This window comes from Filicampus tigris, chromosome 9 (genome assembly GCF_054856515.1).
Source record: "Filicampus tigris isolate MCC_2025a chromosome 9, RoL_Ftig_1.0, whole genome shotgun sequence".
Taxonomy (NCBI): domain Eukaryota; kingdom Metazoa; phylum Chordata; class Actinopteri; order Syngnathiformes; family Syngnathidae; genus Filicampus; species Filicampus tigris.
This window is the reverse complement of record NC_141225.1, coordinates 21,711,347-21,854,310: the sequence shown is the minus strand read 5'-3', so window position 1 is coordinate 21,854,310 and position 142,964 is coordinate 21,711,347. Positions and strand designations below refer to the sequence as shown.

General features: G+C 40.9%; 10 protein-coding genes and 1 long non-coding RNA gene across 34 annotated transcripts in view; 2 read left to right on the top strand and 9 right to left on the bottom strand.

Moving 5' to 3' along the window:
* Positions 1-17,668: 17,668 nt before the first annotated feature.
* arl8bb (ADP-ribosylation factor-like 8Bb) lies at positions 17,669-23,485 on the bottom strand. The gene is made up of 7 exons (XM_086041018.1): positions 23,168-23,485; positions 22,473-22,553; positions 21,228-21,301; positions 20,504-20,597; positions 20,362-20,429; positions 19,311-19,381; positions 17,669-19,222 (listed from the first exon to the last, which is right to left on the bottom strand). Exons 1-7 carry the CDS (start codon positions 23,483-23,485, stop codon positions 19,173-19,175), a joined length of 756 nt encoding a protein of 251 aa, XP_085897144.1. The 3' UTR covers positions 17,669-19,172.
* Positions 23,486-23,580: 95 nt separating this feature from the next.
* On the bottom strand, positions 23,581-30,419 carry LOC147142539 (N-acylethanolamine-hydrolyzing acid amidase-like). The gene is made up of 11 exons (XM_086041017.1): positions 30,157-30,419; positions 27,787-27,954; positions 26,731-26,854; positions 25,795-25,885; positions 25,630-25,721; positions 25,280-25,452; positions 25,130-25,192; positions 24,729-24,795; positions 24,200-24,228; positions 23,985-24,054; positions 23,581-23,862 (listed from the first exon to the last, which is right to left on the bottom strand). Exons 1-11 carry the CDS (start codon positions 30,333-30,335, stop codon positions 23,803-23,805), a joined length of 1,116 nt encoding a protein of 371 aa, XP_085897143.1. The 5' UTR covers positions 30,336-30,419; the 3' UTR covers positions 23,581-23,802.
* A 1,684-nt stretch (positions 30,420-32,103) lies between these two features.
* bhlhe40 (basic helix-loop-helix family, member e40) lies at positions 32,104-36,161 on the bottom strand. The gene is made up of 5 exons (XM_086041707.1): positions 35,928-36,161; positions 35,772-35,835; positions 35,573-35,680; positions 35,100-35,223; positions 32,104-34,328 (listed from the first exon to the last, which is right to left on the bottom strand). Exons 1-5 carry the CDS (start codon positions 36,002-36,004, stop codon positions 33,466-33,468), a joined length of 1,236 nt encoding a protein of 411 aa, XP_085897833.1. The 5' UTR covers positions 36,005-36,161; the 3' UTR covers positions 32,104-33,465.
* A 3,218-nt stretch (positions 36,162-39,379) lies between these two features.
* itpr1b (inositol 1,4,5-trisphosphate receptor, type 1b) lies at positions 39,380-97,282 on the bottom strand. 19 transcript variants are annotated; one of them, XM_086039697.1, is made up of 64 exons: positions 97,091-97,282; positions 95,626-95,739; positions 92,659-92,729; positions 91,767-91,882; positions 90,886-90,972; positions 90,594-90,752; positions 89,207-89,305; positions 88,710-88,793; positions 88,488-88,634; positions 88,299-88,403; positions 88,118-88,162; positions 88,001-88,030; positions 87,439-87,593; positions 87,198-87,297; positions 86,957-87,117; positions 86,709-86,850; positions 86,461-86,619; positions 86,208-86,380; positions 84,886-85,005; positions 84,618-84,809; positions 84,232-84,483; positions 83,992-84,133; positions 83,128-83,281; positions 82,866-83,059; positions 82,648-82,786; positions 81,691-81,745; positions 81,427-81,592; positions 81,096-81,263; positions 80,788-80,859; positions 80,542-80,679; positions 80,326-80,451; positions 79,817-80,017; positions 78,938-79,189; positions 78,604-78,729; positions 78,362-78,490; positions 77,999-78,016; positions 77,565-77,591; positions 77,174-77,294; positions 76,873-77,057; positions 75,875-76,023; positions 75,142-75,253; positions 74,608-74,643; positions 70,672-70,707; positions 69,876-69,923; positions 69,144-69,273; positions 68,524-68,708; positions 62,440-62,623; positions 61,398-61,660; positions 60,172-60,372; positions 58,723-58,833; positions 57,809-57,904; positions 57,590-57,724; positions 57,227-57,334; positions 56,712-56,943; positions 54,216-54,338; positions 52,045-52,220; positions 51,785-51,949; positions 51,514-51,703; positions 50,493-50,576; positions 49,694-49,842; positions 48,919-49,084; positions 46,513-46,673; positions 41,875-42,036; positions 39,380-40,667 (listed from the first exon to the last, which is right to left on the bottom strand). In XM_086039697.1, exons 2-64 carry the CDS (start codon positions 95,715-95,717, stop codon positions 40,581-40,583), a joined length of 8,391 nt encoding a protein of 2,796 aa, XP_085895823.1. In that variant the 5' UTR covers positions 95,718-95,739; positions 97,091-97,282; the 3' UTR covers positions 39,380-40,580. The 19 variants fall into 19 exon arrangements, with proteins under 19 accessions (XP_085895823.1, XP_085895830.1, XP_085895825.1 ...); XM_086039704.1 differs by having other exon boundaries at positions 56,751-56,943; XM_086039699.1 differs by having other exon boundaries at positions 88,308-88,403.
* Positions 97,283-102,249: 4,967 nt separating this feature from the next.
* On the bottom strand, positions 102,250-104,535 carry setmar (SET domain and mariner transposase fusion gene). Of its 2 annotated transcripts, XM_086040855.1 has the most exons (4): positions 104,380-104,535; positions 103,334-103,472; positions 103,197-103,248; positions 102,250-102,894 (listed from the first exon to the last, which is right to left on the bottom strand). In XM_086040855.1, exons 1-4 carry the CDS (start codon positions 104,473-104,475, stop codon positions 102,681-102,683), a joined length of 501 nt encoding a protein of 166 aa, XP_085896981.1. In that variant the 5' UTR covers positions 104,476-104,535; the 3' UTR covers positions 102,250-102,680. The 2 variants fall into 2 exon arrangements, with proteins under 2 accessions (XP_085896981.1, XP_085896980.1); XM_086040854.1 differs by having other exon boundaries at positions 102,250-103,472.
* A 9,635-nt stretch (positions 104,536-114,170) lies between these two features.
* On the top strand, positions 114,171-120,939 carry lrrn1 (leucine rich repeat neuronal 1). Its single transcript, XM_086041756.1, has 2 exons — positions 114,171-114,463; positions 117,926-120,939. Exon 2 carries the CDS (start codon positions 118,073-118,075, stop codon positions 120,224-120,226), a length of 2,154 nt encoding a protein of 717 aa, XP_085897882.1. The 5' UTR covers positions 114,171-114,463; positions 117,926-118,072; the 3' UTR covers positions 120,227-120,939.
* Positions 120,940-121,552: 613 nt separating this feature from the next.
* LOC147142534 (uncharacterized) lies at positions 121,553-126,057 on the bottom strand. The gene is made up of 3 exons (XR_015088165.1): positions 125,665-126,057; positions 122,072-125,313; positions 121,553-121,669 (listed from the first exon to the last, which is right to left on the bottom strand). It is a non-coding gene; the product is annotated as an uncharacterized LOC147142534 (long non-coding RNA).
* A 2,300-nt stretch (positions 126,058-128,357) lies between these two features.
* avpr2b.1 (arginine vasopressin receptor 2b, tandem duplicate, 1) lies at positions 128,358-130,287 on the bottom strand. The gene is made up of 2 exons (XM_086040379.1): positions 129,426-130,287; positions 128,358-128,637 (listed from the first exon to the last, which is right to left on the bottom strand). Exons 1-2 carry the CDS (start codon positions 130,285-130,287, stop codon positions 128,384-128,386), a joined length of 1,116 nt encoding a protein of 371 aa, XP_085896505.1. The 3' UTR covers positions 128,358-128,383.
* A 625-nt stretch (positions 130,288-130,912) lies between these two features.
* Positions 130,913-136,418, bottom strand: trnt1 (tRNA nucleotidyl transferase, CCA-adding, 1). Of its 3 annotated transcripts, XM_086041166.1 has the most exons (9): positions 136,288-136,418; positions 135,982-136,111; positions 135,182-135,375; positions 134,742-134,880; positions 134,544-134,670; positions 134,213-134,406; positions 132,343-132,596; positions 132,103-132,196; positions 131,977-132,002 (listed from the first exon to the last, which is right to left on the bottom strand). In XM_086041166.1, the coding sequence occupies exons 2-9, from the start codon at positions 136,109-136,111 to the stop codon at positions 131,992-131,994; spliced, it is 1,143 nt and encodes a 380-aa protein (XP_085897292.1). In that variant the 5' UTR covers positions 136,288-136,418; the 3' UTR covers positions 131,977-131,991. The 3 variants fall into 3 exon arrangements, with proteins under 3 accessions (XP_085897290.1, XP_085897291.1, XP_085897292.1); XM_086041164.1 differs by lacking the exons at positions 131,977-132,002; positions 132,103-132,196 and adding an exon at positions 130,913-131,658 and having other exon boundaries at positions 136,288-136,417; XM_086041165.1 differs by having other exon boundaries at positions 131,722-132,196.
* LOC147142531 (PRA1 family protein 3-like) lies at positions 136,411-140,761 on the top strand. The gene is made up of 3 exons (XM_086041167.1): positions 136,411-136,683; positions 138,263-138,480; positions 139,441-140,761. Exons 1-3 carry the CDS (start codon positions 136,505-136,507, stop codon positions 139,614-139,616), a joined length of 573 nt encoding a protein of 190 aa, XP_085897293.1. The 5' UTR covers positions 136,411-136,504; the 3' UTR covers positions 139,617-140,761.
* Positions 140,762-142,771: 2,010 nt separating this feature from the next.
* The window catches only part of frmd4ba (FERM domain containing 4Ba), a 35,874-nt gene continuing 35,681 nt past the window's right edge, over positions 142,772-142,964 (bottom strand). For all 3 annotated transcript variants that reach the window (XM_086040440.1, XM_086040439.1, XM_086040438.1), the window contains exon 23: positions 142,772-142,964. This exon is cut by the window's right edge and continues 1,190 nt beyond it. The gene's annotated coding sequence lies outside the window, so the exon portion shown is untranslated.

Genomic DNA, 142,964 nt, shown 5'->3' with positions numbered 1-142,964 from the left:
AGAAAGATTTTTTTTTTTTTTTCGTTTCCGGAAAAGTGATGGATTTGGAGATGAGAGGATTCCTCCCGACAGCAACGATATGCAGCATCATCTAGTGCTTTATGAAGCAAACGGCATCTTCTAATTGAACCATATTTGATTTGCATGTTTTGGTTATGTGAACGGTGCATAAGAAATTGTGCAATTTTTAGCTCGACAGAATTTAGTATTGTAGTTTTCAAGTACCTGTTTGCATCCGTACTTGACTTCTACACACACCAATCAGGTTAGTTTCCATGTAAAGCAATGCATGGAAACTCCAATCCATAAAAGTCAGAGTTACGGGGTCTATCCATCCATCCATCATCCAAACCGCTTACCCTCACGAGGCTATGGGAGGAGGGGGGGGGAATGTATGACTTTTGTAAGGATGGAAGGAAAATATTGGGGGTTTTGTAGGCCGACGCACAAGAGAAGTGGATGCTTGCGAACGTGAGGCTCCCCTCTCCCTCGTTTCCATTAAAGTCAAACAAGCGGAGTTAATGCTCCAACTTATGGTGTGGCATTACAGTGAACCCCATAAAACCATCCTTGCTGCGCATTAATCGATGGCATGTGTTTGCTAAGTGATGTGCCGCTATGCCATAGAGGAGTCTTAAAATCCCATTTGACTGCGAGATGGTTGGTGAGCTTTTTAAATACTTATTTAGAACTCCTTCCACACACTACAGTCACATGATTTTGAGGAGTTACAGTAGGTCTGTGTCAATTTTAATTTATTCAACAACAAACATCTTTATGGTGTAAATGTAAGCTTTTTGGAGTTAACCTGAGTGAGTATCTGAAGACTGACCGTTCATCATGTTTACGAGGGTCACGTGGCCTTCGGTTGCAAAGAGGAGGAAGTGGCTAATGACTCCGGATGACACATACAGCGACACTTTCCAATACAAACTCTTACTCATGGTGTTATTTATTCCCCCTTTAACTGACATCCAGTATTCATCACTATAAAATCAAAAAGAGAAAATTGTGTTCTTTTCTGTCCAGCAAACTTCACCCCAAGTTGAAATATTAGAAAAATAAAGAGCAGAATATTAGCGCAATAAAGTGTGAATCATCAAGTGATTGCAAAAATTCTCTCACACACTAAATGCAACAAAAGGATTCCCCCATCTGTGGTCCCTTGTCAAGATTTCTTCTATTTTTTTTTTTATCCATTAGGAGGTTTTGAGTTTTTCCTTGCCCGGTTGGGGCGTTGACATCAGGAGATGTCGCTCATATTTGTCAACTGTGGGCTTGTGAAGCCGTTTGAGACTCCTTTGTGAGTAAGGGCTGTACAAATAAACTTGACTTGAGAACAGTTTTACACCAGCAGATGCGCTTGATCATAAATATAAATATTTGATGGAAACACTTGGAAAAAAAAAGAACCAAAAGAAACAATTTTGTATTTTACTCACAGAAAAGTGTGTATAATCACATACAACAGGCCTCACTGAAGACGACGATGATGTGCAAAAAAACATGGACTATCTTATTGTTTGTGAAACACTTGTGAACATCTAATTGTCATTTCTGTAAATTCTTTAGCAGTCCTCATCTTAATCCAGGTAAAAATTCATGCTTGCAATTTTGGAACTTTATCACAATCTATATCTGCTAAAAATCCTTCAGATATCGTGACTTTTCCCATGTAAAATGATTCCGTTTTGATATTCATATTTTCTTCTTTCCAGCGAGGCCATCAGACTTGTTTGTAATTTGAGCAACTGATAAACCTCATCAAGCACAGCAAAACAAGACAAGAATCAAGGAGTGCCCATTGGAATACTGTAGCCTATATAAAATGGTATAGTTGACCTGAAATAACCCGCATTTTAAACTTTTTTTTTTAGAACGATTCAGCAGCGATATACACAAACCTACGTACTGTATAACAAATAGAGTTTTGTTTTTTTATACAACATTTAAACATGACTTTCATGTATGCTGGCAGTAAAAGGCTGCAAGGTCTGTTTTGTCTCAGCCAGGTGTTGGCACGCGTCAAACGGCGAGAGGAAATGTTCACTCTGATAGACTAGCACACTCTTTGCTCTCATCCAATTAATCCGAAAGCCCCGGTGTGTTTGAATGGGTATTTCATAGTTTAGGGGCCCCCTTTGACAGACATGCACGCCATAGGCGGGGTTCTCTGAGGTCATTCCAAGTGACAATGTTAAGGGATGGAGGGTAACGGTGACTTTGCCTCTTTCATTTCCTCTGCCTTCCCTGGGACAAGGAGTCTAATGAGACCCAGAGAAAGGTCAAGCCACTGCTGAGACATAGAAACCTCTGTCCAAATTCTACACATACCAGCTCTGTTTCTTCCAAACCAGGAGTAGCGCACTCCAATGACCCTGTAACACAGCTCAGCGGGCGCAACAGTATGGTAGCACTAGGAAGCACAAGAGTGATACAGTATGTAACTTGACATGTGGGCAGCTGCCATTTTTCTTTCCACGCTTAATCTGGTAGTTGCCTATGCTCAAAATAGAACGTTAACATTCCATCGGGAAGTATTCTGAAGCAGGAAGACTTAAAGCAGAAGTCAACCCAAACATTTTTTTTAAGAATATGTTCTATGCAGGTCCACTAGTTGAAACAGCATTCTGATTAATATCGTGTTTGTGGAATATGAGTTCAGCAACAAAATGGGTGGCGTTTTTAGCCATCTCTCCGGGCGGCCATTTTGTCACTTCTGTCGACTGAAAATGGCATCACGCACCCTCAGGGCTCAGGTAACGACCAATCATGGCTCAGCTTGAGAAAACAGGTGAGCCGTGATTGGCCGTTACCTGAGACCTGAGGGTCTGTGAAGTCATTTTCAGTTGACAGAATTGACAAAATGGCCGCCCCTCTGAGATGGCTAAAAACAGGTGGATTTAGCTGCTTAACTCATATTTCATACTAATCATATTGCCTTGTTTCAACTAGTGGGCCTGCATAGAATATATTCTTGAAAAGAAATATGTTTGGGTTGACTTAAGTTAAGCAATGCCCTCGTTTTTGTAGTAAGTAATGCTATGCATCTGTTAGCTAATTAACCTAACGTGATCTTAAGCTGTGTAAGACACTGAACCTGTAGGTCTTTGGTTTCAATGCCTTTACTTAACCTGCACAAAAGCCAGAATGAGAACCTCCTTGTGTTCTTCATGTAGAATTCCAAGGAGATGCTCATGTGATATGAATGAGAAACGCTACACTGACGAGTTACAGATCTTCTCAGCTGCCTTTGAAGAACACTGGAGTCTTTTGTTTTTGTTCATAGATTCATCGGGAATAGAGATGAAAACCTAATCTCCAGGGGATAGCTGAAGAGATCAGAGAAATGAGCTTTTTTTTTTTTTACGGCGAGGCAAGGATGCACTCCTGTGGCGAGGATGTCTCAGAGCCTTTTCAGGTTGAGCCAAAGCCACTGTACATGAAAAGAGCAAACAAAGTCAGATTGAGAGCTGTCCACTTGACCAAAGTCTGTTCAAAGCGATCTGGATACACTAAAAGTAGAACCTCTAATGTCAAAGGTCATCCATAAGCCCTCTGGAGTCAGACAGGTGAAAAGGGGCAGATGAAACTGCAGCCAGGGAGGAGAGTCATTAGGGCAGAAAAGGATGCATTTAAAATGGGAGTAGACGTGAGGGTGCTAAAACAAAACAGGAGGCAGAGAAGGACATGAACCATGAGACGCCGGAGCTGCCTCGATATACAGCAATTGGTTTCTTATCAAATCTTTGCCAAATTTTTTACCTACCAAGTGGCATCCTTTGACCTTCGTCTCCTCGTCAACAGTTGAATGCAGAAAGTTACGAATGTTATAGACAAAGATAATCCTAGAACCGTATGCTATTAAAGAAGTCTTGCAAGTGTCCATTCTGCTGTAAAAATGGTTGTACGCAGCAATTTTAAAGTTGTTTTTTTTTTTTTTTTTTTTTTTTTCGCATTTAGCTGCTCGGCCTCGAGTGGCTGTTAACTTTCAGTGTGGATTAGTGTCAGTGAGCAATGGAGTGTGGCGCTCCTGAACCTCCAAGGAATAAATCTGGTACTCGGACATAAGTGGAAGGTGCAAAAAAGACAAAGTATGATGGACGTATTTGAGAAATAAAAATGCTAAACCATAAATATTTGAAGGAAGCGATAAGTGTGGAAGACAAAAAAAAAAGGTACTCAGTGGAACTAGATGAGAAAATATGATGTCAACTCTATACAATAAATAAAACATACTATAAATTAACTAATATCTAATTGGCTCCTACAGCCCCCGTCAAATGTGTCACTGCTAAGTGTTCTTTCAAAAACAACTCTATGTTTTTGTTTCCTTTTTTTAATCAACTTGTTTTAAGAAACATAAGCCTTGTAATAGACTCAAAAAAAAATAGCCGGCGACAGACAGATAAGGATTTATATCATCAGAAAATGACTCATACAGGTTAAATGTTTTGGTAGTGGAGAGGCTGTCATTTCATCTCACACAGCAGACAGAATGGATTTGCAACAACAAGATGCCCATGTAGATTCGAAAGACGTCATTCTTCCAACCCTGTGGGGACGCTGAACATCAGTCTGGACTTTTATCATGTGAAACAGATAACTTTTGTTTGGTCTTATTGTGACGACAAAAAAAAGAATACTCCAACAAATGTAAGTCGTACTTCCAAGCTACTGTGTACACACACAAATGTCGGCAGCACCATACTGGTGACGTGATGTTGTCATGTTTGGCTCCGGTGTTGTCATCATGTGCACGGCATCAAGGGAGGGCACAGAGGTTTCCGCTGTTTTAAACCACAAAGAGATTGTAGATATGAAGACATAAGACGGGCATAAGTATTATTGCAATGCTTTGAGGAAGAATATCATGTCAGCTGCTTTGGGCCGCAGTTGACAAAATGACTGTCAGGAAAACTCAGACCACGTCTTCACATTCATGGAGCGAAATAAAGTGACTGCTTGTAGCTCAAGTGGGCCACTGGCAGTTTAAACACGCGCTACACACTGTATTATAATGGCCCAGTGGGGGGATATGCAATAGAAAAAAAAAATGTTGGGGTAACAACCACTCTAGGTAGGATCAAGATTGAAGATCCTAGAGACACACACACACACATACTTTCACGCAGCATCCATTCCAGCATTCACCTGCCAGTCTCGAGGGCCCTCTCACCTCTTCCCTGATCCGGTTGCCTTCCTGCCTTCGCAGTCGGTCATGTTAAGGGAGCTTGTAGCTGTCCATCTCTCTCCCTCCCACACCGGACAGTCGATCACTCACCTCCCAACCAGCACACTCTCACTCCCACAGACTGCCAGACCGCAGGGCCCGAGATCACAACCTCTGTCCAATTTCTCCTCAGTGACGCCGTAAGACCATGCGCCTCTTCATGTAATTTACGAGAAGGCTGTTAACACATTTTTGACACTTCACATTCTTTGCTGTTTTAAGCATAGACACAGTTATGTATTGATATGATAACCACAGCGCAAAGAGCTGAACTCTGAACCCCTTTGAGAGTTCCTGTCTGTCTTTTTTTTTTTTTTTTTTCTGCTAAGTTGTTTTTAAAGGTTCTGGATGTTAACTGTCCAAAAAAAAAAGTGAAAAAAAAAAAAGGAATACTGCAGTGAATACGCTTAAGGTGGAGGTTGGAAAATTCAGGTAATGAAAAAACAGCTCCTTAAATTTCAAACAATGCTTTGTTGTTCCAGCGCAAGTATTCAGTGACAACCGTCTTAACGCAATTTCAAAAACAGTACGATACTGTATTAATCTGTATGACTTTCCAATCGATTGGTAAGGTGGCGTTGATTCATTATTAGAGTAGCACCCAAGTGCCTCCCGTCGTTACACACGAGCATACAGTGATGATATTTTCATAACCCGGTTATGATGAGGTAAGAGTCTATAAAAGAAGCTTTCAACAACAGCTGCAGTGGGAATGACATCGGCTCCCAACCCTGCAATCATGTTTCCTCTCTGCGAGCCTCACATGGGGAAAAGTGTGACTCTGGAGGAATCCGTTGGAGTACCTGTGTATCATTATAGAAAGAGCGACAAAGAAGGCGTGGTGGCTTAAATCATTTGTTGCCATTTGCCCCTGAACACAACTTTCCAAAGCAAGTCACGGCCTTCCCTGACACGCATTCATTAGGTGAGACTTTTGCCTCAAGCAGGCGGAATTAGTAATGGGCTAATAAATTACCCATTACTAATGTTGAATAACAGCTTAATGGCCAAGTTTAGACCCCTCCATAATAAATAACGAGATTTTTCAGGAAATCGTGCTACAGTTGTCTAAATATACATTACTCACCAAAAACGTAATAATCAGCCCTCACGCATAAACTAAGCACAGGTCACCGACTTCAGTTTGAAAAGTGAATGGATACAATTAACATGGAGCTTCAGTTGCCAGGGGTTCTGCCAACATCTGCATGTTGTTGCAGCTGTCTGCATGAAACACGATGAGTGGCTTTCTGTGTTTATGAGAGGATGGCTCCGAAGGAGGTCGCGGACAGCGCAGCACCGTCTCTGCCGCTTCATGACAACGCAGCGGGGTCGGTGAGGTTTACGTCAAATCGTTAATTGGAAAATATTAAATTAAGCGACAAAAATATTTACATTTAAAGGTTCGGCTCTATGACACAGAATAGGTCACCAGAAGGTGCTTCATGAGCTAATGCCGTGTACTCTTGCTTGACAACTTAATGAAATCTAGTATGAGAGCTGTTAAAATAATTTGACTCTGAAAAGATAGTAAGCCTTTGTTTGATTGACAATGAGGGCTTTCATATATATTTATTAGGGCTGTCAAAGTTAAAGCATGAACTATGGAGATTAATTGAAATGTTATAACAAAACATTTTTTTATTTACGTCCTGTAGCAGCTGACCTCTGCTCACTGTGCAGCCAAACTTCGAGGAGAGTCACTGTCGCAAAGACAGACTTGACCGATTACTTTAAAAATTTGCTCGACGGCTCATTGGAGAAATCCAAAATAACTTGCACACTTTGCAAAGCCAAATTCAAATACCATATTAGTTGTACGTCTTTAGTGTATCATTCACCGGTTGTATTTTACAGGAAAAGAATCGGATTCAAGGATCAAAGAGAGCTATTAGAACAGTCTTTGAATCAACATTTCCAGATGAATTCCAAGATTTTTACTCAAGTAAATATTAGATCCAAGCTTTGTAAAAAAATTGCAGTTGATTAATCGCGATCAATTATGGAAAATGCTGCGATTAATTAGTTAAAAGACTTTAATCGCTTGACAGCACTAATATTTATACAAACAAAACTTTTACTTTTTTCATTGAAGTTGAATGATGGTCAATGATTCATGTATTTTGGCTATTTGAGGGTTCCGATCCCTCCCAAATAGTGGGGGCCCACTGAATATTTATTGTTGAGGTTGTAGTTTGCAGCATGTAAAATGGCATCACAACAGTTCCACCAAACCTGAACGTTAGCAGAATTTTGGATACACATCCTCTACTACTTTCCTATTGTCGGGGTGTATCTAATATGCAGAGTACGTAACTCATTTATTTATTTACAGTCTGATGACTGTGTTGAAATACAAACTTTCAAATTGTTTCTTTTGCTCTCTACGCACGTATCTGAAATGGCTGCATTAGGAGTGGGTGTTTTGGAGAACACTCTGGGGCAGCCCTCCCGAGCCAGAGGAGAACAGGTGGTCATTCCTGTGAGCGGGCCTTCTCTTCTAATACCGTAGCGCCAAGTGAAAAAGGCGTTAACACTTTTACAGCTCCCCTGAGTTGTGCATGGTGGGCCTCCGTGAAAGCCTGCGGTGACAGGTCACCTTGGCGGAAAGTGGCGCTGTCCGCTCGAGCGTACCGCCAGGTCGCACACTTCGGATTTGTGTCACGTCATGCCGCTTCAGAGATGATGCCGGAGCGAAATACACAAGCAGATAAGCAGCAGGTATTTTCGAACTGTCTATGACTTGTTTGGAACAACCGCCGTTGCAAACTATCCAGAGGGGGTGTTTATAAATCTCAGTCTTGAAGAGATTCCACTCTATAAAAATCATGTGATCCAGGTAGGGTGGAAAGCAGACTCATTCGCTATATTGAGTATATAAAAAAAAAAAAAAAACATCACATATGCAGCCACAGAGAGAATATTAAAAACATGATCAAAACTACAAGAACAGACAATGTGTGCACCTGCACGCGCACATGCTTAGACATTCACACAAAACACAAATAAAAAATACGGACACCCATGTTTTCTATTTTTTTGGACCTATTGTATAGTCTGACATCTGTTGGTGGAGGAGCGGCTGTTAGCCTGTCTGTTTAGCAACCGATCTCTCGAGCAAATACTTAGTCAAAAACCAACAAGCAACAAATCTGGTGCTGTTCTTGGAGACTTTGGGTCTCTCTTCACAGTAGGTATCAATGGAAAGTCAAGGCAAAAAAAGAAAAAAAAATCTTTCCAATAGAATGTTCTATGTGCCCCCTCTAGTACAACATGACATTCTGATATGCATTAACCCAAGATAGATAGATTTAAAAAAAAAAGTGGACATTGGTATTTTGAAAAATCAAGTCATTGTCTCCACTCTCAAACGCTGCCGCCACTGATAATACATAATGCACAGCTGATTCAATAACCTCATAACCAGGCTTTGTTCTGTCCACTTTAAGCTAGCACAGTGGCAGTCAACAGCTGCAGAAACTCACTGATGATATCCACAGTAAAAGTTTAAAATGTCAAACAGTGACTACATAACCTTGGGGTAAAATAAGAAAAATAAAGATGGGTGTCATGTGTTTGCGGTTGTTACTAAACACTTTGACGTTGTAAGAATTGCTGCTTTTCTGACAGTTGTACAAAAGCAATTCTGTTTGAAACAAAACAATGTGCAGGAGGCCCCTGATTTCACTTGGCTCTCCACCAAGCTCTCCAATTGCTCATCGCAGTTAGAACGGAGAAGGAACTGCTATGTTTCCATGCCAGATTCGAATGTGCACCAAGTCTTTGCAGAAAACATGCAACACTGCTCAGTTTCATACTTGATGTCTTTTGCTGCAAGGCAAAAGCAATTCTTTTGAAAGCATTTTGAAATTGTTTCTTTGGACCACATTAAGGTTATGACAATTTAATCTTAATCGGTGTGAAATTGTCAACAAGGAGATGAAATGCACAAGCAGCTAATATCAGGCCCTACTTAAAAGGGAAGTCAACCCAAACATGTTTTTTTTTCCTCAATAATGTTCTATGCATGCTCACTAGTTGAAACAAGCCAATATGATTACCGGTAATATGAAATATGAGTTAAGCAGCAAAATCCCCCTGTTTTTAGCGATCTCAGAGGGCGGCCATTTTGTCACTTCTGTCGACTGAAAATGAAATCATAGTGGCTCAGGGCTCAGATAACGACCAATGTTTTTGCTCACTCGTTTTCTGAAGCTGAGCTATGATTGGTCGTTATCCGAGCCCCGGGGGTGTGTGATGTCATTGTCAGTCGACAGAAGTGACAAAATAGCCGCCCCTCGCAGATAGCTAAAAACGGGCGGATTTTGTTTGCTCAACTCATTCCGCAAACACAATCTTCATCAGAATGCTGTGTTTCAATTAGTGGGCCTGCATAGAAAAATATTCTCCAAAAAATATGTTTGCGTTGAATTCCGCTTTAAATAGGGTGCCGGCCAGTAAAGTAGACCGGCTGGCCAAGGTCTCTAGGTCGCGACGTGACAGACATGAAGGAGGCATGGCTGGACAAGGCGCCTGGGAACTTTGCTCCAAGAGTATGACAGCTCTATAAGTCAGACACTGATAAAGCAGTCACCAATGACAATCTCTGGGCTCCAGCCAGCGGTGCGTCCGTCCGCCACAGATAAAGTCAGACAGGCAATCCATCAGTTTGGAGACAGGGAGTCCAAAGCACCTCAATAGAACCAAGTCGATGACCAACGACTGGAGGAATGTGCTGCTGAGCCTCTTGCTCGCATGGAGCAACAAAGATGGTTAGGAACCCTCTATCGAGAATTCATACATTGAGTTTACTGGGAATGGGTGTCACATACTGTAGCTTGTCCAAGAAACGGAGGTACCACAATTGTGGGTTGAAAAAGTAGACAAGGTAGCTTTGGATGGTGTGGCAACAACATGTTGGTCTTAACAGCCAACTCGGCTGCGGGCGTTTGGTCAACCACTTATGGAAAACTGCATAGTCAAGTCAAGAAAAACATATTGTACTGCTAATTTTTCCAGATTTTTCGATTCGAACACAGGATATGCATCTACTCGTCTTTGGTCTTAGTTAGGTTTCTTTTTTCTTGCCAAGATATACTCTGCGTATTGATCCAAAAATAACATATAAGCAAAGGACAAAGTAATTTCCATCTCCTGTTTACAAAGAATTACCCCAAATTGCACCTCCTGTTTGATTGTGATGGAGGATATTGTTAGCATTCCAAGTGTCCTGATGCATTCAAATGCACCATTATATTTTGAGGTTTTCAAGGCTGGCAAATTCAGTAAGTGAGCTCAACTGATAATCAAGTCGAAAATTGAGCAACCAAGTATATTTTTGGAGAAGTGTCTATGCCTTAACGGTGCCTTAATTTCCTTGCCAATAGTTAAGGCCAACAAGATCCACATTCGTTTGTTGAAGGCCAATGTACCAACGCCCCCCCACAGACATAAAGAATTTTGTCTTACTTTTTGATGACTTCAGTCTCCATGCCACTTACTTTCCGAGGTCCGTTTGTTGTGTTTAAGTGTGTGTCCACGTATATGATACGTAATTGTGTATGTTGTGCGCGCACAGATTCGTCTACTCTATAGTTAATCATCTAAATAGACTGCTATCATAAATAAAATAAACAAAAAACTAGCCTGCAGGCGCTGCTGAAAAAGTTTCCCCATCAAACTTTCCTCCTCACGAGCACACCTGTTCCAATCAACTAGGCGTGTTCACAAGCCTGTGTGCACACTATAATGCCCGCCGGCTTGAACACAATTTGGCCAGTAGGTGGCACAATTGCTCACCTTAATTGAATTTAAAGCAAAATTATATTCAAACAAATATTGGCGGAAAATAAACTGTATCTTAAGCCATTATCCATATTTTTATGCCACATCCAATACTACAAATTTCTTCTTTCTTGATTTGTGAGCCACCTGGGTGAAGATCGGCCCTTTTCTTGTCTTGCAAACCTCGACTAATCCATCACAGCCACTGTCGCATTGTTGGCTTGTGCAGATCACGTGACATTCCAGCCACAGAGAACAACAACGCAAAGTCGATCAACATTTGCTCTCATGTGAGTAAAATAGCGTGCATGCATGTCCCGTACTTGCCGGTTTGTATTAATAACCACCACATTGCACAATTGGAATAAAAAGTAAGACTCCAAATAGTCAATACAGTAATGCAGTGTTACATAATGAACACCAGAGGCAAGTTCCCGCTCGAGTTAAACAGCAAGACAACTGGCAAACATACAACTGTGAGCAACTATGAGCAACTGTGATGTCATTTTCAGTCGACAGACGTGACACAATTGGCCGCCCCCTCAGAATGGGTGTATTTTGCTGCTTAACTCATATTCCACAAACGCAATCGTAATCACAATGCTGTGTTTGGACTAGTCGGGGCGCATAGAGTTTATTACTGGAAAGAAAATTTGGGGGTTGACTTCCCCTTTAAAGATGCAGGCGACCTCAAAAGGCATCAATCTACACGTCTAAAAACAGTTGGGTTAAAAACAACACAATTTTGGGTCAAAAATGGACCGATCCACAAATTGAATCAATTTGACCCACCTTCTTGAGTTGTTTTGTACAAAACAGTCCAATTTTGAGGGTTGTTTTCTGCAAAATAACCCAGAAAGTTGTGTCAAATTGACCCAAGTAGTGCATCGGTCCAAATGTTGTTATTTTTAACCCAACTTTTTTTAGAAGTGTAAGCATCCCCTCTCATTTCCTTTAAATGTGGCAGATTCATATCTCGCATGGCGATATCTCAGTGCGGAAAAGGACGCAGCGATGAGTACGTGACCAGAGCATTGTTCCTGCTCGTGGTAACAGACGACGTAAGCGGGCACGCTAATGAAATACAACACTTAGTAAATATGTCAGCCTCATGAAGCATCCTCTCCATTGTGTTCATTGCCAACTGGCAAAATGACTTTTCCCTTTGGTGTCAAAAACGGCGACGAGCAAAGAAGCTGCATTCTAGCCAAACAAAAGCATTCTTGTCATGCTTCGTGGTGCTTCCATACAAAGGATGTGTCGCTGCTTCAAGACATACTACATGCGCTGAGCTGGAGTGTTACACAAGCAGCGTTGAATCACACCGCTCGCAAACCTGGCAGCGGAGCGAGCGCGAAGGACACACTGTCAAAGAATGCTATTCTTTCTCCAGCTGTCATTGCCATGCCTCGTCTTCCTTCGTGTGCGTCCAAACACTTCGTCGCTTTCTGCCGAAACACTTCTTTAACTGAGGAAAGGATTGTGCGGGCGAGGCTTCCGACAAAAACAAGGCACGGGAATTTGCGGACTGCAAAGTTTCTTTTGGAAGTGTCTCAACAACAGCACGCTAAAGAAAAAGCAAATTGCTGGCAGCGTGGAATTAAAATGGACAGTTAATTAATCTTCCGCACTGAGAATGCACTGTGGAAAACGCGAACGTGCTCTCGGGAGGAAAAGAATACATCATGGATGCACATATTTATATGAGTCAGATTTCATTCTAATACAGCCAATGCAAGTTACCCCTTTTCGGGCTACTTGTAGCGTAAAAGTGCGTATTTGCAGGCAAAGGTTTTTCAAACGTGTCAAAGTTCTGTGTTTCATGTGTGTGACAGAGGTAGCGGAGGCTACAGCTGTTTCTCATCAGCAGGACTTCAGGCTTAGAACAAGACCCCCGAGGGGAACCTGTGCTTGTGCTGTATGAGCAAAAGTAAGCCATGCAGTTATTTCCCCTAAGTAATATAAAAAGGGGATGAAAAAAAAAAAACCTTCAACAAATGCAGTCAAGACCTGTCTTGACCCGTCTGTACGCCACCTCATGAATCACTCCGTCATTACTGCACAGGGAATGTACTGTGAGATTTTGCAACCTTGTGTCTGCTTGGAAAGTCACGGAGGATGCCCCTGGCAGCGGATCAGAACGAAACCCTTCTTCCATCGAAAATTGGCTTTATGTTTTCTGCCAAGCGCGGCCAGAGCCAGCTTTGAGGTCTCAGAGTTCCAAAGTGCGATCACTTCACTCCTACTCAGATGGCTTTTTATATTACGTATGCATATGAATGGATAGCCAGCTGCGCAATGTGACAAATGCGATGTGGTCGTGCCCGCAGCTCTTGTAAACGGTTACCCACAACTCACCCTCAGCTCAACTTTGGTTGCCTCAGGCTTAGACACGCGCGAAAGACGAGTGCAGTGGCCCTAAAGATCGTTCTTCACCCCTAATATTGTTTACAGGACGAGGAAATGAGTAATGTGTAATATTCAGTGAACAGCATTTCCAAATGTTTTATTTTTAGCCATTTAATGCTGTTTGATTTACATTCAGTAGTCGTAGTGGTGCCTACTGCATAGTTGGACTTAAAACGGAAGTCAACCCAAACATATTTGTTTTCCAACATATGTTCTATGCGGGCCCACTAGTTGAAACAAGGCATTCTGATAGATTTTGCGTTTATGGAATAAGTGTTAGCAGCAAAATCCAAAATCCACTCGTTTTTTTAGCCATCTCCAGGGGGCGGCCATTTTGTCACTTATGTCGACTGAAAATGACATCACAGTTGCTCAGGGTTCAGATAAGGACCAATCATGGCTCAGCTTCAGAAAACAGGTGAGCCGTAATTGCTCGTTTCCTGAGCCCTGAGCAAATGTGATGTCATTTTCAATCGACAGAAATCAGAAAATGGCCGCCCCCGAGAATAGCTAAAAACGCGTGGATTTTGCGGCTAACTCTTATTCCATAGATGCAAAATCTATCAGAATGCCTTGTTTCAACTAGTGGAAAATTGGTATAGCAGATGGATGGCAGTTGAATGTAACTTCAAGGGAACTTCACAATATCAACAGGACGCAATATTTTCTCTGTACGAAAGTCTCAAGGGAAAACATTCTCTCTTCTGGAGCTTGTTTAAAATGCTGCCAAGTCAGTCTGCGATATCAAAGGTAGATTCTTTGGTCTGTGTCCAAAAGTCAGCAGGCTCATCTGGCCTGTTGGGAACATCTGTCCTTCTCACTGAGCTCAGTCCAATCTGACCATAGCACACTGGTGCTGGGATTAAACCTGAGTCTGTCAAATGAAATCTAAATTACTTTCAGCATCTCAAAGGGTCAAATTTAAAATAACATTGTACATTGTACGGGGCTGAACGATAAATTGCATGAGCAATTACATCATGGTATGATAAAATACAATGTTCGAATGGCAACAGATGTGATTACAAGGAGAAAGCATTGAGCATCCAGTAGCTTTAATTTATGTTACACATTATGAGCCCTAACATGAGCGATTACTCAGCATGTCAGCCTACTGACACCATTAAAGATGGAAATAGAAACTCATTTCATTGCACAGTACGCATAGTCACTTGCTGGAGTACAGCCAGGCTAAGCAAACAGGGAGTAAACAAAAATAAGTCAACAGAACACACCATTTGAAAAGAAAAACAAACAATAAATAATTGACGGACTACTATATTGCTGCCGTATTGTGTTCACCAATGGTGCTTTTATTGGGGTTTTTAATTGTGTTATTTTTAAACACAATCGTTTCTTTCCAATAATATGCTCTATGCGGCCCCACTAGTCGAAACACGGCATTTCCATTAATATTGCATTTTTGGAATATGAGTTAAGCAGTTATATTTTTAGGCATCTCAGGGGGGCGGCCATTTTGAAGTCAACTGAAAATGACATCACAGTTGCTCAGGGCTCAGGACCAATTACGGTTCACCTGTTTGCTGAAGATGTGCCGTGATTGGTCGTTACACAGTCAACAACAAGTGGCAAAATGGCCGCCTCCTGAGACAGACAAAAACGGGTAGATTTTACTGCTTAACTCATATTCCACAAATTCAATATTAATTAGTATGTTGTGTTTAAACTAGTGGGGCTTCATAGAACATTTTCTTAAAAAGAAACATTACATTCACATTAACAACTTTCACAAAAATATGGAATGCACCACTTAGAATCCACAGCCATTTTAATTAATTTAATTTTTTTTTTTTTTGACAAACCGATTTAATATTGTGGTATACTTTAGACCAAGGGCGGGTGGACAACTCCGTTCCTCGAGGGCCGCTATCCTCCAAATTTTAGATGTTACCCTCCTCTGCTCATCAACAAGCTCGGCAGAAGCCTGATAACAATCCTGATCATGTCAGTCGGGTGTGTTGCAGGAGGGAAACATCTAAAACACAGAATGTTCGGTAGATGACTGCACTGACCAGCAAGTCACATATTGACGCGATACTTCTCATCATGCATAATAGCGCACTCATACAACTGCACTACTTACACCAACTTTTCTTTTAAATGTACAGTACACAAATCCAACATGGATTTAAAAAAAAATAGATTACATTAAATCTATGTTAAAAGCGCAGACTGATAAGTAGTCAATCTATATGTAAATATGAGGTACATTGGGAAAATGCATTAAGCGCCCTGTTTGATCAGAGCCCCAGGAGCTGAAGTTGTGATTTTTAATGGAATCTGAGGGGAGGAGGCTGCATTTTGTGGCCGAGGCTGCAAGGTGAGCGTAGGAAAGCTTTCCCAAGGGAAAACGCTGGATAACAGAGTACATGAAAGATTACTCTCACTGAGCGCAAATCAAATTATTGCATTTTGGAGGTCTCAGTAGCTTTTCTGCATGACCACATTTGCACTTGAGACAACAAAATCAAGGTCGCCTAAAATGAAACGGAACTTTTGATTTGCCACTCAAATTGTGTTCTGGAAAAGCTCGGAAAGGTCGAATGAAACCTTGAGTATTGTAAGTAAAGTAGTAAGTACAAAGCAAGTTGCAGTAAGTACATCAGCACAAAGAATTTGACCCGGGCCAATCAGAAGTGCAAACTGCAAACAGTGCAGATGTGAAACGTGTGAAACATGCATTACATAATGAGCCCGTTTGTAATGGAGTGTAGCGACATTAATGGTATGTCACGCTTTCAGGTCACTCAACGACCTGCTTGCAACATAAATCCTTGTGGCATATTTGGAACCACTTTTCTAATCCCTTGCGGTCACTGGAACAGCAAACCGCACGCGCTCCCACACAAGCTCCAAGGCAACGTCGCGTCGACCTATGGAAGTCATCGGGAAACACCTCTATCTGTCCACAAGTCCAACAGTGACATACAATAAATGGCAGCAGCTGTTCGTAAATGCTGGCGTGTTAAGAAACGAGATTAATTAAATGGTCTCAGCACTGTGTGGTTGCAGTGGTAAGAACATGGTTCATTTCATCGCTGCCGCATTTACAACACATTCGCAATGTGCCTTCATACTCACTTTGGAAGCGTGTTTCATTTCTGGCACATTTTATGCAGAAAAAAAAAAGACACGCACGCACGCACACACACACACACACACACACCTTTGTCAGTCATCAATGATGGAAGTAATGTCTTCATAAATGAAAAAATCTACACATTTTTTTTCTCAGACATACAGTGGATATAAAATGTCTACACATCCCTTTTGAAATGCCGTTTTTCGTCACCCAGAAATAAAGACCAAGTTATATCATTTAAAAAAACATGAATTGGACCTATAACCTGTGTAACTCAACTGGGTGAGAAATAAAATCTTTATGAGTGGGGAAGAAAGTGTGCACACAGACTTACAGGCAATGTGGCTGTATTCCTAGCGGCTAGGATGCGATTGGTTGTTTCTGAGCTCGGACAGCACACGCCTCCACCATTTAAAAAGCATCTTGTTCACCGCTAATAAAGTTCAACTATTCGAGTAGGCTTTTATTTTTGCTTTCTAGCAGAAGTCTGAAGGTCTTGTGTTGACACTGAATATGATATGTTCTAAAATTATAATTCATAAAATTCTCTCAGATTAAACTGCATTACCTGGATGCTTTAGGATAGTGCAATACAGGATTGCATTTAATTAATGTTATGAAAATGAGCATCAGTTATAAAAAAAAACGATCAAATTAAAGGCAGCACGATGAACTAGTGGTTAGCACACGTTCCTCACTTCAGTTTTGTGTTTGAATCTCGGCTTCCTATGCAGAGTTAGCATGATAGTCTTACGTGGCTTTTTTCCTCATACTCCACCTTCCTCACAGTCCCAAAAAAAAAAAAAGGGGTCCAGCTCAACCATGACCCTAATGAGGACAAGCGCTATAGAAAATGGACAGATGGATGGATAAAACTGAAATATTTTCATTTACCCTTGTAACACACTATCCAACTGAGATGGAGATTTACAGCCTGGTGATACTAATTCAATAGACACAATTTCACATTTTACACAAAATTTGGTGCAATGCAGTAAACGCCATAACAAACGCACTGTTGTAGCAACTTCAGCTACAACACAATCAAACTTGTGGCTCTAAGTATTGTGCAGAGGCCAAGCACAACATAGTCCTCTGCTGTCACCTAGTGGCGAGACCAGACAAACTCGTGGAGAGACTTAAAAAAAACAAAACAAATTTATTATTAGCAATCACATGGAAAGAATGCATGACATCGACAGGAGCATTTGTTGGATTAAAAATGCCAACTTCTTATTTACAAAGTCTGCAATTGAATGTGAATAATATTAGCACATGCACATACAAATTGCTATAATATTACACAAGCTTTTTATTCATCCAGTTTGCTTGGCCACCCGACTTCACAGCCCTTCACATCTGCTGCGGTCACAACACTTGATAATTAGTATTCTACTCATCACCAATAGACACAGGACAATATGACGACAAGGAGCGTGGGATGAATGCACAGACAAGATGACTATATGAACAAACGCCACCCAGGCCATCATTGGAGATAGTAACCAACCAGCTAGCATGGAGCAGATTCATAGACAGTACATGATTAAAGCGTCACTTTGCTAAAAGGGAGAAAACTGTCTTGCCACTGAATGGAAATGAAATGAGAATCAAATCAGTCTTTAGCGACATTGACAGACATCAAGGCCCAAAACGATCGTCTAACGCTTTTGCTCTCGGTGTGACTTACTGATTGATCGTAAACAAAATCGGGGTTATAAAACCAGCTACTTGGGCACACCCACGTTACCTCTACGATATTTTTAAAAGACCTGTTAGTCGTCCCTCCCATTTAAAGATGCGCAAAAGGCAAGAGCCGTTCAAACCCATCAACCGACCGAAATGTGACATGTTCTCAATTTGTTTGCATCATGTGGCGTTAACTTAATGCTGCGACGTCTTCCCACTGAGGTTATAAGGTGGTTAGCATACAAAAAGAGTCGCGGGAGATGGTTGTTACGTAACCAAGTCATTTATGTAGGTCTGTAATGATTTCATAATAGTGTGTTATATGTAGCCTTGGGCAATGACTGTCTAATTGGAGCTCTCACTCAGCCAAAAGGCACTTAAAACTCTGCAGGCCTTTTTCTGCCTTTGACAGCAGCAAGCGCTCATCATTTTACCTTCTACTCATCTTTGTACAAACTTGAATTCGAGCCTTGTAGCAAATTAGGTAATTCCATGCCTGGCGCAAATTACGGCTACATTGCTAAGAGTTTGTTGGTGATTGCAGGCATTAGCGCAATCCCCATTTGGCAAACATTGTTAAAAACCACAATCGCACTGTAAACACCAAACAAATTGTAATTTGTGACGCTATTAGGGGAATTATGAGAACAAAACGTTGCCATTTCATTTGACTCCCGTGTGGAGGAAAATGTCCACAAGGACGGGGCAGTAAGGCGTGATGGGCATGAACAATCCACCTTCTAGCACTGAAAACGTTTCAGGACTCCAAAAAAGAGTTGCTCTAATAGTGCTGTACATAGACTACACAGCGACGGTAGTAGTGACTGGTGGTGCGGGTGGGGCGTGCGGCGGGAGTAGGTAGAGAGAGCTGAAGTACTTCACAGAGGCAGTTGGAGGGATGACTGTGGACGATTCAGAAGTGTTCGGGGCTCAGGCCGCAGCTGCGTTTCACTTTCAGCTTCTCCGTGACTTTGAGTGCTGGATGAGCCACTGCAACGTGATATCTGCAGTGGGGACGGGCGTCGCCGTCGGCATCGTCACCAAGCATCCAATATGACACGCACATGAAAGTCACTCAACGGCATGACGTACCTATGTTGTCTTTCTCCTTGCAGGATACCGAGTAGCAGCAGATTTCCCGATCCTGAATGGCCGACAGGTTCCTGTTGAGGGCAAGTAGTCAATATGAAATCCTCAAGCTGACGACAAGATGTTTCTGTGGCACTTTTAACATGCAAAGATTTATTTTTACTAAAAAAAATTTTTAAAAAATAATCCTCCCTAGAAAAACATCACTACAGTGAACCGTTGCAAATTCAACTTTACAGATTTTTGTGGGAAATGATTTTTTGTTATTCTCTGAAAAATTCCTCTACCGACGGAATGTAAGGACGGAATCGCTTTTAAAGGACGATGACGGACAAGGTCGGAGGACAGAGGGACGCGGACGCAGGATGGAGGACGGACCGGCATAAAAGGGTAAAGTGCACAGCTCTGTTTATTGGTATGCACTAGTAAGACAACATTTCCCATGATTCTCATATGTTTTTATGCTTAGGCCAAAGCAAAAGAAGTACATCTTTAGTGCAGTCTTCTGACATCTTGGTGCTACGGAGAAGTGAATTGAAGAGCTTCAATAAGACAAAACTAGTGCTTTTCCACAATCTTGTGGCATCTTGATTCCTTGGAATGATGTTGAAGTGAGTTAAGCGGCTTTTTCTCGCCTTTTGGCTTCTATAGGCAATTCCCGACACTTTGTATTTGGCTTCAAATACTCGTGGAGTTTCGCTATTCATGGCTGGGTTCGGTCCCACAAGAATCTAATTCCATGTATTATTCATGAATAATCTAATGAGCTCCAATACAAAACCTGTATCATGCAAAACGTAGAAATGATCAGTTTTGAGTGACTATCAGTGAGATATTCAATCAGCATTTTTTTTTTTTAATTAGCTTGATGCAATGCAGAGCTACACCAACGCATTTTACAACTATGGACACATTGTTAATACATCCCGCGCATGTGTAACTAAAGTTTACATAACACACAAAACTTAATAGCTAACAGTGTTTTTACATCTGATATGCGGAGTACAACCAAACTGTGATTTGAGCGATAAGGTGTGTTAAGAGGGTGCCTCACATCTTTTCAATCAGCTGCTTCTCATCCAGCGCGTTGGCAAGGTCTCGTTTGTTGCCGAGCACTAGAACCTGAAGAACAAAGATGGCAAAAGCTGATTAATCTCTCACGTCAACAACTGAAAGGATTTTTCACACCGACTTACCGGAATCCCTTGAAGTTGTGGTTTGTCCAACAAGTTGTGGAGTTCATTTCGGGATGCTTCGATCTTATCTTGATCTGCGGCATCCACCATGTACCTGTATACATAAAATAAAATAAAATAAAAAACAGTCGTACTTTGAGATAGTAGTTTCATTTCTTCTGTGGTCGTTTTTTTTTTTTCTTCCATTTAGGCACATAAAATGCAGCAAATGAACTGTCTTACCAAGATAAAGGTTAAAAATGTACACTTCCCTCCAAAAGTATACAAACACTGAGGTAATTTCCTTAATTTATGCAGTCAACTAAAAATATTTTGGTTTGATGCTAAAAAAAAAATATTATAAAATGAGATTAATAGTTCGGTGTTTATTTCCAGTTATTTAAATCTAGAGCCAACAAACAGGTTTGGTTCCTTTGAGCAGCAGTTGGTGACAGAAACATTAAGGTTCTAAACAAGCATGTGGACAATGGCGACAACATCCGAAGGGCACGGGTAAAAGTATCAAGGCCTGCTGCTCACAGAAGACATCATGAAGAAAACTAAAATGATCCCAACAAAAGCTGCAAACTACTAATCAGTAAGAACAAGAACATTTCTTGTTTTCTGGCACTTTTTGTAACTCACCTCCAAAGGCACCTTGTTCAATTTTATGTCTGGCTTAAAAAAAAAAAAAAGGAAAAAAAAAAAAAAAAGGAAATCAGACATGCTGACTCCACACACTTACACAATAGCATTGACTCCTCTACAGTAGCGTTCCCACATGCTTCGGAAGCGGGGCTGTCCGCCTATGTCCCATATCTGAGGAGACATTTTTTTTCAACAACATTTAGAAAAATAAAATGAACTTCATTTGCTACCTTAAAGGGGTCCAGACTGTATGAGGGGTTTTCCTTGCTCAAATTAAGAAATACTGTTTCTGTGAAGTAATTAAAAGCCTAAAATACAAAATAAACATACAGGAACTCCTTTTTTGATATTAAGTATAATTGCGGTTGGAAAAGAATGACTATCGTTTAATTGCTGCGTCCTATATCTGAGCATGTGTGATGTTACTGACTGGAAATCGCTACGTTTCATTTTTTCTACAGGTATGTTTTCTTTATCGATGATAAATTCAGTGTTTAAGATGTGCAGTCCTCTTGTTTACACATCAGGGTTCGTGAAACACTAAAATTTGGATATGTTGAAATGGTAAAGCCACAGATTTATTTGCATTACTGCTGTAATCTGCGCTTTTGTGTCTTGGATTTCTTACAGTTTTACAGTATAGCATACACTCAATATGTTGATGCCGCACTTGTGTGGCAGAAGGCTGTTGTTGTGCTTAGACGACACGTCAAATTAATTTGTAAATTTAGACCTGGAATTGTAGTCAATAAATAAACCGCATTTATCTTAATATCATTTGCCTTTATCTTAGTATACTATAATGCACAGGTGCCAAACTCAAGGCCCGGGGGCCAGATCCGGCCCGCGACATCATTTTATGTGGCCCGCGAGGGCAAATCATGTGTGTTGACTTGACATGTTTCTTTCAAATGGTCTTCACTTTTATCACAACATATGAGATATTGCAAACATTTGTTACCAATCATTCCTTTAAAATATCTTAAAGAGTAGTTGAACAAACTATTTACTGGCTTCTGATTTCAACACTAGTTATCCATCAATCTGTTGTGTATATATGATAATATAAGTCGATCATACATTTCTATGTGCTCACAGTTGTAACGGCCCTACGAGGGACACCCTAACTATGATGTGGCCCGCGACAAAACCCGGCTATAAGGTATAATTGATCTGATATCGTTTATTGTCATAGGGATGATTTCATTGCTTGTTCATTCAACAAAATACGCGGAAAAGGACCTTGAAAAAATTGGCAACCGCGGGGAATCCATCACGCAGTCACGTGACATTAGCACATCAGGACACAAAAACATCCTGCTAGCCTAGTTCACATACTTACCTTTATTGTCACGTTGCCTTTAGTGACTTTCCGCATGTTGAATCCAACTGTAGGAATCATGTCTTCACTGAACTGGCCTGACTGTTAATGCAGAACAATAGAGGGCTTGTCAGCATCAAGTGAAAAGAAAGCACAAAATGATCTCAAATATTATCAGTGATATTTATATGTATACTCGTTAGTGAATATTGCTGTTGGTTTATTGTGCATTATGTTGTGTTTATTTACTAGGTTGGGTGTACGTTGATGTGCATTGTATGGAAATGAGACGGCAAGTCAGTACCGAACAACACTTCGCTGTGTATGCAGAAGAAAGACTTCAACTGCTTGCTTCGGATGTTGCAAAAAATCGCTTACACAAAGATTTCTCAGAGCAATACAATGTCATCCAGTGATCCTGGATGATGTCGACATTCGTTGGTCATACAGTATGACAAAACCAGCAGTTACATCCACGTGACTATTTCAAGAAGTGCCCAGTCACACTGTCAACTTCGTCAACAGACAAGCGCACTCGACGTGGGTGTAAACCAATATTGCGCCCCGTTTGCAGTCGAGTCGTTTTTTTTTTTTAGAAAATGGGACGAAAGATATTTCACTATGTTAACCTTCAAATTACATCCCACACATTTGCCTTGCAACGTTTTCACATCCTTGGGCCCACACTGTACAGAGCTTGTTTGTTAGCGACTTACAGCAATCACATTGACGAACGTGGTCTTCCCGGAATACTGAAGTCCCACAAGCGTCAGTTCCATCTCTTCTTTCCAAAATAGGGACCTGAACCAATCCAAAAGCCTGTTGATGAGGGCCAGCATCTTGGATGATAAACTGGTCAAAATCGCGACGACTTTCTGATCGGACGTGAGTTGTAGGTTAGTAGCAATCCACACCGGAAGCAGGAAGCTGCTCGGGCGCGTCATGTGATCTGCAGTTGCATTCAGGTAATGCTTTAAAATGGGAAATTCTGGCTTCCAAAGAAGGCCGCCTGAACTTTTTTTTTTTTTTTGCATTGACACTTCCTTCTGATTCTGATGATCCTAGAATCGCCCCTTGTCAGATGAACATGTTGGTAATTAATAACAACAGTAACACAGCATAACAAAAATTGTTCTTTCATCTGTATTTCCTCATATAATTAAGCACATTGTTTACATCCGTATCAGGTCAGTGTTGTTGATTTCTGCTATTGGGAATAAAAATGTTGACATGACCACATTCATAGCTGCGGTGTGCACAGATGATCACAGAGGAGACAGTTTCTTTAACTTGCAGTTACAAATGGCATTAAAAAAAAATGCTCATCCATTCCAGTCAGACACATTTAAAATCACGGTTCCACTTCATTAACCAGTGGAAGTACTTCAGGTCCCTGAGTCATGTGGCAGCCCTTGTTGGAGATCCAAAGGGGAAAGTGTGGTTTAGTGGATGGTGCATTGACACTTGTTATTGTAAAAAGAAATGAACAAGATGAAGGAAAGAATGGAAAATAATGTCATCTATTGTACATACCATCGGTCTGATAAGTGTGGTGTACTTCTCAGGGGTTGCTGCACTCATTGTTGTTGTATGAATTGTAGCCCTGTGAAATCATTGGAAAAGCAGACAATGAAAGTAAATACATATTTACAAAGGGCAACATGAACTGGTGTTCATTCCCTGCCCCGGTACCTCAAAGAATTGTCACAAAAATGAGAGAGAGACTAATGAACACATGTTCTGCTTACCCATTACACACCGGAAATAGTGACAAAACCTGTCGACAGACAATGTTACAAGTTTCATTCTTTCAAAATGCTTCCAATATAACATGGTAGTACCAGTAGTTTCATATGTTTCCTGGGAATATTGACTGATATGTTCTGACTTGGGCGGCACGGTGGACGCCTTGGTTAGCACGTCCGCCTCACAGTTCAGAGGTCGTGGGTTTGGTCCCGGCCCCGGCCGGGCCTTCCTGTGTGGAGTTTGCGTGTTCTCCCCGTGCCTGCGTGGGTTTTCTCCGTGTACGCCGGGTTCCTCCCACATTCCAAAAACATGCATGGTAGGTTGATTGGACACTCTAAATTGCCCCTAGGTGTGATTGTGAGTGCGGATGTTTGTCTCTGTGTGCCCAGCGATTGGCTGGCGACCAGTTCGGGGTGTCCCCTGCCTATTGCCCGATGAGAGCTGGGATAGGCTCCAGCACGCCCGCGACCCTTGTGAGGACAAGCAGTATGGCTATGATGGATGGATGGATGGATGGATGTTCTGACTTACCTGAAAAAGCGAATACATATTGATATGCTCTTGACCAGTTGCATTCATTGCTTTTTCTGCTGCTTTTCTACAAACAAGAGATGATAGTGTATAATGTATGTATCGTTCAGGTTTTAAAATGTTGCTGCTAAATTTCGGGGAGGCGGGGTGATAGGACAATACATGTCATTCAATAACATCAAAGGAGGTTGCGTTTCAAACATGATAAAACACCTCCGCATATACAGAATAGAGTTGATAGGATAGTATAAAGTTCATAAAATTAAAAAAACTGAGATTTGATCAGCAAAAAAACAGGTGGTAAATCTTCTTCTTCTTATTATTACTATTATTATTATTTGATTATACATGTTACATATCGTGTGTATGTTGTGTGACTGTGTCATATTCCAGCAGCTCACTTTCGACGATCCCTGGCTGGGGTAGGAAGCCAGTGGTCAAAGTTGGTCTGGATTCTGAACCATCTAAAGCAAACAAAAACAACAAAAAGTTGAGTAATCCCAACGAACAAACATGAGATGACGAGTGTGGCGAGCTCATACGACACCGACCCTCCCCTCAGTGGATCCAGTGGCCAGATGTCTGCGGGGCCCGCTCGGTCTCTGGTGATGACGACCCCTTCACCTGCCCGTGTCCCACCCACAATGTAATACACTTGTGAGATGGTGGGAATTCTGGAAAGGCGCAGCACGGCATCTTGAAAGTCTTCTGCCTCTCCTAGAGTCTGCGCAGGAGACCGCATATCACCATTTAAGATTTGTTTGTTATATGTGCAGTTTACATGTGAAATAAATTCCAATTTTTTGAAATGTATTCAGTGGGTACGAGTAACACTGTAATTCGGTGCATTCGACAACCCAGATGTTGACGTCATTCCTCTTGTGCTCTTTCCTCATCTCACCTCTCTCAACAGCCAGCCGACTAGACTTCTCTTCAACAGGAAAGCTGACGCCATATTCTTCCAGACCTCCCAACAGTAATCCGTGCCTGGTCCTGCACACAAAGCAATATTGTTGTGTCAACATGTTTTGAGCATTTTAGGCCAGTGGAGGAAGTGTGGTCTCACCTCTCTGGTTACCGGAGACAGTGAACTTGAATGGACTTTGTCCTGTCCACAGACCAACATAGCCAGCAAAGGTGGTTCCAGTGTAAGAGATCTGCAATGGTCAAAGGTTCAAAGGTTGTGTGATAACTTTTGGCATTTGTGCAACATCCAGTGACTTAGTTTGGCCTGAGTTGAACTGCTGCATTGAAAGTCTAAATTTGTGACATTTGGAGCGAGAGTTAAGGATTTGATGGCAAAGAGAAACAGATAGGAGGACAACCACAGAACGGAAAATAGACCTTAGCACAGCTACAGTATTAATAATAATAATAAAAGAATATAAGAGGTGACCCATCTGATTTTTTGTATTCACTGTTTGTGTAAATGTTCTGATGGTGGCAGTTGGGCTTTGCTCGTCATCTATAGGGTCAGAGGTGAGCTGCAGCCTTTCTCAGCTAACTTTGGGTGAGAACCCCCAAAATTCAGAGAAAAAGTCCTGCCGTGAATTTTGTAAACCACTGGTTTATACTTGCCTATAGATGACACAAAGCCCTATTTTTGTTTTCACAAAACTCCTCGACTCACCACTACGTAGTTCCTCCAATATGCCATAAAGATGGCGTGAAAATAATACCTTTATTGCGTTGGTTTATGCACGAAAACGGGAACAGGCGAGTTTGAAAAATATATTTTTTTAAATAAATAAAAAACAAAACAGCATTGTGTACCTTGCGGTCCCACAGACGCAGTGACATGGCCCCCCACATTGTTTTATTTCACGGATCGCTGTGCGTGTGTCTGTTGGTTTTGTCTGAAATGTTTTCGTTGCTTGACGGCGTGTCTGCTCGTGCGACGCCTGCTTGTGACGTGAAAGTTACGTTCTCGACACTGATTGGACTGTTATAGGTCAGTGCAATGATTTTAAATGACATCTTATACAAGTATGACTTGCTTTACCTTTCCATTCTTCCAGAAGTTCACATTGACAGTAACATTCCTCAGAACAGGGTGCGGGAAGTCAAGATTCCTGCCATGGTACACATTTCCATCTTTGTCCTGAGCCACAATGCTCGTGCAGAACCTGGAAGTGCAAAATATTGACTTAGCTACAGTATTATGAGGATACAAATACGTTGACATTTTATGACACATAATATGAACATATGCATTACCAGAGCTGGGCATTCGAACGGTCCATCCGTCCGTCCCGGATTATGTGGACGGTCGGACGTAGGAGAAGAAAAGGACGGACTAAGCAAGGAGCAAGGTAGGTTTTCGTCCGTCCCTCTATTCGTCGATAACCATGTCAAATCTCGGCTGACATTGTTGTTGTGTTGGGATCTTTTAAAGCAAGACTGCCTTGCAACAATGGAGTGCTCTTTTTCGTGTGTGTTCCCTCCCTGCATTATTGTTCTCACAGCAGGCATAGACTGCCCTCTAGTGGACACCCCCATTTCACTGACGAGGGAATAAAAAACACTGAAAGCTATGACCCGGATGAGGAAGACATTCGTTCTCCTCCTAAAATAGCATTGCCTTATTTTGCAATAATTCTTTTTTATGCAAAATAACGCATTAAAAGTGAAAACGAGCAACAAAACACAATATCATTGAGTTATTATGCAATCTTAAATATTCGCCTCATGTTGCCTGGCTTGCGCCGCATCATCATCATCATCATCATCATCATCATCACATCGGACGATGGTTGCTGGCAGATAAAAAGCTGTCTTAACAGTTGTAAACAATTCAATCCACTCAACGGTACTCCCAGCCGCCAGCTAATGAGCTTGAAATAATGTCATGCACGGGCGCTTTTTGGGGGGGGGGGGGGGGGGGCGGCAGCGGCGGAGGGCGCTTTAATAGGACGAGGACGGACAGGGTCGGAGGACAATAATTTTTATGACTAATGACGGAGGGACGAGGATGGAAGGGTACCCAGGTCGGGGACGGAGGACGGACCGGCAAAAAAGGGTAAAGGGCCCACCTCTGTACATTGCAAAGAATACATACGAAGTTAATTCGTAGGCAAAGTTGAGCATGATGACATCGGAGAGGTTCTTGCCAAAGTATGCGGACATGCCAGAGAGCTCTTCACCGTAAGGCTTAGGAAGAATGAAGTGCTCCGAGACCTTTATCACAGATCTGAGAAAGTTCTCAACCCATTTTGGAATAGTTGCACTGGAAAGAAAAAGAAAATTTGAAAAAATGTTAACACAACCATAACATCAAGAGGAAAATGGTTCCTGTTGATGGCAATTGTTGTCATTTAGCCCTCCCTCAAACAAAAAAACAGGGCACTACAAAAATAAAGAACATAACTGTATATTTTCATTTCATGACTTCAAGCTCAAAAATACACTACTTCTTTTCCTCAAAATATATGATTAAATTCTCATAGTACAATGACTTAACTAAAATATAGACTTTTTTCTCAAAAATATACAATCTTTTCTAAAATACACAACTTGGCTTTATGCTCATAGCACAATGAGTTTAATTTACGCTTTATACACATTATTTTCTCAAAAATACTGTATACAACTTGGGCGGCACGGTGGTCAACTGGTTAGCTAGTCCGCCTCACAGTTCAGAGGTTGTGGGTTCCGGCCTCCCTGTGTGGAGTTTGCATGTTCTACCCGTGCCTGCGTGGGTTTCCTCCGGGTACTCGGGTTTCCTCCCACATTCCAAAAACATGCATGGTAAGTTGCTTGGACACTCTAAATTGCCCTAGGTGTGATTGTGAGTGCGGTTGTTTGTTTGTCTCTGTGTGCCCTGCAATTGGCTGTGTGCCCTGCAATTGGCTGGCAACCAATTCAGGGTGTCCCCCGCCTACTGCCCAAAGGCTGTGAGGAGAAGCTGTAGAGATAATGCAGGAATGAATGTATACAACTTTGCTCTCTTCAAGGCACATTGTGGAGAATTTAGTGCCATCTAGTGGTAAACTAATAGAATGCAACGATCTAAGCTTGAAGTGTGGGCATTGTGAAATGTGCACTTCAGTGCCTCAGAGAGACCGCATGTCACAAGCCTAACACCGATTTCATCAGCAGAGGTGCAAGCAAAATGTGATCACACACAACTTAGAATTCCCTCAAGTGATGAAATCAGTGCATTGCATCTGTTTGATGCTGAGTAAATACGTTTGCTAAGTTTGTCTCCTTTGGGTATCCGTCGCAGAAAGACGACGGCATGACATGGCAGCCTCCTGTAGGGGAGGCGTGCCCTATCTAATATAGGGACTATGTAATACTAGACCTATAATTATATATATATATATATATATATATATATATATATATATATATATATATATATATATATGTATATCCACATAATGTATGTTGATGTGAACATCTTTTTTTGCATATAGCTGAAATTAATAGTTGGTTTTTAGAATGAATAAGCATTGAAAAGTCAAAACATTCTACACACTGTCCCTTTAATATTCTAAATCTAATCAATCAATGGCTTCCTCTATAAGATGTATGGCTTTTTATTATGAAATTATATGAATTTTCTGGAAATAAAACTTTATCCGCATAGTGTTTTTTTTTTTTCCATGTCAGTGGGGCCACACCCACAACACTAAGTGTACTTACAGTACACAATTTGTGGACATGTATTGACGGACTCATTTTGAAAAACGTTGTAAAGATTGCAAAAACTAGCTACTACTACTACAACTACTACTATTATTAGTATTCGTAGTAGTGGTAGTAGTAGTAGTAGTAGTGCTACTACTACTACTACTACTACTATTATTAGTATTCGTAGTAGTGGTAGTAGTAGTAGTAGTAGTAGTACAACTACTACTAGTAGTACTAAATCAAATCAAATCAAATCAAATTTATTTATATAGCACTTTTCATACAAAAAGAATGCAACTCAAAGTGCTGTCCAGTAAAAATGTCCAAAACACAACATAAAAAGGAAGACCCGCTCCCGCCCTCCCTCCCAACAAACCCAAAGATATATATCCGCCAGTACATCAGCACTCGCGCCTACACACACACACACCCCACACACATACACACAAAGCACACAACCTGATAAACGTTGTTAAAAAAAGACATGACAAGGCACAGAGGAACCATATGAGGAAAGGGTACCCAAGGGGGGTTCGTTCACGCTGAGGGCAATGACAGCCCACAGGCCACAGGGAGTGCCGCCATCACAGAGACCCACGGCCTCAAGTAGTACTACTACTACTACTACTACTACTACTACTACTACTACTACTACTACTACTACTACTACTACTAATAATAATAATAATAATAATAATAATAACAATAACAATAATAAAGCTATCGTATGATATTTTCATTGAAAGCAAGTAATGCAAGTTGTGCAATATAGCATGCAGTCTGTTTGCCTTACTCCACGATCTCTTGTGCAACTGTCTTGAGGAAGTCTGGGTCAAATCGATTGAGAACCGGCAACCATCTCACTTGGGGATCTTCATCCAGATTAATGTTGATTGGGGTCGGGGCGAAGTCCGAACTGCACGACACCACCAGTCCGCCCAGCAGCACCGCAACACGGCCCAGCAACAGCATCGTGTCTGAGGCGGACGTACTTCGTGAACGCCGCGTTTACATGCCTTAACCTGGATGGAACACAAGCGCTTTCAATATTTGTTTTCTCCGTGAGGGGGAGGGAATCAGTACTTCCGCTCCAAGTTTTTCACAATTAAAGCTTCGGTTAAGAATCAAGCCTAAAAGTGAAAGTTGCCCTAACCCAGCCACGGCCGGACTGGGTTGTTTCGAAACGAGAACTGTTGTGTTGTATTGCAAGTAAATTGAATGTAACCAGTTAATAACCCGTGATTAAAGTTTGGACTGGGTTATTTCGAAACAAGAATTGTTGTATTGTACGAAAATTGAATGTTACCGGTTAATAACGTGGTTATTGGAAGCGAGCGGAACGCGCATGACGGTTTGACCGCAATGATGCAAAAGCCATTTTGTAACTAGATTTCACAGCTTAAAAAAAAAAAAAAGTTTCACAGCTTTTCAGATCAGACTACCTTAGCAACGTTTCCGTCAAAAGGACCTAGCAACAAATGTGTCTACTTTTAAAACTTTGTCTGGAAACCTTTGAAAAGTCTTGAAAAGTGACGCAAACGCCAACACACACATTCCCCCTCCAAATGACAATAATAACATTTTTTTTTTGTCACAAAGTCAAAAATACGGCCAGTTGAGAGACTAACTGAAATTACTTGATGTGTTTAGTTAAGCAACCACCAATTAACACCAACTCAACTCACCTCTCAATACGAAATTGCGAATGCACGATGTATTGTATCCTTACGCCGCTATAGATCTAGTTGCACGCCGTACGTTCGTAACCTCGAAATGTCATATTTACTGAACGTGTGTGGAAGTTAGAAACACCAAGCCTTAAATAAAAATACAAACAACAGCAACAACAACAACAACAACAACAACAACAACACCTGAGCTTCTTTTGACTCCTTGCGTATTGAGGGTCCAAAATTTACTGTCGTAAACCGAGGACCACCAGTTCTGTGCAAATGAGGGCCTACAAGCTGATATACACTAAACTACCACTAGGTGAGGCTAGTCGTCCAGGTTTTGCGTGTATAAAACGGTGTGTTGGAAATGGAGACGAACGCTTAATTTATTTAGTTGGTAATATTCAATTAATATGCCTTTCAAATTACAAAACAGGATAAAGTTTTACAAGGATATAAGGTGGAAATCTTCAACGTGTGCCACACACTATTGCTGAAACAACTGCAGCAACAGGATAATTAGATAAAGGGCTGCTCGTGCCAATTTTTAAAATCAACATTTAAAAAAAACACAATAAAGTCAAATGCATGAGCACTATTCCTACAGCCATTGTCTTTTTCGTCACAGTAATTTACATTCACAAATGGGATAGTTATTTAATGGCATGCAACCCATCTGGACAAGTGGCATTTCAAAGTAAGTAAATGGATGAGATATGTGTAATGACATTGATATTTACATAAAACGTAAATTTATCTTCTGTTCTTAACCAATAGCATGGAGTGCAGCATCATTTTCTTTCGGTCTTCTAATGTTAATACTTATGCTGAAAAAGCAAACTCATCCATAAGTGCAAGTTTTACCGAGCATTTCTGCCAAGACATACTTCATTTGACATCTTTCATAATTCGATCTGTTTACGTCTTGTAATCTAAGACATGCTACTGGTTTACAGCCGCTTGCCTACTTGACGGGTTACGTAAGTGTTATGTAAGCATGTGTTATAGAGAGCTGTCAGGGTGGCTGGCTACAACACGCACACCAACAGGCAGTAGATTCCACAGGGTTAGAATAATAATTAAAAAAAAAACTTTATTAATACTTTAATATAGGCAATATCAATAATAGTTTACAAAATTCCGACCAACAAGCCTTTCAAAATAAAAATCCAGAGTACCTCTTTCTATAGAAAACTATTACTACTTTTTGTCTCAACTTTACATTCACTCTGTTTGCCACAGACACAATATTTTAAAGCATAATACATATCATCGGTGTGTCCGCACTAAATGAGTCAAAGGCAACACCATGAGTGGATCTGGAATTTGAGAGACAACACAAGGTGGGTTGAAAACGAAAGCTATGTACACGCTTGGCATACGGCTAGCATAAACCCTCCTCGGGAGGCGACGCAAATACACTCATTAGGTCACGTATCAAAAATAAAAATGTAGAGAGTAGCATAAACCAAAAAGGACACGACTTCACAGGAGCTCAATTTCGACGCACACATGAGTCATGTGTCACAAGGAAATCCTAAAGGCATGTATGCTCACTGCACACAGATCATGAGTGACATGCCTTATACAGTGACAACGCCCTGAATTCTTTACAAACACTAATATGTTTACCAAGATAGCTGGAGGATGAGTGATACATTGTGGTCAACACGAAAAGGAATTTTGTTAATTTTTTTTTTTTTTTTTTTTTTTTAATAAATCATGTAAAGTTGCAGTTCTGAGACAAAAACAGTAGATCAGTAGTAGATCTGTTGTTCTTGGATCTACAGCAGATCGAATGAGTCCAAGCAGCATCTACTGTATAGTACAAGGGGCTTTTGTTTAATCCTTACATTCATCATAAACTGGTATGTGTGTGCAAATCGACAGATCTAAATATACTGTTTTGTGGGGTGGGAGCTAATGTCCCGTACATTCTGGATTAACATCTGACATTCAGCACTGAGAGCAGAGAAGAGTGTCCCCGCCACACTGTAAAAACAGTTGGCTTAAAAATGACACAATTTTGGGTCAAAAATGGACCGATGCACAAATGGGGTCAATTTGACCAACTTTCTTGCACTGTTTTGTAAAAAAGAGCCAATTTTTGGGGTTGTTTTTCACAAAACTACCCATTTTTGGGGTTGTTTTCTGCAAAAACAACCAAGAAAGTTGGGTCAAATTGACCCAAGTTGTGGATGGGGGTCCATTTAGACCCCAAATTGTGTTATTTTGAACCCAACTGTTTTTAGAGTGTACACTCTTGCACACTCATTCTCGCAAATTCACAGTGTTTCAGAATCATGCAACAGGTGGGCATGACCCTTGCAAAGCCACACAGAGGAGCAGATGATAGAAGGTGGTTGACAGTTTAAGAGTTCAGGGCCTCTTTTGCTTTGTTTAGCCCCTGAGCACACAAAAGTCTAAGGTTACTCTTTGGTTTCCAGGTTTAATGGGGAGACCTGGTTTAAAGCTTTCTGAAGTACAGGGGAGTCCATGGAGCTCTGGCGTGGAACCGGAGACCCCGCCCTCTGGGACATCACCACAGGTGGGGAGAGTGTCTCTGGGGTTAAGCTGTGAGCAGAGGCGCTCATGCCAGGGTACATGACTGGCATGCCCCCGGGATACCAACACTTCTCCAGCATGGGCAGGTACGCCGCCGCTGCTGCAGCCGCAGGCGGGATGAGATAGAAGGGGAGGCAAAGCGGGTGCTGGTTGGGGGAGAAAGCCACGTAGCTGCCACGGCCTCCGGCCAGAGGACCGGAGAGGCTCTCGTCGTCACAGGAGTCAGACCGCGACTTCTTGGCCCGGGGCTCGCCCCCCTCGTGCTTGACGCCGCTGGCCGGCCGCTCGGGCGCGGTGTGCTTGAGCTCCCCCTCCTTTCTGTGGCCGTCCGACCACGGGGCTTTGGGGTCGCGTTTGTCATGTTCGCCCCCGTAGCCGCTGTCAGTGTCTGTGTCGCTGCCGCTCTGCTCCCCGAGCGCGCCAGGGTAAGTCCTTTGAATGACGGGAACGCAGTTCTTGGACGGGCCCTCGGTGGCTCTGGAGGGCTGCTCCGCGGGTTTCTTCAGTTTCTCCGAACTCTGAAAGACGGACTCGCTGACGAGCGCGTCGCTTTGATGTTGTAGTACCTCCGAAGCGACCTTGTGGATGTGGCTGATGACATGGGATGGCATCAGGTCTTGACTGCTGTCTCGGCGAGCCAGATAGTGGAGGACCTCTTTTGCGCACAGGTGGAAACCCGAACGGAACATCTGCTCGCTGACCTCTGGGTCGTCACCGCCGTGGTCACCTGGCGCAATGTTAGAAGGAACAACGTTACTCTTTGTGCTTCCATGCACACAACTTCAAGTTTCCCCATCAAGCCAAATTGTATTTCACATCCAAAAATTCTATCGATCAATCTATCTATCTAACCAGCAATCTATCTAGCGATCTATCTATCAATCAATCTATCTATCCAGCGATCTATCTCGCGATCTATCTAGCTATGAAGCTATCTATCTAAACAGGATCTGTTTGCATTTCAGTCAAGCTATATCGCAGTCACTGTTTGTTACATCATCAATTAGCAAAGATGCCGTTAATATATGTCAACTCTGTTCATGTGAAGCCCTTTGAGACTTTCTTGTGATTAAGGACAATACAAATATATTTGACTTGACTTGCTGCTCCACGTGTATTTAAGTAACAGGTGTTTGAAGGTTGTTAATTACCGTAACATCTGTGATCACGTGTGTTAGCCTGTCTTTGGAATTTTGTATTATAGATGAAGTTACATGTTTTGGTTGGTTTGTAAATATGGAATTTTTTTTTTTTTTTATAGTGAAAAATATTAGCTTCACTTCTAATTTGTAGAACTGGGCAAGGGGGCAAGTGTGTTTTAATAAGTTAATCATTTTAAATGAATGTGTGGGAGGGGTAAAACCATAAACACAATTTTTTTTTTTTAAATATATGGTTTCTCTATATTGTGGATTTTCACTATTACGGGGACTGGAATGCGTCCGCTGCAATCAACAGGGATTCACTATATACACACGTTCTGTGAGGTGAAACGTACTTATTTGCAGATCCTTTTGCAGCTCCATGATCTTCTGCTGCTGCTGCTCCAGCAGGCTGTTCAAGGCGTTCACGTGCTTCAGAGTGAGTTCCAGCACTACCGCTTTCTCCAAATGACCCAGCGTCTAAAAACAGGAAGACCTTCGATAAGAATGTTGATCTTTCTTATGTAACACATTCTGCAGCCAAACAGAGGCTAAGCCTCAAACACCATAGGGAAATCAAGCAAATGCAATGTACGTCTAAAGGACGCCGGACAGAATATAGTCAACATCGTGATGTTAATAGTACAAAAAAAAATCAGATTGATAAACAATAATTATTTGATTTAAAAAATGTAGTTTTTTTTTGTAGTTGACTGACCTTTCTATTGTGTTTTTTTCATTACCGCAAACAAACCACGAGGTGTGTGTGTGTGTGTGTGTGTTTGTGTTTGCTTGAATGACATGCAAAAAAAGTCAAATAAACACTCACTGTAAGTTTGAGGTGCTCTGGCAGTAAATCTTTGAGCTGGGCAATGCATTCGTTGATTCTGTCTCGTCTTTTCTTTTCGATTAGTCGATGTGGCAACTTGTAGGTCTCCTGCAGGCATGAGCGACACTCTCACGTTGACATTTATTCTTGTGAGTTTACTTTTAAGAAATATAAGTGCGTTAAAAGAACTTGAAATTACCCTGCTCTCATCGCCTCGTTTCATGCCTCTTCTTGACTTGTACACGTAAATGGGAAAATCCATCCTATAGAGAAAAGTGAATTATTTATTTTCCATTTAGTAGTAAGAACAGTATTTGTTATATAATCCTTAGTAAGGATTATAAGGATTCCTTACCCCTGCATGTCAGCGATATCCAGCGATGGGTGTTTGGGCACGCACGGTGGCGGTTGCGCCCTCGTAATTCCCTCCATGTTGCTCAAATACAACAAGTCAAATTGCTAAAACACATACAAACTAGAAACGATCCGAAGCGGGAAAAAAACAAAACAAAAAAATCCCCAACCGATTTCGATATTCCGTGTCTCGTGCGCTTCTCTCGCTTTCTGTCTCCTGGGAGCTGGTGGCACCGCGCGTGTTTGTCACCCTCTGATGTGTGAGGACTGTGTATGACAGACTCGATTCCGTGGTCCGTCTGAGTGTGCGCGAGGAATGGGCGGGTGGCTCGATGCCTACGTGTGGAACAAGTCCTGTGACTACAGGCACGTCCCTCGCCTCCAAACACACTGTGCAACTGTGAAGTCCATCACATGAGCCTCACGTGTTGGACGGCGCTTTCAAGGGCTCTCCCCCCCCCCTCCCTCCCTGCGCCGCAGCTTCCTGTCGGTGCACGCACGAGAGCGCGCACGCACACGCGGGCTAAGTACAGCCTATTACTGTAGTAGACCTCTCGCCACCCACGGGAGCCAAGTCCCGTGTACCACCACGCTCCGACTCTCTGGAGTCTGGACAGTGTGCAAGCTTTGTCCTTCGAACCCCCGCCCCCTTCCCTTTGTTATCAAAGACAGAAAGTAGAGCAGCAGACGTTGAAAACTTCCTTCATTGTGGATTAGTCACTCGCACGGCGCGCAAAATGCAAACATTTCACTTCAACAAACAAATAAATAAACAAACAAACAAACAATCAAACAAATATGTCAATAATTAAACAAAAAAAAACGTTTTCATTTCATTGCATATAGCTGTTTTTTTATTTTTTTTTATTGAATTTTATCCCTTGGGATGACTTCTGATTTAAACTTTCAAACTGGCTACAACAGTCGTATGGTTTTCGATTTACGTTTAGTCAACGTTAACTGTACAGTAAACCATAATTTTATTTGGAAAACATTGATTTGATTGGAAAGTTACGCAATAAGTCAAGAAGACCAGGTGTTAAACACGTGTTATTTTGACAAATTTGGCCAGCTTCCAAGTGGTTGTGTGCGGCATTGGCAGCGTGCTTGAGGTTTTGCTTCGTGCTTTACGCTTGCTGTCATTGATATGATAACTCCGAAACTGGACCTGCTTGTTCCGTGTCACGTTGCCTCCGAACTGCAAGCGAGAAAAACAACCTCGGCGGCCCCGGGCTGTGACGTCACGAGACGACGAGCCCCGTTTACCGTTCGACGTTATTCGTCATCAGTGCCTCAATTAATTATTGAATCTTTGACCAGGTATATTTTGACTCGAAATGACCCATAAAATTCTTGTGGACTACTATTTTGAAGGAAACTACTATTCGCCCAAACTACTTCCGTTTTTGACATCCTGAATTTATTAGCTTTAGCTTTAAATTTAATAGTTTTGTGATATTTCGTTCTAGAGCTACCAAGACTCTTTATTTAAAAAAAACAACACTATATATATATATATATATATATATATATATATATATATATATATATATATATATATAATTAAAAACTATCAGTCACAGCTTCACGTGCATCACTGCTCACAGAGGCTCGTATAGGGACACACAGAGGCTTTAGCAAAATAAATTCCAGTTAGCAGCGAAAGTCTAAAAGAAGGACTCAGAAGGTGCTCTACTTCATGCAGGGATACAAAGGCGTTGTTTGAGACGCGGACGGGTGCAACCATCGGCGCCAACCTGACAGTTCCATTAGGTCATCATAGGTTAATTGCCTCTGTTATGTTTTAATTGATAATTCCAATATTGATAATAATTCCAAAAATACAACATCAAACCAGTAACATTTCGTTTTTGGCAATTCTCGATCATAAACAAGTTACGGAGTCACGCCGTTCATGTTTTTAGTGAGCTAGGGGAGGTTCTTTCGGCAAAGATTTGAGGAAGGGGGTGTCGGGTGGCGGGCGTGAAGAGGGGCTACGGTAAAATCTTGCTAGTAGCTTCGAGACTACCTACTCCATCTTGTATTTCTTGTCTTGCTATAATGAGGTGAGGCAGGTGCTGTGCGTAACTGTGGGTTGGATTTCACCTCACCACAGAGCGTGCAGTGTTTGGCTGTGCTTCGGGGCTGCTCAAGGGGATGATTTTACTCATCTTGCCGATGAGTGTGCGCTGTGGCTAGCTGCTTGTTTTGTGGAAGCTAAGCCCAGACTGTGGAAAAAAAGCAAGTGCCGATGAAGACAATAAAAACAATTTAACTCGCAGAGTCAGAAGTAAATACACTATACTGTGTTAATGTGGCGCATAAGTGGACAGGCACTGCACAGACCCAACACTATTTGTATAAGTTAATTAAAAAGTCAATTTTGCCCCCTTTAACTTAGTACCTTTTATTTCAGAAGGGTTACAAATTATACTGGTCAACACATTTTTACAAAATTTCTTAATCAGAGATGCAAGTAAAATTGTCTCGATTAACTTTTTGTGCTAATTCCGAACCCACGCTAGTTTTTTCTCCAGCATATCAGGTTTTCAAAAATAATAATAATACAATAAAAATGACACAATACGTAATATAGCACTATATTTAGTAATATTTATGAATTACGGGTTAGGTTCAGCAACAGGTGGATTTTTTTTTCTAAAGCGTCATAACATAACGCGTGGTAAAAGCCGCTTTTATAGGTCAAACTTAGAAAGAAAAAATGAAAATATCTCAATAACCTGATGTGCTAGAAAACAGCAAAGGCAAATGCCTTTTTAAAAATAAACGTCAAAAATAAGTTTAGGAACACATAAAGAAATCTCTGATTAAAATTTTCTATTGGCGAGTGCTATCTACCACATGTAAACTGTTCTGTTTGTTCAACTGTATTTACTGATGACAGTTATGACATTGCAGTTAAAAAAATATCTAAATGAAGTAACCATATCTTTCAGACGTTATGACACAAAATGAGTGATTGTGGAGAGTATCCATCCATCTATCCATCCATTATCTATACCGCTTATCCTCACAAGGGTCGCGGGCGTGCTGTAGCCTATCCCAGCTGTCTTCGGGCAGTGGGCGGGGGACACCCCGAATTGGTTGCCAGCCAATCGCAGGGCACACAGAGACAAACAAACACACTCACAATCACACCTAGGGGAAATTTAGAGCGTCCGATCAACCTACCATGCATGTTTTTGGAACGTGGGAGGAAACCGGAGTACCCGGAGAAAACCCACGCAGGCACGGGGAGAACATGCAAACTCCACAGAGCTAGGCCGGAGCCGGGAATCGAACCCACGATCTCTGAACTGTGAGGCGGACGTGCTAACCAATCGACCACCGTGGAGAGTATGAAGGAGCAAAAAATGACAATATCAAAGACATCTTTGAACTTGCTAAACATGGCTTATCTCTAAAAAATAAGAAAATAGAATGGAAAGAAAGTAAAGAATAATTCCATTCATTTTAATAAATATTTCTACTTTAATATACAAAATGCCATGGTCTTGATTTTTAATTATTTCTAACAATCCTATAAATGAACAATTGTTCTCAACCAATCAGTTTGTCAATACAAAGGCAAGCAATAAACTTTATACATACATACAGTAAAAAAAAAAATGCAACAATGGTCTGAAGACATCCCATCCCATCCATTCATCCATACTGATTATCCTAACTAGAGTGACGGGTGAGCTGGGCATGAAAATTAAAGTGCAAGCACGAATAAATTGAAAACAAGAACAGTCAGAAAGCGAGCACGTTTGCTTCAACAGAGAGGAAAAGCTGATTTAAGTTTGCTCAGGTAAGCATGCTCCGTAAAGCAGAACAGGGTTCGTGACTCTTAACAAATTATACAACACAGGTATATTTGACTGATCATTCAGTCTATACAGTCTATATGGAGAGTATTAATTATATGGTAGATCATTATTAATGAGAATGACATTTGGATTTACGCAGACGAAAGAAAACACAACAGGTTTTTGCAACACATTCTTATTGAGTGCAGTACTCTTCATTTAAATAAATAATACAAAAAGAAAAAAAAAATGAGGCAGTCATCTTATTAAATACAGTATAATCTCAACAGTTGCATAAGCGAAATCAAAATCAAGTCCCCTATTTTATCCGGTAAGACCTCAAACCCAAATACAGGTCAACACTGTGAAATAAGATGTTTTACGGAACTCACGTCCACATGAGGTTGCATATTGAAGTTTATATATTGCACAAAATACAAAAAACAAATAATACTGCTTGCTTGGCCGAAAATAGAAACGTGATTTGGAATGGAAGATAACGAAACCGGACAATTCAACCTCTCCAATTCACAAGTGTGACCAGTCTAAATGACACGCGTGGATAAACCCAGTGTAATATTACATTGAAAACATTTGGCACAAACACCTTTCTGGACTGGAAAGAAAAGGGTGGGTGAGTGTCAACTGTCAATGTTCTGAGTGAGATTTGTACACAGAAGAGCTACACACCATAATGTGACTACAACTCCTGTACATTACAGCGTTTCCTTCTAAGTTCCAATTTACTGTACTCACACTTATCACGCGCAACCTTGGAGTAAGGACTGCTCTGTCCAGACGTAAGGCTGATGCTCAGGTGCTTCAGGCGCCGTCTCTCGGGCCTACGCAGGCTGCTGGGGGTTTATGTTCATGTGCTGTGGGTGTCCCAGCAGGCCAATCCGCTGCTTTTGCTTCCTCTGTTCGGTCATCTGAAACAGGACAAAATGGACACATAGACCGGGGGGGGGGAATGCTGTTGAAATAAGTGTAGCGATCTGTTGTGTGTGCTACTATCATGTACTGTGCTTCTGTCATCAGACGGAAGCTGCTCAATATGCAACACTAATACTGAAAACCACTCGTATAAAATGTCAGCTATTGAGAGTCATAGCACACGTGTTCTGTTAAGAGTCAATTTTGCAGTGGGTTATTTGAACCTTGGCACAAAAGCTAAAAAGTCTTGGCCGAGAATTTTGGCAGTGATTCAAGGTTAAGTTTCACTAACTTTGTTGCTTTGGCTTTCATGTTTGTGATTCACATTGGCTCCATATTGTGGTTATGAGATTTTGCAATCATTTTTCCAATTTAATTTGCCTGCCCAAATGAGATGATGATTTCTTTTTTTTTTTTTTTTTTAGGATTTTAATTGGATTTAAATTAAAGTAATCAAATACGTTTTTAAAATTTGATATTAAAAGCAAGCCCGTACATCACACGTGTTCAGCAACACCATCATTTCCTCCTGTCTGGGTCAAAAAGTCTCGGTGACATTCACTTCCTCACATGTGGTTCTCATTTCAAGGGTAAAGCCGTATTGTACAATTCTGTTAACTAGAAAAAAACAAGATTGCAAAAACTTGTGCAATGCCAGCGCACGCATAACCTTGCGTTGAGCATCTGAATGGCTTCGAAAATACTGTTTGAATTTGAACTCCACAGAGCAACAAGTAACACTGAGTTGAAAAACGAACGAAAAAACAAAACAAAAACGTGACTTTGTTTTGAATAATCTTGCATTTAAAGGGACACTTGGTGTCCAAAGTTAAGACAAAAACATGTTCTCCACATCATGAAATCAGATACATCGCAGCCAAATACAATGAAGCGCAATGTTTGCAGTTTGCCATTTGCGAATTTTCCTCATCCCAGATTTTTCTGCAACGTAATCTCTGATTGTCACTGAAAAATTCAATTGTTTGCTGTTTTTGTGCTCAGGCCAAAACAATAACATTATTACTTTAGCATCATCGGGTGGCAACTTGGTGTCAAGGAAGAACGTTGATGTGAGTTTTAGCATTTCATTTAGACATAGAGTAAGTAGTTCTTCATGGCACCTTTAGGCAATTCAAAACCTTCTTCAAATTTTTGCTATTTGCTGCAGGTTCAGGTAGTTCATTGTAATGAAGTCCGTCCAACCTGTTCCTTGAGCTCTGTCAGCTGGCCGGAGAGATTGGACACAAGTTTCATGGTGGACTCCAGCTTTTCCTGGAGGCTTCGAATTTCATTTTGCTCGCCATCTGCATCACTGCTGACCAATGACATGGCCCTCATTCGGGGAAACCAGTCCAGGTTGTGCTCCTAGTATACAGAAAACGGGCGGGTTAGGTCCGTCATATACCGGGATGCACACATGCATCCATTCATGTTGCATGATTTTCATCTGCAGGCGTGAGAAATATGCTAAACGTAATAAATATGAATATGGAAAATAATAAGGTTTACAATCCAAGGTGTCGTCATTATCCCACAGGAGACAGTTTGTTATTTTGTAGCTTGTATATTACTATTGTATATTATTTACTTATCTAAAATTACTCAAGACTTCAAACTAGTGCACTATTGTAATAATTTTCTAGATTCTTTTTTTTAATTTGCCTAATTGTTTGCTTTGTATTCTAATATAAAGTCGGGTTTACTATTTTAAATATTGACCGTGAAGAGTGAGTGTGTTGTTGGCAAAAGCATTCAGTGCTGCTAATGTTTATATTGTTAAATATTTTTTGTATTTTGTTTTATTCTATTTTAATCTCTAACTGTGTATTTGTTAATTTTGCATATACTAGTTGTCTGTGTGTGTTTTTTTTATAATTGCCTACATTTGTTGTGCTGTTAGGTAAAAAATGTGAATATAATTTATGGTTCATCTTATCATTTTTCTTTAATTTACTGACTTCATAATTTAATAAAATCTCGAATTACTCTCCGGCTTCTTTAATTTTCAGTAAGATGTAGTTCAAAAGAAGTTCAAATTTTACATATATATATATATATATATATATATATATATATATATATATATATATATATATATATATATATATATATATATATATATATATTTATACAGTACCTGTCTGTATGTGGATTCTCAGTCAGCCACGTAATGATAATCCACAAAGGTTGAATCAAGAGATTTTACACAAATAATGTGGTGTATATTGATATTGATCTGTTTTCTATGGTGTAAAATCATTTATTAGACAACACAATTAGATATATCACAATTAAAGATCATTTTAAGCAAATGTGTCATTTGCGAAGTGTGTGTCAAACTAGTAGCCCTTTGCATTAATCAGTTGCTAAGAAGTAGCTTTGAATTTGAAAAAGGTTGCTGACCCATGTACCCGCCGACTATTTAACCCAGCGCGGTCAAAAGGGCAACTCGGTTGAATTCCTTCATTCTACGACTGACTTGACCACCACGTGCCGTTCTAAATGTATGCTCTTTGAACCTACCTCCAAATTAGCCACATGAGTCATATAAATGGGTCAGTGTTCAAGCCCTCAACACATTTTCCCACAAAGCCTTGTCATTGCCATAAGACCACTACAATGAATGCACAGAAGGATGCTGCCACTGAGAAAGGTTAAGGGCCACCTAAGGGCCACTTTGTTTTTCTACGTTGTGACTGACATTACTCAACTACACTTCACCTACAAGAAAATAACACAACTATTTGACGTGTAGAAATATAAACTATACCAAAGACTGTGACTGATCTACAAAGTAGTTGGACTGCTATTATTTTGAACACACGTGTGTGTATCCACACCACAAAGAGGTGGTGAAGGGGAATAACACAAAACTAAGATAACGAGTAGCGCACACTCATTGTGAAAGGGCAAGACAAATGCGCAGGCTCCACTTCCAGGACGTAAATGAAGGCTGGGTTGCAAGGGTGTTGACACTCACAGCAGCTGAGCGCTTTCCTTCATCTACTTAAAAGGAAAAAGTTGAATATTGGTTTTGAATGTTATTCTGTTAATAGTATTTTAACGTTTAAAAAAAAAAAAAAATTACATTATGTTTCCCACTTTCATTTCTGTACATAAACCTAAAAAAAAAAAAATACAAATAAAGACAAATAACTTCACAAGTAATGACACAACTACTGCATTCATTAGTGAAGTCACCGAGGCCGTGATACAGAAACAGGTTGTTCTGTGGTTAATCTATCATTCCACAGGACTCTTGACGCGGTAGCAGCTCTGTTGTCTCGAAACATACCAAAAACACCCATCTGACCAATTCATAAAGACTTAATATTCCTGCATACGCGGGAACACCAACCGTTTGAATTTTTACACGTACAGCACCGAGAGTAAATGCTGGCTTTCACATACGCAATAAAAATGAGGGCAATGAGTGACTACGAGTCATCGTCCAATGTTGTATATGTCACACTTCACCATGAATCCTCCACTACTGACGTCAATTTAAGTCATTGTCGAAGTCGTCCGTTTTCCACCGCCCTCTCTCCCGATGTTTCTTCCACACTATTTCATCACTGAATAAAATGAAACAAAGTTGGAGACAAGACCTTAATAGATACTGGCTATGATGCTAATGTGGACACCATCCCGTCCAAAATGATCGGAACAGTGAGGTAAATTCTTTTATTTTTGTATAGAATGAAAACTTTTTGGTTTGACACGAAAAGATGCATACGAGAGGAGATCAACATTTCATCTTTTACCGCCAGGTACTTAACATGTATGACACACGTTGTTTTGTTGCACAGCTGTGTCTTAATAAATGAATTAATTAGAAGTGGGTACAAATGTGGAGTCATCAATGCATTGTGTTGTATGGACCAAAGTTGTGTTTGATCAAACATGTTTTAATTTACTACTCCATATGCACAAATAAGTTATTATTGTGCAAATTTTATATTTTTTATTACAATTTCCAAGAGGATATATTATTTAAGTTTACAATGCACTTTTTCAGTGTTACACGCATCTATCATGTTTTTTATTTTTGTACTCCATATGCACATGCAAGTTATTTGCAAATATTTATGTTAAAGTGATAATTGCTAAAAAAATGACATGCCAACTATGATATGGTTAATATTACCGAAATCTCAAAATGTACTCCTCTGTGTTTATTTTTACTTCTTACTGATAATCACTATCAAAGTATTTAAATCAATATCGAATGGCAACTTGAAGAATCAAAATTGAATTGTGAGGTTTTTAATAATACTCAGCCAAAGTATGAACAAGCACACATTGCTGCAGATGTGTTTTGATGCTTAAACTTGGCTGTAAAAGTTTTTATGCTTTGACCAACCAATCAGAGAAGAGAGAAATGCTGACATTTATGAGAGCCCTGAGAGATGAATTTTAAATGCGATTGGTGAAAGAAACATTGCTGTTGCTAAAGTTTCTGAAGGCCTTGAGCAGACTAAGTATAGGCCTAAATTGGTTCGGACAAAAACAAATGCAAAATATATGTACTGGAAGCTTGGTGCTAAAAAAAGAACATAAGCACATTTACAACATGTACAGAGCAGTTAAATTATCCCATTAATCACTTGGTTTGTACCAAATAGCAAACAGCAGAAAAAAACAAACTACTGTATATTCCTGAAAAAATAAAAACAGGTTACACAAGATTTGCCTGCTCTTCCCACTTTTTAAAGTTGTTGTTAATAATGCGCCCTTGGCAAACGCATTTTGGTTCAGCAGGGTGTGAGGATAATAGAAGGGGGGGTGATGGAGGTTAATCCCGAATCAGGTGGTTGCTCACAAGACTGAGAGAGACACGTCAAGACAAAAGACAATGAAGTGAGCAAGATGGGGTCCGATTAGAAACCACGTTAGCTGCACCAGCCGAGCAACAACTTTAGAGTTAAGCTATTTTTTTGGTTGGATTTCTTTTGTGTGAGCTTGATTATTCAGTTGTGTGTATATAATTTCTATTTTGATGTAAAAGTGCACTTGATGAACATATATTTGTATGCAATGTGGAACCTTGCATTGTTTTTGTCATGACAAGAATAATGACTGAATATATACATCCATAATATACATAAAGTTTTTGAACACAATCAATAGCCCTGAGCAACTGTGATGTCATTTTCAGTCGACAGAAGTAACAAAATGTCCGCCCCCTGAGATGGCTAAAAACGGGTGTATTTTGCTATATTCCACAAACACACTATTAACCAGAATGCCCTGTTTCAACTGGTGGGCCTGCATAGAACATATTTTTGAAAAAAATATGTTTGGATTGACTTCCCTCTAAGGCACAGAAAGCTGGGAAAGTGCATTAGACTCCAGGGGAGTACTTAGAAGGTATAAACTTGTAGTTTGGATTTGAAACATATATTTTGTGGGTCCGTTTATCTAAAAAATTTCAATCAATAATTCTTTTCTTACGTGCGAGTGTGTGTGTGTGTGTGTGTGTGTGGGGGTGTGTGTGTGTGTGTGCGTGGGGGTGGGTGTGAGTGTGTGCATGCATGTTGCCCAGCTGCCAGGCGGGATTAAGCAATGTATGACGGAGGCAGACGGTCTGGATGTTAATTCTCTATTCACAAAGCCGAGTCATGCAATAATACTTCAGAAGAATTCAAGGGGACGGGATTACATAATGCCGAATTGTTACGCTTGGTTCAAAATACTGTGTAATACTGGTGCGGTAAAACAAAACTCTGCTGCCGATGACTCAATTTGAAGATGTTGCTAAAATGCTGAGAGGCAAAGGCGGAATTTGAAAAACAAATCGACGAGGATCAGAGCATTGTGAGTGCATTGCGGTAACTTTACCCTGATCATTTCAGCCACGTAGCTCTCAGGGCCAGTGTACTCTGTTGAATCCTTGACCTTCACCAGGACAATGAAGAATAGGTAGTGCCACATGTTGTGCTCAACTTTGATGTGCTCTTCGAAGGTAACAGTCTTATTGTCAAATTTGTCTCTCTCCAGACCTGAAGCAATACAAGGACAAAGGACACACATACAGCAGATGTAACGTTAACAACACGCTTTCTTAAAAACCTCTTTTACGATTATTTCCCTTATGCTAACTTGTGGCAACGTGACGTCATTGACTTCAGCACAAATGGGTGCAAAAGCAGGAGGAAATACGATCACAAGGGCTGGGCAGACACTGTCAAAGCAGTCATGATGCCAAAAATAATTGTGCACACTGTTTGATGCACTAAAATACGGTCGATCTGTCTAAATGTAAAGTTTGAAAAATGAAGACAAGTGTTTATTAGCTTTGAAGTTGCGTTTCAAAGCCAACAATTAAGACTTTGGTGACTGAAGAGGACTATTATAACAGGTCTATAAACCAATAGTTAAAAAAAAAAGAAAAGAAAAATACAGTCCACCTCCTCCCCAGCAGCACCTGACGTGACTAACCAGTCATTCTGGGAAGCGGAGGCGTTGCATTGTTTACACTACCCAGAAACGCAGCCCATTTCTAGACTGTTGTGATGCTGCCTGTTATGGCGCAGCAAAACAGTTCTAATACAGAGTTAAAGCTACTTCCACTTCTAAGAATACGACAGTAAAATTGGAAGGACCAGAAACAGCAATTTAAGTCATAAGTGGTTGGCACATACTTTGCTGCCCACATGTAGTAGATAAAAAAATAAAAAAATCTACATACCCCTGTTCAAAGCTAGGTTTTGTGGTATTCAAAAAAAGACATCAGTTAAAAAAATTCAAAACCTTTGTCACTATTAATGTGACCATTAAGATGCACACACTTTAAAAACAGATGGGTTAAAAATAACACAATTTGGGGGCAAAAATGGATCGATCCACTACTTGGGTCTTAGTAAAACACTTTCTGCAAAAACAATGCAAAACATTGGTAGTTTTGTACAAAACAACCCCCCAAATTGGACTGTTTTGTCCAAAACAATGCAAGAAGGTGGGTCAACTTGACCGGTCCATTTTTGACCCAAAATTGTGTTATTTTTAACCCAACTATTTTTACAGTGTATAGTTTGATGGGGTGGAGGGGTCTTTTAGGAAAGGTAAGTAAAAAACAACTGAAAGAATGTGGATGCACACCCTCTTATAACTGCGGATGTGACAGTTTAAAATTAAACATTAAAACTCATGAAATTGATTAAAAGATGAGAATACTGGTCTGCTAAAAGGCAAATAGTGTCATGTGTTTTTTTTTTTTTTTGCCACAATTTAAAAAAAAGCCCATTATCTTGGTGTCTCAAAAGAGCTGTGAAGAATTTAAAAAAATGTTTTGCCTTTCTTAAAAATAAAGTCCATTATCTTGGTCTCACACTTAAACAGGGGTGTGAAGACCTTTTACATCCACTGTGCATACATAAATTATTACACAAACCATAAATCTATGTGAAGCACATACAGCGGCACCTCTATTTACGAACGTCTCTTCATACGAAATTTTCAAGTTACGAAACGCATCAACAGGAAAATATTGCCTCTTGTTACGAAAGAAATTTCAAGATACGAAAGGTAAAAATACAGTATGGGCTGCTACTGGCAGCTCCGGAGTTTCCTGAACGCAACATACTCATAGCTGCTCTGCCATTGGCTATTACCTAGCATCTTCCTGGCATCCCATTGGCTAAGAGGGATCTCTACCGTATGTGTAGCTAGACAGGTAGATAGATATATATGTGATAGATATGTATATGCAGCGTCCTCGCCATTTGCCCCTCGGGCCATGAGGTGTTCCGATAGTTTTACGTGAATTAGGAACGAGGAAAAGTAAAAAAGCAGATTTTTTTTTTTTTTGGTCCATATAAAGAAAGCAAGAGATAATAGAAAGGTATGAAAAAGGGATGACGCCAGGCAAAAAACACTTCTGAGAGAGAACATGAACCAAAGAGGGCAAAAAGCGATGAGGACAGCAATTAAAAGGAAAACGACCATCATTTTTATTCTTTACTCTATTTTTTGTTTTTTACATTATGCACAAGTATCATTTATTGTGCAATAATCTAATTGTAACATGTTTGTATTTGTTACATGTTTTGAGGCATTTTTATGCTTTATAAAACATTTATGTCTGAATATTGGGGGTCTTGGAATGGATTAGGGCATTTACATGGAAAACACAACTCTACTTACAAAATTTTCCACTTAAGAAATTTCTTCCAGAACCAATTAATTTCGTAAGTAGAGGTACCACTGTATTATCAAAAACGGGGTGGGGGCGGGCGTAGTTCTCACCACAAATAAAGCATGTTGTCTTCAGGATTTCCTCTTTCTTTTGCTTCTCACTTCTCAGGTCAGCGAATGTGTCAATAATGACGCCAAAGATGAGGTTCAGCACAATGATGATAACCATGAAGAAGAACAGCAGATCATAGATCACCCTGGCTGCAAAGAGCGGCTCCTGGTAAAGCCAAGACAAGAAACAATTGGAGCTGCAGTCACATTTGAATGAATATATGCTATGCCCAATGATTGTGGTTGACCTCAGTGTTTTCACTGTACTTGTACAAATCGAACAGATTTTTGCTCTTTTGTATGTATAATTTGTGCCCAGTTGTGCTCAATGTCAGTAAAAATATTTTAGCCTGTCAAAAGGTGGAAACTGTTAAGAGAATCAACGACGACAATATAGCTCTATTTAAAATAATCGAGATTAACAGCCTCGTTCTGGGATTGTGCTGTAGCTGTAACCAATATTGACAAATTTGGAAAAAATGAAAATTAGATTTCAAATTTTTTGAACAAGCATCTATGTTCTAACTTTAATGATACAAAAGCCATTAATAGTGCAGTCATCTTCAGTTAAACAATTCTAGTTTTGCCCTTTGTTAAAAAACACAACACGATTTTCACTGGATATTTATTACCCAATTCCTTACTATTTCTTATGTTATATTGTTATGGAGTTAAGAGTTAAATACACCATCACCAAATGACAATTGAATTTGTTGTACAACATCATTTTAGTGCAGCAGTCCGAAACGCCATTTGGGTGTAATGTCTTTTGCACCTCTTTGGATGGCTTGCGCAGCACATCCCCAACACCTCCTCCACTGCGAAGGCCGTGGCTCAAGACTGTGACAATGCACATGAGTAAGGAATCACATGTTCTTTCTTTGTCCTCGATCACCACTGCAGATGGCTGGACGGCAAGGGAAGCTACAGAGAAAAACACACGCCAAAGAAACTGAAAAAAACACACAACTAAAAACGACCTCTTTGACTGGACATTAGATTTTAATGACTTGGCTATCGGGGTCTTTGAGGTCATAATTCTTCTGGAAATTTACAAAAACTAAATCCACAAAACAAGTCGCGAACACCCATGATTAGCGTGGCGGCGACGTGAAGTGGATTCATCACGGTTAGCTGGATTTGAAGGTAGCATGTATGTTCCTCACCCAGTGGAAGCTTTTCCCACCAAGGAAGTTGGCAAGAACCTGTTCTTTGAGGCCTAAGCCCCTCCACGCCATCACTGAGTGGAGCCATTGACTTGCTTGTGCCTAAAGGTCAGCACCCCCTGACCTGTAAACCCCAAGCCCCTATTTAATGTTCGAAGCTTATTCTCCTGAGACAACAAGGAGCCTTGCTATTTCACCCGGCAACCTCAAAAGCCCCCAACAGATTCAGACAGTTTAAATCTGACTACCAGTCCGACCAGATTTACTGCCAAACTGGATGAAATCATCTTTGTCTGAATTGTTGTCTCATGCACGAAAAAAAAATCTGCCATTAGAAGACCATGGTCATCCAACCAATTTCCTGTGCAAATTTGATTTATTTATTCATTCATTCATTGTCCTACTTACGAGATTCTGTCGAACAGTTTTCTCCATTTTCTTTTTGGCACACGCCGCCTGAGAAGAACTGTCCCATAATACTGGCTCCAAATTCTGGAAGAAATCAAGGCAAAGCATGCACAAAGTACAATATTTTAATTTCGTATTTAATTTAATTTTGTGTTTCTTTTGTATTTTTTTTTTTTTTTCAAAAATCATACATTTACAAGTGCACATCAGGGGCGCAGGCAACGCAACCTCGTTTTTTGTTTTTTTTTCTTTTTTAATGGCAAATGGAACCTCTACCATAAATGCCCCTAAGCTTGTATAAGTTGGAATTGTTGAACATTTCATTTTTGGTAAAGGTCACACAAAAATCCAGACTTGAGACTGTGATGCATGACCTTAGCAAATCCTGCAAGACTTAAGCTCAGACAGCGTCTACAAAATTAAGTCCTTTTTTTCTTTCCGTTTGACCTTCTACCATAGAAGGGTTCTGGTCATGACAATGGAGAATAATTATATGACAACTATAAAAAAACGGCAACAAACAGCATATTATTATCTATAGGAAATTGGTAGCCACATCTCTTGGCTGGTCAGTACTGTACAACATACTCTGGAAAAAATGGTTGAATTTACTCAATTTTATTTCCACAAGCGGTTGCACAAAATAAAATCATCTGTATCCAGATACATTTTTAAAGGAGATGTGTAGTCTACTTCAAAAATCCATCTGGATTCAGATCATTTTATTTTGTGCAACCACTTGAGGAAATAAAATTGACCACATGATGCAAAACATTTTTTTCAGTGTACATTGGATAAAGCTGTTTGTTGAATTTACTCAATTTCTACTTAACTAAACATATCTGGATCCAGTTGATTTTTTGCGCAACCACTTGATGAAATAAAATGGAGTAAATTCAGCACAGCGATTTTGTCGGTGTAGCTAAGGCGGCAATGAGTCCACAACAATAATAAAACCGTAAAGTAGATAGCACGCAGTAAAGATTATCAAAAGAACTGATAAACCTGTGCTGAGACGTACCTAGGGATTTGTTGGGTATCCTGTCGACAGCTAAAATGAAATCGTCTTTGAAGAAGATGTAGCCCACAATAGAGAAGAGGTAAACAAGTATAAGAGCCAGCACCGCTGTTAGCACAATGGAGCGGCCATTGCGAGTCACACTCTTTATAACATTCAGCAAGGTTTCTTCTCTGTAAATAAGATCAAAGAGCTGAAAAGAGAAAACATGAATAGTTTTCAATTTGTGCAGTAGGGTCTTGCGGCATGTTTCTGTTTGTGTGTGTTCACCCACTAGCAGGCTATAAAAGAAGACATGGACAAAGACCCCCAGGGTGCAGATAATCAGGTACAGTAGGTGGTAGAGGAATTCCACATCGGTGATCATGGCTCTGTAGCCTCGCGTGAATGTTCCACGGTTGCCAACGAAGCTCATCAGGAAGATGACTTTATTACATAACTGACAACACAACATGTAAGCCACGTGAGACAGATCACAATGACATTGATTTGATATTGGAAATAACGCACGTCTCGTTACGGATTCATGCTTACATTAAAGCCACCCAGGAGAAGTAATGTGGGCTCCAGGCCAACAGAGAAGATGAGCCGCAAGATAGTGGAGGCAATGAGCGCCCGGATACCGTGCGGCTGAGGCAAAACGATGACAATAGCAAGAGAGACCAGCATGGCTAGCCACAGCAAGGCAGATAGATGAGGTTCCAGGGTTCCTGAAGATGAGGAAAGCCAGCTGTCACACTTCCCACTCATGAATAAGCTGGATAAAATGTTAAATTAACAGAGAGGTGGAACTTGACAAAAATAATGTTTTCATAATGGACTTAGCAGTAGCAGTAGCAGTAGCATAGTGCCTATTAAGATGTTGTTAGAGAAAGTATCTACCACTTTTTGTTTTACTTTGTTCATTTCCGTTTTTACTTCTTCTACATTCTAAAAGGACTACCATCTGACATGAACCCCGGGTGTGTCTGTATTGAGAGAAGGTATGGTAGTATTTTTAGAATATCTTGAGTAATTTACAGCTGAAAGATACCCATTCACCTCCCCAAAATAAACAAAACGTCCAGTGTATTATTTTTGACTTTACATTGTCTAAATGTCTTCCATTTTAAGTAGAAGTCACTACCTCCGCAGTCCCATTTTAACACAGCATTCCAATTTTAACCATGAGGTGAAATAACAGGAAACCATTCATATCTACTACAGGCGACATAAATCGGTCTGCTTGCCACTGGAAACCTCCTTCTCGCCTCTGTATTCAGATCCAAGCAACACGTACTTGTTACATAAGCCGGCTGGCTAAATATACTTGGCTCAAGCTGCATCGGGGATGGACCAGGGTTGCGGCATTGTAGCACGCCGCCCTGGCGCTTGGACTTGGCAGCAAAGGCAGACAGAGAAGGTCGGACGTCACACACATATTTTCTGATAACATTCATTTCTTCTTGCTTATGCCTCAGCGCAAACAATCGTGCGATGAACTTAGATTAAACCCCAAATACCTGTACGGTGTTTGTTGCAGGAATGAGTTCAGATTTTCCTGCGTTTATATATTGTCTATCTAAAAATCTGTTATGTGCCATTATTACCAAATCATTTATACAAAACATATTGTTTTTGTATCAAGCACAATTTTTAAAACTACATGACTGTATTACGAAGTAATTGTTAGGTCCTGGAATGAAGCCTCAAGCTTTCAGGACCTTTGACACTAATAGCCACATGACGTTTCTGAAGCTACTCTGACAACGTCTTTAGTCCAATGAGGAAGTTCCAACAAAGGGGATCTCGCCGTTCAACCCCAGATCAGAACAATTGAAAGTTCATGAGCATCACAATGGTAGTCTTCTCTCTGCCGTGGAACAATAGAAGCCTTAATGGCCATGGTTTTGCACATGCCCACAACTATTATACGACTAACAGAGCCAAACTGAGCTTTGAAATCCAGTTTTATTCGCTCAGATTCTTTAGTTTCAAGATATCTGCTTGAAGGAAGCACACCAACTGCTTGTCATTCTGGGTTCCTTGTAAAAAAAATCCTATTGGCTGTATCTATGTTGACCATAGTAGTAAATGTCAACTTTGGGAAGAACCATGATCAAAAATAGAATTTTGACCAGCACAAATAGAAAAACAGCCATGTGGTCTGTAGGGATCTATTGTCTCTACTTCAGTAAACTTTATGTTGGAAAATCTGCACTGCCCTCCAAAAGTATTGGAAAAGTGATGCCAGTTGCTTTTTTTTGTAAACTGAAAGCATTAAGAGATGACCATTTGTGCTTTTATGTTGTTGTTTTTAATTTCTTTTTTACATCTGATTTATTGTTTGTTGTTAATCTTCATTGACACAACACATGGTGGTAGCAGCAAATTTACAGACACATTATGTCTGCCAATTTGAAGAAAGATACAACCAAACTCCTTCACTCCTTCACCCATGCAGCAAGAAAGTCCGAGAGAAAGTCGTGCTCCGTCGCAGCTGCACCTTTTGAGCTACGTTTTTTTTTTTTGGTCACAATTGTTTGCAGAGGAACTCAAATTGTGGTCCTTACACTTGTGCTACTACTGGCCTATTATTGATGAAGGATTATTATTATTTTTTAAGCAGTGTTTTTCAGGGGTGACATAAATAAGTGGGAAATAATGAAAGTACTTGCAGAGGACACAATAGAGGAAAAAAAAAAAAGAATGGAAAATGTGCCCACCTCCACCAAACCCTTCCAGAGGGTAGAAGAAGGCCACCAGCAGGTTCATGAGAACAGCCAGGTTGAAAGAGATGCTGCTCCAGAAAGACATGTTCCTGGAGCACCAGTAGAGGATGGGCTGGGCTGAAAGAGGAATCATTGAAACTGTGAAAGACGGCCATAAAAATCATCCATGTCGCAATTCAGAGAGAATTCAAACAAAACCTCAGAAGTGGTTCAGAAGAAGCAGCAATTTTATGAAATTCACCATGCAAATTTGCACATAATGTCATTGCAATACCCAATAAAATAGAAAGGCAATGGAAAATGATATCTTGAAATGGACATGTGCATTTGTGGCTTTAATCGATTTAGTACTTTCAAACCAGATTAATGGAAGGCTAACAATGAGTGAATTAGTTCAAAGTTGTTTAAATTGATTTTAAAACATAAGCACCCCCAAAAATCAGACTCAGATAGCAGTCAGGAGATCAGTGCAATGCCCCAAACTTTTATTTTATATTTTTCGGGCAGCCCGTTGATTAAAATAGAGGAACTGCGGGTGGGGGCTTTCAGAAGTTTAGCAAAAGACGTCATTCATGACAATCTGTGAGCATCAGTGGAACAATTTGCTCTCCACTTGTGCTGATTCATTTTGGTAGGAAGAGAGGTAGTATTCCTCCCACGATATCAAAGAAATCATCATCGTGCTTTGTGTCTGATCACGAGACAAGCCACAACACGCTCATCTACTTAAAGAGGAACAAAAGGAGGCTGGTTCATCACTGTTGACATCTCTCAGTGGGTCAACAAAAACAAAGGCATTATAGTAATATATTACATTTAAGCAGTAACGAAGTGGTATAACAAGTTACTTATTATATTCTTGTATTATTATTATCATTACGGTTACTGAGCTCAGTAACGCTTAACAATATTGGGAACAAAATGCAAGTAACTAGTAATATGAAATATATTACATTTTGGAATGATAACCGTTGAAGCTGCTTTGCCCTGCCCTTGCCCACATTATTCTGCCAACAAAGTTTAAACATTTGATATACTATAACAAACAATAATACATCAAGTAAAAGTACTGTACTTCCTGGTTGAACCATCACAGAACTGACAACTTCTAACTGAAAAAAATTAATCTTGCAACAATCAACAGTGAGACCACAATTGCATCAGCCCATCTCGTGCATCACACATGAAGCTGAACACACCCTTAAGTGGCTACAGCCCAAAATTCAGACATGAATAAAGCAGTAAGTTCTAGCACTTATTAAAATCGTCTCATGTTTTGCTTAACAGGTTTTGCATACTGTGCCCACTTACATCTCTCCATGAGGCCAATGTCACATAGATGTTAATCTAATTGAGTGCAAGGTTAAAAATGAGTATTTCATATTCATTTTGTATGGTGAACAAATAAAGGTTTTCTTCATCTTAGTGCGAATCAGATGACTATCCTAAAAATAGCTTGGTTATCTAATAGCCAGGGCTGTTGCCTCTGCCTGAAGGCAGATCTGGCAACTTTGCTCCTTTGGACTAGTCTTGCATAACACGTTTGCAAGATTTGCATGATTGGTATTAGTGTTTGTCTCCATTAATTTGATTTTTTTTTTAAGAAATGCATTGTATAAATCAATGAAGGTATTGTGAAAAAAAAATCTGACGATTAATCAACACTGGTTGTTTGTCAAGCTTTTTTCAATTGCCACCATATTAGACACGGCGATAAAAACAGAGCATTGATTCTCAACTGGGTCATGGGCAGCGAGTAAAAAATACGGGGGGCACTCGGTTTTTGACACTAGTGCATGGTTATGTCATAGGAAACACTGTCAGTTTTTCATTTCATTGTACTTTGTAATGTTCATCACAGATTGCAGACACAGTTTGATATTAAGACAAGAGCCTAGAGTTACTGTGAATTTGACTTTGGCTTTAAACCCACTTGAAACATTAAGCATAAAGTGGGCATTTATGGCGATATTAATAATTCAGCCACGCAAACGATTTGTTTGCGACGCACATCAGTGTGACGTCGCCATGAAATGAAGACATTGAGGAGCGATTGTCTCATTCCATCAAAACAATTCCACCTCCCCCCGCCTGGCTACCTTTGTGCCCTTAATTGGATTTCTAATGGGTTTTTCTTCATAACGTGTTCTAAATAATGTGTTTTCTTTACTGTTCTTAACTTATATAAGTGTCTCGCAAACTTGGCGACAACAAGAAAATGAGAGTCTCCGGGTAACCGCAGGTGAGAACCACTTCCCTGGAGCATCATGTAGCATAAGAACAGTCTCAACTCTAGCCTATCCCAGCTGACTAAAGTTGACAGAGGGATGGGTGATACTCTGAACAGATCACAGTGGAAATTTAGAGTCTTCAATAAGAGATAACTCGGTATAAATATCTACGTTTTTCACAGAGGCCTGGAGAGATATGAGAGGAACGCAAATAAAACAGGAACGAGAAGAAATGAAGTTATTTAGGAGGAAGACGCACAGGGAACGGTGTTCGTGTTACCAGTCGCCTCTTGAGTACCTCGCAGCTTCTTCTGCCAGTTCATCTCATTAAAAAGATCCTCGGAGCGCAAGAAGAAGTCATTTATCTTGCTGCCTTGCTCGTCGCGCTCTGTGGTGTAGTAGACGCGCAGCTTGGACTCTTGAGTAAGGAACTCGCAGATGTTGGGCACGGGAAAAACTATTTGCTCCATGGTTCGATCCAAACGGACAATCTGGACGGAACCACAACAGCAGCAACCATTCAGTCACGGCCTTCTATAAAGCTAATAGCTTTTCATGGCTAGTCTTACATCTACTTTGGATTCAAAGTTGTTTCCATCATCACAACACTTATAGCTGAAAAAAAAAAAAATGGCCTTTTTCATTTTGTAGAAAAACCCAAGCCAATTCATATCCCTGTAAGTGTCACATGTATTTCCCAACAAAACATGGGGAAATATTACACTTGTGTTTTGAATGAAATAACCACATGACGCCGAAACAATGGCAACTGACCTCAATCTGAGCTGTGTGCTTAGCATAGAACTCCAGCGCCTCGTCACCCTCTCCATACGTCCCCCCTGGTTTCAACATGGCTTGCAGTTCCTTGTTATGTCGGGCCAACTTAAATGACAAACAGCAGAACATTTATGGAGATCACGGCTTCATTTACCAGGTGAACTCTACACGACTGAATGTGGCGGCTATCGAATACCGACATTTTCATATGGAACGACAGGGCGCGGAACATTATAGGCGTGCTTCAAACCGAATCGCTGATCCTTAAAACTCTCTGGTTCCAAACAATTCAATGCCTGAGGGTAGCCGAAGAAATGTATCAAGTACATTGTGTGTGCGCTCATGTGAATGTGCTCTTACTTGATGCGCCAAGATGTAGATATTGTGGCCAACATTTCGTGGGGACGCAGAATGTTCTTCTTCTCCGTCTTCTCCCTCCTGAGGCTCTTCCACCTCTATCTCACCCTGCATGTATGCCTTTTTTATCACTTCAACCTACACAGAAATCGTGTCAGAAGAGGTACACATCCCCTACTGTATCTAAATACAGTGAGTATTTGAAGGGTTTAAATCACGTGCCAGCTCTTTAGGCCTCATGTTGTACAGTATCCTTTCTGCATTCTCGCTGTCATGGCGACTCTCCATAATGGCAAGAAGAAGCTTGGAGGCGTTATTCTGTCATTGACATCCAAAGTATAATTAACCCAGCTAGCACACCGCCATAGAAACAATGTTTATTACTTTTTTTTTTTTTTTTTTTTTAATTAAAAAAACAAAACATCTGTGTCTTGCACTGTGAGGACATGCAAATAGTGCGCCATATTTCTTTGGTGCACTGTATCTGTGTTGTTCGAAGCCATTTCGAACATTACAATTTCCTTGCCGACGAACGCCGCGACCAGGATTTGACCGCCAAACCCCTGTTTGCTTTATTGCAAAAACAACAAATCTAAGGGTGGCCGAAAAGTTTTTGCACAGTACTGCAAAAATGTGCAATATAAAAATGCCAGTTTCCTGGGGTTGCAAAGACTTGGGGTACACTATGTCACCCCGCCATACCACCTGCTATTTTGGTAGGGAATGGCCAATTTACAAATTAAAGTCATCTACTTTCAGCCAGCAGAGTTGTTTGTTAAATATCACCCAAATTTGTCGTTCAATGGTTGTTGTAAAAAAAAAAAATCGTAAAAAATCCTGGGCGTTGTATTGGTAAGGACCTAAAAAGATGGGGCTTGCCTGTTGGGGAAAGCAATCAGAGGTTGGGTATGTTGCTAAACAGGAAATACGCAGAAGTGTTCAGACCCTTTCAAGTTGTGGACTCAACAGACACCAAAACTAAATCTTGGCTGTTGGATGAGTGCAAAAAACCAAGACAATTATGAGGCCCTATAGAGGTTTTTGCAGTGTGTGGAAAACTGGTAATCTACTGATTATCTACACATCACTGGCGTGGTCGGAGGGGATGGAAAATGATTACATTAATAATTACTCACTTTTAATTCCAACACCAAGTCCATCCTCTTCTTGCCAAGGGGATTGATGTCATTGAGGATCAGCGCTATGATGATGTCAATGCCATTGCATTCATGAGTGGCGATGCAGTTCTATAGAACAAAGATAAATACATTAACACAGTTTTGCCCTGCGACTGGCTGGCGACCAGTTCGGGGTGTAGTCTGCCTTCGCCCATTGACGGCTGGGATAGGCTCCAGCAATTCCCCGCGACCCTGTATAGGATAAGCGGTTTGGAAGATGACATGACATTAACACAGTAAACATTGAAATTCATCAGGTAACACATGAAACAAAACAACCAATTATTCAAGGGATTTCCCACATATAGGCTTTATTTGGTCTGAGTCTCTCACAAGCCCCCCTTTTCCTTTTCCTATATAAATGAGTCAGTCAATCAGTCAGTCACATAGTAATTAAGTTGGGGAAGGGTGGGCAATGGGTCAAGCATGCAGACGTCCGTCAGTCTCACGCTGTTAAAAGCGAGAAAAAAAGTTGAGAGAAAACACCAACTATACGAAAATATAAGATTTTGTCACAGTTTTGCCCCTAATCCGATAGAGGCGTACGTGTACACTGTACAGTGCATTTCAAAGATCGCGTAATTAACAGAGCGCAACTAGTTACAAGCAACAAGCACGTGCCTGTGCATCTGCTGTGTGAAAAAATATATTACTTATAACTTACAACAGCTTAAGGGCAGCTCCTTTCATGACTGATATGCATGTAAATTTGGATATCACACACCCTGCAGACAGTCATGTGCTGAGGAGGAAAGTCACATTTCTTGACAGCAGGTCAAGTTTGCTGAAGGCCGACTTTGTGCTGTCTTGTTTATTTTGGCAAATACATGTCACTCCTCATAAACATTATGCCTGAATCTGGGTATTGGTTGCAGAGGAAAAAACTACACAGTTCATCACGAGGCAATTTCATTTTCATTTCAATTAGCAAACAACTGTTTCTCACTTTTTTTCCCCTTTAACTCATTCATTGACTTGTCTTTTCACAGTCCAGCCATTCAATCCCAGGAACTTATTCATAATTTTTTTCATTTTTTTTTTCAAACGTTAGGGTAAAAAGAGGATCTGAAAATGTCCGGCAGTGAATGAGTTAAAGAACTCAGTGGAAGGTCAACAAATGTAAACAATTTGTTGCTGTGGTCACTCCAGAAAAATCAGAGCAGCAGCAAATCTAGAGCATGAAAGCCGGGCGCTGGCCATGAAAGGGCGTGCTAATATAGCCCAAACAAAACTACATTGTGTCTACCAAAAATGAAAAAAAAGCAATGACGTAAAATGGGGATCATTTATCAAACAGAAACACATTCGAACACCCACTTGAAAACGAGGCTACACTATTAGTTTGACGTAACGCAAATCAGATACAGTTTGTCTGTCTATGTGCGTGGGCGTGGATGTGCCAATCACCTGGTTCTCATGACAGGGACCTTGGCAGTATTCAGTGAGGCTTTCCACCGTCTGGTTGATGAGGCCCACATTCTTCTCATTGATGTACAGTCCAAGCAACCCCAGACCTCCAGTGGTGCTGCCGCAAATACAGTCCAGGAATTGAAGTGTCTCGCAAACCAGGTTGTAGTTGTTCTTGTTGTTCTGATTGCGTAGAAAATTCTGGAGAAGGATGGAAATGAGCAAAATAAAACAATGATAACATCTGACTGGATGAGCGCTTGGAGTTCATCATTCATTTTTTTGGAGGTTGTTCTGGGTTATTTTGTTACCGATCGTATTATCCGTCCCCTCAATTCGTCATCAATTTTTCTCCTGTAGCCACGTCCAGGTAAGTTGGCTCCAATCCCTTGATCTTAAATTTCTGAATACTATATTCAACTGTCATAGTCATAGGAACGTCAAGCTGCTTGTAGATGGTCTTACAGATTTCACATTTAATGGGCTTGCCTCTTATTTTCTTTCTACGCTCTCTTTCTAAACTCTCTTCTTTGCTTCCTCTGGTCCATGTTTAATGTGATACACACCATGTCACCAAACAGTGACTATTTTACACATTTTGAATGGGCCGACTGCCTGACTGAGTTTGGAGACATCTGAGATGCTAATTAGAGGACACGCATTGGTTGAACATGTCATTATAGTCAATTTTTTTTCAATCTTTTCTAGGGGTACCATCATTTTTGTCTAGGTGTGCATGAAGTGATCACTGACAGAAACCCGAAAAGCGCAGCTCCAAAACAAAAAAACTGAATACACCAACATTCAAGTATGTTGAACTGTGCAAATCTATAAGCATTAGGCCTACTGCAGACGGTGCTGTTCCACTGAAAGGTGTACGTGCTCCTTTTGCATTTGTCATCTATCAAAAACCTTTAACAGAAGATGGAATGTGTAGGGTACAAAAGTGGTGCAGCACCAGATCAAACAATGTTTTAAACGTTTCTGGAATCAATGCATGAAGGAAGTCTGGCTCACCATTACTAAATAACACACAGCTCATAGTGAAACCAGACTGAAACCTACCAGACATGGAAACAGCTGCAACAAGAAGTTCTGCAACTGGTGCCTATTTTCAACCAAGTTTCATTTCTACACAAGTGTGGTGGTGATTTAAAAAAAAAAAAAAGGCTGGAAGTTTATTTATGTGACTGTCACTGCACAAGTTCTCTTGTGTGTTGACAGACCTGCAGATCTCTGTTGTGGTTTTCACACAACAGTTGCATGAGGCGTAAGATAGGCTGCATGATGGTGATGATAACGCTCATCTCTCCATCCTCCTGGCCCTTATCAGCGGATGCTGCCGAGGAGCTCTCAGCCGCCGCTTGGTGCTCTTCAGCTTCAACCTCGCGGCGGTATGTCGTGAAGGCCTTCTTGGTGACAGCTGAGGCTTCCACGAGCTGCTCCTTCACCTCCTCGGTAACCACAGCCACCAGTGTCGCATCCTTAACTAACCACAACAATTGGAGTAAAAGACTTCAAACATTAAACCAATAGTTGAATAGCATTCAAGATTTGATTATTTTTTTAAATTTAAATTTAAACGGGAAGTCAACCCAAACATTTTTTTTTCATGAATATGTTCTACGCAGGCCCACTAGGTGAAACAGGGCATTCTGGTTAATAGTGTGTTTATGGAATATAGTCAAATCCACCCGTATTTAGCCATTTAGGCCATTTTGTTACTTCTGTCAAGTGAAATTGACATCACAGTTGCTCAGGACTCAGGTAACAACCAATCACAGCTCACCTGTTTTCTGAAACTGAGCCACGATTGGTCATTATGTGACCCCTGAGCAATTGTGATGTCATTTTCAGTCAACAGATGTGACAAAATGGCCGCCCCCAGAGATGGCTAGATTTTGCTGCGCAACTCATATTCCACAAACACAATATTACCGGTAATCAGAATGCCTTGTTTCAACTAGTGGGCCTGCATAGAACATATTCTTGAAAAAAATATGCTTGGGTTAACTTCTTCTTTAAGTGTATTTGTTTTACATGATTTACATCTGGCTTGAGACCCATTAGTCAATCAGGTCATTGCATGGTTGGTGTAGTTTGCTGTGGAAGAACTGACCTCAACCCGATTATAGACATCTAGGATGTACTACAATAAAGATTGTAAGCCTTCTTGCGCAACAGCAGTGACCTCTGACCCGGCATGTGTTTTTCTTCTTTTAATCTGAGCCAACATTCGCACCTTTACCTTATTCTCCGACCACTAACCTTTATTGCGAGCTGGCGTGTCTTTGTCCGGAGGTTCCTCATCTTTCTTCTTGTTGCCCAGGTCACTGGTGTTGACAGTCACAGTGGCCTTGATTTCCTGCTGGGCCAGCTTCATGCGCTCATTAAACACCTTGAAGAATTTCTCAGACTTGTTATCGCCTGTCAAACGCTGGTAGAAAGAGCGCTGCGAGGGGGAAATTGAAAGACAGTTGTTTGTGGTTGGTTTTTTTTTGGGGGGGGGAACTATTATGCTCCTGAAAAATACTAAAATGTGAATGTAAGACCTAAAGGACACTCTTGTTTTTAGACAACTTCCCGTACATGGCATACACAGTAGATCAGGAATCACCAGTCTTTACAAACTGAGAGCTACTTTTTAAGTTCTGATTCACGTAAAGCACTACTGATTTGATACATCATGTTATTAATCAGGGAAAACAAGGTTCAGGGCTAGGCTCAGGGGAAAACCCGAGTTACACTCCATACAGTATTTTTAGGACAAAAGAACATGACGTTTTGGAGGGAGCACGTGATGTTTACTGGTAAGTAGTGATGTGAAGTAAGCATGGCTATTCTCACACTTGAAATGTCTTTCGTTTTCAATCCTTTAACATTCCTACCAAAGATTCCGTCAGGGGCTCTGGCACATACAGCAAAACAAGACTTATGGCACATACGGGCATTAATATTTGAATACAGGTAAGGAAGGAGATGATAAAAACACAAGGGCAGGGTTGAAATTTACATGGAGCTCATGACGCAGAAATGTGGCAAAGGCAAATATCAAACCACAGTTCCGCACTGCTGAAGAATTACTCCCAAACATGCACATGCGGTCACATGCTCGCACACAGCGGTGCAGATGCCAAAATTAACACAGCATTTTTGTGTGTGTGTGTGTGTGTGTGTGTGTGTGTGTGTGTGTGTGTGTGTGTGCGTGATTCCAGACCACAGACCACATAACAGCACTGCGGATCACAATTATGCAACCTTTCCAACATTTGCCAGTTATTATTAACAGACTTGTGCCGAAGTCAAAGTGAGGTGGGACATGTTGCGTCGCATAGCTGCCTATACAAAGGACCGCCTTATTCGATGGCATTGTAGGTGACCTGTTGTATTTTGTGCACCGGGTTCATATGTTCTGTCCTATTTTCTTCTCAACAATCCCTCCTTACATAAGAACAATAATCAGCTGAGTGGTTACAGTAAAGGCACGCTGCCGCCTCAGCGCTAACACTGTTACATCAGCTCACAGAAGCTGATTAGTGGGGAGAGGGAAACGATAGGGGAGAGGAAACCTGAACCCAAACCTGTCCTACTTTTATGTGCTGGAATTGTACAAAGTAGTGTGTGTTGGGGCGTGCGTGTGCGTGTGTGTCAGACTGTGTGGACTAGGGGCATGTTTGGAGCTCTCTGGGTGTTAATTCAATGCAAGCAAAGCATGACGCATACCCCAGATACAACAGATGAGCTGTTTTCCACAAATCTACAAATGCCCCCAAAACACGATTCTGCCGTGCCATTCTCTTGGATACAGACTATGAACTTTCTTGATGATGTGGTTTGAATACCAGAACCATGGACCAAAAAGATTTGCCATTAACGTGGCAGATGGACTCCAGTGGCAGGAAATATATTGCATGTTCTTGGGCCACCAAAAAAAAATGGATCTATGGTATTAAACATATGTTAGACAAATACGTAATAAACGATTAAGCACAATGTTGTGTGTTTCGTCAATTATTGTTGAACATGACTCATTGAATTGTTTGAACAGGATCAAATTCATGTTTGTATACTGTAAATTTGCAGGTCCTGGTAAATAGATACTGTATATGTAATTTTTGTATATATATTCCAAATATATATATATTATATTCCAAATTGATTTCAGGCGCTGTGGAAAACGAGCTTTTCATTTATTCTAAAGCAGTAGGAAAGCAAATTGAGCAAAGAAATGATTAAGAAACAGATCTACTGAGAGAGGAGTAGAAAAAGATCACGAGGAAAACATAGAAAGAGCAAAAGCAGAAAATGTCAAATGGAAATGTGAGTGTATGCAGTCATGTGATTTAACTCGAGTCCCGAGAACTGGAGAACATTTCATGCGTTAAGTGAATCTGTTATTTTCAAAATGAGGAGTCATTAGACTTACACAAGCCGACCTACTTGTCCGGACAGCCAACAGCTCTCCAGGATTGTTGGCTCTTAATTGCTTTTTAATGTTTTTTTTTTTTTACAGGCTTAATTTAATTGCTATGAACAAAACATTGATGTGTACTTTGGTTGCTCCTGTTCAAAGGACAGGCACTCTTTGGTATTATACTAAAGAGTCAATTTTTCATTACGTTTATTTGCAAATATACTGACATAGTTGCGCAATGATAAACCAACAAAACAAGAACAGTTTAAATAGCTCACCAAAGCTTGCGTGTTGGTTCTCTAAATTCAACACGATAAGCCAGAAGCCAGTTTGAACGAGTAGTGCAGTATGAAAATGACTAAACCGCTTTATGAAAATTCAACTTTAATAGTAGCACACTGAATAACAGGAGGGACAAATGTGTGATCATCAGACTGCATGTCACAGGAAAGTTGTACTGTTATCTCCACTGCTACACCACAGCCTGTAGAAGCAACAGAAACTTGTTATATAAAGTGTCTTATGTCACCAGCTCCTTCCAAACCCAGCAGCTGATTGACAAGATCATTTGCGCCATTATTGATTTGCTTCTACGCCGTCGTGAGCCAACAAGCAACTGCAGAGATGAGCTTCTTGATAAACAGATGACACTTGACACGACTTTAAGAATCTGCACTGGCGCCACGGCACGCAAATGAATAACGTGATTCCTACGCCCAGCCTGCGCATGTTTGACTAAAATACTTCAGCAGACAGCACTGAAAATACGAAATGCTAAGACATTTTAAATGTGTGACTCCCTCGGCTAAGGTTTAGTTGTCGACTGCCGCTAGGTTAATAGCGCTACAGACAAGAATTTCTGCTTGCTGAGGCTTCTTAAAGCTTTCCATGAGGTTACTGTAAATTGAACTTGGGTCTCCGTAGTGGGTGGGAGAACGTCGCGGGTGGTAAATCATACTAAGAAGCCCGAGGAGAGCCACAAAAAGCCTATTGAGTAAGAGGGTGGCACCTGTTTTCTCGCGTGACAGGATCTGAGGTCATGAAGACAGCGTTGTGAGGATGGCGCAGCACAGCGTCTACATTTCTTTCCTTACATAACACTCACAACCACACCCACCCCGGATTGTTTTGATCCCTTTAGCCTCCAAGTATATCTGCGAGCCTGTGTACCCATGCGCATGTGTTGGTGGGGTGTGCGGATGAGCGGAGAGTGTTATTTGTTGAGGTGTGTTATGACACATTGCACGTGCAGCATATCTACTGTACCAATGTTTAACCTCTCGATTGACGGGGCTGCATTACAACATGAGGATCGCACTGTTCCTTTAAAGTGGAAGTCAACCCAAACTTATTTTTTTCAAGAATAATGTTCTATGCAGACCAAATAGTTGAAACAAGGCATTCTGATAAATATTGCGTTTGTGGAATGAGAGTTAATCCACCCGTTTTTAGCCATCGCCGGGGGCGGCCATTTTGTCACTTCTGTCAACTGAAAATGACATCACAGTTGCTCAGGACTCAGGTAGCCACTGATCACAGCTCACCTGTTATCTGAGCCCTGAGCATCTGTGATGTCATTTTCAGTCGACAGAAGTGACAAAATGGCCGCCCCGGCGATGGCTAAAAACGGGTGGATTCACTCTTATTCCACAAACGCAATATTAATCAGAATGCCTTGTTTCAACTAGTGGGCCTGCATAGAACATATTCTTGAAAAAAATATGTTTGGGTTGGTGCACGCCAACATTTTCTTTAGAAGAATACTGTATATTCTATGTCCAAACGGCATTTTGATTACTATTGCGTTGGTGGAATATGAGTCAAGCGGTTACGTTTTTAGACATGTCAGGAGGCGGCCATTTTTTCACTTTCTGTCAACTGAAAATGACATTACAGTTGCTCAGGGCTCTGCTAACGACCAATCATGGCTGACTTTCAGAAAACAGGTGAGCCGTGATTGGTCGTTACCCGAAGGTTGCAAATGTTAACGTTTAAATTTGCAAAGGTTGTTCGCAAGACGGATATGATTAAGAATTAAAGGGCAAGTTTTCAGTTTTCAGTGGGGCTGCATTCAAGCCTTGCTAGGGGTTTCAAAAGTGCAAACCATAAATATTTATCTGCAGCGGGAGGCATTGGGGGGCTGTTGCAGCAACACATTGGGCAAGAGTGCAGCCATAGTCAAGTGGGCCTAATTTGTTCATAAGCTTATTAAGGCACCTTAATGTCGCTTTATCAAATCTGGCAAACACAGATTCTGCACCCTGTGACTGAGAGCGGCTCTAAGTCACCATCTCTCTGTTGTTTCTCCGTACAAAATTTGTTGTCATGGCGAACCCGAAAGCAAATAAACAGCCTCCGAGGCATTCTGTGTGGGTATGTTTTTGTCCTGCTTTGGACAACAAGAAGCCCTCTGTCCTAAAAAGGGGCAAGGCAACCCGTCGTTATGTAAGAAAATAGAAATGTGATGCATCTGCTGATGTCGTAAATTCACAAGGTCTCTCAACGTTCACTTGTGCCAGCACCGTACCAAATGAGGACTATAACACCTACAGCATGTTCAACTCAATGAAACAATGTAACGGGTACGCTCATTTGTTAGAAGTAATAAATGAATGACTTCAACCTAAAAGTTGAGCTTGTTTTCTAAAAGCTAACTTGTGGAAACAAAACATTACCCATTAAAGCCTAAAAAGAATATTGCATAGCGTTGAATAGCACCTAAAACTGTACATTTACCGTAGCCTTAGATTTCCAAACAATAGATACACAGACATGACAAAATGCATGCCGCAGGCAACTTTAGAAGACAGTGAGCCTCTTTGTGCTCTGACCTTGGTGCATACTCAACAAGTCAAATGAGTTCATCTGTAGCACCAGAGCTCCTAAGGGCTCCTGAAATCTCCTGGCTTTCTACTGCCTCAGGAGGCTGGGACTTTTATTGCCCTCTTTCACCGGCAAAGCATGACCCATTTAAGAGTCCAGTTGAAGTGTTAGGAGGCCAGAGCTACTGGCATCATCCCCCAGGGCAGGCAGCGGCTTATGTAACACAAGTCATGTGAGTGCCTTCGTGCACTCTGAGTAGTCAAGCCTTGTCAGGTGATGCTACTCCGCAAAGAGGAGCGCATATTATGCAACACAAAAGAGCACAATTACGCAGACAGAGCACGCAAGGTGCACATTCTCTACGACCAGCAAACTGCTGTATACAATATTTTGACTTTTTTTTTTTTTGGTCAGGACATTTACGGCAAGTTGCTGTGGAAACCTCTCGTGGTTGTCACACACTCCAGTCACAAATGACCTTTCTGACATACACAAAATGTGTTTAGTAAACATTTATTTAATTTGTGATGATACTTGATCACTGCTACGGAATTGTATCAGAAGATGAAGAAATATATCTATTTAAACACCTTGTATATTTACTCTACAGTCGGCCTCTGCCATAGTGAAAATCCACATATCATTGGCATTGGAAAAAATAACAATGTACACACCCCAAATTCTTAAAGTAGAAGGAAGGGATCCAAAACAGGCAGGATATGGCTCTCGAGGAACTGGAGTTCCCTAGCCCAGGCCTAGAAATTCTTTTCCTAGTAAGAAATATTGTAACTATTATTTCACTACTGTGTTAGCATAGAATTAGTGACTGCGGTGCATCCAAATTCGAGTTTGGTTGCCACCGTAGGAACGGAACTCCAGCATCAACATAGGACCCATGTGTACACTTTGACTCCAGTGTCTCGTTTTAAGATAGATGGTATTAAAATATTTTCATTTTGGAGAACTCAAAAATGCAGATGACACTTTTTTACATGTTTCTTGGGAAAATACATTTCCAAGGTTCACGGTAATTCCAGGCTAAGACCTGCCGAATTTTGAACTTTACTTCTCGGCCTCCACCCCGCTCACTCTTGAACCCAGTAAACAGTGCTTACCTGGATGACCGTGTTTCCACCCTCCAGTAGCGCAATGGCCAGCAGTATGCTTTCTTGGAAGATGCGATCGCTGGTCGCGTTCATGATGAGGTCAATAACCAGATCAGAAGCTCCCTCTTTGTCCAGGTGGCACTGGACCTCTGCTAAACTCAGTTCACCTCGCCCTCCGACCCCAGGGCTGACAACTACAGTCACAAAAAAAACAGATGATTCATTGGATGTTTTTGACAAAGAACACACTAGGATGCTGTTGAAAGTATTATTGATTGAATAGTTTAGACGTTTTACCTTAGTTAGATTTCTAATACATTCTGCTAACTGCCACAACCATACTCACTTATTCAACATGACATTTATCATTTCAAGCCTTCCTGTGTAAGTTCATAACATTCAAGAGTATGTAATTTGCCAGAAGTTATCAAGGACGACAAAATAAAATAACTGCTTTTGTAAATGTCTGTCTTAATTGTCATAATGCGCACAAGTATTAAGTGGCCCTGACAGATCAACAGCATTCAAGTTAAATGAAGTCGGATTTGGTCAACCTACTGTATATCATTTTCCTTTTTTTCCCGAAATGTCTTTATTTTCACCACAGCGCATTATTTCACAACACCCACCTGTAAGAGGTTTCCCCTGTGATCCAGCAGAAAGTGGACCATTGCTGAAAGGCGTGTGACTATCTCTCCTCAGTCCAGATTTGACGTTTCCATAGTATCGGTTGACCAAGATCTGCCGCAAAGCTTCTCCCTGTCAGGACAAGATAGACTACGTGTTATGAGTCTATTTATAGTTTCCTTTGTTTGATTATTATCAGAATTTATCAGCCCAGTAAATCATATGTTCAGTAGCATATGAAAAGACTGTAATAAGAGAAGTGAAAAATAATTGACATGATCTGTACATGTCACCTTTTAAGACATCAATGACATCTGTTTTTTTTTTTTTTTTAAGTCGGTCAAAAGAAATCCACTCAAAAACAAAAGTCCCAAGAGCCAATTGCCACATTTGGACAAAACCATTTTCTAATTGACTTATGCCTTCTGGCCTCTGTCAGAGAAGGTGATTAAAGGTCAACACACTGATGTATTTAGGAAGCAATAGGCATGTTGTCTTGGTGAAAATCAGTGCATCATATAATCTCCTGTCCATAGTCCCTCTAAGAGGAGATGTAAAAACAAAACGTACTTATCCATTACACGATTAGCCAGTGCATATCATAATTCACAAACATGTGGGGCAGGAAGGTGAGTGGGTGCCATGCTGGGGAGGTTGTGTGACTGAGGTGTCACAAAGTTAGTCATTTGTCAGCAGAAGATGGAGCCCCGAAGCGGACCAAACTAAGTACCTACCCTCCTCTGATCCTCCAGTTGCTTCTGAGGCTGGTTGGGGTCAAGCTCCTTTTAAGCGTGAGTTGAGTTAGCAGAAAGCAGTTCAAAAAAGTGAAAGGGTTGGAATTTGTTAATAGTGCATGTTAGATTCACATGAATGCAATGCATTAAGTGCAAAGTACATCATGCAGGATTAAGTCGGTGTCATGCAGGATGGCTGATATACTGCGTGTACCAATTCATTTTAAAACACAGCAAGGTGTTGAGGAAATGACCGAATTGCTCATTTCCAACTAAAACAAGACAAAATAATTGAATTTAAATTATAAAAAGCCCATTTTACAACCCTCGATCAACAAAAAAAGTTGTCAGCAACTCAACATTCTGGCTTGTTGTGACTCCTTCACGGCTGAAAATTCTTTGGCCCAAGTTCTCGTTGATTAAGTCGATTGTGTGACAAGCGGCCAGTGAGGGAGACACAACATCACCGCAATGAGAGAGACACGAACTAGTGACACATACAGTGAACACCTTTGTAACACAAAAAAACAACATCTAACTTACTCCTTCACACACAAGGCTCACTGACACAAACTGGATTTAAAGAAAAGCAGAATGAAATGAATATGCATAGAAAATGTATGGGGGGGGATTCAAATGACATGTGATTACAAAGCATTATTAACATTTTACAACATGAGCCATATTCATCTAATTCAAAGATCAGCAAGGGGATTGAATTAGTTCAAATCCACGACAGATCAACTGTATAAAAACTATTAGTCTCCAGGCTAGTATCGATCGATCTTAAACACACCTCAGCGGGGACTTCGGGTTCAGGTGGAGGTGCCAGCTGATGGGGAATAAAAGGATGATGTTAGTCAAGGTTTGAAGATGGTCAGTTAGTGATGGTGCTACACCGGAAAATCACTTGCATCCCTTACGGCAACAATTCAACACTGCAGCAATAGATTGCTCTCTTTCCGTAAGCTCCAAGCGTTCACACGTCATACATTATGCATGCACATAACAGACAGGCACAGGAACAAGAATATTTGGGGATGGGATTGGAACGTGTGCTGTATGTAATGCCCTGGAAATACTTTTGTCGCTTTCTCCTGACTGATAACTTCAAACAACGAGATCCCTTTGATGCTTGCATAAGAGGCAACTACAAAAATGTCAGGAAAAGAACAACAGAACTTTATCTGGGGTTAATCAGACACACCCTTGAACATGAGTTTGAATGTGATTGGTTCATTCTGAACACAGTCAAACCCCCAGTTATGACAGGGTGTGCACACTTGTGCCAACAAATTATGGCAGGTGTTTATGTTTACTTCCCCTATCAAAACAATTCCTTTTTTGTTCCATTGGTTGTCAGTGTTGCAGGTCACACTAATTGTGTAAAAAAGTGTGGAACTGATTCATGTTAGTCTGGTGTGGTATTTTTTTTTTTTATACTACAAAAAACGGGCACTTGAACAGGGGTGTGTAGACTTTTTATATTCACTCGATATGCATCCTAGAAGAAACATATCTCTTGTGCAGATTGCTAGACTTGTTGTGTTTGATTGCGAACATTGTCAGCCTCCCTTTTATTGTCAATTGCCACATCAGTAAAGAGTTTATATTCCAGGAAAGAGAAAAAAAAAAATGGGAGGGAGTGTTGGCTCTTATGCAACAGCTTCCTGAGGCTGGCTTGAGCCCAAGAATGGTGCCGTATAAACTTGGGGAAACTGGGACAGTGCTTAAGAATCCGCACCACCCCCTACTGAGTGGGGGAAAAAAAATAACAGTCTCCTGACTTCACCCTTTCTGGCAGTCGGGCAGGATGAATGAGGACAAGCCGAGTCTGTGTGAGGTTGTTAGGCAGAAGAAGAAAAAAAAAACTGCCGGAAGTGAGGAGTAAGTAAAAGCGGACAGAGAGAAGACTGAGAGTAAACACTTCATATAACACAATAAACCAGAATGTGAACGGACAGGAATGAAAGGTGATTTTTACAGCTCAAGAATCAAAACAGTACCTGGTGTTATCTTAAACCCATTCTGTATATAAGATATGTAAAGCAAGTTCCGTTTTGGGGGAGAAAACAGACTGAAACCATGAACGACAAATAGCCTCACAGACTCAAACGCATGTGCACGTGAGGGAAGCATGAGCACATGGAGTGAATGATATAATCGGTCTTGATTACAAGAGTGCCAGCATGCATGTTCACGTGTTGTTTTCCCTTTTCTGGCGTTTGATCAACTTTCTATTTCTGGAACGATTAGATCATAAAGAAAGAGGGAAGAGGGCATTGTGGTGTGTCACAGAGAGGCATAAAGGCTTGTGTGTGTCTCCTGAGAACAGAAAGTTGGAGGATTGTTTTGCCTGTCTCTATGAAAGCAATGTAAAAATTTTGACACTACGTGTACGAGACCCGACAATTTGACGGAATGCATTCAAGCAACGACATCATCGACTAAAAAGATTATTACTCACCGCTTGAGTGTCTAATATCTCGTTTATTCAATTCTGTTGTGAGTACAATTGAATGTAAATTATGTCATATAAATGAATGGGAAACAAGAGCCTATTGTCCCGTGCTCTCACGCTGCGTGCGTGTCAGCTGTTATAAAATACAGCTGGTTTGATGCCGAGGGAAAGGAGACGCGTGTCACAAACGGCTTGACTGCACTCCACAATCCGAAGTACGGCACACAAAGCTACTCCATCCTGATCGCACCCCGGATCGCTTTTTTTTTTTCCGTGGAGAATTATGTCAACAAGCACCACATTGCCTCATTATTTTATTTATTTCGACAGTCTGGCATGCACTACCACAACATCATGAGTATCACATCTGACAGCCTTTTAAACTCCACGAGAAATGACTCCTTAGCCGACGCAGTGGGATTTTTTTTTTACTCTGACTCGCTGTGTGTCAGTCAAGCAATTCATTCTCAGACTTGTCAATATTTTGAAGCAGATGTAACGCCTCCTCCACTCTATAATATTTTTCTTTTTTAATCGACCATGGTGACCACCAACGTTTCTCAATGCAATCGCTGGTTGCTATGGAAACCCGGCAGCGCCGTCCCAGCGCAACGTGCGTGAGAATAAGCAGAACTGTCAAATTGACTGGGACGCCGTAGTTAAAGGAATAATGACTCGTACCTATTTTGAAATTTTTTAATACCATAACATTTCACCATGGCCATGAAATATATATAGAATTAGGAAACGTCAAGAGGCCAGGAGCATCTTATATCTATATACGCAGAGTAATAACACATCAAAGTTTGGAAACAGTCAAAATGACTGCTCTCGTACACCTAGTGTTCAAATAATGAGCAATTTGGTCAAATACCAAGTACAGTACTTGCCATTTAATTTTTAGGAAAGGCTGGGATTTCAACTTTAAACTTATCAATCACTATGGGAGGGGGAAAGATTTTGTCGAAATAACAAAAGAATAAACACGGATAGAAACTGGGTCTACGTTGCTTCCTAGGAATTCTCGGAAAACCTACCTATTCGCCGAACCTACAGACAGAGCAACTTACTTTACTGAAACACAAAAAAAGAGAAAACCATGAAACCCTGCATACAAACTAGACATAACCTCCTGTAGGCTTGGTCCAGTTTTGACATTAGTCAGTTATGACAAATGGGACAGGGTGAAGTCACACCCAGCATCCCTGTGACACCTACTCACAACAACAACCAAAAAAGGGGAACCTGCTTTTGTTCACTTCCTTGTGGACATTGGTCATGATAACACTTAATTTTGCCGCCCCAGCCCACGCTGTCCGGACCCTGTGACATGAGTATGATATGATATATGAGTCTGTGATATGGAGAATCCCCTGCTCAAGTCACTTTACTCACGTCATGAAACCATAACAAAAGGCATTCTTGTGTATTACTTGTACAAAAAATGTGACCACAAAACTAAAAATCATAATACATAAATGAATAAAGCCATAGCTCTTTCTCCAGTTGTCTACCACATCCCCCCAAAAATGCTAATTAGGTCTAAACATGAAAGTGAGTGCAAACGATTATCGTCTTGATTTTTGTACCGAATCCTTACGCGCGGATGTAAAAATGCTTTCCAGCATAATCAAGTGATCACAAATGGACTACCAAAGTTTTTAAAACATACATTTTATACAGCGAGTTATCATTGTTCAGAACAAGCAGAACGCTACCTCCACTGTGCAGTGGTCTTTTCTCACCCGATCACAATTAAAACACTCCTTTAATTGTGCAAAATTGCACAGCTGCTCAAGAGCACGTGCATATGGACCTAGGTAGTCTTCCCCACACCGGAAAAGCACAAATGCAATGTACCTAACCATATGGAGGAACGACAGACGCAATCACAATGCATATCACAAGCTATGCAAACTTGCAGCGTGTGCTCGATTTTAAAATGACAATTAAAAGGAACTAATACTGACCAAATACGCCGGGCACTTACAACGCAATCACAGAGATTCTGAATTATTTTATAACTGTGTGACTGATCACTGTTATGTTGGTGCCCTTTATGCACATACAATTAAAACAAAAAAACGTAACGATACAAAAACAATTGCATTGATGCACCACGTAGATGCCCGGAGTATTTGAATCGATTCAGTCGGGATGGGATGGACTAAGCTGCTGACAAAGCTCACAAATAAGATGCTAGTAAGCATGGCTAAACTATTAGTGGCAGCGGGAGTGATATGTGCATGAGTTAAAATGAAAATAATCAACCTCAGCCACATCCATTTCATCATCAAAGGCAATCAGCTGGAAGAAAAAAGTATAGGGGGCAGAATTAGTACAGCTCAATTAGTGTGTTAAGCTTAGTCACACGCACGACATGCAATGTTAGTAGCTGCTGTTAAGACACCATGGGCCTAAAAGTTTGAGCGTGCAAAACGGGCGCAAACGTGATTGCTCATTCAAAGAAACGTGGCGGCTGATCTTCTACCTGGGCGTAGCAAGGATTGCATCAGCTAAACTTTATGGGAGGCAAGTAGATGAATTAAGCACGCGTGATGTGATTTCTCAAACCTGAGGCAAATTGTGATGTGCCAGCATTTTTGAAATTACAATAAAGGAAAAAAAAGGATCGCAACATATTGTCTACTGATCAATGCAAATTTGAAGCGTCGAAATGATTTGAGGGCTGACTTGGAGCCAGTCACAAGAAGGAGTCATTCCATATCACCCAATGCCCAAATTCCTTTCAACTTTGCACTTCCGTGCGTTTCCTGGAGTTTGGTGAAAACTTGTGGTGGGTACCTTCTCTCCGTAGCCACGGTCCTTCGTCATCATCTCCCTGAGAGTCTGCAGTACTTTGATGCACAGACGCTCCTCATTCTCTTCCAGCAACTGCTTGGTGTGTTTAATTAGTCTGGTATGCAGCGTATGGAGGAAAAACACCCGTTAGATATCATTCACAAAATGTCCGTCTTGAACTGAACACACGGGCCGCTGATTGAACGTATGAAAACAGATTTGGTGGCCACAAGTCAAAGAGCTATCAGTTTATCTTACCCGCTTGGAAATATATGGAAAAATAGTTCAGGTGAAAAAAAAAAAAAAGCATCAAGCACTACCGGATATAATGCGTAAACAATTTACATTTTTGTTTCAAATCGAAACCAAAATACAGCTTCTTCTCCCTAAATCATGGAAGGGCATATGAGTTCAGGATTTGCTGGCTATGGGGAGAGTTGACACTTTAAGGGTCTCTACAAAGCCGAGAGCAAGGGTAATCCGAGGAACAGCATCGGCTCCACGTGCCCTGCCAGTTTGTCTGTAATCCAGTCTGAGCTCTTATCAGGCAGAACACCGTAGCCAAGTTTGCGTATCATGTGAGAACTGGTTAATGGGTTCACGGCATATCACATTAAACACAGTCAGGGCTTTCAGTGTCAGTATTATTGGCCATGTTTACCCACATGAGTTGCCCTTTTTCAAAGAGGAGCATCTTCTTTAATGTAAATAAAGAGCATCTATTGTAGTTTCATACTTGGATATGAATCCTCCACTTTCACATTTCTTGCGAGCTTCTGTGTTCTCAGGGAAGAGCAACTCAGGACGATGTAGGACATCCACAAGCACCGAGAGCTCAGCTTGGACCAGCGGCCGTAGGCGGTCCTCCAGAGCTGACACGATGTCCTGCAGATGAACATAATCGGAGCCAGGTTTGAAATAAAACCTAGTGATGGACAAATGAAGCTTCATGAAGCACTTGTGATATTTTTCCACTCCTCTAGATGGCACTCTTGGTTTAAAAATGCAGTGGAAATTTTATAAATTCAATACATTTCTTCTGCACAAGCCTTTATCTTTAAACCAAGAGCCCCATTTCGAGAAGTAAGAAAATCTCACAAGTTCTTCATGAAGCTTTGTTTTCCCATTGTATTTATTATTTTCCCAGGGCTCAGATAACGACCAATCATGAATCAGCTTCAGAAAACAGATGAACCGTGATTGGTCGTTACCTGAGCCCAGAGCAACTATGATGTCATTTTCAGTTGACAGAAGTGACAAAATGGCCGCCCCCTGGGATGGCTAAAAATGCGTGGATGAGCTCTTATTGCACAAACGCAATATTTATCACAATGCCTTGTTTCAACTAGTGGGCCTGCATAGAACATATTCTTAAAAACAAGTTTGGGTTGACTTCCCTTCCCTGTGCACATTAAGCAAGGTTGAGAAATCGCAAAGTCTACAAAACTGCACGCTTTTGCCAAACTGCTTTAGATGACTTCATCAGAGACTTCCAGTGTACACACAGTCATGTGTTACAAGAATTTGACACGCAACAGCTCGGGTTATTGAAATAGTTTCCCAGAATTTGAATGTGAAGATGTCTGCATTATTTGGTATGTTGCATTGCGTTCATATTTGTTCACTAACCCTTTCTATTCTCTTCCTACATTACATGAGGCGAACAAGGAGGCATATGACAAGAGCAGCTAACTATGGGGTTACCACTGAAAATGTTGAAGTCTCTTTGCCCACCTGAAGCCTTTCAATTATGTTTCTGTAGTCTTTGGAGGTCGGAATTCCAGAATCTCGTCTGGAAGTGTTCTTAGCTGACAGTTTCCAGTTGAGGAGGCTCTTCTGAACAACATTATTGGACTTGACGAATAAGTTGTTCACCTGACTGTCCAGATCCACTGGGATGGCGATGGCTCTGCTCTTAGCTGGGTTGAAAAGTATGCAAACTTGTAAAGGGCTGATAAATTGGCACGTCACACTTTTTATTATATCGAACAACAATATGCTTCTAGGGTGGTGGTCCATCCGTGTAATATCATACCGACGTCTGAGAGTACTTTGATGCAAGCCTCCACCGAAGCTTTCTGTACGGGGTTAAGCCAATTACAGTGGTAGACTCTGAAAACCCCCTGCAGCAGCTGGACAAACACAGGCTGTCGAGTCTGCACGAATACAAACACAAAAAACACAAGATATCGCACAATAACGTTGTCGTTATTTTAGCATGAATTGTAAAAGAACATTGGCGGTGAACAACAAGAGCAATATGACTATTACAGTAGATTCCCTGACTATAGAAGGAGGCTGTACATATTTCAATGAGCCAGCTGTTTGGGGCCATCTGCACATCACACCAGTGGTTAACAGCTGGTTGCTACATGCTCAAAGAAAACATCTATTGGCTGGCCGCAGCCCTAGAGGACAATAAATACCTCAGTTATCTTTCCCAGAATGGCAGCCTGCAAAAGAGGGTAGTGATATAATTGATAAATCTTTCGTAGGGAAAAAAAAAAAATGCAAAAGAAAAAAAACGTTTTCTATTGGATGATGATGGAGAAATGTCACTGGGAAACTGCATGTGACAACACACCACAACAAACGATTTGGCCTGCCAAGCACTACAACTTAGGGCTTAGACATGGAGTGAGCATTTCAAGTCATTGCATCATCTACACCCAGTTCCAGCAAAACCTTGTGTAACACACCCACAGATTTGGGAACAACAAAGACATTGTGCTGACTAAGCCATAGAGTGTGGATCGAGTAATTCTTCCACCACAATCTCTTGAAACACATACACAAAAAGTTGGCGTACCACTTGGGATTGGGTGGAAAACTACTTACAGGAAGAGTCATTGTTACTTACATAAATATTGCGAGCCATCTATGCAGAGAGGGGAATTTCGGATTTTATAGTGTATGCAACGTTTAAATCAACATAACTAAATCAATGGGTCGCAACGTGATATGAATCAAATGAGCTCCTAGACAAACAACAATTGCATCAAAATGATCAATTCCGAAATAATCCAGTTCTGATGCAAAGAGTTATCTGTTAGGGATGTAACGATTAATCGAAAATCAATTTAAAATCGATTTTAAACTTCAACGTTGAAGGATTTTAAAGTGGCCCTTTCATCCTTCCATTTTTCTGTGTACTACCTTCAAACAAAAATGTTTAGACACCCCTGCCCAACGGTATACAAAATACACCAACCAGTTCAATTACCTGCAAACTTGTGCTCTGATCAGAAAAAGGAGAGCTGAAGAAACATGTGACGATGCCCATGACTGTCTCCGTGACATAACACTCCAGCATGGTATCTGCATGCTTCCTGTCACTGGTGTTGTTGCACACCTAGACATAAATTAGCACCCGTGATGAACTGTATCATACCTCTCGTTCATGAGCGTCAGCGGGGCTTTTTTTTTTTTTTGGCTTTCTCAATGTGGGTGTCCAGCTTTGCTTACCCGACAAATGTCCACCAGGAAGTTTTCAAACAGTTTCCACATGTGGTTGGATGTATAAATCTCCTTCATTTCCACTTCAGTGTCGACATAGCAGTGGTTCAGGAAGTTGATATAGGCAATCTTTACCTACAACATATGAAAACCTTGTATTTATTTGAGAAAGGGAGGAGGCGGGGGAGGGGGGTATCATCATGTTATCACATTAATCTTCACAGTTCTAGTGATCAAGAATATTAAGCAAAACAGAAAGTATTCATGTCAAATACACGTACAGGATTTATTGCCAATGGCATCACGCATTAATAACACACGTCGCACATTTCAACTTTCTCACCTCAGGAATACAGTCTTCATGCGTGACGACCCGCACGATGTCATCCAGGGGCAACAGGGAGTTACACTTGATCTCGGTGTAGACGTTTTTGCCCTCGGTGCAGACGGCTAACAGTTCCACCAAGTGGATGTGGTACATTAACTGGCTGTTTTCGTCCATGCGGTCCCGCTCGGAGCGCATCATTTGAATTAATGTTTGAAAGGACGCACGATCGTTGTAGAAGACCAGGACGTCCTCTCCTGAGTTCACAAGCTGAAGGGATCAGAGTCACAGCGAACAGTTGAAATCAGAAGCTCACAACCATTTCACAGCACCCCAACAAAAACAAAAAAAAACTACTACTGTCACATTTACTGTAACAAGTCAACCCCCAATAATATGTTCTATGTGCCTTCACTAGTCTAAATGTCATTCGGATTAATATTGTATTTGTGGAATATGAGTTAAGTAGCAAAATCCACCCGATTTTGTCCATCTCAGGGAGCGGCCATTTTGTCAATTTCTGTCAATTGAAAATGAAATCACAATTGCTCAGGGCTCAGGTAACAATCAATCACGGCTCACTTGTTTTCTGAAGCCGAGCCATGATTGGTCGTTATCTGAGCCCTGAGCAACCGTGATGCCATTTTCAGTCAACACAAGTGGCAAAATGGCAGCCCCCTGAGATGGACAAAATCGGGTGGATTTTACGGCTCATAGTCCACAAACGAAATATTAATCAGAATGCCATGTTTCGACGAGTGGGCCTGCATAGAACATAGTCTTGTAAAGAAAATGTTTGAGTTGACTTCCCTTTAAAGCTGAAGACCTAATAAACGTGTTAGTAAAGCTTCTGTTGGGACGAAGAGTTGCTGTTCATAAAAACCCAAAAACTCAAACCTCAGCCATGACAATGTCTTGACACTTTTTGATGAACTTATTCTCAGCCTTCACGATGGTTTGAAGAAACTTAAGGTACTGGACATGTCGACCGTGTGTCTCAGCACAGTGGACAAAGTGTTGAACCACACGCTCGTTGATCTCACTGCACAGTTGGAAGTTATTCATGAAAATGTGCTGCATGGTGATGGCCTCTAGAATCTGAAAGAGTATTAAAAGGCTTCAGGGAAAAGCACACGCATATAATAACCAACAAAGCGCAACATCATCAGAAACAAGAGTAATTCAGAACACTGATAAAATAAAACTTAAAATCAACAGAGGTGGGCATTCCGTCCCAGTGTGGGGGGAGGGCTGGAGGGGACAGAAATTAAGGACGGGAATGCTTTCGAAGGACGAGGACGGACGGGGTCGGAGGATGATAATTTTTATGAATAAGGACAGAGGGACGGAAGACGGAGCGGCAAAAAAAGTCAACGTCTGGAATCCAATTTCGGCGTGTCGCTCACCCCTGGGTTAAGAAAGAGGTTGATATGCTTGTGAAGAAGAGCTTGGTTTTGCTGGTTGCCCGCGCAGAAATTCTGCAGAAACTCGTGTGCCAATTTCATGATTTCCTGCATGCGGACATCCTCACCCTGTCGTAGAAAACACAAAATCTCCTTTTTGCTTCTATAAATGCTCCGATGTATGCGACACAGTGTTCAAGCTCAGAACCACATGGGGACCTTTTCGTAGGGGATCTGCAGAAGCTCCAGCACCACGCAGTGGGCTCCCATGTTTCGCAACAGCCTCTGCTGCTGATTCTTACTCTTCTTCCCTGAGCTCCCCTCCTGGATGCAAAGCATACTGAGACGCAGCAGAATCTGGACAGAAATGGGGGGGGGGGGGAAATATTCAATGACAAAGACGACATTTCAATAAAAATAACAAAGACGACATTTCAATGAAAAATACATTCTAAATGAGTATACCTCTTTTACAACCCTGTAGTTATAGTTGCTCGTGCTTTCTGTACTGCTCTTGTCAGAACCAAGCGAATCCCCCTGTAAAACAAAGAACACGGAGGCTTTTGCTGATTACGATACTGTACTGCAACAACTCCCATTTCCTGCTTAAAAGCTACTAATATTACACCTGTTCAAACCCGCCAAATAGTTCCTCGAAAGCACAGGCATATACATCGCTTCGATGATAGACAAGGTCCAGTAGATTAGCCTAGTTTGTAGCTAGCAACTGTGGACGCTAGTAGGTAATCTTCAAATGTAATTAGTTACTCTACCTTCTTTTTGTTATCTGACTCCGAGGGTCCATCTCCATCCATCCCATCGTCTCCCTGTCTTTTGTAAACCCACAGCTCCGACTTCTCCACAATGGACCGCAATTGGTCAAGGTCGGATTTGATTTGCTTGTAGTTATCGACATCCTGCCTGGTCACAAGGAGTTGGACCTACAGTGCATTTTGATACACAAGGATGGAGGGTTTGCATTCGGTTTTTCCTTTAAAAAAAACGTTTTATCATTGAAACGTCGGTGTTACCCAGGACGGTCAGATAATCAAAAAATAAAAATAAATAAACAGAGGTGAAAGAAACAGCAGTGGTAAGCCCAACCTGTTTGAAAGCCATGAGAACTTCCTGCCTCTGGCTGAAGTGTCGGAAGAGCAGGTGAAGCGCTCCGGACACGAGAGGAGGGTAGTCATGCATGGTAAGGTGTAGAAGCACTCTTAGGAAGGTACGTCCACCATGCTCATCCAGGTCAAGTGGGGTGTTCTCTTCACTAAGTTGTCCCCCCCCCCCCCCCCCCAAAAAAAAGTTACTTTAATTAGCTTTACTGTTTCAGCTATTGCTGATGTATCGAGATGATTTAAAAATTACCTTCCGCCAAATATTCCTTCTGCCTGCTCCTCAATATTTTCAAAGTCAAGATTTCCTAAAGGGTTCAGATAACTTTTTTTGGGGGGGGGATTTCACAATGCTTAACAATGCACTCGCACTGAGCCAACTCTACTGTGCTTCACCATAGTTACACCTCCCTCCCCTGTTTGATGCTGGCTTGCAGTCACATTATGCTGCTCACTCATCCCAATCACGTTTACAGTATGAACATAAAGAATATTGCACACTTGACTCTCGAAATTAAAATGTTATTCTTGTAAATTGTATGACTTTATCCTTCAAATATTCCTTTCTGTGTGGTGCTAATATGTGATTACGCATGGTGGTGGATGTCATTAAAGTCAACCCAAACATATTTTTTTCAAGAATATGTTCTATGCAGCTCACTGGTTGAAACAAGGCATTCTGATGAATATTGAGTTTGTGGAATATGAGTTAAGCAGCAAAATCCAGACGTTTTTAGCCATCTCACGGTGCGGCCATTTTGTCACTTGCTGTTGACTGAAAATTACATAACAGTTGCTCAGGGCTCAGGTAACAACCAATTCTGGCTTAGCTTCAGAAAACAGGTCAGCCGCGATTGGTCGTTACCTGAGCCCTGAGCAACTGTGATGTCATTTTCGGTCGTCAGAAGTGACAAAATGGCCGCCCCCTGAGATGGCTAAAAACGGGTGGATTTTGCTATATTCCATAAACGCAATAGCAATCACAATATCCTGTTTAATGGGCTTGCATAGAACATATTCTTGAAAAAAATATATGTTTGGGTTGACTTTCCACTTTAATAACTGTCCCACTGAATACACGGCAAGTTTTACACTGGGCCCAAGCGTGCTGAGGCAAATGTCTAATATGTTGGAGCATGGCACAGTGCGCTTGCATTCGTCAACCAGTCAATATTTTTCGTGCGCTTCGTCTGAGTGTGCCCTCACATACCTGGCATCGGACTGGTGGCATTACTGGTTCCATTCTGGCTAGCAGCATTTTCCGATTGCTGGTTGTTTTCATCAAACTCTTGTTTGAAAATACAGAGTAGGCAGGAAATCCTGTAGTCTAGCCGCACGTTTAGAATAAACTGAGACAAGAGAGAGGTCAGAGTAAAACAGCAGCGCTAGTAGCTAGCTCCAAAAAGAAGCAGTCTTCTGATACCACACCTGTAGAATTTCAATGATTTTAAGCTTGGTGTCCATGACCATAATGTCTTCTCTCTCTGGTTCAGCTTGGGCTTTAACTACATCGCCCTCTGGCTGATGAGTTGGTGTGGTGTGCAGCAGACCACCTCCTCGCAGCACTACCTGGGTCATGAGTTCTCCGACTCCATGAATGGACTTCATCACATTACTGCCAGCTACAGAAACACAAACCTCAACCGTGACGGAAATACCATGAGTCAAGTATCAGGAGCAAGATGCCAACCTTTGTTTTGCTCTCCCTTCTCAATCTTGTTGATCGGGTATACGGTGCTGACATGGACACAGTCTAAAATATTCAGCAGTATCTTTGTCAACCTTAACAGGTCACTGAAGTTGTAGAAGCCAAAGTATATGAGGTTCCTTGCCAAATTCACTACCTGTTGACAAATAAATTGACAACCGTGACAAACAGTGCCAGGGAAAGTGGTGAGCACATACTTGACACAATAAAAAAAATGGCAATTTGTGTTTGGTTTTGTTACTTATCTCTTCGAGCAATGTTTGCGCAATTTTTTTTCGCCAGTGATGGCTCTTATTATCACAATAGTTTGTTACTATATCGGAGAAGCAATCGGTCTACCTGTCTCCCAATCATCTTCACACCCTGCTTCTAAGCAGTAAGCTAAATTTCAACTCCTGACTTAAGATAAGGTTCTTAAACATGTTCAATGTTCCAAAGCATGTTATCGCGACAGGTCATGACAGGCCTTTTGGCGGCATACAAAATGCAATGGACCATATCTTGAAAGAATGCGCCAAAAGGGAAGTGTCCTCTTCTTGGGACCAAAAGCTCCAAATGAGTCAACATAAACAGCAGAATATGCTAGTTGCTGAAAAGCAGTTAAGATTTGTCACATTTTAAATGATCTTAAAGCACATAGTTGTGGCACTTATCTCACAAATGGTCACTCTCACATTTTTTTTTTTTTTTTTTTTTTTTTTTTTAAATCAGGCTTCCCAGTAGTATCAAATGCATTGGCAAGAAGCATAGTTACCACAGGGAACAAAATCTACCAAACACAAATGACCTTTTTTTTTGTTTGTTTTGTTTTATGTTTATATATGTCGTTTATTCAAAAAGAAATACCTCAAAGGTCAGCTTGTTTTTCTCCTTGTCGGAGAAGGGAACATTTTGTGACACCACCTCTCTCAGATAGTTTTCCACAAAATCCATGGTGAGGCAAAATCGCTCCTTGATCTCATCTCTGCTGGTTCCATCATTATCATAGCTATCAAGACAAATGCAAAGACACGCAAGGAAGAAATCACCAGCGTCACTTGACGCAACGAGAAATGTGCAGTCATTGTATTCCTATCAGGAACTCACTCATCAATTGTAATTTGAGAGGGGATCTCAGACCAAAGACGGGCATATTTGACAGGCGTGACCTGCTCCTGGGGATCACGGTCCACATGCATGTGCAGCATGAGGCGACAGAAAGAGGCCCGCAAGTCAAAGGGCAGATCCTCATCAGACATACAGCGAAGGATCAAATCCACATCCAGCTGCCCAGAGATCTTATTGATGGCCAAGTACTGACGGTCCAAACACATCCGGGCAAAAAGGTTGAGTTGGCACCTATCAAGAAATCATGTGGATGACGTTTGTCAGCTACAGTATGTTTTTTTTTGCTTTGAACTCATTCACTGCCAGACATTTTCAGACCCTTTTTTACAGTAAACAAAGCAAAGTGTATGTTAAACATATCTGACCTGTAATAACTGACCACCTCGTAGTCCTCCTTCTGACCCTCCTTTGCATCCTGGGCCAACTCTCGTACGCTCTTACTTCGTATATCCTTGAAATTGTCCTTCCAGAACAGCCACACCTCCTCTTCATCTTCAGCCTCTACTGGATTATCACCATTTGTTCCTACTTCAACCTCAAACCTTGATAAAACTAATCTAAGAAACAAGGCGTTTCAATTTTTGTACATTTTCAAAATGAAACCAGCAGGTGAACAGAAATGACGAGGCTAACCTGGTTTCGATGAGGATGTCAGCATTGGTCGGATCAAGCACTGCATTACAGATGAGCTCCTGCGTCACAGGGATGGATTTGTTCATGGACACACAGAGATCCGACAGGTAGTCCAAAAACCTAAACACACATCACAATTAATACCAGAGATATCTTAACAAACACTAAGTAGCCGCATAGCTCATTTTGTGCATTGTGGGCGGAGCATATGCAAACATGAATTTAGCACATCGTCGCTGTCCTGTGAAAAACACATAAGGACAATTTTGCAATTTTTTTTTAACTCTCACGTTAATGGGATGTGTAACACAGAAAGCCCATTCATGTCAAAATTTAAAAAAAAATGGACATAAGTGTTTTTCACAGGACAGCGACGACATACAATGTGATTTATCAAACTGGCGGATGATTTTCTATTATTGAATACACCATGTGAAAGGCAGGAGCAAACTAGCACAAAACGATGCCAGATGAGTGCAGACAAAATAATGTGTCGGGGAGAACTTTTCCACTTGTGTAAACATCATTCGTTAAAATATCGCAACATTCAGCAATTCAATTTTGGAGTTTCTGAATGATCTAACGGTAACAAAAAAAATAATAATTAAAAAAAAAAAAATCACCCACATATAGTCCACGTTGATGCTAGGGCCACACATACAGACAAACGGGCTGAATTTGAGCGTTTTCCCTCCTTTACAGTCAAAGTCAGCAAATCAGATGTTTCTAAAAGATAATCTTCAGCAAATTGTTGCAAATTTTAAACACAATGTTACTCGGAATGGCACATACCTCTACATACAATTACCACACATTCAGTAAGATCAAACAAAATGTGGCCTTTATCCATTTGCTTGCTTCCCTAAAATCATTGAAAGAATAGATTTCCTTTTTGTAACTCAGTAATGTTTGCTTGTCTTCCACTAGCTCATTAAAATTCCATCACGTCAAACTCAATTTTGCGCTTGCAGCGCTCCCCCAAAATGATTCGTAGCGACAAACATCACACCACCACTTTCGCACCTGTTACCAACAATGAGCGCAAACTGCTGGAGTGAGTCAAAACGCAATTTAGCGCCCGCTAGTGTAGTAAAAGTGTAGATCGCAACCTTAACAAATCACGTGCAACATGCCACCAACCATTTGTTAGAGCAAACATGCAATTTATCATACGCTATTTGTGATGTCAGTAAATCAGGCCGTAAGGTGTATGCAACACAGTACATGCTATTGCTTGCAAAATTGTAACCTGCCCCCACTTTCAGCCATTTTACAAACAGCAACCAGAACGGACCCCCCCCCCCCCCCTCTCTCAAATTCACCTCGGCTCCCGATTCTTCCTCACAAGAGTGACAAATGTGTCAATCTCTGCAGCGGTGATATGTTTCTCGAGCAACTTGCGGTTGTTGTGGAGTAGAGCAGTTATTGTGTCTTCTGCGAGCACGTCGTATCCTATTTGTTTCTGCATGAAGCGAAATTGCTTGGCTATATATTCCTGTGAAAAGACGACAAGGGAGGATGACCACCACAGAACGAAGGCCACCGAGTCAGCGTGAAACTGTCGTGTTCACCCACCTGATTCTTTCTGTAGTCCTGCTGAGAGTGGCGTAACACTCTGTAGCAAAGCCGACAAATGTGTCGGAAAGGAGCGTGCCGTTGATCGCCTAGCTCCTCTAGGCGCAGCATGGGACCATCGCCGCTGTCTGTGAAAGGGGCTTGGAGAAGTTTGAAGATCTATAAAAGCGGGGAAGAATTCAAATATGCATCAAATGACAACATTTTTTTTTTTATTCTTGACGGACTTCCTGTGGATTGAAATAAACCTGCTTCAGGATATTCTGCTCTCTCATCAGTTTCTGTCTTTCTCTGTTAGGTTTGTTCACCATGATTTCCAAAACATCCTGTCCGCTGTTTGGGATGTCCACGACAAAGAAGACTAGATCTTCCAGCAGCTTGGTCACAAACCTGAAGAGAGTATTTAATGGGTATAACATAAATTATATATACCAGACCTGGAACATAGAAATGTAGTTAGAAAAAAAAAGTAGGTCGAAAAACGAACACTGTTTACCTTCTTTCATTCTGCGTAATGGTACCTTTTTCCAATTTGCCTGCAATCGATGCCAACACTTTACTTGCATCGTTGGCAAAGTCTAAATCCCGCACCTCTGCTGGTGGCACTGGTACAATGGCAAAAGCCTCCTTGTCCTCTTTCACTGTTGAAGTACCAATCTGAAAACATTGCATATCTTTAATGTACTGTAAATACATCTGTTCAACTGATAAATAACTCGCTTTTTTATTGAACTCACTCTTAACATAACAGGCTTTTCTTCCTCTTTGTCGATGGGGACGTTAGTGCTGTGAACCCACGTGTTGGTACACAAGTGTTTTAGCCGCACATAGGAACTCCTAAAAATGACAACAAGAGAAAAATAAATTACGCTAGTGGGGAGTAAAGCATGTGAAATGTATGATTCAAAACCAAATTAATGCCGACATTGATTAGCAAGGGCAGAATTCTCATAATTCTCTAATGTGTTTACTTCGTACCTGGGCACCATCGAGTCTCCGCCTCTCAAAGTGGTGGGGTCTAATTCAAAGATGGACGAGATTTCCATGCCATCTGGGACCGGGACAAGGGTGTACATGATTTTCTCCTGAGGGGCCCGTAGACGGCCACGTAAAGCTTCATTATCTGCATCCAGCTGAATAATGAAAATGTACAATGTGACAAGGACCACTAGCCACAATCACGGACTCAAGTTGAGAAAATCTATGGTCCCGAATCATTTATGTATCATAATGCTGAGGAATAGACATGCACGCAATACCCTGGCCAGGACCTTGAGTGATTATGGTAAAAGTCTGCCCACTGGTGGAGGTTTCAAGTAACAATTGAATCAGCAGTAAATTGATTCTGTTATATGCTATTGTCATTCATGTGTACCCAAGATGGTACCACACTAAGTAGGAGCTCACCAATTTGGATGTCTGACTTGTTTTTGATATGATGATAAAAAAAATTATAAATACGGACAACATTTTGGGACAATCCACAATTACTTACAGTAGGTAATGGTGTTTATGTATTTGTAATGTATTTAAGTGGTACCTGGAAATTAAAGGGTGTGAAGTCCACCACCTACAGCAGAAAGCAAACATCCATCATACACATTCAAGGCCAAAAACAAAAGTGGAAGGCCAATCAACACTCATCAAAGCGACTTACTGCAGATCGCTGCTCAACGCTCTCTTCCTCAAAGTCAGGGCTCACCTGTCCAACAAATCACACAGCTAATGACTAATGATGACTATTGCGCATGGGATTTACTTCCATAAATGTGACTTTGTTATTGAAGAAAAACATTTTTCAATTAGGACAGTTAAGAGATCAAAGTGGAGACACACACCTCACCCACCTCTGCAGCCAAATAGCAACCAGTTGCCAGATGTTTAAACCTGAACAGGCTGTTCCAGTAACCTGCACCTCCCCGACATGGGTCATGGTGGACTACCTGCCAAGGTCAAAATGTAAGACAAAGTCCCAAGACTTTTGTATTTGTTTGCCAAAAAAAAAGAAAGGAAAAGAACATACTAACCTCAACCTCCCAGAGTGCCTTGCTGCTGGTGGCAGATGTGGCAGATTGGCGGCCTGTTGTTCTCAGGAACACATATTGCTTCTTTCTGTGGTCGTCACACGTGAGGAACTTTTCCTGCTCTGCATGGAACAACCGAACAACATCTCCCTGCCGTTGAAAATGAATTTTAGAGCGGTTGCACTGTGTCATGTATCTCACAAAAAGTAAAAGCAATGCACCAACCCCTTTGAGGATGGTTTCCTTGTTGTCACTCCATTTCATGAATAAAACCACTTTCCAACTTGTGTTGCAATTGACAGAATTAACCTAGATGACAGATAAGATGTAAAACAAAACATCCCAGGCCATCAATTCAAATACATATAAACATATAACAACAGCATATTATACAAATGTATTAGCAACACTAAATAAAGGTAATGTAGTATTATACAAATATAATGGTAGTTTTCAAGAGTAATTTTCTGCTGTCACTAGCACATTATGTTGAGCCATTGTGAAAAATGTACACACATACAGTCATGAAAAAAATATATAGATCGCCCTTGTTTATTTCATTTCTTGTTCATTTTTGTTCGGTCAATCACATGATACACATTTAATAGCATCAGACGTGAAAATGACCAAGACATTGAAGAAAACAAGATGGTGTGATTTTTCCAAGGCTGTACATGGTATACACATTAAATAAATATATTTTAATCAACGTGCAATCGTACCTCATTGCATCCTGGGTTGTCGACAAGCTGGTGACTGCTGGCATGTAGAGGCTGTCCTGCATTCACTGGGTTAAGGACAACTTTATCTCCAATCACCACCTTCAGGAGTGCAGTAGAGAAATTATATGCAAAATTCAACCACACTTCTGCAATACTGAATAACTATTTTAGTCCATGTTCCATGACAATATACGCAATATTTTCACAAGATGGTATGGAGCGCTCGAACTCGGGTGAAGTATTTAAAAATGAACACTAGAGGGAGCTGTAGACCGCGTCATGTATGACTTTACAGTGCAGTAATTCCGTTTGCTGCAATGGCACAGTTGAGACTGCTTACAGCAGCGACTGTGTTTAATTCTAATTTGCAAAACATTTTTGAATAACTGTATAAAAATCTAAGCCAAAATTAACAATACATCGCCCACGTTTAGAGAGAATGCGTTTAGAGATATAGTGAATATTTATTTGTAGTATCTTTTGGCTGGAAGTGACACAAGTAGCAAACAAAGGAATAGGATAAGTTGTCATTATTCTCATTTTGAAAATTATTTTCAGACGCCATTTTATCGATACATCTTTACAACAAATTTCGAGGTCTTATCCCATCAAGGGTCCTGTGTGATCTTGACTCAATCCCTGCTGATTTAGGAGAGAGGCAGAGTAAATCCCGGACTGAATTTTGAGTCTTCAAACTTACCTCGGAGTAAATGGTGAATGTGGAGTGCATTTACAAATAGTTTTATAGAGGCTCATATTCACGCATTCACACGCACATTTCTTTTACAGTGGTCGGCTTCTGCCATGCAAGGAGCTGCCAGGCCCACTGCGAGCAATTTAGGGTTCAGTGTCTTGCCCAAGGGCACTTCGACAGTGGACAATCAGACGCTTCAGTCACTGGTTGGCCCAATCTACCAACTGCGACAAAGATGCTCAACTGAGTCAGGAAAACTGAGTACAGAGGGTAAGCTCAGAGTTGCACAAATAGTTCCAAGCATGTATGCTAAAGTTTTTTTGACGACACAACCCACCAGAGAATCACTGGCTCAGAGCATTCTAATACAGTCATAGATAGGCCTGCACTGAGAGACTATAAAAATAGTGTTTGGAATTTTGTGAAAATAAACAAAAAATAGCAAATATTTATTTTATTTGTTTTTCCAGTCTTTTGGCACTTTATTTGGTCCTTTCCAGCTGAAAGATGCCAATTTGCAAAATGAATAAAAGCACGACATGAATAATTTTGACGTAGCTCTATTTAAATGGGAAGTAATGGCACTCATAATTTTACGCACAGTAATTTCTCAATAATTTCTGTTGGAATTGAATTGGCAATTTCAGCCACCAGAGAACACTTCGTCTGAGTCCCACACCCCAATCTACGCACACTGTCTCCCAGCGACCGCAATTTGTAGAAAGGTTGGATGTAGAACCAGGACCCCTCATTTCCCGCTGAGTCCAGTGTCACCCTCATGGCGTTTTTTTCCAGCAGTGCAGGGAGACGCTTGTTCACTGTCAGGTACTTATTGCTTTTCAAATGCAGCAGCTTCGGAGGGGAAAAAAAATATGTTCCGCTGTTACAAATGACAGTAAATAGCTCCAGTACTTTACCATCAATGGCACAAAGCAGACAGTGAAAACATTACTTCGGACATTATCTCTCCGGTTGTTGAACGTACCTGAATGACGTTTCCATATTGGATGATTGACCCAAGCAACTTGCGATTTTCAGATTCATTCTGCTTCTTTTCCAAGTCAGCCGCGTGCTACATCAAAGAGGAGTGTGAACAATTACACCCAAAATCAAGTATACTGGACCAAAATGTCTGTCTCTACAGATACTTCAAACTAAGCCATTCCTATACAACTCAGAAGTTAGAAGGGGTAAAAGTAGCACGTACCAAGTGAAATGGAAAATGTGCTTGGTTAAAATCATACACAAAGGGAAAGATATAAAAGAGTCACATAATCTGATTAGTATCACAATATGAACAGAATTTGAGTGGAATGTCTAAATAAGAGACTTTATTTGGAAGCTTCCCTGTTCAAACATGCAAACCTTATATGATGAGCTTCGGCATGAGTTTCCAGAGCACAACTACGTTTTTTACAATGAGACTGCTGGGTTGAAAAGACCTGGTGATGATTTTGTGAGAAAACTAAATCTGATCACACTGCTTTGTAGCACTAGAGCCGATGTGAGTTAGGTTAATTGAACATTCCAAATTGCCCTTACTTTTTTATCGAGTGTTTGGCTATACCAGTGATTTTTGTGAGTACTTATTAATTACAATATATAATATAAGTCTTTGATTGGTTGACAGTTTTGCGTTGCACTGGTATACTGTAGCATTACATCTAAGTGTAAAACATTTCTAAAATTGTGATGACATCAGCAGCTGATGTGGCTCATGAATTTGATGATTTGAGCATGAAGCTGTGTAAATCAAGTGAAATGAATGATGCATATCGTCAACGTCTTGCGCATGTCCACCAGTTGTTGAACTAGTTGTGATCAACATGGCAGATACAGAATATGGTGATCGGTGGGGGGCCTTACATGCAGTTTGTTGAGGAGAACAGTGTCAGTGGTACTGTTGCCTCCAGGTTTTGCTGCCTTCCAGAATTGTTTCTGTGCTGAGTATCTGTTCATGGGACACAGCTTGAAAAGGCAATCTGGGGACGGAGGGCAAAATAAGCCAAACTTGCATTAGTAGAAGTTGTCCGTGTGCAGCTAGTGTTTTACACCACTACAAAGCATCCTCATATACATTTTTGATTTAAATGTGGAAAAGCTTGATTTACTAAAATCAGTATGTGCAAACCATAGTTATAGTGCTGAAGGCCAAATTTGGTTAGTTAGTTTTTCGATAACATCCATGCTTTTAACTTTGTCATGATAATGGTTGCATGTTGTCCAATAAGCCGTCACTTGAAAATGGCAGATCTTCACCCAGCCAAGCCAAGTCATCGGTAAAGCAACTGTGTGTTGGGGTGGCATTATGTGACTTAGCTGAATTGTCACATTAAAACCCAGAAAAATTCGGAACGGTTAGGGTCACATTTTCGCAAAGACCGGTCGGCAACTCACAAAATATTTACTTAGTTCTGTAATTTCATACTTGAAGAGGACTCCACAGACCCAACAATTTGTATGCGAGCAATTAAAATATGCATTTTCCCTTCTACGTTCCCTCCCTCCTTTGTGATTTAGTCATCACAGTATAATTTTACTCTATGATGCTTGTTCAAACAGTGTTAATAGATTGAGAAGTTAGAAGCAACCTGAAACGATGACTTTTACATCTCAATTTGTACTTTCACATAGGAAGGACCGTTATTTATCTTGAAGTAGAAGCTATTTGCTGCGCTGTGCTGTGTACTCAGAACCAGTCAAAAATCTCCACAAACTTCAGACTCATAGAAAGTGTTTGACAGGCCTGCCGCCTTACCTCTGAATTTCTTGGGTGGGTTGTTGAGGTCACCTGTGTCAGGTTGAACCACACAGCGGTCATCCACAAGCCTAAGGAAACAGTTGCCAAAATTAACATTAATCAGTTTTATCAATGAACCTGCAATCTTAAGCTCCAATTGCATACATATAAATCCAGCAGTAGAATTTACTGTGCTCCCGTAAACTAATCGATTACTGTACTTTCCACACAAGTTCGACTGCTACAAGAATGGTCTCCTTCAGAGTGCCTTCTATTAATAAGTGCAGCCTGAGTGAATAAGAGGTTCAAGTACAGAACCCCCGAGGGAATGAACGTCAAATGTTTGCTTACAACGTTAACATTGACAGCACTGATTTGAAATCATTTTTTACCAAGGAAGGGCGGGCAAGTATTTTAGCTTCATTCATTGTGAGCTGCTCATTCTCCATTTGAAGAGCACAAAGAGGTTAGCCTATGAATAATTACATGACAGAAATTCATAGGTGACAGCAGTGGCCCATGAAGATACAGCTATCTCTCTCAGGGGTCATATTCAGCACTGCGGCAGTAAAAGCAACACCTGATACAATTAACCTATTTAAGTCACATCCTCTACTCAACTTTAATTAACAGAAAGAGCTCGCTGCAGCAGATGCAGGGAAACGATTACCTTGGCATAACACAACTGTGCCAGATGCAAAAATTGACAAATGAGCTTTGACATGAGGCGGTCTTCAAAAAGGTCGCACGTTTGTTGCCACGGTGTATGACGCACAGAACTAAAAAGATGGAAAAGTATGTTCTCTAAGAGCAAGAAGAAGGGCTGAGTGTGGCCTCTGGTGAGTTGCAAACACTCGTGACCAGGAGGATGAAGACTGGGCTATTTAAAAGGGATCGATAGGCAGCAACAGAGATGCCATACTCATTTTGACCTTGGGAGAGGACAAAAAATATCATGGGCTTGAACTGATAAAGGGAGACTTGATGCACAACAAAAATAAAGTATGGCGCAGCAAAGGCCTACCACGTTGAAAAAAAAGTCATTACTGCACATGATTAAAATGTGGTAAATGGTAGATGTGATTTTCCCCCCTATCCCATCACAATAATAAAATGTTAGTTAGATTAACACATTTTAATCATGTGGAACCGGTGTACATGTAGTAAATCTAAAGGATTTTTTTCCAGTGATTTTTCCATATATTTTCTATACAACGTATCTTGCTCTGGGTCGTTTAGGAGCATAAGGCATCCAAGATGACCTTCGAGAGGCAAATTACACTAATACTGTACAAGTACTGAGTCAATCGCAAGGTGATTAAGGTTGTGTAATGATCGGTAACTGAGCCCGGGCCAGCTGGGGGAGAGGCAGTAATGTGAATTCCTATCGTCCACTTACCATTTTATGTATTTTTAAATTTAATAAATTCTTGCTTCCACCATCCATTATTCATTTGACTGCCTTCGGCCTTCAACCAAGGAGGATAAACTGTGATAACGGGCTGGGAAGTTTGCAACAAAGCGCTACAAAACGAAAAGAACAGTATTTATAAGATAAGAGTGTAATGTGAATCCATGTATGATCCGTTTTTTCTGTTTTAATTTGTCAATTGAAAATTAAATTAGCGAGTGATTAGTTAATATTTGTTTGTTAATCTTTCCCCACAAAAAAATGAAGATTTTTTTTTTTCATGTTTCAGCTCAGTTCAAAAGCCCTAAATGGAAAAACAGGCTGTATGACTGAGTTTGATTTCAATTTTTAGACCTGGAGTTTGGTGCCATGCATTAGCCTGAGCCGGCTGCAGAAGCCGAGGTCGACTGGACATATTTCGGAAAATACCGACTGGACATAGTCGGCGTGCCTCAAAACACAATTTGGGCTGCGGTAACAGTCCGCTTGAAAGGGTTCGGACTCTATTCCACTATGGACGTGCCCCAGTGGGAGGTGCCAAGCAGATGTGGGTATACTTATTGCTACCTTGTGCCTTCTGCATTGGGGTTTACCTGGTGGATGAGAAGGTAGCCTTCCTCCCCATTCGGGTGGGGGATGAGTCCTGACTGTTGTTTGTGCCTATGCACCAAACAGCAGCTCAGAGTACCTGTCATTTTTTGAAGACTTATTTCTCTCAAATAATGTTCACAAATCCATCTAAATCTGATCTGTCAGTGTGAGCCCCTCTCCTTTGCCAAAAATAAACTACGTCATTCCATCTTGACTAATTAATTCATCCTCTATGTGTAGTCCCTGACAACTTTGCGGGGGGCCACAATCTTCAAATCCTGTGACTGGAGGATGTGTTTTGATTGGCCACCTGAATTTCAGGCCTTAACAAATACAGTAGCTCAAGTAATGCACATATGGTGAGTTGTTTGCCTTGCAAAAATATTCAATCATGTTAAATCTCAAGGCTTCATGAGGCAAGAAAACTCACTAAAAATTAACGCTCACACAGCAACCTATCAGCTGGGCAAATGGTCGCAAATGACTTTTTGTTAGTAGCTCCAGTGGGCAACAGGCTTAGCATATCTTTACTAATGCTCATTACAAAATTTCCAGGTCACCTAAACCAGACCAATTAAAAATTAAAATCAAATTCAGTCTTGTGGCCCGATTTTCCTTTTTTTTATTGTTGCTAAAATAGGAATATGGCGTACTGGGCAATTATTTGTTTAAATGGAACTGATGATACACGGATTAAAGTACACTGGACAATTTATAATAAATATACAAAATATAATAAATAGAATTTAGTGTCGAAATATAAAATACTTAAAATATATATTTGGGTTAATTTGATAATATAAATTCTTTATTATTTTATGCTACATAAAGATTTATTTCCTCACCTGTCTTGGAGGCTTCAGAATAACAATGTTATGAGGTATGAAAGTACAGTACACTGGAATCACGACTTGAGAACAATGCTGGCCGGGTGGTCTTTGTATATGAGTCAAGAATGTTAGCATACGGGGTTATACACTTACCCTAAGGTGCTGATAAATCCACTGGTGGAGCCCTCTGCATATAGGGAACAAATGTCCCCAATATGGAGGAAACTGGACATCTTGTCCGACATAGCTCCTTACACTTAGCAGCTCCTGAAAATGAGCACAAAAAGGAGATAATCACAATTAGTTACAATCACTTCAAAGTACAAATATTTTGCAGTAGTGTAGCGTAATTTGTCAATTGTACAGCTTGCGTGCATGTGCGTCTATGTGTGACTACACACACACAAACACACAAGGACACATTCATTGGCTATGAATGACTCCTTTCAATGTGTTCATGCATCATATAAGTCAGGGGTGTCAAACTCATTTTTGTCGTAGGCCGCATCGTAGTTCTGATTTCACTCGGAGGGCCGTTACGACTGTTAACCCGTGTAAGTGTATGATCGCCTTATAGACAACTTATTAATAGATCCCTAGTTTTGAAATCAGAAGCCAGTAAATAGTGTGCTCAACTATTTCTCAATTTATTCTAAAGGAAGGATTGGTAAGAAATGCTTGAAATATCCCATATGTTGTGTTCACAGTGAAGATTATTTCAAAAAAACATGTCAAGTCAACACACATGATTTTTCTTCGCGGGCCACATAAAAAGATGTCGCGGGTCGGATCTGGCCCCTGGGCCTCAAGTTTGACACCTGTGATCTAAGTCATTTCCCAGCATACTTAGGCATATTCTTGTGAAAATCCCCATCATACCCAAATATCAAAAGGCGGATGCCTCATTTAGCTATGCATACATTATCTTAGTTATTGTTATATTCGTAAAGCCAGAATTTTTAAATGCAGGTCATGTATTATATCTGATATGGTTAATTGTTTAGCTTTCACAAACTAAATTAATACATTAAAATCACCATTACTCAGAGAGTCTTGGGTTCAGAATTCTGTGAAAATGTTACAGTTGGCAGATTAATGTGGAAAACTTTAGAATAGAAGGCTGAAGCATTTACCAATAAAAATAAACTGATGTTCTTTTCCATTAAAATGAATGCAACGTAAAGCCTTTTGGTGACTTAAACCTCACTCCAGGCATATAATAGGCTCCAGTAATTAGTTATATTTTGCGATGCATTACTTATTAAAACATATTCACACAAATAACAGCCATAAACAGTAAACCAAGAGTGACACAGATCAAAATTTCACTTTCATGATGCAACTTTCTAGATTCCACTGTTAGCATTATATGATATGCATGATATGACTATTGTGGCTCCAGTGCAATCAATTTCCAATTGTGAGTTGAAATTATCACGGGCGCATTTTCAACCTTCGCTCTGCTTGTATTTTTTGTGTATAGGCACACACAATCATTTACTGTAATTAAACAACAACAACAACTGTGTCGTAGATGGAAAATAGCGCGTGGGCTATTTCCTTCACTACGATGCTGAAAGCTCTAGTCTAGTGTTAAACTGAAAGCACACATCATTACCTGTCCAAAATGAAGTTAAGGCGGCAAACCAGCCAAAGACACGGAAGCTAGTTAGGTCAGCACAGGATCAATTCCACCGTGCTATCCTCGGTTAAGTCCCCATGGTGGTGGAAGTCCAGGTAGGGAGAGAGTGAGTGAGCTGCGTTATTATTCTGACAGCTGAGGCAACGTTGAGCTACAATCGGCTTCCACTCCTCCACATGTCACTGATGGCCCGCCCCTTTTCTGCCTATTTATACTGCCGCGCTGATCCATGGGAAACGTCGTTCTTTAACGCTATGTCGATAAATTGCCACAATTGAAGTTCATTGCTGGCACACTAAAAAGAGTAAAGGTGGGATGAAACATCGGGTACTTTAACAATAACAAAAACATGTTGTGTTGCTGTTGTGCGCCACCAGATCCACCAAAGGTTTTTAGGTTTGCAAAATGAAAACTAACTTAAATCCAGCACAACCTGTGGATGGAGGATCAAATTAGTGCACATTTGGTAAAGTTCTGCAAAGAAAATAGGGCCAGTTATTTCTAAAGGGGCAGACTGGGAACCAAAGCTAGTTGAGCAGTCTCGTGCTAGCCGTTAAAGGGTGAACAGACGTCAAGCTAGCAATATAGCCTTCTTAGTTAGATATAGACACCAGCTACCATGTTAGACACCAACACATTATAAATCAAACAGCATCAATCACCACAAAAAAAACACTCAATCATAAAAGAACATTTCAGTCAGGCTTTTTATCTTGTTTGCTCAATTGCTCTGCTTGTGCCAAACGACTGATGGAATTAATGACATTGAAGGTTTTGTTTATCATTGACACTGTACCACTTCCGAGGGTTGATCTTAGAAAATGAGACGAAATAGTCAAATGTTTTTTTATGATGCTTGTATAATTTTAAAATCCCAGTCCATCAGGCTCGAATTCAATAGAATCATGAAAAATGGGCCATTAGAGCTCTGATCAGATCCCCATGGAAGAGATTGTTATTGTACATCATGTCAGAAACAGAAACACACACGTCATGCTTATAAAAGGGGGATCAAGCTGTGCATGTCAAGCGGTAAAAGGGTGTGAATTAAACGTGTTTTGTTTGGGCAGTCGCCAATCAAAAACCTGGACTAATTTGACTTTATGTTTGTTGTTTTCTTCTTCTCTCTCATTCTTCTTTTTTACATTTTTGATCATTTTGAAATAACGTTTTGAGTATGTTTTGGTTATTATTTGTTTTCCTTATGCACCCCAACAAATCATCTTGTTGCTTTGTGGATGAATCAGGCAAGTGAGGCAACCAATGTAATGATGTAAGATTTGGTAGCCTCAAGTTTGAGTGATCTGGTTTATTTGCAGCTGACCCATTAAAATCCCAATGTGGCATCCTCTTCTATAACTGGAGCACACACAGAGGTACAACAGATGACTCCAAAGTGAAAGTAGTGTGTGGGTGAACCCATCGCTGACATTCAGGAAAATCATTCTTGAAATTAGAATTATACACATTTAAAACAAACAAGAAAATGATCTTCTTTCGTTGCAGAAAAGGATGTCAATGGGCACATATGGTTGTTTTCCAAAACTTTAAAAGTGAAAAAAAAAAATGGGCTGCTAATCGTGTTGCGTCACAATCACTTGCAAACTCAAGCGTGATGGACGTGTTTTGTCACAGTGCTTTCAAGAGCATCATCACTTTCGTGACATTGCAATATCTGAGGAAATAACCCATCTGCCACTACAAGCATTTCCAGGCTTTTGCCACATTCGACACTAAGTGATGTTGACTACAGATCACTGAGTGCTCAGTTGTCATGGTTACGGTATACAGGAGACTGGCCACCTCCGGCTACAGGGAGGGGGAAATCGGTGGTAAAGTGTTTAAAAAAAAATAAAAGAACTACTGTTTCATCATGATCATGATTCTGAAGTGATAACGCACATTATTTTCTACCTGCATTTAGCTACTCAAGGAGCCCAGAAGCTTTAAGTAGGATGCAGTACGTGATCGCAAGTTCAGTGAGAGGGAGTGTGACTTGAGTTATGCTTGTGAGTTATTCTCTGACACGGAAACATAGCGAAGGCCTATTTTCTTCCCACACCAGAGCATCTGCATGCAAGAAACACACAGGAGACAGGGTGATGCTAAAAAAGTAGCAACCATCAGTGTGGGTGTACAGCTTTGCAAAATTCAGCCCTGTGCGCACTTTAGAGTGAATATCCTCATGTGCACGTCAGGCCTTCCCCAGGCCGCTATGTGTGGGCACAGTGGTTGGCAGTCTTCTTGTCTGTGTCTCTGATGCTCCTTTGTTTTGACCATGCTTGCAAAACATGCTTTACTTGCATAAGAGATTTCAGAGTTACTCTGCTGGTTGTCTTTTTTGTCGCGCGAATTCAAACCTGACCATGTGCGGATGATTCAACTTGAAAATCAGGATACATCTTGCACAACTCGCTTTTTCACAAGACCATACACGGTGTGATGGCTTTTACTCCTATTCTGTATCTGGGACAGTGACCCACTAAAGTCACAGCGCCACTGGGAAAAAAAAACCCTACCATAGTTAATCGCTAATCTGTCATTCTGAACTAAAAGTACAAGGGTGATACAGTACTAATTTCATGCATCTCTCAAAATAAGCTTTATACAAAATAATAAGAATAAAAAAGGACTTTTTACATTTTAAACTCTCCTTCCTCCGCTCTGGTTGTTGCGCTGAGAACATGGAGTTCAGGTTTTCTCAAGTTCACCACAGAATATGAGGGACGCCAGGACGGAACGAGACGGTGTGAATAAATGCACAGTGAAACTGCTCGACATACGTTCCAAGCCTTGCAAAACGTATGAGTAGGTCACACAAACACGAGTCCATTATCTCCTCTCTGTCTGTTATTGACATGCAGTAACTGTGAATTACATCATGTCCCCGCAGGGTCGAGTGAGTCTCAGAGTCACGACTTAAGAGGTTTAACTTTAATTCTACCTGAACGCAGCGCTCACACATGAGCAAGCGGCCGGCGGCAAGTTTCCCAGACGAGCGTGGAGAGCCTCTGAAGTAACGGTCGCGTCTGCTTTAGCATTTTCTCCACAGCGCTGCTGTCTGTCTAATTGCTAGTCATTTGAACTGAAGAATGCAATGAGTATGCGGATACTCAAGTACAGGTCTACAGGACGCCATGACAGTACCCTGAAATAATGCAGCAAATGTTCTCACTAAATATAAAAGACAATTATCCTGGTGTAATGGCCTGCGTATTCCCTTTGGAAATAGGATTATTAGACCTGCTATACTGTAATTAGGGCTCAGGGTTTTGCAGTGTTAGTGACTTAATGGTTTATCTATAAATCATCACGATGTGATTAGCATGTGATTTGCCTCGCCGCTTACTCGAATGTGGTGGTGTCAATCAATTGAAATTTTGGAATCGTTGCCGTCTTAAAAGTAGCTGGCCTCGTCATTATTTGCACTGGGCTGAGGACCACTCCATCACATCCCCTTGGATACGGCATAATCATGATGTCAGACCATACATAAACACACAAGCACACTGAGGTAAATTATCCACCAGGTGTTTGATTTGCAAGAGAAAGGGAGCATTTCCTGTGATCCAAGTCTTGTGCTATGCTGTGAATACGACAGGAGAATAACATCAGAGAAGAAAGTGGTTTCGTGCCACGTATTTGACATTCAGAATTTTCTCTAAGCAGATTTCATTGCTGGTAATCTGCAAAGATCAGTCACAAGGGAGGGCTCCGAATTTTCTCTTGACATTCTTGCTAAACTTTTTAGGCATGAGGTCGGTTGTAGCTTTTTTTTTTAATAGGCTACGTCTTGTGTAAAAATATCATTACAGTTTGTATGATGAGACAGCAATGGGGATTTTCTGGCCTCATCGTATTTGCTTTTTTTGAGGTGCTTCACTAAGTTTGTATGCTTGTCAAATGTCGTACGTGCCACTGCTATTATATTGTGATGGACAATTTGCAGACAAATTTACAGACAATTTTGGGTTTGACTTCCCCTTTAAGTATTTGTTTGTTTTGATGCATTTATACTCCGTGCCGAGAGTGCAGCATCCACTTTTACTTGAACTCAACGCCTGTCAACGACAATATGAAGGATCTTACTATTTCATGCATCGTTCAGCATCCTTACCATCATGTGATGTACAGTTCACCTAATGTGATTAACAGGTGGTTGCTAGGCGACCACCCCGGAAAAAATCTATTTGTTTGAAGCCTGGCTCTTGTGAACAGTCCAGATTTGAGAACAGTCTTTTGTCTTGCAAGACACAACCAGCACTGACCAATCAGCACCTGTACACACATTCGGTTGCCATGGGGATTCCAGGGACTCAAACAAAAATGAGTCATACAATTTGAGGTTGTTCTTATAAAACTCATAGATATGTTGCAACGGCCGTGGGATACACATGCACAAGGAGGACACATGTTTTTAAGAATTTTGCGTTCAATGTTAGAAACTGTAGAAGACATTAAAACACTACACAACCTCATCAGCTGACAACTACAGTTTGATCCAGCCATTTCTATGCATTATATAAACATCCTCAGTATTTGGTTTTCCTCCAATTAACTAACGCAACACAAAGATGGAAAAGGATGATGGGCAGTGGTGAAAAAGATAATCATATGTAGGATTCAATTTGTCTGAGGAATGATCTTTAAACCTAACACAAACAAATAACAGTGAGGGTGCTTTATTTGATTGCCGTGCACAGGTAAGACCATGCAAGGAGAAAAAACTAATTTGACAAAACACCTTTCACTCTTCTTACTAGATGGAAAATAGCAACCTGTAATCAGCCTCCATTGCGTGTCCACTCCTACATTTTCATGTCTCCCAGGCCCAATGTGGCTGGAGCAATGGTCCCATTTCTGCATGAAAGACATTCTAATTAACCCAAATGTTGATATTAATAAGACGAAAGCAGGTCAAGTCGAAAAATGGGCCACATTGAGAGGGGGGCCTGATTTCAGAAGTAGTCATACTAAAGTGGGACACTCCGCCTCCTCCCGCGACTGGGGAATCAAACTTATTTCTACATCAAAATACCCCCTAGCCCGCTTTAATTGGTCCCACCTCTCTTGAGGTCCAAGAGGGATGAGAAGCTGCAAATACCTCGAAAAGAAAGATTCTTGAGGACGACAAATGAGAGTACGGCAACATTTATTGCCACTTGGAGGTTTTGCTTTATGGATGGACAAATTATTTCCTGGCACCAGGCTTTCTCTCTTATAATAACATGTGAGCAATGTTTATACTAGATGAAACCTATTTAGCATGTGCCAGTGTTAACAATCCTCCTGCTCCTGACAAAACGCGTATGTTGAGGAAGTAATAGGATATTGTGTGCTAGGACATGCTGACTGAAACACATTCTGCACGGAACATGCATTCTCCAATGCCTGAAAAAGACTGAGCAAGAAGGACATGTCAAGGAGTTCCCTCCACATTACGAGACCAAAATAATGATGACAGAACATGTTCGTGTGTGTCTACACACACACACACGCACATAGGCTTTACCTACAGTATATCTATTACAAATGCAACATAACGCGAGGCAACATTCAATTTAGGTTAGTTTAAAACCGATAAATCCAGAGGCAGGAACTTTGTACAGTCGTTGGCACCACAGTAACAAGCTTTCCTCTGGACCGTCCTACTGGCCTGAAAGGCAATGTCAGTTTGCGTGAAGTGTAGCTTTCCAGGTGTTTGGTTTCTGTAGCCTCCAGAGTAGTCGAACGTTAGCTCCTCCTCAACATCGATATCCCGGCCAGCAAACAGTGCCAATCTGGGCAACAAAGAGTGCACACGGACCGGCACCATGAACAAGTTGGGCAAGCAGGAGTGGTTCAGAAAGCGACCTATGTTTCCCACAGTGGCGGGGTCTACAAATGTCTCAGCGATGGAGCCCGAGCCCGCATGCTCCCGTACGGCTATGATGTAATTATTTTCCTCAAATGTCTGTGCAAGTTGCCTTCGTCGTGCCTCCTCAAAACCGATGACCTCCCCTGCATACTCGCACACAAACGTCCCATGCGGGATCCGCTGAAGCGTCCGCACTCCCCACCCCCTGTTGCTCGTGGTGCATACCTGCAAACGTAATCGCAGCCCTCTCTGCACCACTCGGTTTGAGCAACTGTCACTGCAGGAACAAAGGGCATTACACTCAAACACCGGGGTGGAGTGACCGATTTCCGATACATTAATGCTAAGCAACAAGCCATCACTGGTGTAGGCTTGTCCATGGGTCTGCAGGCAGCAACAGCTCTCAATGATGCACGAGTGGGAAAGGCAGGAGCAACCAGGAAGTGTAACTTCACTGGGGTCAACAGAGCATCCTGGTCCTTGAACGTTGACTGGAGAGTACTGAAAAATACAGAGTTGAACACAACACAGGAGGAAATTGCAACATAAAAATTAAGAATGTACATTTTTGTCATTCTGTCTTAAAAAGAAAACGAATGATGTAGGAAAGTCAATGCAGTAAATACACAAAAGGGAATACACGTATAAACTGAAGCACATGAAAATTACAGTGACTTTAATAGAGTATATAAAATCCTTATGAGCAGGTCTGTCTTAAAGAGATCATTGCCTCACTGCCCACAATCACTGGTATTAAATGATTACCAATCTCACGCAAGCCATTCATATATTTATTAAGACGGAATGATAATGGTGAAGCCCTTCTTTCCGGTTTATACAAATTGTTTTGATACACTAAACAAAAAGCCAAGTGAGTGAAGACCAAGTTTGTTGATAAAAATAATAATAATTAACATTTCTGGAAACACCTGGGAATAGGTTTAACTTGTGAAATTGATTGCTGTGTAATTTGAAATTAAAGAATTATAAAACTAAAATAAAAACAAATGTAACAAAAATAAACAATACAAGAACGTAACATACAAAGACTTCTGCAACGATAAAGTTCAATCAAGTGTGTGTGTGTGTGGGAGGGGGTTGTTGTTGTAATTTAGCTTTAAAAAAAAACAACAACTTTTTTTTTAACCTTATTGCGCTGAGGTTTCAGAACAAGCCGTCACACATTTCGTTTGTTTTATTTATTTTAGTCCCGAAGTGTTTTCCATTAAAATATGCATCTTCATTTTACTAAATACTAAATTAACATAAATTGGCAGACTTCAGGTCCGATTTAAATCCAAATTCGGATTACGTCGCCGCCGTAGAAACGAAACTCCGATGAAAACGAAGACCAACACATCATGGAGATGACAACAAAACTCATGACAAACCTGATTAGAGACATTACCTGGAACACAGGAAACGTATGCTCAGTTGAATCCGGTTTAAATGAAATAATAACATCCTCGAGGCCGTTGCTCAAGTCGACATGTGGACCACTCATTGCTCTGGTGGGTTACCCTATTTTATCATTTCCGGCAACAAACCACGGAGATGCTGTTTCCGGCTCTATCAGAGCAGACGAGCTCCTCCTAGCTGCTAACTGGAAGTATTACATCATTTCATGTTTCACGTTCTGTGACAATGGGAATTTGTCACGAGATGTCGCTGTTAAAGTTACTAAAAACAAAAGAATAGTACCATTGCAGCCATTTTCGTCCCTGCTTGCCTGTCTCATCTTATGCTTTCTTTTCCTTAATTAGGTGTGCAGTAATAACCGAAACCCAGCAGATGGCATGCCTGTGTAGGGAAAAAGAGTCACAGAAGGCCTTCTAAACCACCCCTGCAAATAAACAAAAAGCAATCAATCCATCTAGAGTCTGTGTAAAATGGCAAAAGTGGTGCAAAAGTCCTCCTGAGCTGTGCGCAAATCTAGTGACCAAGAAACATCTAATCGCTGTGCTTGCCAGCAAGGTTTTTCCCACCTACTGTAGTGGGCTACTAACTTGTGTTTTGCTTGGGCATCAACAATTTATTTCACTCAATGAAATGCACAACATTTTAAAATATAATGGCAAAACATTTTAGAATGAGGAAGACGTTATTCCTTGAGGCTTTTCAGTCAATATAACTGTCAGGGTGGATTTTTTTATTTTTTCCTAGCAGCAACATCCTTCAGTAACAAGTAGAGATGATTAACAATGATATGTGTGATCATAAACAAAATTGCTGAGTCTTTTTAAGGAATTTTGCAGTTCAAAGGTTGAAGGATTAAACAACCTCGAGATGAAACAGGGAGGCCTTTACGCACATCAACACGAGCCAGCGGAAGCATGAGCAACCGTTTCAGCCAACCCAGAAAATAATGACCCAAAGGCATGATGAAATGTTCTTTGGAGAGATGATTAACAACAATCCAGGCAGTGCCCTCTCTGAAGCAGTGCGAGTTGAATTGGCCTCAAATTGTCTCAAATTTGTCCCCCAGCTTGTGAGGAACTCCGTGGCATGGCCTACTGAGTGTACTCTCATCTGCTCTGACGAGAGAGAACAAAGACTATTTCAAAGTTTCCTTCATCTGAATTTGTCAGTCTGAATACACGTAATGATCAACCAGATGATCCAAAGATGTTTCTCGCTGCTGCACTGAATTTGTTCCTTTTCCCCTCTGGCTGGATGGCTGCAGGGAGACAGGGTCCCCTCATTGGACCTCCTATATGGGGCCCGGCGTGGACCTCTGGGGCGCTCCCACTTACAATCCTTCTCTTGGTCATCCTTACGCTCACCTCTTGGTGGCCGGTTTTGGGGCGCTTCGGTTGGGCTAGTGGACCACCTTGGGTCCCTGTGAGGCCACTATATGACTATAAGCAACTTTTATGACCTTGCTAACTTCCTGGGCTCTCTCTTGCTTGCACTCCTCTGCTACAGGTGTTTAGAATTTACACAGCCAATTCCACCATACTTTAATTGCACAGCAGAGTCCACTATCCCAGTCCTGCTCTCTTCCTCTTGTAATCCCTGTCCTGTCCTGTCCTGTCCTACCATACATTGTCCTGACCTTCCATACAGGGGTAGGACTACTGTCCCGTTCTCTTTTCTTTTTTTTCCTGTTGCTCCGCTCGTAACCCACATTCTATCCAAATACCGATTTTAATAAATAAACATCATCATGCAAACGACCTTAGCCATTCTTACAATCTCCCTGAATTTTTCACTCCTACTTGACTGCTGCCAGGCAATGCTGTGAGTCGGTCCCATGACATGATATTAAAGCCATTAAATAAAAAATCAAGTGGGTTGAACTCCCTCCTTAATCAATCAGAATGTACACTTGTCGGCTAGTCTATCCGTACAAAACCATTCATTTGTATAATTATTTTAGAATCTCATTAAACAACATTAAACCTATTCGGACCCCAGTTTGCCTTATATGAGGAATGCAGTATTATTTATTCAATTTGGGCTACGGTCCCATTCTATTCGGATTGCAGAACTTGAAATTATTTGAATAGACTTGTAACTATATTTTTTCTCTATACAGATTTTCTCGTTAAAGCTTCAAGCTTGTGTGTCAGCGATGTGATTCAACACATTCACACTTACAGTGTGCCGCAGGCAAAAGAAAAACTTTTTAATTGGGCCCTGAGAGAAAACACAAGAACAATCTGTCCAACAATTCCTTTTGGGTTGAATAGAGTGCACAGAAAAGTGAATTGCATCCTGTATGGAGTTTGCATGTTCTCCCCATGCTTGCGTGAGTTTCTCTGGGTACTTCCACTTCCTCCCACCTTTATAATTAAAATACTGTATAGATGTTTGAAGTTAGTCTATACTTTCAAAGTAATGGGGCCTAAACCACGAAAATGGATGAATTTGTCTTCCTTGCTTGCAAATTAACTCGCCTTGATATTTGAATACAAAATGACAAGTGCACGGACAAAGCAACAGTGCGCATAGTTATAACCAACCTGTAAAAGTTGTCATGAATATTGCAAAGAGGCTTGAAAAAAATGCTTTTTGCCAACAGCTAAGCTACTTGAACTTTTTGCCTTGGGAATATTTGCTCTAAAATGAGATAAAATTTGAAGAAGGATTGAGCATTGCGATTTATAACTCCTAACTACACAGGAAGTGAAAATGACCAGATCAATGGATGTAAACAAGATTTTCAGATCACTGCATTTAGTCCTCATTTATATCTTATACACACCTTTACCTTTGAGATGATTTTCCGCTAACAAAAGTCATTCTTCTCTTCTTCCAAAGGCCATGTTTATGTGCAGTCTCAGGCAAGAGTCTCATGTTTTAAATACTAGCAATTCAATATAACTATTTGAAATTATTCTCTAAAAGAAATGTTTTGACTACTTTAGCACTTCTCCCTCACCAGAGCTGTTGCTAGACCGCATCCTTAAGAGGGGTGCATAAAATGTGTGTGGGGGCCCAATTACTATTATTACCATTTACGGTCCTTACTTTGCTCCATTTTATTTTTCAAGATGATCTTGCACACAATTCAGCACTCTGGCACTCAGTGTGGCGCTCTGTGCATCACCCGCTGGCAAGTATTACCATATACATCATTTACAGCACAGACCCCAAACGCAGCCATATTGGATGTGGCAAAATGACGCGATCTGTGAAGATTACTCGTTCATTTGCTCCTTGGAGATGTATCATCAACTCATGGGATGAGGACTCGGGGCAGTCTGAAAGCTTTTTCGAAAGCATTTTCTGCAGATGGAACCAACTTCATCGCAGTTTCTCAAGTCTCACCCGCCTACATCCATCATTTACTAGCATATAATGCACACTACCAAGCAGGTGTTGTAGAGCAGATGCACATTCCAGCACTTTTTCAGCAAAGGTCTGCAAGTCACAAGGCGCAGCCGTTTTTTCCCGGCTCCAGTATAAAGGCTTAACATCGCACTGGTCCAAGGTCGCAGACCCGGCTTGAGCGTCAAGGTGATAGAATGGCACCCGCCTGCCTCATGCATATGGATGACAGACGCTCCATCTGCCAGAATGCCGAATGCAGATTCACACGCTTCAATTGTCTTTTTTTTAAGGGGCATTCACTCATTGATCTTATATGATATCACTTTCAATTGGTAGGTGCTTGATCATTGTTAACTGATTCATATCAGGCCATATGAATACAGTAGATGGTTAGAAATGCAATTTCACTTAGTGTGAACGAATTGCTAAGAGCCAGTTGGGAAACAATAATTAAACAAAAAAAAATTTGAATAATGCCTATCACTCAAAATCATTGGCGCCATAGTCCAATATGACTATTATGGATTCTGGTTAAGGGTAGAGTATTTTTTTTTAGCCCATTTTGCAGTTGCTGCATCACATCTTTGTTGAATAACTGATTAGACTGAAACATTTGATAGACATCCCCTGAAAATTGCTAAATGGCTGATAGCGTTAAATAGGCTAAATGCTAAGAACTAAAATATAAGAATGATTCAGTACAGTAGTGTTCCTTAGGTATACAAAGCAAAGGCTCGCTTTGCAGCCAAGTACTGTACTTGAATGACAATGCCAGAACACGTGCAGATCGATAATTTTGTAGGAAGGCAAAAGGGTAACACAATCCATCCCAAACCAGGAAAAAAAACAACCACCGTGGATACAAAGGCAAGGTGAGATACGAAATAGTTATGTTATTTACTGGCTCATATCTGACTCGTAAGATGAGTCAAACTACATTATGGTGTGTGAATGGAGCAGAAGTTTTGTATTGTGTTCTGGAACTGACTATACTTCCCTAAAGCAAGTAATTATTCAAGTGATTTGGTTGAACCTAAAGTATACTTTTTTTTTTTTCAGGATTACTTGCCACTGCAAAACATCAAACTTGATCAGTATCTATTTCATTGTAACCTGTTAACTTGGTTGGACCTAACCATTCACGTAGAAAAGAAATCAAACTTGATTTGATGTCAAGTCTAGGTATAACTGTTAGTTTTTGGTCAAGTTCCTTTTTTCCTGTACTATGCTAGACAAGTGATCCTACTGAACCTCTATGCACCTACAGTAGGTTTTATAAATATTTACCGCATAGATTAGATGACAATCAAAACGTGTGTTCTATTTGTAGACGAGTGGAGTGTTCACATTTAATGGCTCTTTGTCGCAAACAAAAGGCCATTAAAAGTGAGCCTGTCACTAAGCTGCTGGCAAGATTTTGTACCAGTGTCAGCCAGGCTGCTGCTCGGTACGTGGACTCTCCTATTGGACCCCCATGACGTCTGTCTTTAAGCTCCATCTGCCTGAATTGCTCATCGAGAGAGGGGGAGGAACATATAAACAATCCTCTTTTGCCAGTGTCACCCTAATGTGTTTAAAAGCGTTTTATTATACTTCTGACTGAGTGCCAGCAGGTGTAATCACTCCTTTTGTGAAGCATTTACTGCTTAATGGCTAAAGGATTTGAATCCACATCAATAATATGCAATGGCAGACTATGTTGGCCAGCTTCACGATCTGACTTAGTGACATACTAGCTAAGGCCTTGAGTGTATTAATCCGGTTTGCATCCTGGCACTGAAAACATTTCTATGCACAAATGAATCAGGTTACTGATATACAGTAGTGTGTTATTTGCAGGTTTCACAATTCTCTGTGAAGTTCCAGTTTACTACACTTACTTTCCAGATGGGCATTGGTCAAATTTCTTTAAGATAGGTGGTAACTATGCACCTTTCTGCTCATTTATTATCAGTGGGGTTTCAACAAGACTAATAAAAAAAAACACACTTACTATTTATATTTTTATTTGTATTTTATATATTATTTATATCTATATTTATTAATACATGTATCACAGCCTTTTATTGTTTTCGTTCTATTTATTGTATTGTTTGTAAAGTGCTTTGTTACAGGCTGCTCTAGCTGTTATGAAATGCGCTGTATAAATAAAATTGTATTGTATTGTATTGTATTGTCAGTATATCGTCGCTGTCATGTGAAAAACACTTATCTCCATTTTTTTTTCATTTTCTTATTTTTACATGAATGGTTTTACCACGTTACAGACATCGCATTAATGTGAAAATTAAAAAAGTTTCCAAAATTGGAGATAAGTGTAAAAATAATGGAAAAAACACACAGGAGAGCAACGATATATATACTGTATTCATATGCGAATAGAAATATGTTTGTTTGGTATGTGGACACAGATCTGCTGAGTGATTATGTCACACTTTTGACATTTTCCTTCCGTAATATTGAAATACAAGGGACATTTTTTCCATATACATACACACACATATACATATATGTACATACACACACACATTTTTTTAATATATATATTTTTTATTTTTTTTTCAGGGTTTTTTGTGCTTGTTTTGCTCGCCACATCACTGACCTTTTGATAACAAGACCATTTGGTTTGATATCATTGCATACAAATATGTTGATAAAAGGATTGCTGCTTTTCTCTTTGAATGACTGCAACATGGCGTTGTGATTGTGTCAATGCACATCAATGGAAGTGTGTTGTTTGTTTACAAGTGGATTACTATCATACACAGTGCACTGATCAGATTATATGGATTAGGGACAATTTAGCATGACATTTGGCCACAAAAAGGATTTAACCTCAGTAAAATTACATATTTAAGCTTCAACAGACCTTTTTATTATAAGTACAATAATCCAAACGTGTAATTATGTGTTTTTCATCCAATGTGAATGAAGTCTATTTGTGTTCAATGCCTTGCAACTGAATGCAAATGTGAAACGCAGTACTGTACATGGGAATACATGTTACAAACAGACAAAAACATGAAACAATATGAGAAAATATGTCTGGAACTTCTTGCAAATCATGGAGTTTGAACTGTCATTGAATGTGATCTAAAATGTCAGCAATCTAGTCAGACGAGTCAGCAATTTTGGTGAACGTACACAACTACATGAAGACAATTTATTGCAGTTTAAATTAAGTTGCAAAGTGTAAAAGTAGTTCATCGACTGCCAAATAACTCAAATTCCTTTGTTTATATCTTCCCCCGAAGCTACGAAATTGAACAGCTGACCTCTCTTTATAGTTTAATAGATGGGAGAGTGTCCCATAGAAACCATGCGTTTGGTTACTAGGCAGATGTTATTAATATTTAAAGACTGTGTTCTTGTGCATGTTCTGGTGTAAATTCACTTCTCTAGTGGTGCGAATGGCGCACACCCTCTGGGGTCCTGTGTTGTCATCTCTGGAGGCAGATGGCTCCTCTGTTATGGTTGCACACCGTCGACAGACTACAGAGAAACCCTCTTATTGAGTGTTTTCTTATGCATATTACAAACGCCACACCCTCATTCAGGCAGAGAAACATAATGCTCATCTGTGGAGGGCATGGGCACTATTGCGCATAAAATGATCCTTTATACAAAGGCACGAATCCCAAAAATGCAGGTGGTCTTTGCCATACGGTAACTGCAGTAATTTGCAAGCAAATTGCTGAGCGAGATGATCCTATACAGAACACTTTTCAAATCTGTGACATGGTTAACCGAGGCTGCATAAAATGAGAGGATGCGAAACCACATGACATAAAAAGAAAAGGAATCGAATCCAGCTGTTTGTGAACATAGTTTCAAAAATAACTCAATGGGTACAATGAAGGAACTGGTCTATGGTTAAAAATCTTCCTATTAATATGTTTTATTTGTGGTCAATTCCATCTGCTTCTGGCTGCATATTGCATCTCTTGGCAGGCATCTGTTGTGCAGACAGTTTGACCTCCTGGAAAACACGTCATGTCACATCTAGCTCCCATTGAAACCTGGACCCTCAATCATTTTCACACCACAACTCACCTCCAGCACTTTTCTCCTTCTCAGCTTCACATCGTTTGAAAATGTCTTGAAAAGGTGTCAGAAAAAAAAGGATCTGCTAATAAGCTGTTTTTTTTTTTTATCACGTTATTTCAGTTTACCAATGCACCATGTCACACTCAGTGTGACGCCAAAGCTTGACAATCCACACAATTTACTCGATAAAAAAGACAACAGAGGCAATCAATGGCAGCACTTGATACCCTGAATGCAGAGTGGCTGTTAATTTAAGCAAGACGTTATCATCACCTTCAGCTGTTCAAACTTACAAAGGCCCTAAATATAAAACCAGTGCTAGCAAGATTCTGTTCTCGACTGAGCTACACACTGGCCCAGATACATCAGACTGCTGGATGCTTGGGGCTTTAAAGTTGATCAAAAGACACCCAAAAATGAATTTTTTGTTGCCTTGTATGAGCTGCAGAGACATGACTCACCACAGATAAAACATTCACACAGAATGTTCTAGAAGAAGGAATTCAGATATTTCTTTTGGATTTCGACTTTGTACAGCAAAGGATGTGTCTTTGTAAATGGGACACTGTAGCAGCATAATACAAAAGCAAAACGGGTTTATGCAGAGGGGAGATGTCATGATGGTGGACTTAAATCAACTCATTGACTCACCAGAAACTCAGCGGACTTAGATGATTTGGATTACTGACTGAACTTAGTGGACGAACTGGTGAAAAAGGCTCACATAATTTGACAATTTAAAGATATGAACGCAGGTTGTTTAGTTTTTTTGATCCAAGTTAACAAACTCAGTGGGGGAGAAATAATTCAGATAATTTGGTTTACTGTCTCAAGTCAGGAGACTCAGCGTTAACTCTAACTCTGCAGAGTCAGATGACTCGGTTTACTGCGGAACTCCAGTCTGTACTGTTTATTTGTGGCAACAGCATCGTCAGGCTCTGTCTGTTGACTGCACCACAGCGCAATTGCAGACAATTCTGGCAGTAACCAAAAGCGGCGTTCTGAAACATAACTATACTAACTTTGCTATGACTTTTGGTAAGAAGACAATCTCAAAATGTGTTTTGATTTGTTTTTTTGAACTGTAGTAGTATTGATACTGGGCTTTGTGAGACTTGTGTTAGGAGTGGATATGTGTGTCTCTAAGAGCATTTCCCAGTCATGTTATGCATCCATGTGTTTGCTTGTTGTGCTTGTCAAAGAATGGCCCCCAAAAAATCTTTATGCAATTTAAAAGGCATTTTTACTTAGTCTGCCCATACCATTTTTAATAGCTTGAAGACAGAGTTTGTTTGGAATGTTAAATTAGCAAAAATGCTAATTGTCCTATATGCTTGGGCAACTAAGAGGAACCAAGTGTACAAGCAATTTAAAAGCATCGCTGCTTTTAAGAAAACTACATTTTATCTGTGGCTGGATATACAGTAGGCCTATACACTATAGCAGACACAATTATGCTGCAGTGCACCATTGTTTCCTTAGAAAGCCTGTGGGTATGCTCTGGGTCTTCACAGCCACAAAATGTTTCAGTTGCATACTGTGGAAATGTTATCTATTAAAAGATTATGCAACTTACAACATAAAACAGCACAACGTGTTAAGAATTTGCTCAGTCAAATTGTGCAGTGCACGAGTTGATACTTCAGTAGGTACACTTAAAATAAATAGAGCTGTATCAAATGCAGTATATTGCATTATTATAATTAATTATAATTATCTGGCCTGGCACCTGGGGCGGTCCAAGGTTGTTTAAGGGGGGGGGGGCAGTGGCCCTGTGCCCCCTTCCCCCAGCGCCGCCAGTAGACCTACTAAGAGGTATTGTGTTGCATTGTGTTTATTAATTGACTGTACAGTTTGCTGAATTGCTGAACTACGTTTTGTGTGTGTCTGTGAAAGCCCCCAGCTCACCTGTGACCGATAAGGAAAAGCGCTATAATTCATTTATGGATGGATGATGAGGCAACAAGGTAGGCTGTCCGCATTCAGTATTACTCAATATAATAATGCCGTGCAGTCCAGTCCATAACCGTGTGTTATAAATGACTGTAATCGGATTCTAGAAATAACAACAATAATACAGTAATAATTCATGACTTGAGCCACCGATATGTTTACGAGAGTAAAACGACAATAGGAGCAGTGGCTGTCCGGCTGTCCAACCCCCATCCCAGCCAACCCCACCCCGGCCCAGCCGCCCTCTGCCTCCTTTGTTCTCCTCCCACCAAGCCTGAGCAGATGGTGCGCTGCTTGGCTTGGCCGCGCTTGACAGACAGCCGCGCTCCGCCAATCGGCTGCCGAGGAATCAGCTGACTGGTGTGGCCAGCGCCAGGTGTTTTTAACATTTGTTTTTCTACCCCCCCCCCCCCCAACCTTCCCTCCGCACCCCTTCCCCTCCATCTGTTGGTGGAGAGGAGCGCTAGCGAGGCGACAATTCTAGTGTGGAGGTTAGCAGCAGGCTGGCCATCTCTCCGCAGAGCGCCATGCAGCCGTGGGACTGACTGGTCGGGTGGGACACACAGAGCCAGAGAGCGGAATAAACGTTTCGTGATGCTTTTGTTGTGACGAGGCAATCACAGACGTTATTTGGGGGTTGTTCTGTGGCTACGCGTTGCCCTTTTTTGGAGAAAGGACTGGTGCATTAAATGTCATTGAATTGGAATGACAAGAAGGTGAGACTCCCCTCGGAAAACATGAATTACCACAATTCTTTCTCTCGCTTTTCATTTTATTTTAGTTTGTTTCAAAATATATGTCAAGTTGTCAAAATGCATTTGTTCCTCTAGTTATGAATTGCAAAACGATCCGTAATTTGTTTTCCCGTCCTGCAGCGACGATGAGCTGAGCTTTTATTTAGGATACAGACGCACTCAAGGGCATGTCCACCAATTTAACAGTCAGGTCATCTACCATCGAGCCTGTCACTTGCAGAGTGAAACGATTATTCAAAGTGGCAAGTTTGCGGTTCGCCCTATTGGTGGATTTCACCAAATATGTCGACTCGGCAATGCGTCAAAAACAAACTTTGATGTCTTTGCCGCACTTGCTGTGCCCGCAGGAACTGCACGCGTGCGCAACATTCTCCCAAATGTGATTTGCATATTAATGACATAGGGCATATGACATATGGGCAGATGTCTGCGTGTCTACTGCATTCGAGAAGTTGGTCCGTAGCGAGGCAGGGCCTTTCTGTAAGATACACAGGGTAATAATGGGGGTTGAGTTGGTGGGGGGTCCATTGTGGATTGTGATGCTTCTTGCTGCAGCTGTTGCACTATTGTGATGGAGTGATGCTGTTGGCTTCACTTCCATTTGCTTGGAGGAATGATTCGTTTCAATGGGACACGTCAGGAGAGACGGCGATGATGATTTCATTTGTGACTCTTGAACACGCATGTTGCGAGTTATCCCTTAAGACTTTGGGGTTCCACTTCATTACCACGCAAACTTTTTTTTTTTTTCTATTATTTTATGGAAGCCTCCCTTTTTTTTGTTTGCATGGAATGCATAATTTCAGATCAAGTCAAATTCATTTATTGTGCAATTGATTGACTTTAACATGCGCTCATTAATCATGTGTGCTTTGCAAGCAGGTGTCTGCATTTATCAGCATGTTTTAGGAGACAGCCGAACCCCCAACTCTCCCACCTGCCCCAAGCATCATTTAGGTCTCAAGGGTATAAGGCAGAAAGAAAGAGAGAGAGAGAGAGAGAGAGAGAGAGAGAGAAAAAGAGAGAGAGAGAGAGAGAGAGAGAGATAGCAGTATGGTGAGGGAAGCCGGGTTATTGAGCTAAAGCCTCAAAGCATTATTCATATAAGAAGGGCTAAAGTATTAGCCCCTTTGTCCTCTGTGTGCAAGAGGTCTCAGAAACAACAGATGTAGCTCCGATGATCTCCTTTGGCATCACTGCACTCATTCCATTGGTTAAACAGTAAATACAGTATGGTTTCTATAGACTGTGTGTGTGTTTGGGGTGGTGTGTGTGTGTGTGTTTGTGTCCATAAATGTGAGTGTGTGTTTGACTCAGTGCCATCTGGCTCAGGTTGTTTTACCTGTGCTGCTGTTTGGTTTTGGTTAACAGGTGTCTGTGTGAGGTGTGAGTCTGAAGTGGATCGGCTGTAACAATTTTTGTATTTCTTTTGTCATTCATGTCCTCCAATCATGCAATTTTTGTTAACCCAATGGAGAGTAACACATTACTGTATGTTAATGCAGTGAAATATGGACAAAATGTTATATCCTGCTGTGGGCAGTTTCATATCCTAATAACAATGTACTGCAGTAATTTTCCTCCAAATTACATAACATGAATTGCAAATGTATCTTATATTCCTCCATTCACTTATGAAACACACAATTGAAAACAATAAAATTAGATAGAATAAGATACATCCAAATAAAACAAAAATATCCTGCGACCAAATAATATCATTCAAAATAAATGGTATTCCTTCCAGCTTTTTTAAAAATACCATAAAGTGTGAAGAATTAGAATAAATTCAATACCAAAGACTGTTTTAGTTTATAGCTAGCAAACATGCATATCATCGCTGTCCTGTGAAAAATGTGTATATCTAATTTTGTCTTTTTTTTTTTTTTAATTTTCACGTTAATTGGATGAAAAAAGAAAAAAAAAAAAGAACCTTTTCCCATTAGTCCAATTAGACTCTACACTTTATAGCAAGCAAAGCAATTAAGCAGTGTAAAATCAATAGCAGGAGTGTTGTTGATGGTTAGTGGCCTTGTTGTCTTCAAGCGGCGGGGATTTGATTGGAGTCACGTGACATGGCGGAAGGTGGGAAACAATGTTTTATGTAATGGACAGGGGTAGGCATTTTACAAAATTTTGCTGGTCCGTCATTCGTCGTCCGTCATTCGTCGGTCCGTCGTTTTATGTGACAAACTGACAGAGCTGGGCATTTTACTAAAAATTGAGCGTCCGTTATTCATCATCCGTCTGCAGCGTGGGTACCCTTCCGTCGTCCGTCATTCGCCTTTTTTTCCGGGGGGGCGGGAAATAGTATCCGCCTAAAGACCAGTCCGTCTCTAATTTATAACGGCCGTCTATAACCATTTCTGCACCCGGTTCATAGGGAACTCTGTGAGGTGGCTGCTCCTGTCTCCCTGGTGCTGTTGCCAGGCAGGGTCTATTCAGAAGAATTAGTCAGCTCTCTTGCTGGAAAGCCTCTTAAGGACTAGCTGTTTAAGATTACGTTCACCATAATGCCACACAGTGGAGACATAGGACTGTTCTGCTGCAAATCTACACTGGGAAGGTTTCCTTCCTTGGTAAATACACCTTGCTGAGTAATGAGATCTCTCAAGTTGCTCTTCATGCAAACTCAAGGAGTCTGTTAAAGATGCGCTGCTAACCTAATCCTGTTTGGAGGAAATTGGGAAGGATGACGTTGCTTTTTATGGTTTTAACTGAATGGAATTGATACGCAGCCATGGCTGTTTTTAAAGTGCTCTATGATTAAAATGCACAAAATAAGGTCCATAAAGGTATAAATGAATGAGTTTGGTCCGCAACAATCGTTGGTTTCAAATATTTTGTAAAAACAAATCCGTCCAAATGACATATGACCACCCTCTGTGAGCCATATGCACCAATGCTCCTAATCGTGAACTCTTCAGTCCAATTTAAGATCAAGAAAAGTTAGGCTGGAAGTTGGCACTTATGTAATGCATCATCCAACAAAAACCCATGGTTGAAATCTTTTTTTTTTTTCATATTGCCCTAAATTCTTTACTGAAGTTATTGCATTAAATTTGCAGTTGTGCATCTTTTCAGCTGGTTCACACTGCCTTGTTGTGTTTAATGCATGGTGTTCAGCTCAGAAGTTAATGATCCCGTCCTTATGGGTCTGCTGAATAGATGAAAGCTCTCCCAGGATTTTGAGCCATTTCCAAGTAGTTCACAGCAGTGTTTTGTGCTTGCATCATAATGAGCTGACTTGCAGTCTCAAAACTCTTGATGCTGCACATAATTTATAGCCTTACAAGGAAACGGGGCAGACAATTGTTCTTCTTTTCCTTACCTGATACAATTGTTTCATTCATGACACTTAATCGATTCAAAATCACCCGAGTTTACATCTTATTAATGTCTTGCATTTGTCTTCCTTTTCAGGTTATTCTGCTCCATAATCCTGCTCTTCAAGACATCACCTCCCGGCGCTTTCACTTGACTCACAGATATATGCGGTGAAAGTCTGGTTGATGACTGTTCGGTACTCTCTTCAAAAGTCATCTGCCCCTCTTCCTGTCCTCCTATAGCATGGCTAGATGGAGGTTGGGGTGCTTTGGTCCAGGCCAGATGTTTGCTGTCCTGATTGTGGTATCAACAAGCATATCCCTCGTACAAAGTAATGACTGTCCGCAGCTATGTGTCTGTGAGATCCGACCCTGGTTCACCCCGCAGTCAACATACAGATATGCCACCACTGTGGACTGCAATGACCTGCACCTGACACGCATCCCTGGGAACCTCTCGAGTGATACTCAGGTTCTATTGTTGCAAAGCAACTATATCGCCAGGACCAGTGAAGAGCTGGAGCAGCTTTTCAACCTAACAGAGCTGGATCTATCCCAGAACAACTTCAGCAACATTCGGGATGTTGGCCTCATAAATATGACGCAGCTCACAACGCTTCATTTAGAAGAGAACCAGATCACAGAAATGCCTGATTACTGTCTACAGGACCTCAGCAATCTGCAGGAGCTCTACATTAACCACAATCAGATCAATAACATTTCTGCCAACGCGTTCTCTGGACTCCATAATTTGCTAAGACTCCACCTTAATTCCAATAAGCTGAAGACCATTAGCAGCCAGTGGTTTCAATCCACGCCAAATCTAGAGATCCTTATGATTGGGGAAAATCCTGTTCGTGGAATTATGGATTTTAATTTCAAGCCTCTGGGAAACCTGAGAAGCCTGGTCCTGGCAGGCATGGATTTGACAGATATCCCCGGAAATGCCTTTGTGGGCCTCGACAACCTTGAAAGTCTCTCTTTCTATGATAACAATTTAGTGAGAGTTCCTCAGAAAGCCCTTCAAAAACTACCTAACCTCAAATTCTTGGATTTAAACAAAAATCCAGTACACAAGATTCAGGAGGGAGATTTCAAGAACATGCTGAGGCTAAAGGAGCTGGGTATAAACAACATGGATGAGTTGGTTTCTATAGACCGCTACGCTCTGGATAATCTTCCTGAGCTCACTAAGCTGGAGGCAACAAACAATCACAAGTTCTCTTACATCAACGGTCACGCCTTCCATGATGTCCCAGCCTTGGAGAGTTTAATGCTGAACAACAACGCACTGAATGCCCTCTATCAGACCACCGTGGATTCTCTCCCCAACCTGCGTGAAATCAGCCTCCACAGCAACCCCTTTCGCTGCGACTGCGTCATCCAGTGGATGGCCAACAACAAGACTACTGTTCGCTTCATGGAACCTTTATCCATGTTTTGCGCTATGCCGACAGAAGTCAGGGGAATGCATGTGCACGACGTTCTGCAGAAGAACCTAGCAAACCAATGCTTGCCAATGATCAGCCATGACACCTTTCCCAGTCACCTCAACGTAGACATCGGCGCTAGTCTAGACTTGGACTGCAGAGCAATGTCCCAGCCTGGGCCAGAAATCTACTGGGTGACACCAACAGGGAACAAGGTCATGATAGACGGCGTGTCTGATAAGTACAGTCTCAGCAGTGAAGGTACCTTGAGAATTTCTCACATTCGGGTTGAAGATTCGGGCAGATACACCTGTGTGGCTCAGAATTCACAAGGAGCTGACACAAGAGTGACAGCCATACGGGTGAACGGCACTCTGCTAGACAGCACGCAGCTTATGAAAATGTACGTCAAACAGACAGATTCCCACTCAATTCTGGTCTCCTGGAAGGTCAACTCCAATGTCATGACCTCTAACCTCAAGTGGTCATCCGCCACCATGAAAATAGACAACCCCCATATTACGTACACTGCCAAGGTTCCTGTGGATGTTCACGAGTACAACCTCACTCATTTACTACCAGCAACCGAGTACGAGGTCTGCCTCACTGTCTCCAACGTCCACCAACAAACACAGAGGTCGTGCGTGAACGTAACGACCAAACAAACGGCCTTCGCCGTGGAAGTGTCCGACCAAGCGACCAACGCGGCTCTGGCGGCAGTCATGGGGACAATGTTTGCGATCATCAGCTTGGCATCCCTGAGTGTGTATGTTGCTAAGCGCTGGAAACGGAAAAACTACCATCATTCCCTGAAAAAGTACATGCAGAAAACCTCGGCCATACCGTTGAATGAGCTGTACCCGCCTCTCATCAACCTTTGGGAGGCGGATAGTGAAAAAGAGAAAGAAGGTTCCTCTGAGAGCAAGCCCAGCCAGGTAGACACGACACGTAGCTACTACATGTGGTGAGAGCAACCATTCCTTTTTAGAGAGACATGTCAGAAGCACATAATGTATATGTGCATGTAGAAGTGAACTACCTTATCTTTTTCATGCTTTCTTTTCTTCGGATCGCTCGGACACACCATTTCAGCTCCTTTGTTTAAGATATTTGAACTCCTGTCTATTTTGACAGACACTGGCAGCTTTCTTTGTCTTACTGAATAAAGTAAACGCTTTGTTTTATTTATAGTACACGTTTTGAGAACACAGCATGAGTATTGTCACAGATTCAGTAGATGTGCTAAATCCACACGTTTGATCTTGTTTCTCGAGCAGGGGTGTAAGGGTGCAATCATTCTCATGTAAATCAGCTTCACTATTGACTTTTGTGCACTGAAATATATCTATGAACTCAAATGTAAGCTGACAAAGTATGTTTAGACTTTATATACAGTCCATCGGATAACGTTAGCTCTTTCTATGTAATGTTGTATCAACGATTTCATTTACTTTTTGTACATTGATAATCACATTTGATTTAGACTTTGTTTGCGGAGCAACTACCGTAAACCAGCAATAGAAAGACGAATGTTCTAAACTAGGTGAATCGATGTAAGGCTTTCTACGTTTCTTTAATACTTTTTATCTTTGCTAGAATATGTCTACAATCACTTGTTTATTGTTTACATGTTTATTGAAGAACAAATGAAATAAAATTTTCTTTCATCCTATTTTTCAAACCCTGATTTCAGTATTATTTTGTTCTACATGCACCACACTGTCAATTAGTTGCCTTGGTTATAGTGTGTGTGTGTGTGTGTGTGTGTGTGTGTGTGTATATAAATATGCAATCGTAATCCCACTGAATCAAACTGAATTGAATCACTGTTGAGTGTATTATTGCAGCAATGGCCGACTTCACATAATTACCATTATAGGACATGTTGCCCTAACAGTTTACATGCAAGTCTCTGCGCCAACATGGACGGATGATGCTATGTCGTCATAAATTCTCTTTAATGGGATCATTTAGTGTGTAGCCCACAACAGACCATAAAGATCATCTCCATGGAGATGTCGGTGGGCACGGACTCTATAAATCAACGGGAGTAAAAGTGGAACGGAGTCACATTAGGGATGCTTAATTAGCTGATAGCAATGGCAGCTGCTCTCTGGTTTCTACAGAGCACAACTTCATGTTGTTGTTTTTAACATTTCCCCCAAGGGTGAAATGTAAATGGTGCAATTCCAAACAGGAGGCATCCATTTAATGAAGAGGATAATGTGAACAAACACGACACCACGTAGCTTTCACTAAAACATATTTGCTCCGAATGACACCCAGCAGGATGCTTTCTTGACCGCCTCCTTGGCTCGCCGCCTCTCAGGCAGAGGAAGCAGCATCCAGGAGGCTCCCTGCATAGATGATTCATTCTGAAGGCACCTCTTGTCAGAAAGACCTTTAGTCTGCTGATAGAAGCAACGTGTTCTGTCAGGCCTTTGAAATTCAAATGATGTCTTTCACTTTTAGGTCTCACTGACGCCTTTGAAAGTCCTCACAAAAGCAAAGCAACGGAGATGCGACCGACATGAGATGAACGAGAACAAAAAGACGCGACGCCATCTCCCCCAAAAATAGATGACAGTGTTAAGCCCAAAAGATGCAAACACATGATCATCAAACTATTTGGCAAAAGTGTTTGACATTTTTGTGTTATTGAAATAGATGACTAGGACTATTTTTGCACAGATTCTGTCATGTCTAATACATTCTTTTTTTTCTTTTTTTTTTTACAGTCACGTTTTTTAGTTTTGAAGTGGCATATGAGAAAAAAGGCGTCTCAATAAAATATAAATAGCTCACAGACAAACCTTATGAGTAGCAGCTGTGTTCTTGAAACGTGACTTATGGACTAGTGGCGCTCTACCGCCCAACTGAGGCAAACTGAAATGGAAAAAAATAAAATAAAATTAGAAATGATAATAACAAAATTAGAAATGATAATAACAATAACTCCAAATATATGTATATGTGTTTTTACGTCAGTGGCATAAATTTATACAGTTATTGAATAGTCAAATGTATCATTTATCTCTGAAATCTCAAACGATGATGTAATTCCGGTCTGGACGATGAACTGGATAGAGGCTGGATAGAGGCTGTGTCCCAAAAAAAAATAAAAAGGTAGCGGCTGTGTCCAAATTCACAGGCTTGGTCCTCCGAAGGCTGCATTTTCGGCCGTATGACATCACTTCCGGCACGACTCAATCTCACGATCTGTCGAATTTCACATTAAGCCTGTCCAGATTCGCTACGGTTTCTGAAAAGTGATTTTGGAGGTACACGGTTTTGGCCCGACGCCAGCGATAGATAGCTTTGACTTAAAAGATAATAAATAAAAAATCCTAACCATATTCAAACTGGGAAATGACCTTGTGCAATGTCCGAAGTATTGTATGCAGTAAACCTGGAGAATGATTACCTCACTGCTATTCACCCAACACTCTTGTAGAATATATTATTGAGTTTTGCATTTTAATTACTTTAGGCTTCTTCATCTTTTGTGAAATAAAATACGTGACATCCTGTTTGGCTTACTATTCCCAATTAATCAAACAATTAACATAACTTTGAAAACTCACTTCAGAGATCTACTAAATTAAATCTATTTAATGGGCTGTAATGGGCTGTCATCATTCATTTTGAATGTATGTGCAACTGTGTCAACTATGCTGTCTAAGTGTAACGTGATTGATGTTCAGCTGGCTCTGTGGACTATTGGTTTGTGCTCTATAAATAATTATCGCCTGAATACGTCATACCAATGATTCTCAATGATGGCCTGGTTATTCTGACAACTGCAGCATCTGAGTTCACAGGTTTATTTCCAGGATACAGGACAGAAAAACTTCACCATGCAGCTCTGTAGCACATATCTTGGTTTATTTCAGCTCCATTGTGGGGGTGACTAAAGGCAAAGTCCCAAGAAATGTCTGATGACACAATAAAGTCTAAAAACTGTCCAATGTTGAAGTACACAGGATATTCCAGAAGAAAACAATATGCCTTTCAATTATTCAGTACGTAAGAAAATTGACAGTGAATGCAGTAAGTGATCAATTATTTACGTTGCCATTTATGCTGCGCCCGAGTTGGCGAGGTGGAACATTTCATTGGAACATTGTTTCTCTTTGTTTACTCAGCATGAACGAGCAAAACGTGTGTTGACTCTGCACAAATGGGCCAGATCCAAAACAAGAATTGCTTTTACAATTCTGCAGAAAAATACTTATCTCAACTGACACAGTGGTGTTTTAATTTGACCCAGTGAAGTAAAGCTCTCGAATCAAAGTTTGTGTGTGTGCAGGTGTCCTCTTAGTCACTGCATGGCTGCCTTTGTATTGATTTGGCCATGCTCTGCAAATGTGAATTGAGACTGAAAATTATTTAGCAGAGGACCATCCTCACTGTACAACAGCTGAGGAGTATTACAGTGGTTGTCAGATTTAAGACGAACCGATAAACATTCTTCATGTCTTTTCAAGTTAGCTGTGCTCACTGCACATCCACTTTTGTCAACAAACGAAGGAGAAGTTAATTCCAGCCTGGCTCTCTTCCGCTGTGACAATACCAAAAGTGGCTATACTGTCAGTTGTTTCTCATCACTCCTCTTTTAAATGTCTTGATGTAAAATCTACAGGCCCCAAGTCTGATATCAACTGTTATCAATTACAGACCACCAAAACCTTCCGTTTTCCTCAACAAATTGTCATAACTATTAGCAACTGTATATACTTTGTCCCCTAAGTTTCACTTTTACTCTTCAAGTACATTTCAGAGCCTGTACTTTGTTTTACATTTACTTCAGTAGTTATCTGAACCAGATCTTTTGCTTTACCAAAGCCATTTTTTACACACGTAATTGTACTTCGACACAAGTACAGAACGTCAGTTCCGATTAGTTACTCTTCCATAAATAGGAAAACTGATGAGACAATGAGGAACACCTGGATAGGACAGCGACGAAGACAGGTGGACACAAAAACTTAACAAGACACCCCAGGAAACAGCAGGGAGAACACGACAAAAATAAATCTAATCACAAACACTGATCATGATACAAGGTCAACTTGTTTCTTTTGATTAAAGAATTGTTACCAACAAAAATGCATTTCAATTCAAATTTGTCAGATGAATAATAAAGTAGTCAGTGTTGCATTATTGAATCATTCTTATTGTGCCTATTGACGGAATATTATGTTGAGTAGATGAAAGTACAACATTTTAATACAATTATGATTAGGATAGAGATAGGTAAGACAACACTGACACCTTTCGGCTACTTTGGTGAAGCTCAGCTTCCATAATAGCAGCATGGATTTCAGTGTACAACAAGCTGGCGTTCTCGTTGCAGAGAATATAACAAGAACGCTTCGAATAATTTTCGCTACAGTTCAGATTGGTTGATCAAGATTGGTTGTTCATAGCAACCACTCATACGATGTGCAGGTGACTGAGGAGGATGAATGTCGGACGTGATTAAAAATTCATTTTCAAGTCGGACTTTTCAATAAAAACTGGATATTGATTGTTATGTCATCTTACACCGTACCTTTTGGTATATGTTACTAAAAAGCTGTCAATGGGGATTTTTGCCCAGCCGTTCATTTCTGAGATGAAAGCTATGGCTTTTAGGTGCAGTTCTGGCTCTCAATCTCTGTTGAAATGTCATCACAAAGATGTCTGATGTTTTTCCACTTCATAATAGTCAAACAATGCACAGTAAAGTCTGAATTACTTTATAGGGAAATGCTGTAGTGAATTTGGAAAATGATAAGAATAAAATGTCCTTAGTTTACTTGAGCGGTTCGGAAATAAATCAAATGCAGGGACCTGCAGGAGCACTGTGGTATTTTGTTCCGTTGCTCCTGACACCTGCTGTAACTGTGTACTGTATTGATTTGCATTTTGCCAGATAGCCTATACTTAGCTTCTTGGAATATGATTGCTTTCACAAGTGGCTGTCTGCACTTCCAATCCATAGCATGTTTCCATGGTATCTGAGCCACTTGAATATTGGACTCTAGCTCGATCCAACTGTGTACAATTGGCTCTAAAAAAAAAAAAGAAAAGAAAGAAAATTAATTAAATAAATAAATAAAAATGCTGCACTCAAGGAGTACAATCATCTGGAACATCTTGGATGGATGCCCATAGCTCATCTGTAAGAAGTAGTTGTTGGAGTTGTTATCGATCTGCTTGCTGGCTTTCTGTCAAAGTGCCCTTGAGCAAGCTACCGTCTCCACGACCGTAGCCCAGTTTTTAGGTACATAGCTTTTGAATTGCCCATCGCTTCACCTCGTTAGGGGGAGCATGCAAACCCAAAAGCAATAAAGAGTCGAAACGAAGTTACGAGTCACAAACCGGTGTGGTTATCGCTAGCTAAACTGTGAGATTAGCTTACCTGTCTGTGGGTTTTGTGAAGTTAGACGAATGAAGTGTGACGTCGTTGTTGTGTCTTCATTTAGGTGCAAACCATCTGTTTTGCCATCGCATTTTTGCCAACGTCATCAACAAGATAATATATGTATTCAAAATGAAAATCCTCGGAGTTTCTGCCATCATTGCAGTCATGGTTGCCACTTGATCATACCAAGTGACGCTGATTGGGCTGCCGGGTTGGCGTGACTGAAACAAAATCTCTCATTTTGTTTCTTACTTGCTTTCCTTGCTAAAAAGGCAAACTGTGTTGAAATGCAGATTTCAAACCATAAACAAACTCGTCAAGTCATGTAGCTCCAACTTCCAACCTTGTCCTCAAATTAGGATGGATCAATTACCTTCTGTGAAGCAGACCTTCAGAGATAATATCCCCCACTGTTTGGACAGAGCTTTTCCCCCCTTGACATGGACCATATACGTATAATCGTATGCTGCTGCTTCTGCTGCTGCTGTTATGGGGTAATTTCCCCCTGTTCTATGTCCTACTGCATTAATAAAAAAAAAAAAAAAAAATAAACATAAAGCAATCATGCAGATGGACATCAAAACATACAACACATTTGCACAAAATCTGATTCCTGTGTTGTCATTCAGGCAACAGGTAAATACTGCAGCACTCATCTTTAATCAATCACACACAGGTCACACATCACAAGCAAAAACGTCTGTCAGTGCACAAAGAACCTACATCTGCCCACGGAGTGCATGATAATGGAGTGATGGATGGTTGTTTTATTTGTATTTCTTGTAATTAAATTGAATAATGGACTGAAGTTACTTACTATTATTACATACCGTATGCTAGAAAATTAAACTGATCCCATACACAAACTGCAAGAACATTATTAGTTGACTTTTCACGGGGTCCTTTGTAAAAAAAATAAAATAATTTACTGTTATCCATTCCATATCTACATCTTGAAGTCAAATTTTTTTAGTGCCACTAAAAATTTCATCCAGGCGTCAGAGTCACTCTGATTAATGGACACAGAGAGCCTGGCGTGAATGTTGCGATGAATAACACTATTCCTGGGGTAAATTTGCCATCAAAGCCCGTTTCATTCTAATTATGCTGAGGTGGGGAGCATAAATGAATCATTGATTTATTCATCTTGAGACACTTTGAACTTGCAGGAGAAACCTAGGCATTCATGGTATGAAAAGCAGAGAACATCAGCAATTTCCACCTTTATGAATGTGAAAATCACTTGCGTCATTCCAGGAATGTGATGTGGCATGTTTCCTTCAATCTGAATACAATTCATTTGACCATAATTTCATTATGTTATATGGTATGCCAATAAATGCCACTGAGGGCTTTCATATTTTATGGAATGGATTCATTATGCAATTTGCATGCATGCATGTTTCTTATAAATAAAACTAAGTACTGGCAGCATGGGAAATGGTATACTATGAACTAGGGGTTTAAAGATACCTTTTATTTGAATATACAGTAATGTGATAAAAGAAGACATTGATTAATGGATGATGCATTGACATTTTTTTTTTCAGTACATTATAGCGGTCCCCAACCTTCCAAGCGTCCAAGAATCCAAAGTAACCATAAAACAGAATGATTGTGTGAATAGGACTTCAAAAATACTTTTTTATACATAGTTCTTTATTTATTGGTGCACATTCACAACATCACAAATCTGATCATTGCTTTGACTTGCGGACAAAAATTCAGACAAGAAGTTTTGTGGCAGTGACTCAACTCAATTCACAGCAAGCAGCAGTCGATAGTGAACATTTTTTCCCAAAAAGAGGCTTCAGGTTGTTTAATGGCACTCCCAGTTCGAGTTTTCTTTCAAACTAAACTTAAAGCAAAGAATTACATCATATTAACAGAATATAATTCATAGATAATACATAGATTGCAAAAATACAACAAACAGCATCGCCGTGGATGTGTTTTCACCTCCTAAGCAACGAATACTTGAACACAACCAGTGGCGCAACACATGGAGACAGAGCATAGAACAATACTCATAAAATATATTCTTTATTCAATGACCAATATCTTACATCTTACTGAATGGCCGTGACCATCTTCATTACATTGCCCCCAGGTGGCCGAGGCCCACACAACAAAAGGAGCGGCACATTGTCCATTCATAATTCCCATCCAAGGTAACATAACTGGTTGACTGGGACATTTCAGCACATTTTATACAAACAGCAATTTTTATGACTGAATGCCGAAACTGCTCGTTGTACAAGAATTACAACACAATCATCACAGCATTGAGCACACCTGCACAAATGAGATCATCAACATGGTCATGATTTTTCTTTACAAAGAATATTATTCTCAAGTTTGCTAGTTATAGACGTATTACTTTTACAATATGTGTATATAGCATCATACTGTGTTTTTAAACAGCAGTGGGCTAAAATATTAAGCAGTTTGCAGTACGATGCAGTGCAGTACTACACTAATGCTGCATATTGGTCTTCATTTTATTGATACATCTCTGACAATGTCAATCAAAACCGAGCATTAACATCCTTGGAAAAGTAAATGATTTCCTGTGCTCTCATTATTCTGCGCATGAGTGTCAATCACATGTTACAATGCCATTAATCAGGAAAAAAATCTGACTATTGAAATGAGTTTTCACTTTTTAACCTTCAGATTATGATTAATTGTATACAGATACATTTTTCTGGTAATATTACATGGTGCCTTGTGCTGCCAGAAACGTGTCTGAGGCAGGTAACTGTTTGGAGTCTGAAAGGTTCTTGAGATTGATGAAAAGGGAGCTGACCATGGTGGCTTCTTCCTGCATGGATTCCCGCCGATGAGATTGGTCTCTGGACAACAAGCCCACCAACCTCCTGGGAAACTTCACACTGAACATCAGGTAGATGCAAGGGTTTGCGCAGCTATTAAGACTGGCCAGCAGCATAAGGATGGTGAAAGTTGCATCTGGTAACACGATAAAATTTAAAGTAAGGGTGACAAGTACACACACTGTAATTGCTTAAGGTCTTCAAAGAAGGTTACAAGGGTTATGATGATTCAGGTGAGGCTCAGTCTACCCGAACCCTGATTGCTTAATCAGTCTTTTTATTTGATGAAATAAAAATCACGCAAATCCAGAACAATGCCCATCACACTCGTAATCAAGCGGGACCAAGTTTAAGTAAAAAGCGATGTTTTTCTGAGCTGAATTTACTCAATGATGCCATTTCCTTTGCTGTTGCTTTGCTTTTGTTTCCTATCTCGTAGTCTACCTCGATCTCATGCACTGATTCGCGAGCTGACAGCCAATCGGAGCGATCAATTGTCACTGCCATTTGATGCCAGTTTGCATACTGCGATCAATGGCTCATTTATTCAAATTATCTACAAGCAAAATAACACAAAAATCCCTTAATTCTTCACAATTCTAAATGTTGCTTTTTTACTTAGGTTTCTCAGGTAACAACCAATCACGGCTCACCTGTTTTCTGAAGCTGAGCCATAATTGGTTGTTACCTGAGTCCTGAGCAACTATGATGTCATTTTCAGTCAACAGCAAGTGGCAGAATAGCCGCTCCCTGAGATGGCTAAAAACGGGTAGATTTTGCTGCCTAACTCACATTCCACAAATGCAATATTCATCAGAATGCTGTGTTTAGACTAATGGAGGCGCATACAACATATTATTGTAAATACAATTTGGGGGTCGACTTCTATGTATATATCATGACGGCATGCATTCCTGGCCTTACTTTCCGTGGGCGCCTCTTGGTCCCACGCGGACCACAGTTGCACGGTGAAGAAAGGGGTCCAGCAGACGATGTAAGTGAGCACAATGACCACGGTCATCTTCACAGTTTTCGCCCTGGCCTTGGACACTCCTGCCCCGCTGCAAGATCTGGAAGACAGACCCTTCGTTCTCGCCTCTTCTTCCAGGACGTAGTGCGACTTGAGGTGGAAGTTGGGAGAGTACACGACGCGACAAATGCGCACTTGGCACACGATCACGGAGAGAACAGGCAAGACGAATATGGCCAAAGTGGTCCACGTCACGTAGGCTCTCAAGCCCCACGGAGTGACGAATCTGGCCCAACAGTCATACACGCCCGGAGCCACTTCGAGCCGGGAGAAAATGAACACCTGTGGGATGCCGCCGACAAAGGAGACGCACCATGCGGCGCACACGGTCCCGTTCCAGCGCGCCCGGTGCTTCTGGAAGGTGACCATGGGATGGCAGATTGCTTGATATCGATCTATGGTCATCGCGACAATCATGTACGTGGAGGCAAACATGCCGACAACCTGCAAGTACTTCACCGCGCGACACAACGCGTCCGGGCCCACGAAGCGGTCGGTAATGTCCCACATAAGCTGCGGGCAAACTTGGAAGAAGACCACCACCAAGTCGGCGACGCACAGGTGGAAAACGAACACGCGCATCCTGGACAGCTGCTTTCTCCTTTTCCACAACACCAGCAAGAGCCCCAAGTTGAGGACTCCGGCTGTTATGAAGATGACCGAGAGCAGCGCTACTTCCACTCGAGCCAAGCGCTCGTCCCGGGGGGCGCTTTCATCGGGGTGCAACTCGGTGAGGTTGTCGCTGAGCCGATCCATAACGGCGCATCACAGCACCGAGAGGCGACAATTAAGCACCCCAGGTGAGCATAGGCGGCGGATGGACTACGTCCGGTCAGCTCCAAGTGTTGCGTATCTTCAGTGGAAGCAAACCCAAGTGATTGAAGTGGATAACGCATTCATGTTTTATATCGTCTCTATAGGAGCGAGGAGGAGGAGCAAGCCAACTCGACCGTTGACGTCTTTGTGAAGGACTTGCAAAGGATGTTGAACGATGGTGCGTGTTAAATCATCGTTTATTTCTAAATTTTTGCCATGTTGGTGTATAGAAACTCATAATGTAATAAGTTTGCAAGATTTCTTTATGAGAGGATTGAATTATTAGCAAGGCAAACTTAAAATATATCATTAGAGTCTAATACCTATACACGAAGTGTAATAGACTGGAATGACGAGGAATCCATTCAAGTGTGACTTATGAAATAACACTATTGAAATTGCAGTGACAGCACATGACTATATATGCTGCAACAATTTTTACTTTCATTTTGGACAAATTCAGTAACGCTGATACATTCATCTCTGTATCCTCGATGACACATTCTAAATTGCAAACTTAATAAATACATAAAATAAAGTTGGCCAATGAAAATATTTGCATCACTGGGTGGATAGAACATGTTCTTTATAAATGCCAGACTATTTACAGTAAAATTAAATACCTGCGTGTGTTTAATGTAAAGCCCGTGCTGGAACATTTGCGCAAACTGAGGGGAAAAAAATAATTACAACGGTAGGTACTTAAACATTGAAAATAACCAAGGCTTACCATTTATTCCATGAATTGGAAGAAATGGCAGATAGATATGCAAATTAAATGCAACAGCACTAACATATTCTCGGCACTGTGATGTTGATTGCTGCATTGTCCTCCTTTTTATGTCGATGTATAAAAGCCGCCCTGTGGTGTCATTATGAATGAAATTGGATTCATCAAAGGGGGTGCATGTCTCTGGTAATGTTCATTTGCTATATACACCCACACACACACACACACACGTCAAATCAATACTAAGCGCAAGCAGTGCTAATACAGACTTGATTTGAGAGAGTCCAAACTGGTCACAGACGCACACATACGCATGCTTGGCTTTGATACGTGCATCAGGACTTCACGTAACTGAGAAGTTCTTCTTTGTCCATCTGATAATGACTTTTCTTCCAGATGTCACGAAGCTTCTGTAAAGTAGCCCCGATCTCCTTGCCCGTGATGACGCCCATTTTCCTGAGATCATGTCCGCTGATGGGGAAGCGCGGGACAGTCCACGCGCCCAGTTCAGCCAGCAGCTTGTGCTCACCTTGATACTTCAGCAGCTCACACACTTTGCTCTGAGTATCCAGTTCGCGACTCTGGCAAGACAGCGACAGTATTCAATCAATGAAATGCACCCAATGGGATACACGGGAGAATGAGATTTCAACAGCTTCGAGAGGCATATTTCTACCACAATTAAAAGCAGCACATGCTAAATCTCAATACTTCAATTACAGTGCGAACTAAACCTTAGTGGGGTATATCATCAATGAAATAAACTAATTGGCTTTTCGCCAATTTTCTTTTCAATCACTGAATTCTATTCTCCGCAGGAATCCCAAAGTGTTGCAGAAAATCTCACCACTATAATAATACTGTTCACTCATCTCCCTCTGCGCTCCTTTTTCATGCCACGGTGTAGAAAACTGCTACCACACAACTGGAGAAGACACAAACATGAAGGGAAAATAAAAATGTCCTAACTGACGGAGAGGCTTTTGAAAGTTTAACATTGTGACAAAATACTAATAGTGACCAACCGCCAAGGAATTGAAATGGATTATTTGCCCCATGTTTGTGCCAACACCACTTCCCTGACAACTTAGGCGTGATAGTAGCGAGCCACACGAAAGCCTGAAAAATAAGCAGTCAGACAAAGACGTTTATAGCTTAATACTGGCAAAATAAGGCAATACTATGACATAAGCACATAGCCATTTAACATTGAGGCATGAGCATGTTTACGTCTTTGCCGCACAACTTACAAAGACAAAACTTACATCTATAATGAAGTCGGTAAAGGTTTTGAGCCCATCTTGCTCGTCTTCATTCTTGCAGAGATCTTGTCTGTATTTGACCAGAAACAGAGCCAGCGTCTTCTCTTCCTTCGATACCTTCAGTCGAAGGTCCATCCTCTCTACGTCCTCTGAGCAACGGCAGAGAGCTGCTAGGATGGTCATCGGTTTGGGAGAGTGACCTCTGGCATTCTGCCACACCCGCTTCATCTCTTCAACGTTGCCATCGGAAGGTAAACCTGAGGATGGACAGGAAGAAGGGTCATGCTTTCATTTCCTTTGACAAACTCACTGATCCGTTATGTACAGTGAACCTCGGCCATTCGCGATGGCGTAGGGAATGAGCGCTAAGGCGAAGAGCAAAAATAAAAATAAAAAAATAGCACGTAATTGACACCCCCTTAAAAAGTTTAGTATAGACTCAATGCACACAACAGTGACGCATTCGAGAAGCCAGGCTAAACTTCACGCTTCCCGGACAAACAGTATAAAGATGTTAGTCTCCAAGTCTAGATGTATCACTTCAGCATACTTCCTTGACACCAATTACAACTTCCAGTGTTCTGGCGACTTGTTAGAGTGTCTTATACGGCGAACACAAAACTGCAAAAAGGGGAGTTTTTTTTTTTTTTTTTTCCCCCCCAAGAAACAGCGGGGGACAGGTTCCACATAAATATAGAGAACCGAAAAATAGGCCGGGGTTCACGGTATAACAAAACAAAGTGGAAAAACAGTGAGGAAAATGACAATAAATCTCGTGTACAGGGGAAAACAAAATGAAAGACAACAAGTGGATAATTGGATGAGAAGTGACAAAGAACATGTGCAAATCAGACCTTCGACCTCAATTGGCACATTTGTTTGGGCCTTTTAAACATGCGAGACAGACATTTTGAGGTCAATTTGAAGAACTGATGAAAAGTGAGCCTGGGAACAGATTTTATTAAAGTGTGGAGTAAACACAGGTTTCAGGGCCCAAACAGATAATGCACTGAAACCACTTCAGTTGAGGAATGAGAATTGATCCATTGCCCAGTCAGTCCCAACTCTATTATGCTCACAGACTGTGGAGAAACGTTGTGTTCAAATGATTCCTCTGTTTTCTGTTTAAAAGACGCTGCTGTGCAGGTTTCAGGAAGTGCTTTTAAATAATTTTTCTGTCACACAAACAATGTAGTTGCTTTCCGCGGGATACAAAATGAGAGTGGAACTACACTTTTGCATAACACAAATTGACTGTGGACCCATTACTTTAGACTTAATATTTTAATATTGATATAATATTGATTTTTCTTTGATTTTTTTTCAATCACATTCTACCATATTTTTCAGACTGCAAGACGCTCAGGAGTCGCAGCAGTCAAAAAATTCATCATGAATAAGAAAAGAAAAAAAAAACATTCAAGTCACACTGGACTTCTTAAGTCCTATTTTGGGATTTTGGGTGCCAGTCCGAGCTCTAATTTTAATACATACAAGTAGTACACGAGTATACGTCGTAACTCCTTTTAGAGAACAGAAAGTTTTGCAACAAGCACTGAAACACTGAACAGTTGAACATGAAAAGTTGAAAGAAGGTCAAATGAAATTCACCCGTGAAGGGTTAACGGCATTTTAGGTTAATTCTGAAATTTCACCAATTTCCCTAACTTTTTGTGCGCGCTTTTTTAATTTCCTTGCCCCTAAAACAAAACATTTGGACAAGAATAGTTTCAAACAGGTGGCAGGTTAATGATGGTCTCATCTCATTTAAACTGAGAAATTGAATGAGAGCTTTCACTAAAACGTCAAGTGAATCGACGAGAACCACAAATGACCAAATGACAAAAGTGACAGTGTCAACAGTACGTCTCACCTATATTATTTGCCAGCCCCAAGTTGTAAATCAACTCCAGCAGCTGAGCAGCATGGTGGCCAATGACAATCTTTTTCAGCTCCACCCAAATGCGTTCCCCTGAAATGGCTGCCAGCCCACTGCCGTTGGCTCGAATGGCCTCCAGAGTCTCAGGCTCGTGCTCATCGGGCTTCAGAGCCACCTTGCCATAAAACCTGTTGAGAATACGGACAAGTGAAAATAACTTCACAAGTTTCTTTTTTTCCTCCTTATTGTCTTATATAACATGAGTATGAGCAACCCGTTTCCTCTTTTTAGTTTCAATCACCTGAATCAAAGGGAACCAGCCCACCTGAAATAACGCAGTATTCTTAAATAGTCCTCTCGGATTCTTTGCTCTGCACTGCCAACAAAGCGCACTGTTCGGTTGTGGAGGTCATCATATCCCTTGAAATAGTCGTATAATGTGCCATCTAGACCTAGAAACGGACAACAAGTCAACAAAACCAAGACAGTAATGTGGAACTTTCATTCTAAAGCATAAACAGACCTAAAAACATGGAGTTGATTGTAAGGTCTCTTCTCTCAGAATCTTTCTGCCAGTCAGTAGTGAACTCCACTTCAGCATGACGGCCGTCTGTCTCAACATCCACCCGCAGTGTAGTCACCTCAAAATTCTCATTGTGAAGCTATAAAGGTTCAAGAAATTAACATATTGGCATGAGAACCTGAAGTGCTGTGAGAGCATACCAAATGTTGAAGACAAGTGACTGATAAAAGGGCATCTTAAATCAACAAATTTAAAAAAAAAAAAAAAAAGATTAAATTACACACTAACATGAACTACAATTGAATTTGGAGAATGAGTATTCCCTGCCCAAAATGTTTCGTACACGTTTATCAATAAAGCCTAAGTCCTTATGAATACTTCCACCTCCAGTTTTGTCAGGCTATGAATAATTTCATGATCGAATGTGTACGAAGGCTTACTCTTGCTGTAATTGTCCCATGCTTCTCTCCTTTATTGTTGATCATCCTGATCCCCGCAGCTTGGAACATGCGCTTCATCTCATCAGGTGTAGCAGTGGTGGCAAAATCCACATCTTCAGGCTGCTTTCCAGATAACAGGTCCCGTACAGCACCTCCGGCTATTCTCAACTCATACTGGTTCTTTTTAAACATCTCTGACAAGGTCAAACACAGAACATTTTAGACGATACAACCATACATTTATTGCCTATACTGCTTGTGAGGGTGAGCTTCAGTCTAGCCCAGCTGACTGTGAGTGTTTTAGAGATAAACATAAAAATACATAATATGCGGCGTGTATTTTAAGTTATTTTATTAAATATTTTGAAGGTTAGTGAAGGTATAGAGAATAAAGATAAATTAAGGGTTAATTTATATCAAATTCATGCTGTATCACGTAAATGACCATTGGAAGTGGCAGGAGCTCAATAATCAATCTGAAACTGAAAGTTTCATGGGAACATCTGAAGAATTAAGAAAGTTACAGGATTTTATGATGAAAAGAAACCATGTCTTGCGTCACAGCTTTTATTTAGTTTCACTGAAAAACAAAGTACGTTAATTGACATTTGTGAAATTCCAGAATTGAAAACTGTCCATTTTTACTTTTAACCTATTAAAGTGATCTTGGTGTCATTCAAAAGCTTATTTCTATACCCCCCCCCCCCCCCCCCCCGCCCACCTTTTTAAAACTTCGTTAACGAATAGCCCATAATGTGTGACTAAAGAGCCAAACGTCCCATGTCCTGACTGCGTCTAACCTGCCAGTTCGTTGAGACCATCGGTGAACAAAATCTGGAACTCGCTGCTCTTTAGCTGCATGGTGAAAAGACTCTTCCAATAGAAGCACGTCCTACCAGTCACACAAGGTCTCAAAATTCTGCTCCACATCTGCGGGAAGAAAATTACAAAGCGTGTTTAAATGATCTGTTTCGTAGTGACAGCACGTTGGATTGCTGGCGAGTGGCTTTCGGCAGCCACCCGCACCAAACACACTATTTTCACTCAGAACCCTGGAGAAACATACATCGTTGACAAGTGTGCGTATAATCGAGCAAACGTGTCACCTGAATAGAGCATTTAATGTCCCTCGTGCTTAGTAGTTGCCATCACATTTCGGGAATGTAGCTAAAATAGGAAGTTTTGTGGCGTCATGTGATCACTGACCAATAGCAGGGCTTAGGTGGAGGACACGCAACGCGATAATCTCGCGAGAGCAGACCACAGCTTTTTCCGCGAGTTCCCGTTGCCTAGCTGTCAGATTAGTAAAGTGTAAAGTGTGAAATGGCAAAAGTCGAATTGACGCCACTAAGGCCGTGGGATGATTTCTTTCCCGGGTGGGACAGGTTCGCCAAACCGGACACGAAAGATATGGCGAAATGGAATAACAGAGTTGTTAGCAACTTGCTCTACTATCAGACTAATTATCTGGTAATGTCTGTCGGTGTTTTCCTTATTGTCGGGTAAGTAACGTTGCATCTGCTTGATCGTGGAAGCTATCGATTGTCTCACCAATGCATGCCATATTTGTTTATTGTGTAACTCTATATAAGGAAATATATAAATTGAATGTCATGCCAAGTTTTTTGTGATGACAGCCACATGAAACCCATCCAGATATTTTCTTAACTGTCGTCACTTCCTTGACGAGTGAGCTGCTTGAACGCTATCCCAGCTGACTTTGAAAGAAAGACCTCTTCATTGACACAAATAATAATTTAGACTAATAACCATGAAGTACATTTTTTTTAGGTTGAGTCCCTTTTTAGGATTTTCTGACAAAAGTATGTTACAACTACGTTTGAATAAGAAACTGGGTATCAACGTTAACACTTTCAGTAATTGGTGACAAAACAAAATGAAAAATCACATGTTCCAATCCCAGCCAACAGCCAACCAAATACGGACAAAATGCATCCGCATTTATTTGCATAGTCCAGATCCAATACAATGATCGGATGAGCATTAGTCTTTACAAAGATTTACAAAAAGCATACTCAGCTACTGAGGAGATTCTTTGTCCATCTCCAATGAGCTAACAAAAATGTCACGAATGTCTTTCAGAATCACATAAATCTGGTCAACACCACCACCACCAATGAATATATAAATAATAAATGACTGAATCACATTTAACATGTATAACTCCCAGACAATATGAATCAAGCTCTGGTCTCATTATAAATAAATTCATTATTTCAGTCACATAGCCTCTACTCAACGTTATTTATAGAGCACTTTAAAAACAACCATAGCTTCATACAAAATTCCCACTTAAGGACAAGATGCTTTTGGAATGTGAGAAGAAGCCAGAGTATCTGAAGAAAACCCAGCACAAGCACAGAAATTCAAACCTGGACCTCTCAACTGTGAGACAGACAGCATGCTACCATAAAGTATCATATTAGTAAAGTCAGAAATCAAATTTAGCATAGCAACATATTGCACAGTTTGTTTTGCATGCAAGTGCATTTAGGTGTACCTAATTTTGTGCGTGGGTGCATATTTTTCTACAGGACTTTATAAAGCCATCTTCATGATGCCAGCTTGGCGGAAGTCAACGCCGTTGAGACAAAGTCTGGCTCAATATAGCAACGGTCTGTCATGCTGTTTATTGAGACTGTGGTGACGGTGCTTGTTGTGAAGCTTGTGAAGTCATTTATTTAGTCAGCTGTTCATGTAAGCATTTAGTAGAGGTATGAGTGACAGACACAGGGCGCTTATTCACCTACAACACACCGTTCCTGTGTATGGGAGCAAAGAGTTCATCATTGAATATTTGGTCGGTGAGTCAACATTCAGTGGCGTCAGTTGTGAACACCTATTTTGAACTATGACACAGTGACCTTTAATCTCTAATCTTCTTGAAACCTTTTTTTTTCAATTTTAGCAGGTAATCAAATCATGACCACAGTGTACTGGTTGTAGGTTTGTTGTTGTAATGACCCACTCTTACCACTTGGTAACGCTAGCGACCAAATTAAAATCCACTTGTCAGCCAACAGAACTCAGCAGCAGTGTCCTGTCCATGTCCTCCTGCAGGTTGCTGAATCCTCTTGGAATGTTCACTGCCATGGCCGTGGTCTCAGGAGTCTTTCTGTGCTCAGTGTGGGCGGGAGATAACAGAAGCGCCATCAGGAACTTCAAAAGGCACAATCCCACGGCGTTTGTGATTGCTGTCATGGTGGCCAGCTTCATGTTAATATCCGTTCTGGGGAGCGTCACGGTGTTCATGATAGCTATAACTTTACCGCTCATCTGTAAGTTACAAACTGTAATTTTGGATCAGTGTCCCCCCCCCCCCCCAATCTGTATTGAGCCAAGGCACAATTGGATTGAGGAAACAAAAATCTCACAACACACCAACGAATGAAAATTTCACAAAACGTGGATACATTGTTTAAATATACCTTCTGCCATCTAGTGGAAGCACATTTCATTGCTCAGTGTGTCATGATACTTTACTGGCATAGTTGAACAAACAGACACGATTTGGATTAAATAGATAATAATAAATCTTTTTGAACTAATTCAAGTGCAAGTCAACCCCCCCAAAATTCTTTGCAATAACATGTTCTATGTACCTTCACCAGTCTAAACATAGCATTCTGATTAATATTGCGTTTGTGGAATATGGGTTAAGCAGCAAAATCCACACGTTTTTTAGCCATCTCAGGGGGTGGCCATTTTATCACATATGTCGACTGAAAATGACATCACAGTTGCTCAAGACTGAGGTAACAACCAATCATGGCGCACCTGTTTTCTGAAGCTGAGCCATGATTGGTCGTTATCTGCGCCCTGAGCAACTCTGATGTCATTTTCAGTTGAGACCAAGTGGAAAAATGGCCGCCCCCTTAGATGGACAAAAAGGGTAGACTTTACTGCTTAACTCATAGTCAACAAACTCAGTATTAATCAGAATGCCATGTTTAGACTGGTGAAGGTACATCAAGAACATATATTATATTTTTATATTATATTACATATTAAGAAAATTTGGGGGTTCACTTCCACTTCAAGTGGAATTGGCAAATTTTAAAATCGCTCATGTTACAGTGGTCGGGAATCGAGCGTTACCTATTTCTATGCTGGAAGGAAGAAAATATATAGCATTGTAGTAAAACACATAAATCACTTTTGAAAAGGTTATGAACGTGTGCTTTTTTGCCGAAACCAAATCAAGAAGTTAATCCATTTCCAAACTCTGACCCCTTTAGTGATACTGGCCCATTCTTCCTTTCGCCTCCGCAACATGAAGAATAAACTGGAGAAAAAAATTGAGTGTGCTGGCCTCAAAAAATCACCAATGGGCATCTTCTTGGAGTCTCTTGGTCAGCAAGAGGAGAACTTTCAAAAGATCCAGAACTTCCTGGAGGCCAAAATGAAGGAGTGACTGGACTGAGAAAAGGACAACACACTCCTGTTCAACTATTGACCAAAGATCTTGACTCAAGTGTGTCTCTCTGAACCGGTCCCAACGAGTTCCCTTACATTATGAAGAGAAACAAACATTATGCTATACCCACAGGATATTCCACTCCTACCAGACTACTCCCTAAATCTAAAATCTGTCTTGTATTACTCAGACGTCAGCCCTGGCAATTTTCCTTCAAGTGACGCTTTACAAGGCACAGAAAATGCGCTCGGGACACATCCTCGCCAAGGTGCTCTAAAGACGGTATTGTTTCAAGTATTTGTAACCCCACATCAAATTTGCCTTAGTTCTCATGTGAATAGAGAGTAGCCAAGATCAGATTATTTGCAATAAAAGAGAAAGTACCTTCTTTGCTTGGAGCCATGATGAATAGAATACATGGGTTACATCACTATGTCAATGTTTAAAAGTGAAAACTTCAAAAGGGTCTGAGGTCTTAAGCCAAATCCATCTGCACTTCTGAGTCTTTCATCTTAACAGGGCCCTCTGGGTGACTGATTAGCTTGTCTGATGCTAATCGATGGGCTGCTCCACATTATAGCACCGAGCACAGTCAGTGTGTGAATTCTTATAATCCATCTCCAAATATCAGTGGAGCACAGTGTCAGCTTGAATTCCTCCATCACTAAGGAGGAGCAGAAAGGCAAAGTTAGAGTGACACTGATAGTGCAAAGTGTTTGGAAAGGTTACATCCTCATTTATATTCAAAATGAGTTTGGCATACATTATTGAATATTGGGGCAACCGTATATGTTGTATCTTCCTTTCACACTCAAAAATGACTTTTATTTTTAATTGGTTCACCAAACGTAAAAAAAAAAAGAAAATGCTGCAAGCCATTTTACTTATTAAGAAGACACAATTTCTTGACTGAGTTTTTTTTTCCATTCATGCTTTGTGTAATAAATTCATAGCTGTCAAGTCTTTTTTTTACTTGCAGTGGACCTACAGAAAAGAAAAAAAACATTTCAACAAAAATGTACGCAGTGTCTTGCAGGGGTCATTATTAACAATTCAAACTACAAGTAAGCAGTTTTAGTATGATAAATTTTGTACATGCAAAAACAAGTCAACAGTTAAAAACAATAAAACATATTGCAATACTTACCTTGGATGAGTGTTTATTTCAGGAATTTGCTTTGAATTCTTTAGTTATTTTTATTACTATGTTCCTCGTGAGCATATCACAAATAGTCAATGCAGGCCCACTAGTCGAAACATGACATTCTGATTAATATTGTGTTTGTGGAATATGCATTAAGCAGTAAAATCCACCCATTTTTGTCCCTCTCAGGTGGTAGCCATTTTGTTACTTGCTGTTGGCTAAAAATGACATCACAGTTGCTCAGGGCTCAGATAACAACCAATCATGGTTCAGCTTCAGAGAACAGGTGAGCCATGATTGGTCATTACCTGAGCCCTGAGCAACTGTGATGTCATTTTCAGTCAACAGAAGTGGCAAAATGGCTGCCCCCTGAGATGACTAAGAATGAGTGGCTTTTGGTGATTAACATATTCCACAAATGCAATATTGATCAGAATGCCGTGTTTAGACAATTGGAGGCGAATAGAACATAGGATTAGAAATACATTTTTGAGTTGACTTCTCTTTAAGACTATATTATTGAGGGTTAAAAAAAAAAAAAAACCTGAACCTTGAACCATCCCAGTTGAGGGTCGTTCATGAATGTGAATTTTGGGTTCAAGGATACACCGGGATGTTTTAAGAAATGAACGATAGTTGAAATGGTCTTGCAGGTGGGGCAACGGCAACCACCAACTGCTGTAGCTCTTCAGTACGTCATCCTCCATATTGTGCAACTTGTGAGGCGCTGCTGGCAATGAGCTCAAGTAAAATCATGTCTCAAAGACAGTACAGTGCAGGCTCTTGTTCTCCTTCCTACAGCTGCTCCCGTTCCTCGCAGCACGTGCACAAACAACAGGTGCCCTCATACACGGCAGTGCAAGACAGTACTGCGCTGCACAATCTCTGACTTTGAAACAAAATGTCAACGGATGCTCCAGACCCTCAACAGGGTCCCGCAGTATATAAAATGGATTTTTGTTGAGTTCCAGCTTGGAAGTAGTTGAAATCATCCTAAAACCTTGGACGTGTTTCGATTGTGCCACCTTTTACATGGATTGTTTGCGATGTGACAGATGAGGGGAAGCACATAAGAGGGCCTTGTTTATGTAGCTGAGTGTCAGCTGGAGCAGCCCACCAGTGTCTGTGTGCAGCTGGTATGAATCAGTCGAGGCCCAGAGACAGCTGGATGCCAAACACTATCCCTGTCACTGCCTCTGGGTAAAGCCAGGGAGCCGAGATTGTGCGAGACCTCCCTTGCGCTCCGTCGAGAAGCATAACACTCGGGGGCACTACAAGCAAGTCAAGCTGCTGAACTGTGTCAACCAATTCGCACTTGTCGCGGTCGAAAACCTGTTTGGGAGTGAAATGAGGTGAAAGGTTAGAATGAGAATGGGGGAGGCCCTACACATGTGGATAGCAGATTTCTGCCTAAAGGGAGGGTTTGGTTCAATAAGCACTAGTTTGACAGTCACTTTGAGGACAGAAGCAGAGGTGGTTAATGCCCAAAGTGGGTGTGGTGAGTTTTAAAGACTGGTTTGGTGGGTTTAGTGCTGAAGAACACAAAGAAACCAACCTGGCAAAACAGCAGTGTGACAAGAACACACCACAAAAAAATCAAAACACGGCTTTTGCACGACAGCAGAAAGGAAGACCTTTTGTACAAATGATCTTTGCTTCTAATTGTAGCGGGTTGTTCATTCACAACGGCAGGTTCGAATCACTGAAGCATTACGGCTCGATTTGTGAAAGACTAATTTCCTTTCTCAAAAGCTAAAGAATGCGGTTTCACAGGTCCTCAGAGTAAAACAAGTACAAAAGGGTTAAAGCGAATATAGTGAGCACATCCTTTTGCGTGTGGCACCACTAATTGTACAGTTTCCAAGCCCATTTAATTAACTGAACTGGATGAACAGACATTCAATTAGCTAATTTAATGGATTTTACGTTTAATCCTGCATTCCTGCTCCATTCGACTGGATTGGATTTGTTTTTGTGGGTCCCTGCATCCCATCAACCAATCAATGAATTCAAACAAAATGGGATTTGTTTTATTCAAACAAGTGAAATTATACAAAATCCTAAGAACCAGCTTAACAAAATCTTTTGCCATATATTACATGCTTTTCAAATTCACAAGATGCTCTACAAAACAACCAGTGTATTAACAATAAAAACATTCTCTTGAGAGAAATCAGGAGCACCAGTCCATGAGTTCCAGC

Coding starts and splice junctions, on each gene's coding strand:
- arl8bb (XM_086041018.1), bottom strand. CDS start 23,485: ATGCAAAAAAAAAAAAAAAGTTCAGGCGGCCTTCTTTGGAAGCCAGAA. Junction 22,554..23,167: donor CGTTCGTCAATGTGATTGCT/GTAAGTCGCTAA, acceptor CTGCATTAACAG/TCAGGCCAGTTCAGTGAAGA. Junction 20,598..21,227: donor AGAGGAGTCAATGCTATTGT/GTAAGTGTGTGG, acceptor TTATGTATACAG/GTACATGGTGGATGCCGCAG.
- LOC147142539 (XM_086041017.1), bottom strand. CDS start 30,335: ATGCTGTTGCTGGGCCGTGTTGCGGTGCTGCTGGGCGGACTGGTGGTG. Junction 25,453..25,629: donor TCGGCTGGCTGTTGAGAGAG/GTGAGATGAGGA, acceptor TCTCCTGCGCAG/ACTCTAGGAGAGGCAGAAGA. Junction 24,055..24,199: donor CTATTTCCGGTGTGTAATGG/GTAAGCAGAACA, acceptor ATGATTTCACAG/GGCTACAATTCATACAACAA.
- bhlhe40 (XM_086041707.1), bottom strand. CDS start 36,004: ATGGAGGGAATTACGAGGGCGCAACCGCCACCGTGCGTGCCCAAACAC. Junction 35,836..35,927: donor GATATCGCTGACATGCAGGG/GTAAGGAATCCT, acceptor TTTTCTCTATAG/GATGGATTTTCCCATTTACG. Junction 35,681..35,771: donor AACGAGGCGATGAGAGCAGG/GTAATTTCAAGT, acceptor TCATGCCTGCAG/GAGACCTACAAGTTGCCACA.
- itpr1b (XM_086039697.1), bottom strand. CDS start 95,717: ATGTCGGACAAGATGTCCAGTTTCCTCCATATTGGGGACATTTGTTCC. Junction 78,491..78,603: donor TCCTGGTGGACATTTGTCGG/GTAAGCAAAGCT, acceptor ATTTATGTCTAG/GTGTGCAACAACACCAGTGA. Junction 54,339..56,711: donor TAACACGAACACCGTTCCCT/GTGCGTCTTCCT, acceptor TTCCTCTTTCAG/CCCAGCCCATCCTCTACTGG.
- setmar (XM_086040854.1), bottom strand. CDS start 104,475: ATGAGTGGTCCACATGTCGACTTGAGCAACGGCCTCGAGGATGTTATT. Junction 103,473..104,379: donor ATACGTTTCCTGTGTTCCAG/GTAATGTCTCTA, acceptor TGTATTTTTCAG/TACTCTCCAGTCAACGTTCA.
- lrrn1 (XM_086041756.1), top strand. CDS start 118,073: ATGGCTAGATGGAGGTTGGGGTGCTTTGGTCCAGGCCAGATGTTTGCT.
- avpr2b.1 (XM_086040379.1), bottom strand. CDS start 130,287: ATGGATCGGCTCAGCGACAACCTCACCGAGTTGCACCCCGATGAAAGC. Junction 128,638..129,425: donor CCAAGAGGCGCCCACGGAAA/GTAAGGCCAGGA, acceptor TCGTGTTACCAG/ATGCAACTTTCACCATCCTT.
- trnt1 (XM_086041164.1), bottom strand. CDS start 136,111: ATGTGGAGCAGAATTTTGAGACCTTGTGTGACTGGTAGGACGTGCTTC. Junction 134,407..134,543: donor AGAATACTGCGTTATTTCAG/GTGGGCTGGTTC, acceptor TATTCTCAACAG/GTTTTATGGCAAGGTGGCTC. Junction 131,659..132,342: donor TTACCGACTTCATTATAGAT/GTAAGTTTTGTC, acceptor CTGTCTTGCCAG/AGTCGCGAACTGGATACTCA.
- LOC147142531 (XM_086041167.1), top strand. CDS start 136,505: ATGGCAAAAGTCGAATTGACGCCACTAAGGCCGTGGGATGATTTCTTT. Junction 136,684..138,262: donor GGTGTTTTCCTTATTGTCGG/GTAAGTAACGTT, acceptor GTCCTCCTGCAG/GTTGCTGAATCCTCTTGGAA. Junction 138,481..139,440: donor TATAACTTTACCGCTCATCT/GTAAGTTACAAA, acceptor TGACCCCTTTAG/TGATACTGGCCCATTCTTCC.